At 47.2% G+C, this 142,555-nt stretch overlaps 1 protein-coding gene across 1 annotated transcript; it reads left to right on the top strand.

Annotated features, from left to right (window-relative positions):
* The first annotated feature begins 32,763 nt into the window (after positions 1 to 32,763).
* On the top strand, positions 32,764 to 116,204 carry LOC147668135 (uncharacterized). Its single transcript, XM_086948755.1, has 4 exons — positions 32,764 to 34,549; positions 63,294 to 63,296; positions 114,901 to 115,792; positions 116,045 to 116,204. Exons 1-4 carry the CDS (start codon positions 32,764 to 32,766, stop codon positions 116,103 to 116,105), a joined length of 2,742 nt encoding a protein of 913 aa, XP_086804881.1. The 3' UTR covers positions 116,106 to 116,204.
* The last annotated feature ends 26,351 nt before the right edge of the window (positions 116,205 to 142,555 follow it).

Genomic DNA, 142,555 nt, shown 5'->3' with positions numbered 1-142,555 from the left:
CGGGGTCACCTACCAATTCACGACCCCCTATCACCCTCAAGGAAACGGACTCGTTGAGCGGTTCAATCGCACACTCAAAGGGATGATCGGGGGGTTGGAAGAGCCCCTCCGTCGCCAGTGGGATGTGCTGCTGCCGTGCCTCCTCTTCGCATATCGAGAGGTCCCCCAGAAGTCCCTCGGCTTCAGCCCGTTTGAACTGCTGTATGGACACCCAGTCCGAGGGCCTCTCAGCCTAGTCAAGGAAGGCTGGGAGATGCCCCCTCTAAAAAACCCACCAGATGTCTTCAGGTACCTCCTAACCCTCCGCAACCAGACCAGGCGGTTCAGAGAGCTGGCAAAAGCCAACCTAGAGGCCAGTCAAGAAGACATGAAAAAGTGGTATGACCGGAATGCCTCCTCCATCGAATTTGAACCTGGGCAACAGGTGTGGGTGATGTCCCCCACCGAGCCCTGCGCCCTGCAAGACAAGTGGACGGGGCCCTTCAAAGTAGTCGAGCGCAAGGGTCCTGCCACCTATCTCATCGACCTGGAATCTTCCCGGAACCCCCTCCGGGTCCTCCACACTAACAGACTGAAACCCCACTTTGTGCGTTCAGAACTCAGTCTCCTGATGGCCACAGACAATGGCGCCGAAGAAGACTCCGAACCCCTCCCTGACCTCCTACGGACTAGGGAGAAAGACGGCTCCGTGGATGGGGTCCGACTCTCGGAGGCCCTCACCCGGGAACAACGCCAGGAGTGTCGAGCCCTTCTGGTGCAATTCGCCAGCCTGTTCTCCCTCACCCCCGGTGTCTCCCCCTGGTGGGTGCACGATGTGGACACGGGGGACAGCCCCCCTATCCGCCACCGGGCCTACCGCGTGCCAGATCGGGTACGGGCCTGCATCCAGGAAGAAGTAACCAAAATGCTCACGCTCGGAGTCATCGAGCCCTCAGACAGCCCCTGGGCCAGCCCTGTGGTACTGGTCCCCAAAGCAGCCGCCCCCGGCACCACACCGGAACTCCGGTTCTGCGTCGACTACCGGGGCTTGAATGCGGTCACCAGAACAGACGCACATCCCATCCCCCGGGCAGATGAACTAATCGACCGCATGGGGGCTGCCCGCTACCTCAGTATTTTCGACCTGACGGCGGGCTACTGGCAGATCGGCCTCACACCCCGGGCACAAGAACGTTCTGCTTTTTCCACCCCCGATGGCCATTACCATTTCAAGGTCATGCCCTTCGGCATGAAAAATGCTCCAGCAACATTTCAGCGGCTCGTCAATCAGGTCCTGGCGGGGCTTGAAGGGTTCAGCGCCGCCTACCTAGACGACATCGCTGTATACAGCCACCATTGGTCCGAGCACCTCCACCACCTCCGAGCAGTGCTACAAGCCCTTCAGCGCGCTGGCCTCACGGTCAAGGCCAGCAAATGTCAAATTGGCCAAGGGTCTGTAACCTACCTCGGGCACCAGGTGGGAAGCGGCCTGGTGGCCCCTCTGCAACTCAAAATTGCCGCCATCCAGTCCTGGCAGCCTCCCATCACCCAGACCGAGGTACGAGCCTTCCTGGGCCTCACAGGCTATTACCGAAGGTTCGTGAAAGACTATGGTACCATAGTGGGGCCCCTCACGGAACTCACGTCCAAAAATCAACCCAAGAAAGTCAACTGGACCCCCGATTGCCAAACAGCCTTCGAACAATTGAAAGCCGCCATGTGCTCCGCCCCTGTGCTCCAGGCCCCCGACTACAGCCGGGAGTTCGTCGTCCAGACGGATGCCTCCGACCATGGCATTGGGGCAGTCCTGTCTCAAATGAACACCGAAGGCCTTGATCAGCCAGTGGCCTTCCTCAGCAGACGGCTCCTGCCACGAGAACAACGCTGGAGCACCATAGAAAGGGAGGCCTTCGCTGTGGTATGGGCCCTCAAAAAACTCCGGCCCTACCTCTTTGGCACACACTTTCGGGTGCAGACCGACCATCGACCCCTGCAGTGGCTGATGCAGATGCGGGGGGAAAACCCGAAGCTACTACGCTGGTCCATCTCCCTACAAGGGATGGACTTCACTGTTGAACACCGGCCTGGGCCAGATCACGCCAACGCGGATGGCCTGTCCCGGTTTTTCCGCCTCGACGAGGAGAGTCCCCAAGAGGATGGGTGACTCTCCCCGCCTTCAGCTGGGGGGGACGCATGTTGGACAGGCCACCTGAAGGGCCGCTCTCCCCCCGGTCCGACCCGGCCCGAGCCCGGTCACACATATGCCCCACACCACCACTGCACGTTCTCCGTCCCTTCAGGGACCCCTGCCCTCGAACATATCGACCTCGTGGGCCCGATCCACGGCTGGCCCACGCGCCCCACCTGGGCGCCATCTTGGACACCCCACCACGAGGCCGCCTGGCCCCCGATCGACCTCAACCTCGGACCCAGCCAGGCCTCAGACATCCCGGCACCACCATCCACCCAGGAGGTGAGCGGGCTACTTGGCAAGTCAATGGGAGAAAGAGGTGTCGATGGTTCTCCCTCGCCGAGTGCCGCTCATCCATCGCCTCCCCGGGCGCTGGCTCCACCCCCCTGCTGGGTGTCTGAACTCCCTCATCCCGGACTTCCCGATCCCCAAGTGCGAGGGTCCGAACATCAAACATCACCAGCCCTATAACTGGGGCAGCTCCAGAGCAGGGAGGCAGTTGTATCTTGGAGTCGAGAGACGCAAAGAAGAACTCATCCTTGACGGACTACTGGCGCTGCCGTAGCTCTGCCTTGTGCACCATCGTCGTACCTGCTGGCGCTGCCGCAACCTTCGCAACCTTCGTATCCTTCATCGTCGTCGGGACCTGCTGGCGTGGCCGCGGACCGTTTGTAACCATCATCTTCATCGGGACCTGCTGGCTCGCCGCGGACCGTCGTTTCCTTCACCCATCTCGGGACCTGCTGGCTCCGCCGCGGCCCGATCATCTAGAACGCCGAGCTCGAGGATTGAGAGCTATTTCCATCTTTTGGTAACCAAGACTGTCCCGCTACCCTTTTCCCCAACCTAGAGACCAGAATCGAGGGGACCCCTGAGTCCAGACCTCCTTGTACCATCTTATCGTACTTAAAGAATTGCCTATAAAATCTCGTTGAACTTTACCCTTGTGTGGTGTCCGTCTGTGGGGGGGAAGTTACTTGTCTGTGCGATCGCTGGAGCCGGCTCTCCCTGGAGACCGCTCCCCTTATCCTCGGCCGACCCTCCCGGTCCGTCTAACAGGAGGTGATTTGCCCTATACAATATGTTTCTGTGTATGGTATACCTGAGTTGCCTTAGGACTTTTGTGTGGGTCTTAGGTTATGGAATTATTTATAAATGTATTTCGAGTGTTAGAGGGTTTAGGATTTGAAGGTTGAATTGCTGTGTTATTTGACCTTTTGTTCTGAATCTTCTCGACATTCTTCTTGTGCTATTTCATCTTTGCACTTTGACTTATTGTGAGTTATATTGTACACCTACATTATGACTCGTATGTTTTTAATGTGTTTGGAGTGTTAGAAGGTTTAGGACATGGATGTTGAATCGCTGTGTTATTTGGCTCTTTGTTTCTGAATCTTTCTGACATTACCTTTGTGCTTTTTCATCTTTGCACATTTACTTTTTGTGAATTATTTTGCATGTGTGCTTATGATTCATTGGTTGATTTTGATGAAAGGGGGATGTGTTGTAATGTAGCTTGTGCATCCTCCCTATGCTTGCCCCTGCTCTACTGCCTGGCCCTTGATGATGTCATTGGAATGTTGGGAGGGTTGAACAGTAAGGAGATGTCAGTTGGTATGAGGGGCTGAGCAGTGGAACTGCTCCTGGTGGGGTCTGTTTCTTGTATCCACATAACATCTTGTACTAAGGATCTTAAGTGAACAATAAAGCTATGATCCTGGATACATCTATGGACTACAGATCATCCTTATTTTAACAGAGTCCTAAATTGCTTTATACCAAAACAAATGGTAGCCAAATCTGCAACACTACTCCGAGGAGCCACATTAGTAATTCAAAGCACCTATTTCTTTACAGTACAATTTAGATTAAAAAAAAAGATAAGGAACACCAGTGTTAATAAAACGAGCGGGCAGTCCAGTTGATTGACTTACGTTTAACTGTTGTAAATATTTCAGTGCAAATTGTAGTAAGGTGCTACGACCCCAAAGAGGAACAGAGGCTCACTGCCTAGCCTGCTCTCTTAGAATTAATTTAAGCAATCTTTTAAGCAGTGCATGAATTGTATTCGCAAAGGCATTACAACTGTTGTGGGGAAATTCTTAAACTGCTGAGCTGGGAAGATACTTTTATTCGTCTGTACAGCAGTCTGTCTCAATAAATACTGTTTCAATCCAGTTATTTTTCTGTCAACTGCTGTCTTCCCTGGTCACCAACTCTGAGCAGTGTTTTCTGCTTTGCACAACTGTGTCCCATAGTTACAGCTATCTCAGCTCCTGTTTCCTCTGTTTCACTGCTACTTTCCTGGCACTTTTTATTTTGTTGCGGTCTCATTTTCTTTGTGCAATAGTCTCTCTCAATTAAGGCTCTCTCATCTTCAATTCTCCTAACACTGCAGTCGACTGACAGTTATACACCCATGGCAGGCTCTTCTCTTCTTTGAATCATAAAAATAAGGGGGAGGTAGAGGTATATGCTTGGTTCATCCTCCTAATGCATTGGTAAACCTGAAAACCCAAGATACTGGGTGAAGAACCTAACCACAGGTGGAGCAGATTCTCACTCAATGTGAGTCAGGAAATCAGCAGGAAAGAAAACTTTCTTTCTGGAGTCCCCTCACTCACCAGGGTTTCCCCCTTGGTGACATGCCTCATCATAGGGGCCATCTCAGTCCTCTACGAACTGAGGCGTGCTGCGACTTGCAGAATTACGTAGGAGCACTTTAGTGAAGACTATGTGTGGTGCAAAAGTGTAGTGGAGTAGACACAGGTAAGTTAAAAATACTTAGCTAGTGGGTGAAATATTGTATTCTTGCTCCTAGTTGGTATGTTTAAAAACGGGGTAAGATATTGGAAAAACCTAGCTATAATGGGTTAGGAATCCCTAGTATATGACAACATGTTTCGAGCATTCCCCAGAGCTCTTCGTCAGGACTACACAGGGACCAGCCCTGTGTATGCCGCTCCTAAAAGACCTATATTCACGTAATCAAAGGAAATGAAAAATGAGACTGCGCTACAACTAATAGGCATGCGTTAATACATACGATCAAACATTGTCACGTAGTATTTACAAGGTAGCAAAATTGTGCCCCATGGTTTTGGGGGGATGAGGGTTCTCGTATTCCTAATTTTAGCGGGAGTTCTCCTCACGGTAGTTCACCTAGTTGGGTCCCCTGCGGTCTGGAGGGGAACCAACTAGGTGACATACCCGAGATCCTATCTGTTTATTGCCGACTGCAGAGCCACCTGGGATTCTATCTATTATCTGCCCTTGCGAGGTGTCATCCTTGAGGCAGAGACGGTGTCCTTCATTCTCAACCATCAGGTTAGGGGGTGGATTCATCCCTAGAGGTTTCTTGGCTACAGATACATTTAGAGATTTGCATATACATAAACACCTACACATCCAGACTAGGCTAGGTACACTTAGGCAAACAACTTAAGGCGCACATTTTAGGAATATGCAAGTGCTACTATTTTTATCTGAAGTGCTTATGTTCATCTCATTAGCACTATGGTAGAAATGTAGCTACGATTTACTATATTGGTACTAGCAATCTCTTTCGTATGCTTCTGTCTCCTGATTATTGCAGCACATATGTTTTAAACAAGGCTGACACTGGACCAAAAGATTCTTATTGAAAAGTTGTAATCGGCATCCTGTGTATTTCCTGAGAGAAAGCAAGCAAGAGTGTGTTCTGACCGACTTTTTCGGCCCTCCTTTGAGGGAAGATGATTGGAGGTGACTCCAGTCTATTATCATTCTAGTGCAAGGATTAGAACCATAGACAGGGCCTATTCACAAGGCATAGTAATATATTTCCGTACCCTTTTCCTTGGATCAGGGCTTATAAACTTATGTTAGGGGATAGATTCATTAGTACTAGTGATAATCCGTCCTTTTGCAAGAGTGTTAGTATACCTTCTATGGAGTTATGCTTATTTCGGGCCTTGTAGGCCTCAAACGGGAGAGACTCCATCTTTCTTTCTGCCCCGGCAGCTTGAGATGCTTTTAGGTCAAATGTAATGTTTTAGTTACGAGGTGTTGTTCGCTTGGAGAGAACCGGCTCAGGCTGGCCCTTATCGAAAGACTGTATTTTTCTCCACTCCGAAGACACAATATCAGGCTGGCCGGCTGGGAACGTGTCCTTGGTACAGGGAGTTACAAGAATTTGGTGGGCGGCAGGTTGCTGGCCGTAACTTTCCATGAAGGAACAAGCTTCGATATTAGTGAAAGCATGAGGCAGTGAATGAGTCAGTCTGTAGGCGGCAGCTAGCGTTAGCATCAATGCCATTAATTATTTCCAGGCAGACAGTCGCCATTTTGAATTCCGAGAAAGACCAAGAAGCTGATACTCTCCTAGACAGATTGAAGTTATTTTAGTTAGAGCAGCTGGCGAGCTTTGACCTATAAGATCAGAGCATTCCGAGTGAAGCAGTTAGTCAAGAGAACGAATACCAGAGTGGCTGAAACTGAGTTATAAGATCGAAGCCGAGAAGTGAAGATGGTCCGTGATTGAGAGGAGAGAGGAGTAGCGCAGAACAGCCAGAGAGAAAGCAGCTAATGAAAGGAAGGTTCCAGTGACTTGGAGGGAAGCAGAGAAGACGGAGCATAGCGGTGCAGACGTGTATCCGTGACTGCAGAAGTGTGACCTTAAGACGAGCCAAGGCACAGACGAGAAGGGAACCTAGATGACTGCTGAATCCAGAATTCACATTAATCAGGTGACGTCAGTCTTTGTCTCATAGTGTGCACATTCTAACCTCTCACTTTCCTTTGCAGGATATATATTCTAGTATAGTATTGTGTTATTATGATTATTGTAATAAAGTACCCCAGTTCCTAGTGAACCAGCATGTGTCTTGTATTCTTGTTCAATCAGGGTAACCTGTTCTTCTAGTCAGGCATGGTTTTCATGAACAGATGTGATTCCCGGTCAGGTAAGGAGTGACTGAGCAATGAGGGAGAGAGGGGCCCCTGAAGTGGAGAATAGATTGTACATCATCTAATTCGGTAACCTGTTGTGTGATCTATAATATTGTAGTATTATATCCCTAGTAGCCAATGAAAGATTCCTTCAAATGGTATGCATAGGAAAGTGATCGTCGTTGGTAAGCGGCGTTAATGAGAACACCAGGCGGGAAACTGGTGCCGATACCCGCAGGATTGCGGCTTGGGATGTAAGTAAGAGAACACCAGGGAGGAGACTGGTGTCTAGACCCGCAGGATTGCGGCTTGGGATGTAAGTGAGAGAACACCAGGGAGGAGACTGGTGCTTAGACCCGCAGGATTGCGGCTTGTTGGGTGGGCACTGACTGTGATCAGTGTGTAATGGTAGCTAATCAGAACTGCCCTAGGGTAGACTAGTCTGGGCCTAAGCTGCCGCGAGACTAACTGGTGTGAGTGTGATATTGTAGAAAACCTATGCATGTATATTGCTAATTTCCCCATCCTTAGGTATAAGGCATAGATACCTGTTGTAAATAAGTCCTGAGGAGGGAGGTGATTACGTTCCGGCTGGGTTGGTGGTGCTCTGAGGAGCTGATTCTATCCGGTCTGAGAATCCGGCCGTTACAGAGTGTCTGGGCGAAACATATTGCACTGCTTACCACGATCCCTGAGAAATCAGGTTTGTCATTTTCAGTTGTTGCCAGAGACTACTATGCACCACTGTTGGGGGGTGGTAGTGGCACTGTAGAGCTAGCTCGTCTATTGGCTGACATATCCTGTGGGGGTGTTCGGAAGCGGTTGGGACACCAAGCCCTCAGTTTAGGTCATCCGAAACGCGCAGGTCCTTGGGATTCCTAGGTACTACACAACACATTAAACAATCTAGACTTGATAGAACCTGTTTCATGAGGTCATTCCTCTAGGGGTTCAGTGGCTTCCCAAACGTTTGCAACAACAGAACATTCCGAGAGCTGCTAATTGGTTTCAGCTTCCACTTTCAAAACTTTCCTTTGCAAACCACTTGTTCTTTCTTTTTCTGTGAATAAGCGGCTTTAAAATAGCATAATGGTAGTCTCCAGTCTTGCAAGATAATCCCTGTGTGCTCATTGTAAATGATGGAAAGACCTAATTTCATTAAATGTACTTAGTCATCTATCTTTAATTTTGTGGATAGTGGTTTGACTCTCTTTTATATGTATTGTCCCTCCCTAATTAGTTCTCTGATGCAGTGGTACTTAGCCTGAGGTCCGAGGACCCCAAGGGGTCTGCAAGGCCTACTCAGGAGGTTTGCAATAGTTTTTACAAAATTAAATAATATTAAAATTAATTTTAAAAAATTAATAAAGTATGTTCGAATGAAGAAGCAAAACTGAATATTGTGAACCCTCTTCAATATTTGATTATATAACATTGGACGAGGGAGGAAAGCATGCCGAGCTCAGCGCCCTACTGAAGAAACCAACAGCGGACCCCACCGACCTCAAAAACTTCCGCCCCATCCCGCTCCTCCCTTTTCCTGCCAAAGTCATAGAGAAGATCGCCAACAGACAACTTGCCGCCTTCCTCGAGACGAATGGATCTCTCGACCCCTCGCAGTCCGGTTTCAGAGCCAACCACAGCACCGAGACCGCCCTCATCGCAGCCACCGACGACATCCCAGCCCTGCTCGACAACGGGGAAACAGCGGCACTCATCCTCCTGGACCTCTCCACAGCGTTCAACACAGTCTGCCACCGCACCCTAGTCCAACGCCTCAGCAACACCGGCATCTGAAGAGAAGGCACTGAAGTGGATCATCTCGTTCTCGCCACCATCGCACGCCAACACAACCTCAACATCATCTCCTACGCCGACGACACCCAGCTGATCCTCTCCCTCACCAGAGACCCCGACACCGCCAGAACCAACCTCCACGAAGGGATGAATGACGTCGCCGAGAGGATGAAGAACAGCCGCCTGAAACTGAACTCAGACAAGACGGAAGTCCTCATCCTGGGACCATTACCCTCCGCTTGGGACGACTCCTGGTGGTCCCCAGCCCTGGGCACCGCCCCAAAGCCCACAGACCACGCACCCAACCCGGGATTCATCCTGGACTCCTCCCTCTCGATGACCAGATAAGTCAACGCCGTCTCCTCATCATGCTTTCACACCCTCCGCATGCTCCGCAAAATCTTCCGATGGATCCCGACCGAAACCAGGAAGACGGTCACCCAGGCCCTAGTCACCAGCCGACTGGACTACGGCAACACCCTCTACGCCGGAACCACAGCCAAGCTACAGAAAAGACTCCAACGCATCCAGAACGCCTCCGCCCGACTCATCCTGGACATCCCCCGACGCAACCACATCTCCGGCCACCTGAGGGACCTGCACTGGCTCCCCGTCAACAAGAGGATCACGTTCAGGCTCCTCACCCACGCACACAAGTCTCTCCACGACCTGGGCCCCAAGTACCTCAACGACCGCCTGACCTTCCACACACCCACCCACCAGCTACGGTCTGCCAGCCTCGCCCTCGCCGCCGTACCACGCATCCGAAGAGCCACCGCCGGAGGCAGATCCTTCTCCTACCTGGCGGCCAAGACATGGAACTCCCTCCCCATCCACCTCCTGCAGACCCAGGACCACCTCTCCTTCACGGAGCAACTGAAGACCTGGCTGTTCGAGCAGTAGCAGACCCCTTCCCCAAGCGCCTTGAGACCCTTCCGGGTGAGTAGCGCGCTATACAAGTGTCATGATTGATTGATTGATTGATTGAAAGCTTGTACTGCTTGCACTTAGTTCCGGTTCCATTTGACGAGTCAGTGGTTCTCTGCCTCAGCAAAGAGCAGAGGGAGCATGGCTGTGACCCAGAAAGACAGAGAGGCAGCGAAGCGGTGAGGATAGCGGCAGGAGGAGCAGCAGGCAGCGGCAAGCAGCGTAGAGTGTAGTTCGGCAGCGTGTTGAGGCTCCGCAGGAGATATTTCTAGGAGTTCTCAGAATAGCCAATCCCATCATTTCTGCTCTCTGCAGCCGCCGCTGCCGTTCGTTGATTGACGATGCGGGTTCCGCGCTCTGCGTTGCACCTGTGCTAGCTAGAGTCTGCTGGCTACGGGATCTGGAGCCGCATGATGAGGAGAAAGAGGCGGACTTGCTTGCAGGAGCCACTCAAGTGAGCAACCCGAACGAGCGAATATGGTGAGGAATTAATTTTAGTTGTTTAATTTTCTTGAGTAAATCTGCTTCTATCTACCGCCGACGCTCGCAGCTTGCCATTTCTTTGACTGCCCTCACCTGTGCTTGGTTGGATTTTGGTCTAGAGCCTGTGTCTGGCACTTGGAGCTGATTTGTGAGGATCAAAGGAAGCAAGGCAGAGAGCGGCCACCAATAGCTGATGGCTTTTGAGCGAGGGCACGTGTGGACCACGGAGGTGGCCCGACTAGGTTCTGGTGCAGCCTGTGATCTCATCTGGTGAACCCGTCTCGTCGGTCAGTATAACACAACAGTGTGGATTTGCTGCAGACTTCCTGAGGGGCTCTTGTGGATTGATCTGGATTACTGAAGGGAAATTAAGAGCCCATTGAGCCCTTTGAGGTGCAGGCCCCCTTCCAAAATGTGCCCAGACCTAGAGTATTTGAAAGGAGTTTTGCACCCTGTAAGAGGGTAGGGGAACTATGCGATCAGGCAAGGAGAGGCCACCTTTTCCCCCCATTAAGAGGGAAAAGAACAACACCAACCCTCAACATCTCTAAATAAAATGGAAGTAAAACTATCCGGGAAAAATCAGTTGTTAATATCCCCAATTATACGTATATTTAGGAAACCAAAGAACACTCCAAATAAGTTTGACTTCATGAAGGATCCATTGGGAGCCATGTTAACTATGCAACCAGATTCATGTAAACTACAGACTCCAATGAAACCGCGAGTGACGCAAGAATAACAAGATCAAATCAAGGATTAGGTGTGCCCGAGGTGGCAACTGCGACGTAAGGCCCTCTCTGATCAACCGGAACTGATACTACTCCCTCTCCTTGTCTATGGCTGTCCTAGTAATTACCGTCGTCAGTTCCCTGATTGACGTAATAATCATCTACATTGTACTGCGCAGATCTTCCCTGTGATGGTCCACGTTGATCGAAACAATTGTTGGAATCTGACGAATTATCTGAACGATCAGTTTGAACACCACGACCTCTACCACGTGATGCCTGTTGCGGACCACTACGACCTCCTCTAGACGAACTGCCACTATTTCGATCACGTTAAACTGGACAATCGAATTTCAAATGACCCTCACCTCTACAATAGGCACACTGATTGTACCCCAACGAAGATCTCTGCGAAGAGGAGTCATTTCGCGATTGCGACCTGTTTGACTGTGACTGTGATCGATTACGCTGTTGCGAATCATTCTGATTCGAACGCGGGGGATACGCCTGCTGCAACAACACTTTAGTTTTGAGTTCTTTCGTCTTTTTATCGGCACGATCATTCTCTTCTTTCTCCCTATTCTCATAATACTGTGCCGTAGCCAATATTTGAGCTGAAGTAGAGACAGCCCACGCACTCTCAGAATTTCTCAATTTGTTGCTCAAGTCCGGCAATAAGTTAGAGACAAATTTGTCCACGAACAACCTCTGACCTCCCTCGGTACCCATATCCTGACCACTATGATCAATGAATGCCTCCTCAAATCTCGTAAAGAAATCAGAGACACTCTCGTCCTTCTTCTGTTTGCAAGCGGACAACTTGTCCCAATTCACCTTCATAGCTGGCATAAGTGTTTTCATTAGGGTAATGATTCTCTGAGGGAGATCGGTAATAAGCTGATCAGGTTTAGCCCCACCAATTTGTCGTGTATCTGCCGCAATAAGAGCAGGCCAGTCGCCACCTAATTCTGCTACATGATTTTCTTGACGAATCTTTGCCCATACCGGTTGCGGTACGACATTACCAAACAACATATCTATGTCGGCGAGATTCATTATCGTAGCATCTACAAGCTGTGATAATTCTTTATAATACCCTGCAGGATTTTTGCGAGGGTCAGGCAAAGATTGCTTCACCTGCAAAACTTCCGATCGTTTCCATGGAAGATGTATCCACACTCTCCGAATATGTGGCAGGATCGGCGGAGCAGCACCAGGGTTACCCGGGATCCACACTGGTGGAACCTCACGCATGGGATACTGACCAGGCGCTCCTAGCGGTCCCTCAATGTCTTCTACGAACAATGCTCGAGGCATTATAGAGGGACGAAAAGACAATAACTGCTCGACAGCACGTCGAACATTGGTGCCTACTAACATTCCGCTCGAAAACTGAAGCTGTAGATCAGTCAAAGCACCTAATACTTCGTCAGAAGCATCAGCCGATATTAGATCACGTAATGACTGACACATTTGTTCGAAAACGAACCTCTGCGTCGGCATATTGAATTGACAGAACGTATCTAACACCACACGAGGAGGATTTCTAATGGGGTATTTCATCCAATTCATCGCCATATTATACAATGTGTCACGTTCCCTACTACCGGGAAGCTGACTACGTCTCTGAGGACCGTCCGAACCAGCGGACTCAAGTATAGGTCCAAGAGAATTGAAAAAGTTAGCAGCAACAGAAGGAGTACGACGTCGGGCAGATGGAGAAGAATAACATAAGGGATTAACAAGGGAAGTGTCGGAAACAGAGGGAACAGCGGGAGTAAGTAGAACAGGAGCAACAGCAGGAGCAGGAGTATGAGGAAGTACAAGCGGAGGAGCAGTAGGGACAGAAGTAGGCAAGGGAGCAGGAACAGTCGGAAGAACGGGTACAGGTTGAGGAACAGGTTGGGGAACAGGTACAGGAGCAGGTACAGGGGAAACCACAGGAGCTGCGGTACCCTGTGCGTACGGAGGTGGTGACTTCAGAAGATAGGACAGTAAAGGGTCCTCAACTGATTCCTCTTTCTTATCCGTACCCGTCGGTAAAGCGGGGTAACATTTATCTATAGACATGCGCTGCAATCTATCGAAACTTCCTTCTCCTTTTCCTCCTTATCTCACTGGAACTGCTCTGCGTTCTTTACCGTTGTAACAATTCCTTCTCTCTTATTACGTTTTACCTGTTTGATTTCTCTCTGCTTGGCTTCTTTGCGCCACAACCGAAAGGAATCAAACATGGCCGGCCTTGCTTTTCTCTGGAACAATTTAGCTTCAAGATTGTCTAGAATCGGAGTCTCAAAACTACCATGAGGTGGCCAACTAACTACACCATCCTTCTTAGTGTAGCGAACCCAACACTCATTGAACGTAATTGGACCTAATCCATGTTTGCTATATAACTCGTAAGTTGGAGTTCCAACCGGAGGTATCGGACATGAGTCCTCCAGTCGGGAATCCGCACCACACTTTCTAAAACAGCTGAACAAAGTACTGCGGCCAGGCATCTTGCACACCAGCCGAGTTTCACAAACTTCAAGGGTTATAGGATTTACAAAGTCCCTGCAAAGAGCAAAAACCCTCGGTTTTTGGCGACTGCAGACGTCAAAGATCACAACAAAGAACCAAGTACTAAGAACCACAAATGCAATGGAACCATGCAACAACTAAGCACCCACAACTAAGGACTATGGGAGCGACCCACAAATACTTAACTCAAAGATCGATGGCGTCACCAGGAAGGCCCGTCAATCGTCTCGCTGTACCAAGGTCTACTCCAGGCGCCAAAACAGGTCTACAGTCAGGGCAGCAGTCCGTCGCAGCCGTCAGGAGGCGGGAATCTTCCCGGGAAAAGTCGTCGGGCCACTTGTTTCGACAACAGGATCGATGAAGCGGGGTGCACCTTCCCTCGGAGATTTCACACGAAGTTCCTCACGATCGTCGGGCTTGGACCGGTACCACTGATGCAGCCCCACGTTGGGCGCCAACTGAAGGACTGGGTTTTTCTAAGACCCAGCGGTGCCAGGGGACAACACCTGAAACCTTCGTGGGTAACCTGTTCCGGCGTACAAATGACAGAGACACGGGACACTTCCTTCGGCGTCAAAGATTCGAGGTTTATTACTGCAGGGAACACAGAAGTCACGAGAAGTACATCACATGTAGGTTCACGGAGCCTGATTCGAATTGCTACTGTGGGTCGCTCCTTTTATACAAGTTTCTCTCATAGATTAGCATGATACACAAAGGTTTACAACTTGGTTCCCATCGTAAAGACCCAAAAGGGGTTGCTTTCATGCATTCAGGGCCCTGAACATAAGTACAGAAACATTTGGTGGTTCCCAACTGTAAAAACCCATCTTCCCACCATTAGTACATTCCAATCAGCAGTAAACAGATCGAAGAAGGAACAGAAACAGGTGCAGAGGAAGGCAGAAACAGTGGGGAGATCGGAAAGGGTGTAAAAGGGGGTGGTATCGGGAAGCACAAGCTGCAGGCATCAAAGGGACGTGCCTAATGAGATGCACAACTAAAACAATAGACCGGCACGGCAAGATGAGCCTCGAGCGGGGCCATCTGCCTTACAGTGTCATCCCCCTCATCATAAAGACACTTTCAAAGGAAACGTGTCTTCCGCAAAAGTCTTGGGAATCCCAGGGTCGCGAAGCGGACAGCGTCCGTTCGCTGGCTACTTGAGGGCAAGAGACAAAATGGATGCCGTATCTAAGATGGAACCCGTGGGTACAGATAGAGAAACCCACAAAACAGACGAACGGTTTAGGCTAGCACAGCGAAAACGCGTACACCCACTAAACTCGTCATTTGCGGTTCGTAGATACCAGACTCGACCATATTCGTGCGAGTCGAAAAACACCACTTACGATCGTCACGGAACCTCACTGTGGGTGTAATATCTCTTGCCCCGTTTAAATTTGTATATACCTTATTACTACCTAACTTTAGTGTCACATTGAGGGGGTTGTGGTCACCGAACAAGGTCTCTATCACTGTGAATTTTGTCACACGGTCTAAAAGTTGTGGGGACATAAAAATGAAATCAATTGTAGAAGAACAGTCCCGCCCTCTGAGCGCAGGGGCGTAGAGTTCGTTAGGAACATGGCTTGTATCCATAATGTTACTTAAGGTGTGCTCAGTTAGTATATTAGCTAGTTCAATACCCCTGCGTTCGGCCTGATCTGAGTGGTTTCTGTCTGCGGTAGTACAATTCTTAACAATTTTTGCATTAAAGTCCCCCCCAATGAGGATCCCTGTTTCCTCCCCAGGTACCAAACTGGTTTCAAGGTTCCGTAAAGTCTTAGAGAGTACTTCAAATTTTTTGTTGGGAACAGAACAAAAGTCATTGTTATAAAAATTGATTAAATAAATCCGGGTCTTTCGCTTGAACTCTAAAATCGGTATATTCGGGTGTTGTTAGAACTGGCTATTTCTGGTAGGCTAAGGCTGACGCCAAAGCGAGGCAGAAACCACCATTCTAGTCAGGGCAAGGAAGTCACACGCCAAGATAACCTCTGCTCACCCCCTTGGTAGCTTGGCTCAAGCAGTAAGGCTAAACTCGGAGGCAATGTGTAAAGCATTTGCACCAGCGCACAACAACAACAACAACATACTAGGCACACCACAAAAGAGACTCCACACAAGGTTATTATAAAAATAACTTTTGTATTGTAAAAACACATCAGATAAAATCACACATATACATTGTGCCAACTGGCATGGGCAATATTCACAAGGATTATGTACACAAGACAGGGCCACAAGGGCCACTGTCATATTCAGATATAGCACTTCTAGATAAAATGTAGAATATAAAATAATAATCAAAGATAACAACCAGTAGCCACTGGTAACAGGAACCAGGACCTTACTAGGACCACCTGTACTAAAAAAAAAGAAGAACCACCTAAGTATCACACAGCATTTAGGGGTCTAAGAAAGAAAACATTACTCATGATGCAATAAACCTACATTCAGAGGAGTAGAAAAGACAACCACCTAAGTATCACTCAGCATTTAGGGGTCTAAGAAAGAATACATTACTCATGATGCAATAAACCTGCATTCAGAGGAGTAGAAAAGACAACCACCTAAGTATCACTCAGCATTTAGGGGTCTAAGAAAGAATACATTACTCATGATGCAATAAACCTACATTCAGAGGAGTAATAAGGGAAAGAAAACACACATGATGCAATAACACATTCAGAGGTGCATAATAAATCAATAGCGCAAAAACTCACATTAGCAATAACTATTAAAATGCATAGAAATCACATTGCGCCAACACTACATAAGCCACTACCTGTGGCAGTCCCTAGGCCAACTGGCCTTGTGGGGCAAAGATGCCCTGAGTCCAATGTCCGGGCGCGCTGCCATGCAGCGCCAGTCACAGAGTACAAAAAGCCTAAACGTGGCAGCTGCCCACAAAGTGCTGGGCAACTGTGTACATCACAGAAAGGCCTAAACGGTGCAGCTGCCCACTAATTGCTGGACAGCTGGGAATCATCTGTGGCATGGGCTCTCAGTAGCCCTTTGGAAAATAAAAACTGCGCCACCCAGCCATCTGGCTGGACACTAATAAGGCCCCCCTGAGCCTAGCAGGCTCTTAAAACAAATGAGGGGTCGTTGGAGCCCTGCAGGGCTCAAAACAAACAATGGGGCCTTCACGAGCCTCTCAGGCTCTAAAGAAACATGCCCCCAGAGAGCCTCGTGGGCTCTGAATCACTGTGGGCCTCGTTGGAGTCCCTCACGGGGGACTCGGCATTAAAAGGACATGGCCCCGAACCTCAACAGGCTCTCAATCACGTTGGGGCGGCCCACTGCCAACCGGGCCGCCCTTGAAGCCCTCGTGGCTTCCCACATCGAGCGCGAGCTCGCGCTACTGCGGGGGGGGGGGGGCGGACACCGACAATGTGTCCCGGCGCCCCTCCCCTGCTCTGCCCCACTCCGCCCGGCCCCAGCCCAGACTCACCGGGCCTCAGAGGCGGCTCCTCCGGGCGGCTCCTCCGGGCGGCGGCTCTTCTTCGCTGGCGGTGGGGGCAGGCACCGACAATGTGCCTCGCGCCCCCGCCGCTCCTCTCCTCACTCGGGCCCGGCGGTGATCACCCTCACCTCTCTTCAGATGCCGCCGGGCTCCCTCAGCTCATGGGAGCCCGTCCGACCCGCCGCCATGCATCCTCTTCTCTCCCTTCCTTCCCCGGGCTCGCGGTCGCCATTTCTCGGCACCCGGGCTGCGGGGGCCGGACTTCCGGCCGGCCGCGTTGGGATTGGCCGGCCGGCCAGGTACTTCCGGGTCGCCGCGGTCAGCGCGGCGGCCCTCGCTAGGCAGGCAGGCGGGCAGGAATCGCGAGGTGGGCACTCGCCAATTAAATAAAGAACTGGGCAAATCCACAATCGGCAAAATAAGCGGAGTGGACTCCCGCGCCGATCCGCCGCCGGCCTCCAGCAGCAACGCGCTTCCAAGCGCTATAGAGGCACACAAAGCGCTCCAGCACTAGAAGTGCAACCAAAGCGCCATGGGCAGGAAATGAAGCGCTCTCAGCGCTATAAAGGACAAATCCAGCGCTCCCAAGCGCTACAGCACAGAAAAAGCACTTCCAGGTGCTTAGGGGGGCAGAAAGTCCAGCAAAGTCCCCCCCTCAGCCCAGGCAAGGCAGAGGGGTCCCCCCAGAAGTCCTCCAGGCATCCAGGGGCTGGGCAGCGCCCGCCCCTGGTAGATTCAAGTCAGAAACAAGAATATTTTGGAAGGGGGCACAGCCCCTTCTTATACACAGAAAAGCCTTTGAAGTCCTTTGAAGCAGGCAGTGTGAGAACCAGCTAGAACTGGTTATAGGGAAGTCCCTTCAGTATCAGGGACAGAGGTGTCAGTCGCCCAGCGGGAGGTGGAGCCAGCTTTGTAGTTAGGCAGGCACAGCCCTTCACTATCAGGTGCCATCTCCTCCCACTTCCCTGGCAGCAGATGCTGCCTTTCATCCATGGGCTGACTCAGACAATCTCCTGGGCTCTCCAGCCCCTGTCACCCTGAAACCAGACAGTTAATCCACAAGCAGGCCCAGGCACTCTGGGCCAGGCTCACCAGCCAATCACACGCCAGCACCAACTTACACAAATATGCCAACTTCCAAAAGTAGTACTTCTAGACTAGACACAGTCATGCCGCATACATCATTTTGCAGCATTCATTCTCACGAGTTTATACATACCAAACTCGCCCCTACACTCCCCACACATCAGGAACTACCATGGGCATACATATTCCCCATTCATTCCTATGGGAGGGCAGGTCACTCACCATTCATTCACAGAGAGCTCAAGCACTTTACACTGTACAACAGTGAAAAAGTGCGCAGAGGCCTAAAATCACCAACACCAGGTTCCATAAACAGGCTAGGAAAAAGCAAAAAGTCTAGGGGTGAACCTGCCCAACGGGCCGGGTCCAACAGGTGTCCTCTTGAAAGGTCTCTAATTGTGCCACCAGCCAGTGTCTTGATGCCAATAAACAGCCCTCCCACCGCACGTCCAAAGTCTGGTTTGGGTGCTGTCACACTGAAACAGTGATACCCTTCAATATGTAGATTTTCCACGGCCCATGTCTCCTGGAACATAATAATGTCTTTGCCATCCAGTATCTGGGCCCATTCTGGATTTGACAATCTTGACTCTAGTCCTGCCACATTCCAGCAAAGAATGGATAGATCACAGTGCTTGGTACATCTAATTGGTTTACTTCTAACATTCTTAGCTGTATACTGCATGGGGGTAGTCAATGTAAAAAATGCATCCTAGTTACAGGTGTAGTAATGTGGTTTTGTACCAGTATTTCCTGAGTTGAGATAGCCGACATCGAGGATGAATATTCCTCAATATCGGCGCTTACAACTCGACATTCGTCACTACTACCCTTTATCCCCAGTCAGTCCTGTTCTTCTAAATTAGAGAAGGCATATTCGCACCGATTATAGGTTGGGATGTTATATATAGGCCTCAACTCATTGTAACCAGAATTGGAATTTACATTGGGACTGAAGTATGGCCTCTCACTGTAATTGTGCCGAGGCATAATGGGGAAATGTGGATATGGCGTCGACTGACCCATGAATTTAGTCTGAAAATGCTGGGCTGGACCGTTCAAAGGATTGAAATCTTTGCTCAATTGATGGGATGGATACAGATCCCTGATTCCAAGATTTCGTTCCTGAAGTTGCGCGGCCGGGTTAAACATGGGATTGGAAGCTGGGGCTAGGTGTCTATAAAAGTAACCCAGGGGGAGCAAAGTCGTGTTGAATTCCCAGGGTGAGGGTAGTGGTGCGTTAGCGAGGGTTTTTTGAGCCCATTGTGGAGACCTAAAATTTATGACTACACAGTCTCCCTCAAACTTTTTTCTCAGTGGACCTACCCACCCGACTCTTTGTGTTTGAATAATCTCCCTTGCTCCTTCCATTGGAAAATTACAATTAGTGGATAGCCAGTGGAGGATCCTATTATTGAGAGTAGTGCGATTTTCCTCTTGGTCATTCTTTAGTTTAGGCACGTTAACCAAAATCAACACATATGCCCCGCATTCAGGAGGGAGATTGATGCGGGTGGGCATCTTCTTCATATTATTTGGTATGTTATATTCTGGTTGAATTACAGTGCGGTTTTGGGAATGGTTCTTAGGTTGATGGGTTGGGGCCCTTTTACTTTTGTCAGTGTTAGGGTCCGTCCTTGTCACACTAGCTGTTTTAGTTATGTTTAAATTAGGAACATGTTTAGGTGGGGATTGATTTTTACTTGTGCTAGGTGCGGGCGTGGTTGGGATTGGTTTATTGTGGGCCACTATTTTTGAATTAATCTTAGTATTGGGGCCACTGTTTTTGTCCTTGGTAGAACCTAATGTCCCAACATCAACTTTATTAGTTAGAGTCAGCCCTGTACCAAATTTTGATACGCGATCGTCCAACACTTTCAACCTTTTGTCCAAATTTCAAATTTGTTGATTAATTGGACCTAGGAGGGTGGACAATATTGTCTCCATCCTTCCCCAAAATGCCTCATTCCCTGATGCTGCGGTGACTTCTGTAGAACGGGTTTTTGCTGCCATAATTTCATCTTTCCCCTTGTTCCTTTCCTGTTCTGCGGGGGCAGGAGCCCTCCGATTGCGCTTGCGCCCTCCTTTGGTTCTGTATGTTTTTGGTGGTGACTCAGTGTCCAGGTGCTTCAATTTCCTTTTGGCTTTTTGGCCCCGGGTTCGCATAGGAGTGCTATCACTTTTGTCCCTCTCAGTGATTGATATGTCAGAGTCCACGTGTGAATCATTGCCATCTAAACGTGGGTGATCGTTTACCAATAGTGCGCAGGAGTCTTGACTGATGTTCATGTCAGGCCTGAGCAAGGTGGGAGTTGATGATAACCTCCTACCTGGGGTAAATTGTGCCAATGGGGCCGTGTCCACGATTATGCAGTTCTCATTAGGGTCTGTGCCTGGGAGTCCTGCATAGGAAGCAACAAGTAAAGAGTCTACTGAATTATCATGGTTCAACAAAAGGGGGGGGCAGGCTTGATGGGAGTGAAAAGCGCCTTTCTGTATTCTGAATGGCAGTCGCAACAAAGTCAATTGTTTTCTGGAGCATTTTATCAATGGCGGTCAGTGTGGGCCGCGGGGTGGTAGTGGTTGATGGATGAGCCAATTTTTGCGAGTCTTTGGGCCTAGTTACTGCTGGTGTTTTTTTCCCCATAGTTCAAAGATGTTATTTAAACAATATGGTTGCTTTGTCACTGACCTGAGATGAGTCCCGATGATGAGAGAAGGGACAACCAAGGGGGGTGGCCCTGCCCTGCCTCCTCCGGCCTCTGACGGCCACAGATGGCCCGCCCTCTGCCCGGGCTCAGCCCGGCGCCGCCCGCGCGCGTCCCGCGGGACGGGAGGCGTTCCGCTCTTTGTTGGCGCCTCCAGGCGCTGGGTCTGACGTCCCAGGTGCGCCTCTGCCACTGGGGCACCTGGGAGTTGTGGTCTGCGTTGGCCGTTTCCCTCACGGCGTGCTGGAGCGAAGGAGGGAGCTGCCTGCTGTTCAAGCCGTTCCCGTCACGGCGGTGAGTCTAGTGCTTTTTTAATATTGTCAAATATCAGATCAAGGGGTATTGGTGTCCACTCCTGAAATGTTATCATCAATATCCATGCCACTATTCAGGTTCAGGAAAGGTGACCAAACACGAAGAAATAGGTCAGTTTTTGCAATTGTGCTAATTTATCATTTCTCAAAGTGGCCAGAAGTTGGTTTTGTAAACAAAACTGATGCCCAAAGCGAGGTTACATTTCTTGATGAGGTTTTCCTTAAGGAGGGGTTACCCAAATGTATTGTCAGTGACCATGGTCCCCAGTTTACCTCAGAGTTATTCCGCAACTACTTAGGATGGAACAATATAACACACAAAACTACGTCTGTGTATCACCCTGACAGTAATGGGGCTGTTGAGCGCTTCAACAGGGTCCTTAAGGGCATTATAAAGCTAGCCACATATAACAATTCAGCATGGAAGAATGAAGTTTGCAAGACTTTATGGACATACCGCGTTACACCATGCAACAGCACAGGACACGGCTCATTCGAACTCATGAGGGGCAGGACCCCCATGTCTAAAGACAATGTGGGCTGGCTAGCTGCCAACAAAAGAGTAGAAGGGTCGCCTGAACAAGTAAGACCCTGTTTAGAACAAAGCCAAGAGGAATGCAAGGCACGTTATTAAACCAAACATAGCTGCAAACCCGTGCATTTCTGTGTGGATGACATGGTACAAGTGAAAGTGAGTGGGTTCACATCAAAGAGTCATAATAGGTTTTCAAAACCACTCAGGGTAGAAAAGGTGTTTTGCAACTCAGCCTTGTAGAGTGATGGTAGAGTTTGGCATTTCTCAAAGTTATCTGCATGCAATCCTGGTTACCAAGATGGACTAGAACCTAGGGACTCACAGTATGGTCAAACACACCGCAGCTCAAAGGGAGGAATGTGGATTTCTGGGAGGATGACGGAAATGTTGGTCAATCACAAGTCACCCAGCGAACAGCCTCTACGTGCTCAGAAGAGCGTTTATCTGTAAATGGCATTGGTGCACCTTCAAGACCAGAGTTGGTCGGCTTGTGATTCCTCCAGGGAAACTCAATGATTGTGTATGTGATTAGCATGTTCCTCTTGTTTTTGCTCAGTATAGAGGAAGATGTGTAGTGTTTACCCTCTCCCTTTTGTCCCCTCTCGCCACCCTTCCCCACCCACCTCCCTGCCATCAGCTGAGCGTTCTGGAACGTTGCCAGACGACGGCTGATGATGACGGCAACAAGACGCTCCTCTCGGATCTCTCCACGGACCCACTTTACACTGTTTGGAAGTTATCAATAAACTATAGTTTCACTCCTTCCTCGAGTTGTCATCTTTACATTCTCTTTAAAATTAAACAGTTATTTCTTTAACATGCAATGGCGTTTAACCTGAATACATCAGATTATTTGTTCTTGTACAACACCCTGAACTCATGTAACAGAAGTTGCTCTCATATCTGAGAACTAAGCAAAAGAAAGCTCTCTAAAATGAAATATGTGCCTAGAATCACACAAATGAGTGAAGCAGGAAGCCAGGATGAGTCCCAGGTTTCTAAGCTCACATGATGAAATGCAGCAAATCCCTTTAACCAGCCTCTGCCGTAAAGGTGACTCTGCCCCGGTGACCCGGACACGATCACACTCACAGGAAGAGAGGAGCTCAGTGTAACAATGTGCCTTTTACTTAAGTGTATCTAGTTGTCCCTTTAAGGGTTTTGATGATTGTTTAAGCAGCACCATGGCAATGGAATGTTTATGTGTGGGCAGCAGGTCAGTTGCACCTGACTAGATCAAGCTGATGGATGGGACATTTCCTTCTCCTGAATAAACTTATCTTTATTCATCCTTCTGGAGATTATTCTTGATTTTACACTCGGCCTCCGCTGCTGACTTTGCCCCCGCTGACCCGGGTACTATTACACTGACAGGACGAGAACAGCTGAGCAGCCGCTGCTCTGACCCGGAAGTGAAGCTGTTCCTGAGCTCTCCACAGAAGGAGAAGCGGGAGCTTTGAAGGAGGAGAGAGGGTGAGACTGAGGGGGGACAGAGGGGGGAGGAGGAGGAGGAGGGGGAGGGGGGAGGAGGAGGAGGGGGAGGGGGAAGGAGGAGAGGGAGGGGGGAAGGAGGGGGCGGAGAAAGAGGAGGAGGGGGAGGAGGAGGATGAGGGGAAGTGGGGAAGGAGGAGGAGGGGAAGGGGGGAAGGAGGAGGAGGGGGAGGGGGGAATAAGAAGGGGGGAGGGGTAGGAGTAGGAGGAGGGGGAAGGGGGAAGGAGAAGGCGGAGGGGGAAGGGAAGGAGGAGGGGATAAGAAGGAGAGAGGGAAGGAGGAGGGAGAGGAGGGGGAGGGGGAAAGGAGGAGGAGGGGAGGGGGAGGGGGGAAGGAGGAGGGGGAGGAGGGGGAAGGAGAAGGCGGAGGGGGAGGGGGAAAGTAGGAGGGGGAGGAGGAGGAGGAAAGGAGGAGGAGGGGGATGGGGGGAGGAGGGCCCGGGGCAGAGGAGGGAGGAGGGGCCGGGACAGATGAGGGAGGAGGGGGGAGGAAGGGGCCTACTTGGCGCGATATAAAACTAAAAAACAAAAACCAGTGGGTGCAGAGAGTTCAGCAGCAAAGCAGGGGGCAGCACCAGGTCTCCTGCAGTCCTTGTTTGCAGCAGCGGTAGCACTGCATGGTGCAGCACATGCGCTCATACAGATGTGCAGTGCTATGACACGGGGTCAGATGCATGGTGCAGCACATGAGCTCATACATGATAGTGAAGATCATAGTGAAGTAGTGTGGCTCACTGGTTAGAGGCGGCAGACCCGAGAGCAGAGGACGGCCTGGGACCAGGGTTCGATTCCTGGCGCGGCAGGTTTCTGGACCAGGGTCAGCGGACTCGATAATTCTCTCGCCTCGGTGCCCACTCTGATCAGCGATCACACTCGGCAACTCTGGGCATTAGCTTGCCTCATCTTCACTAACGGCCCCACCAGACCGCCGGGGATGCCTGGTCTCACCCTGGAGATACCCATTAAGGGACCATCTCTCAGGGAAGCCAGGAAGGGTTTCGCAGCGGTCGAAGCGCCTTGGGACCCTCAGGGTAAGTAGTGCGCTATATAAATGCCTATACATTTACATTTACATTTACACATACAGATGTGAAGTGCATATGACTTGGGGTCAGATGCAGGGGGCAGCACATAATGCTCACACAGTCGTACGACCTACAGCGGGGTAAGTTAGGCGTTGGATGTAGTGTGCATGCCATGAGCCTCTCACACATCGTGCAATCTAGGAAGTGTGAATGCAGTTCATTTACTGCCAGCTCTCATAGTATCCCTCTCTGAAGGGGTATTTACTGTGGGGTTATCGGCCCTTGGAGTATCTCTGGGGTCAAAGGCTCTCTGTCCCCCTCTTGCTGCCCCTCGCTCTGTTCATTTAGAGGTGTCTCACCCAAGGCTCACTGGCGGAGCCTGAACATGCATCAGGGGGGCCACAGGTCTTATCCAGCCCAGCCCTGCGAACCGTCGGGTTGACCAACACTCTACAGTTTTACCACACCAGGCGAGGACTAGCCAGCTCATTAGTCCAGGCACTACCCTCCCGCCTTCTCAGTCTTATCTGCTCTGGACATAGCTCATCAGCTCCACCCGCATCTATCTCCTCTGCTTTATGCCCAGGCTGTGTTGCTCATAATGAGGACAGCAGCTCCTGGACGTGGCTGGCAGGATCGGTAATAGTCCCAGTTGGTTCCCCCACCTCTGTTGGCAGAAGGTCTGCACTAGGTCTGCACTATCATGATAAAGTTGGGCTGGCATGCTTCTCTTTCTGTTTCCCCGGTGCTTCTCTTTCGGTTCCCCCGGGTGCTTCTCTTTTGGTTCCCCTGGGTGCCTCTCTTTCGGTTCTTCTGGGTGCTTCTCTTTTGGTTCCCCAGGGTGCTTCTTTTTCGGTTCCCCCGGTGCTTCTCTTTTGGTTCCTCTGGGTGCCTCTCTTTCGGTTCCTCTGGGTGCTTCTCTTTCGGTTACCGGGTGCTTCTCTTTCGGTTCCCGGGTGCTTCTCTTTCATATCCTGTGGGGCTTCTCTTTCTGTTTCCCCGATGCTTCTTTTTTTGGTTACCCCGGTGCTTCTCTTTTGGTTCCCCTGGGTGCTTCTCTTTCGGTTCTTCTGGGTGCTTCTCTTTCGGTTCCCGGGTGCTTCTCTTTCGGTTCCCCCAGGTGCTTCTCTTTTGGTTCCTCTGGGTGCTTCTCTTTCAGTTCCCCACAGTGCTTCTCTTTCGGTTCCCCCGGGTGCTTCTCTTTTGGTTCCCCTGGGTGCCTCTCTTTCGGTTCTTCTGGGTGCTTCTCTTTTGGTTCCCCAGGGTGCTTCTTTTTCGGTTCCCCCGGTGCTTCTCTTTTGGTTCCTCTGGGTGCCTCTCTTTCGGTTCCTCTGGGTGCTTCTCTTTCGGTTACCGGGTGCTTCTCTTTCGGTTCCCGGGTGCTTCTCTTTCATATCCTGTGGGGCTTCTCTTTCTGTTTCCCCGATGCTTCTTTTTTTGGTTACCCCGGGTGCTTCTCTTTTGGTTCCCCTGGGTGCTTCTCTTTCGGTTCTTCTGGGTGCTTCTCTTTCGGTTCCCGGGTGCTTCTCTTTCGGTTCCCGGGTGCTTCTCTTTCTGTTTCCCCGGTGCTTCTCTTTTGGTTACCCCTGGTGCTCCGACCCAAACACAGCAGTTGGTATTTTAAAGCTTCTCTCTTGCTGCTGTGCTTGGGGTCAGCAAGAGGCAGGATCATATAGGACTTCTGGGGGCGAGACTGAGCTTTGCCACTGTCTGCAGCTGTCTCAAGCCATGGGTCTACTATCCTGCAGTCCTGGTTGGTCGGCCCTCCAACCCCACTCTATGCTTCAGTCCTTCGGCTTTGCTCAGTGCCGTGGATGTGGCCCCAGGGATCTGGGCCCGGGCTGCCCAGCACTGCCTAGTGTTTGGCGATTCTGGGGTGCTGACACCATCCCCCTCGTTAATACTGGTTCAGATTTTACTAGGTTTTGATGCACTTTCTGGTTCTCATTGAAATATTCTCAGTGAATCCTCAGCGTTCCTTCTGCTCTCTCATGCAGGGTCGTTCACTCTTTAACCTTGCGCACACGCACCCGCTGCATCCGCTTTGTTTGGGGCGGAAATGAAATGGGCGATCTGCACCATTCTGGTCTCGATTCACTTAATAACTGTCCTTTTACCGAGAGCCCAAGGGAGCGGCAGACAGAGCCCTATTGTGAGTGGAGGACTCGTCGTTTTATGCCAACTCACCTGCTTGTGTGATGTTTAATAATTGTGAAACTGCGTGGCCCCCTGTTATATATGACTCCCCTCAGTTAGCCAAGGGTCATTAAAGAACAGCACTTTGTTTAATTATATTTTTGCACCCATACTACCAGTGCTTAAATCTAAACTACATGTCCCAGAATGCTCTGTATCCTTGCTAAAATTCAGGACTCAAGGTGTTCTGTGCAATGGGTTCAATTGGTAAACTTGTTCTAGTACATCAAAGATTCAGTATGGCCTTAGTGTATGGGTTTTAACTCCAGCAAAGCATCCTAAAGCCCAAGCTGCCTGGAGCCCACCAGCTCAGTACTATCAAAAGAAGATTGAACCAACATTGATAAAGATGCTTCTTTTTGAGTTTGGATCTAGATTTTTTACTTGTAACAAACTTTTATGTGGATATCTCACCTGCGTGTTACTCCTGTTGTCGGTAAACATGCTAAGAGTTATTTGTGGCATCTTCAGTGGACTCGTGCATAATATAAAAATAAATAGACGTGCATACAGCACTTGAAATCGTAAACATACATCACTGGCATTCCTGTCATTCGTGAAAATAACTCCCCTTTATTTCTCTTCCTGCCTTGTCCGTCTTCACTTCTATATATGTATAAACCTCTCCAGATAGACAGGTACCTCTGACCCTCCTGAGTAAGATAATGGGACCGGCCACGATACAGGAGATGCACTGAGACTTAAAGAGAAGAGTAGGACGAGAGACATGAGGTGGAAGGGAGAGACGGAAATAATGTAGAAAGATATGTGAGGCGATGAGGAAAAGAATATAGAAACATGTGAGGTAGCCGGATGGAAAGATGAAGAGTGGTAGATAGAGGAGGACGTGAAAGAGAAAGAGATTTCAAATTGATGACCTGAACTCTGACCCTAGAGATTATGAATTTGCCAAGTTAATGGTGTTGAATTTACACCCACTCAGCTCACATGAAAGGAAATACCTCGGATCTGATCTGTGCGTAAATTCAGCCAAATATCACTCATCCCTGCATATGGTCCGATCATTATTTGATCAAGATTTGTATTCAGTAGATTTTTGTAACTTGATCCACAAGAGGAAATGTAAACATATGTAAATGGCGACAGATTAATACAGAGCTAGTGTTATCAAGACTATCACAATCCCCCCACTTCCCATTAATTGAAGACATTCTCTCTAAAGAAAAAGAATCCACTCTGTGGCTCAGACAGGCTAGTGACCCACACCCCTCAAATCCATCCGCGTGTTATTAACCCCACCAAGCCAGTGCCCTGATTCAATCCAGAGTTAAGGAGGCGGAACCTGCATGGAGTCGAGACTGGCAGAAATGAGATGATGAAGAGAGGAAAAAACAAATTAAAAACTAAACTTTCAGAACATAAAGGCAAAACCTCTACATGAACACTCCTCTTACTAGGCTATTAAAATCTTAGGAGCAAATAATAAACAAAAAGATTTTTGATATCCTGAATGATTTGTCGTCCCCAGATAAAATCAGAACTACCCTGTTTCCTATCAAAGCATTCTGTAACACTCAAAATCATTTTTTTATTAACAAAAAACAGCAGTAATTCTGAAGTTGAGTCTGAAAAGAACTCTACTCTCTTTATCCTTGTTTGAAGAAATAAACAAGCTCCATGAAGTAGTGATCAAGGTAAATTCTGCTCACCAACTGACCCTTGCCTTCCAGCAGCCATTGAATCTCTGACCTCAGCAATCCCCTGCAGAGCGTTTTCAGCAAATTAATAACGGAAGCGATCAATTCAAGTGCGTTTAAAAATGCTGTAGTGCTTCTGTTACTGAAAAAGATGGGAGATGTCCTGGATATACTCAAGATGCCCAAACCTACAGCTAAAAGTCTTGGAGTGATGGGGCCGGATTCACAGAACTAACTTAAGACAAAATCCTAAACTTACTACTTTTGGTATTCACAGAAGTTAGGATTTTGTCTTAAGTTTATCTTAAGACAGACTTAAGACAGACTTAAGACAAAATCCTAACTTCTGTGAATACCAAAAGTAGTAAGTTTAGGATTTTGTCTTAAGTTAGTTCTGTGAATCGGGCCCATGGACGATAATAACAACCAGCAGTAGGCTCTAAATGCATATTTATACTGAAACTACTTAAGAAAATATCTGCAATGCACCCACTTTAGGCAAGAAAAGCAATAGCGGTGCCCGCAGTCCTATCTAGATCGCATTATGCCAACCGAGTATATGTAAGATTATCCAATAACACATTCATAGACTACAAGTTATTCACAGAGAGACAGCTTGTTTACAACATCTTCTTCAGAGGTGGGCACGCGCCACACCTATATTGAAATACCAAAACCACTATCAGACCCTCTGCCTCACCTCCAAAGGGTTGAGATTGCAAGGCAGGTGGAAATGCATACACCCGTACAAAACTTATGATCTCACTTGTTGAATATTAACAAAACTGAGATTGTAATTCTAAAGAATAGGATCAATCTTTGGAGCCAACGTTACTCGCCAACAAAAATGAAATTGTTACCGGAGCCTAAACCCTCAGCTAAAAGCTGGGCGTGATAATCGATAATAATCTTGAAATCTTTTTCAGTTTAATAGTCAATAAAGGCAATTCATACGTAAGGCAGTCAGGCAAAATCATCCGGTATTGAACGAATACAGCAAAGGTCAACTGACCCACGAGCGCCAATCCGTCCTATCATCACTGATCTAGAATGGGCAAACCTTAACCCCGAACCTTCAAATCACACCCCCACCCCCACCCCCTGAGCGTTCATAGTAGATACAATAGAGATTGATCTTGTTAACAGAGTCAGTCTGAGCATGGCAGTCAACCGTAGAGCATCATCTTCCCAGCTGTAAGAGTTTCTCTCCCCTCCCCTTGGCGTCATTCGCTCACCTCCATTCTCTCTGGCATGTCCCCCTCTAGAGAACATGTATAAGTGAGTAGGCCCTGAATTATCTCAGCCCAGGTGGCGAGGGCCTCCTATGCTTTGGGGTCTCTTCTCGTCCTTCTCAAGTGGAAATTTAAACCTATGCAAACGCCAGACCCACTCCACTGGATCAACCTCCCAAGCCCTCCTCATCGGAGCCCGGGGACTCATCCAGTGGATTGCAGCTACCCTCTTAGCTATAAGGAGCCTCGCATAGTGTACTGGCTACTGAGCTTCCTTTTTGGGTTCTCTGGAAGAAGGCCCAGCAGACATGCACATAAAGGAATCTCCCAGCCAATGGCCTCCTGTAATTCAACTAAAACCTCAGTCCAAAAGCCCTATATCTTTGGGCAGTGCCAAAAGCCCTGTATCCTTGGGCAGTGCCAAAAGCCCTGTATCCTTGGGCAGTGCCAAAAGCCCTGTATCATTGGGCAGTGTGAAAAGCCCTGTATCATTGGGCAGTGCCAAAAGCCCTGTATCCTTGGGCAGTGCCAAAAGCCCTGTATCCTTGGGCAGTGCCAAAAGCCCTGTATCCTTGGGCAGTGCCAAAAGCCCTGTATCCTTGGGCAGTGTCAAAAGCCCTGTATCATTGGGCAGTGCCAAAAGCCCTGTATCCTTGGGCAGTGCCAAAAGCCCTGTATCCTTGGGCAGTGCCAAAAGCCCTGTATCCTTGGGCAGTGCCAAAAGCCCTGTATCCTTGGGCAGTGCTAAAAGCCCTGTATCATTGGGCAGTGCCAAAAGCCCTGTATCCCTCGGCAGTGCCAAAAGCCCTGTATCCTTGGGCAGTGCCAAAAGTCCTGTATCATTGGGCAGTGCCAAAAGCCCTGTATCCTTGGGCAGTGCCAAAAGCCCTGTATCCTTGGGCAGTGCCAAAAGCCCTGTATCCTTGGGCAGTGCCAAAAGCGCTGTATCATTGTGCAGTGCCAAAAGCCCTGTATCATTGGGCAGTGCCAAAAGTCCTGTATCCCTCGGCAGTGCCAAAAGCCCTGTATCCTTTGGTAGTGCCAAAAGCCCTGTATCCCTCGGCAGTGCCAAAAGCCCTGTATCATTGGGCAGTGCCAAAAGCCCTGTATCCTTGGGCAGTGCCAAAAGCCCTGTATCCTTGGGCAGTGCCAAAAGCCCTGTATCCTTGGGCAGTGCCAAAAGCCCTGTATCCTTGGGCAGTGCCAAAAGCCCTGTATCATTGGGCAGTGCCAGATCACGTGTAGAAAGTCTGCGATCTCTGTGTGGTAGTTCTGGTCTCTAGTGGGATATGTACTGTGCAGGCGTTTGGGGGAGAGGTAGGTCATGTGTATAATATTTTATTGTTTTAGCTTAAAACGAGCAGACACCGCCACCCTTTTTATTCTCGTATTCATCCTGAGCCACTGGGTCTTCAATATGCCGCTGCCAAGCCGTTTCAATTGGAAGGGGCTTTAGTCATTTATCGGAGCGTACTGCCCAATATAAGTGTGTAATTACGACCCCGACATTGACAACAATGTATAGAGTGTTAGTGTGTTCTGGAAACGAGCTTGTTTAGTTTAGCGTCTTCTGAGGTGGGCAAACGTCACACCTATATTAAAATAACAAATCCGCTCTAAGACCCTCTGCCTCACCTCAAGCCCCTTACTTCATTGCAGGCCAGGTGGAGATGCATAAACCCGTACAAAACTTACAATCTCACTTGAATTTACTTGCTATTCCAAAATTATAGAAGATCAGATCAGGTGGTTGCAGCTTTGGTACAAGCTCCTTCCATAGGGAACTCTCTCCCGGTTAAATACATTTGAATCTAACTTAAGTGTTTTCCCAGAAATATGATAACCCACAAGCCTACTAATACTACATTCTTGTCTGATTTGTTGTCTTCTCTTTGTCTTCACTTTTATGAATTTCAGATTCAGTGCCAAGAAACCCCAGGTTGAACATGCTCTCTATAAATGCAATGACATAAGCAGCATTTTGTAGATCCTGTAGAGGTTTGATATGTTGGCCGTGCTTCAGTCACTTAACTGAATATTGCAAAAGAGAGCTGCACAGTGCAAGTGAGGATGATAGCGCAGTCTTGTCTGCCAGGGTATTATAAACCTTCGATTGCTGCAGTTCTCTTTTTTAGGTAGCACAGTGTATAATTTGGACAGAGCAAGGAACAGACATAGGCCCTGATTTAGATCTTGGCGGTATTCCCTCCGTCACTCCACGGCAGCAGCTTCAAGTACTCCGTTGAGTTGCCGGTATCCCGCCTGCTGTATTTAGGTGTGTGCTGGCTGAACCATTTTACTCACCGGCAGACTGTTTTCCGTCGCATAAGTGGCACACACCCCGACTCGGCGGTCTCCTCTGCTGGCTAACATAACTCCGTCCCCATCAGGCCAGCCGTATTGTGCCAAGCCTATTTAGATATCCCTGTTGTGCTGGGGTTGTCCTAGCTGCAGTTTGCTGATGGAGTGAGTCCCTGGTGGAGTGGAGACTGGTAAGTACTACTTATTAATGTGTCCATACATATATGTTGTATGTGCTTCTAAATACATATGTACATAGTGTCATGCCCCTTTTTGTTACATATTGTATGCCACACAAACAACATTCCCACGCTATTGAATGCACACCCACAGGCATCACAGCAATAATATATTTTTTCAAGATTCAATACAGATGTATTCATTTGACCTTTTTAAATTATTAAATGACTACTGCATTGCACAGGAGAAAAAAATTGAATGTAAGAGCAATGCAAAAATACGTAAGGCTACAGCAATTGTCAACATATGATTCATAGTAAGACAAAGTAAAAGTAGCTTACCTCAGATCCCGGCGACAACGGAGTCATTTGGCATCGTGGTGCTGTTGAAGTAGCAAAGGTGGAACCTGGATGAAGGGATTAAAGACAGAAACAGTAGTGGAAAACACAAAAAAGTTAAGTTTTTATTCCTCATTTCCTTTGATTCCAACGCAAATTAGGTGGGATTCCAGCCATAGTTGGTTCGACGGAAAGCTACAGCGTGATTAGCTCGCCGATCATCTTGGCTGGAGTGCCTCCAACAGCCGCTTCTGCCTCTTACACCCTCAATGCAGTTGAAAATTCCTGGCAGAGTCGGTTGAACTCTGGCGTTCTTTTCTCTATGGACCCGTCAACATCTAAATAGAGTGGATGAACCGCCAAGAAGGCATGCAAGTTGAAACAGAGATGGCTAAACCATACTGCCAAGATCGAAATCAAGCTTATTGTGCTGGAAACACATTTCAAATCAGTTTCTTTCTTAATGCATGGACTAGGTTATGGGCATTGTGAAAATCTAATGATTGCATTTTTGGGTGGTTTTAGACATGAGCGATGTTCTCTGATCACACCGGGCTTGGTGAGACGGGAAGGAATATTTTGACCTAACTGTCCTGTGATAACGTGTTGTGTTTTCTCTTTTCCTTCTCTCTGCAGACACTTGAGACTTGAAAATCAAAGTACCAGAATGGGGAGAAGACGGGCTCCAGGAAAGAAAGTGACAACGCAGTGTTCACGTGAATCCGTAAGAGCCACAGTCCCATCTTTACCTCTCCATAACGTCTCCACTTCAGGATCCCAAAATGATGCTCAGAGGGACATGGACCTGGAACCGCTTTTGGAGGACCTGCCCCACATTATCCTTTTATCCATGCTGGAGGAGTTGGAAGCCAAACTGGATAACTTGATGAATACTGTGGAGGACGTACCTTCTAGAGTTGCTGGGATGATTAAGAAAATCTGGATAGAAAAGGATCAAGGTTACCTAGATAATGGTGGAGTGTCTTTGGAGGTGGTTTGTCCAGCGAGCATTAGAGATTGTGCTGTTAGCCAGTCTCCGGCGACACCTCAACTGGACAGGCCAGTGGAACCGAGCTTGTGTCTTCAGACAGTGTGCTATGATGGGCATGCACTAAAGCAGGAGTGTACGCTCTCTTCTCCAACCAATATTCAAGGGCGTCCAGAGGAGCCAAACCTTTGTCTACAGCCAATGCTTCTACATCGATGTGACCCACAGCAGGACCAGTGCTTGCAACCTGGGTTTCCAGATGTACACGAGTCGAAGCGAGACCAGTGCTTGCAACCTGGTTTTCCAGATGTACACGAGTCGAAGCGAGACCAACGCAAGCAGCCTCGGTTTCCAGATGTACATGAGTCGCAGCAGGAAGAGTGCATGCAGCCTGGGTTTCCAGATGTACACGAGTCGCAACGAGACCAGTGCATGCAACCTGGGTTTCCAGATAGAAATGGACTACAGCTGGATTGTACTTTATCCATATGCCCTCAGACAGATCCTCCAGGCAGATCACTGGAGGCAAGCCTGTGTCTTCCCTCACAATTTGTTGTTGGCCAGGCACCAGAGCAAGACCAGAGGGTACAGTCAGCGTTCACAGAAGAGAGGGAACCAGAAGCGCCCCTGAAGCAAGAAGCATCCCCATTGTCTACTAATAGCTGGGACCAGCAACAGAACCTCTACCCACACCCGCTATTTCCTGAAGGACTCGAACCACAGCAAAACCCCCGTATACAACCCACGCTGCCAGATGGGACGGAACCTGAGGATCCCTTGGAGGAAGAATTGATATGTTTTTATTTCCAAGATCCCCAGGAGAACCGCACCCTACAACCCGTGTCACCTGATGGGATGTCATCAGATGAACACTTAGAGTCTGAGCTATTGTCCTTTCATGAGTTGGTGTCACAACAAACTCAGCGCCTACAGCAGCACTTATGCTTGAAGCAGGAACTTCCTTATGCACAGGATCCAAACGTGAACTACGAGCTAGAATCTATGCGCCCTGAAGCACAGGAACCAGAGCAGAAGGAGAAGCTAGATCAGACCTGTGCAGATGCACCAGGTTCAGATCAGAACAACACGGTGGAATCACTGCACACTGCTGCACTGGATCGAGAGAGAGAATCAGTGCTTCCTGAAGCACAAAAAACAGATCAGAACAAAACAGTGGAACTGCACACCGAGGAGCAGGATTCAAATCTGAACTACAAGCTAGAACCAGCCTGTACTGATGCACAGGGCTCAGATCAGAGCTACATACTCGAACCACTGCATCCTGAATCACAGCATCAACATCAGAACAGCAAGGCAGAACTGCTCTGTCCTGAAGAGCAGGATCAGCCTGTGCCCCCATCATGCGTAGAACTGGATACAAATACTGCAGATGAAGACGCCCCCTCAGACTCAATGGAGACAGGACCAACACAGTCATATTTATTGCTGTCCAAAGTCACCCCAGGTATGTGTTTCGCTATACATGGACACGCGGAGTGCATACTAACACATGTAACCTCTTTAGAATGCATATTAGCAGGTTTTAGAAAGTCTCTGAGGGGATCATTTGCTGTTGGGTGAACCCACTGAGCGATACTGACCCCCAGTGTACACAGGGTGCAGATGTGCCCCTGCACTCTTCTCTGTTTCCACACAGGACTGCATCCTTCCTGTGCAGAAACAGGCCTGGTTATGGGACTCTGCATGAGACAAATAGGACAGTAGCTCTCGTCCTTCCTTGACCGTCCCTATTCCAGCTGAGGTACTGGAAATAGCGCAATTCATGGGAGAAATTACTGGCCAGACTCACACGTAATAGTCGGATAAAAGTGATGTGGTGTTCATTGAGAATAGCCGACATGCACAGTCTAGAGAGGGAACTGTGTTTCCAGTTGCACAGTTACATTGGGTAAGACGCAGTCGTCTCCAGTTCCTGATATAAAAATCCTAGTCAGTATTCAGCTTCAACAGCAGGGCCGACCAGGGATGTTCTTGCCCCTGCAGGGTTCTCCAAGAGTGCACACGGCCTCGTTGTGAAAGACAGATACACCACGTGATTTGTTGTATGTGACTTGTGAGTTCACCCACCCGAATTCTAGCTCAGTCCCAAGTGTGCTATTAATGGTTTTAAGGGAAGATAAAAGTAGCCATGGTCTCCCTACAGCAGCATCCTGCCTTTAGTAAACTCTTTAACTATGTAAAATGTCATCGCATCATCACACGTAACATGCTGAGTTAGGGTTTGCACACCCGTAGTGCGAGTTATGTATTGTGGTTCTAACTATAACTTGCATATTGCAGTGGTTTGATCAGTTTTATGTTTCAACTATAAATGCACTTTACCCTTGTTTTTTAAGAATTTATTTTTTTATTTTTTTAAAGATCCATTAAGGTGTTATAACAAAACCAACTATAATTTGACTTTAACCTTATTCAGTGAAAATATATTAGGGATAAAGTAACTCCGGCCACACATTATAAGGATATTGCTTGTCACCGAGGAGTTCCATTACTATATAGAGGAACGAGGCCGAAGGCAGAGTTACTTTATAAGGTTATTGGACTCCGAGGTGACTCGCAGTAATCTTATAATGTGCGCCAGGTGGTACTTTATCTCATATAATACATGTTCACACCATCACCTTTCCCACAAACCACTTAAAACCTTGTTGCGTAGCTCTTTCATATGAAAGAGCAAACATGTTTGCAAACAAGAAGAATAAAAATAAAGCCTCTAGTGCAAAATTAAATGCATCAAAAACCTGTGGGATATTTTTTGCACACAAATATTAGAAGCAGTTCAATACAAGTCATAAAAAAGCTGCAGTACCTCCGAACATGTAGAAACATGCAGAAAGATTCCACGATTCCACCTTTCCTCTATCTAAGGAGTTGAAAAAAATAAGCATGTTCTCTTTGCTTGTCACAGTAAACTAGCAAAATGAAGCAGAAGAAAGAAAATCAGCGTTCCATTTGTTGATTTAAACAGCTGCTTCAATTATGTTTTGTTAGACCTGGCATCATTGCTGTGGGTCTCCCTTCATCTTTTCTCTTCCTATCTTTTATGTTGGCTGGATTTAGGTGCTCTGGATGCCGAGCCACTGCTAATCAGTGCCACAGAGCGAATGGTCCCCAGTGTAAAGATGACTGTATGAATTAGGATAACCATAATGCCTAGGTCTGTGTAGCATGTTCTAATAGCGAGTTAACCCTTCATTTCACTGTTACTATTGTGAAGCTATCCGTTCTCATTGGCCAGAATCGGCAGGCTGACGATTACCTTCTATAATCCTATCTGACCCCCATAAACTGATAGTGTGATATGTTTATGCTCAGGACATTGAGATACACCTTTTAGTAAGAACCATTTATATATCCCATGTTCGAAAATGGCTCTTCTGGAAACACGGTATTTTCTTGCCTGAGCTTTCCTGTAGGATTTGCTAGTATGTGTAGTGGCCGTCTGGTTTTGGAACAGCAGGGCCAGCTGGGTCAGACCTGGCTGGAGAGAGAGATCGGTATTCAGGGAAGGGTGACTCTTTGTATTGTATTGTATTGTATGTTGGATTTATGTAGCGCTTATAACCCAGGGGTCTCTAAGCGCTTGCCTTGGGAACCCGTCCAGGCTTTTCCCTGTGAGATATCCCCTACAGGGCATCCCCAAGGTGAAAGCCAGGCATCCCGCCGCAGGGGGCCGTTGTGGAGATTAAGCAAGCTTAATGCCCAGAGTTGCAGAGTATGAACCCATGATTAGGTCAGGCACCGAAGCGAGAATTATCGAGTCCGTGGACATTTGAGCTCAAGACCCTGCCACGTCGGGAATTGAACCCTGGTCCCGGGTCTGACCTCTGCTTCAGGGTCTGCCTGCTCTAACCAGTAAGCCACACTTCTCTTTGATCTGAGCAAGGCCGTGCCTGGAAAGGTGAATGATAGCTCCACCCCCACACTGGGCGTCTGATAGCAGACCCCCGCATTCTGAAAGGGCAAGATGTCGCCTCGTAAACCAAGTGCTCCCCGACCCCACCAAACTGGTTCTGACTGGATTTAGTGATTTGTGGCTTTAGAGAACAAAGACTTTTTAGGTATAAAATGCTGTGCTGGAACCTTGTCCAGGTGTTTTCTTCTGGATGTCAAGACGAAACTCTGTCCGGGATAACAGAGGAAAGGACTTTTGAAACTTTCACCAAGCATGCTGAAGAAACTTCCAGAGGGCCTGAATGGAGAGCGCCTCCTGCCGAAGTCTCAGGGACATTAGACTTCACCCCGTCAGCCGTTGGAATTCCTGTGCGTGGAATTCTGCTTACAGGTGAGGCCTCCGTCGAGCAATCCAGAGCCTCTAGTTCTACTGTGAGGAACACGGACTGGGAATCTTCACTGAATCTGTGTGGGCCGCTGCAGCTAAGAGAGAGCTATCACCGCTGAGAGCCTGCCTGAATTTGAACCTTCGGAACCTTTGCTGAATATGTGTGGCCGCTGCAGCTAAGAGACTGTAGCCGCTGAGTGCCCACCATTGTGCCAGCCTGGTCGAGACCATCCTTCGTCCTGTGGGCTGCCGTAGCTAAGAGATGGCTGCTGCAGCTGAGTGCCCGCACCTTTGCCAACTTTGTATCATCATGATTCATCCTGTGGGCCACCGCAGCTAAGAGAGAGCTGCTGACACTCAGTGCCCGCAATTTTGCCAACTTTGCATCATTGGGATCTGTCCTGTGGGCTGCCGCAGCTAAGAAAGAGCTGCTGCCGCTTAGCGCCCGCACCTTTGCCAACGTTGCCTCATCGTGATTTGTCCTTGGGGCCATCGCAGCTAAGAAAGAGCTGCTGCCGCTGAGTGCTTGCATCTTGGTCACCATTGTTGAGGACTGTCACTATCGTCTCGTGGGCCGCCGTAGCTAAGCGAAAGCTCTTGCCACTGTGAGACCACCACGGAGCTGCAAGATGAGTCATCACCACCACCAGCTTGGCCCGTCGCAGACGCGTGCTGCTGTTGCTGAGAGCCCGCCTGTCCCTGAGTGCCTGAATCATTGTGGGTGCATGCTACGGACCCCTGCAGCCAGGACTTGTGCTCGCTGGGAGTCGGCCTGTCACCATCTTCGCTTTTTTGAGAAGCTGCGTGCTGTATCCCCTTTCAACGGCAGGTATCTGGTGCGCAATGGGTCGCGTAGGCCCCGGCCTTGAACTCAGTCAGTGTCACGTCTGGTGAATACGTTATTGCCTTTTTGAGTCCCTACTGGTTTACGTGCATTGTAGCTTGTTAAAATGCTTTGAGAGTATTGAGTTAAACCTTAGATAAAGATATTATTGTGCATGGTCATAAATGCTTCACACACTGCCTCTGATATAGGCCTAACTGCTCGTGCTACCTTATCACAGGGTTGATCAGGGGTTGTCAAAGGGGGTAGGCCACTTGCCCTGACTTAGGAAGAAGGGTCCCTATTTGGACATTGGCGCCAGCGATTACTAACTAGAGACCCCCATTTCTAACATGTTTCATGACCTGACCTGCCATTCACCCGGGCTGCTGGCTCTTGCAGCTGGCATTTATTTATTTATTTTATTTATTTTATGTTCTTCTATAGCGCAGGAATCTACCCCAAAGGGTATCTCCGCGCTTATGGTCTTCCAAGATGCCAGATCGAAATCATAGTCATAGAGTGCCCTAGATCTTACACAGCCAGAAATAGATGTGTCTTCAGGGATTTCCTGAAGGCATAAAAGTTAGTAATTTGTCTTAGGATGAGGGGCAAAGTGTTCCACAGAGTAGGGCCCTTATAGGACAGGGCACGACCCCCTTGTCTTGCCTTCTTAATACGAGGGACCTGAAGCAATAATTGGTTGCTAGAGCGCAACGAACGGGTCGGAATATACAGCCGAAATAATTCAGCCAGATATTTAGGGCCAGATCCATGAAGACATCTGTGGATTACACAACACACTTTAAACTCAATCCGCTGGCGGATGGGCAGCCAATGGAGTTTATGCAGAAGGGGGCGTGAAGAGGACCTGGGAGGAGCGTCAAGAACTAATCTGGCCGCACTATTCTGGACCACCTGCAGACGGCTCAATTGTTCCTCGTTGGCTGATAGGAGCAGTCCATCGCAGTAATCCAATCTACTGACGACCAGTGCCTGAACCAGCGTTTTCCTGTAGCAGTCATCCAGGAACAGGAACACACGCCTCAGGAGCCCAATGGTCCTGAAACAGGTTCCCGCCACCAGATTCACATGTTCCTTTAGTAGTAACGCCTGGTCAAGCCGTAACCCCAGGTTTTTTACTATCTGCTTAGGACAAGGAGCAGATTCTAGATCCAGGGGCCACCACTCAGGCGACCACAAGAGGGGGGGCTTCTCCAAAAAGCATGACCTCCGTCTTGCCCACATTGCATTGTAGGCAATTGGAGTCCATCCAATCAGTTACTGCTCTCATACCGGTGGAAAATGCGTGTTTAATTGCCGGTGTCAGGGTATGGAAGGGGAACAGAAGCTGAGTATCGTCAGCATACGATACTGGAGTGAACCCATATTCTCTCACAATATCCGCCAGGGGGGCCACATACACATTAAAGAGTGTGGGGCTTAGGCATGAGCCCTGAGGGACCCCCTTAGTGAGCTCTATAGAGATCGATTGATGGGAGCCCAACCTGACAGTTTGTGATTGGCCCAAGAGAAAGCTCTTAAGCCAGGCCAGAGCCGAGCCGCCTAACCCACCTTCCACAGATGACCGAGAAGAATATCATGAGAAACCGTGTCAAAGGCAGCGGACAAATCCAACAGCACCAAGATCATGGAGCCCCCTCTATCCTGTGCCATCCTGATGGTATTGGTCACGGAGAGGAGGGCCGACTCGGTGCTGTGGTTAGGTCTGAACCCAGATTGAGAATTCCAGACCACCCGCTGCCTCGATGAACTTAGACAGATGGGTATTCACATGTTTCTCGGTCATCTTGCTGATATGAGGAAGGAGGGAGATAGGACGGAGATTGGAAAGGTCTGGCCATGGCAGGGCTGCGTTCTTTCGAATAGGGTTCACTACCGCTTTCTTCCATTCACCTGGCGCATGTCCTTCTCTAAGAGAGAGATTGATCACAGTTTGAATTCCAGGTAGGAGCAGATTCCCTAGAGAGCCCACCATCTTCGCTGGCAAAAGATCTAAAGGAGATCCTGTTTTAATTTGACTGGCCAGGGAGGTAGCATCAGGAAGATTAATCTCTGAAAATGTGGTAAATAAAATATTACCACACGCGGATGGCGGAGGTGAAATAGGGAATGTCGGGGAGGAACTGGCGATATTACTCCCAACAATCCCTGACTATTTGATTTTCTCATAGATAAGCTCTATTTTATTCTCGAAGAACAACGATATTTCATCACACAGGGCTTGAGAAAAGTCATCAGGACTCTCACAGGCCACTGGTTTTATGAAGGACTGTAGGATCTTATAGAGTTCTCTGGAAGAGTTGTCTACTTCAGCTAATTGTGATGCAAGACAGCTCCTCCTGGCCATCTTCAAGTTTTTGTGATAGGAGGCCAGGGCATCAGTATACTCTTTCTTACTAGCTTCCATGTGTGATTTCCTCCAAGCTTTTTCGAGCTTTCTACACTTCTGCTTCTCCCCTCTAAGTTCTTCAGTATACAATATCTCTTGTTTGGATACTGGATGCTGTTTGTGTAGCTTCAGTGGCGCCAATAAATCCACTGCTTCCAAAAGAGCTTTATTGTACTTGGTTAAGCCGGACTCAACATTATCTATCTCTGTGATGATGGGTTCCTTCCAGACCCTCTGTAATTCATCCGATGTTACATTACGCCACGGTCTCCGCAAAATAGCGGGAAGAGATTTTTGATGTGGTATAGCAAGACCACAGAAAAGGAATTCAACCATATGATGGTCAGACCAGCTCACTTGAGGCGTTGACCAATATTTAATTTTAGAGCAATTGGTGAAAATTAGGTCCAAAGTATGTCCATTAATGTTTCTGGGGCCCTTATTTTGAATCTCTAACCCTAATATTGTAAGATCTGAGAGTAATAATGCAGTATCGGGGTGACTAGGAAGGTCTGCATGAACATTAAAATCTCCAAGGAGAATAAAATCTTCTTTGACTTTTAAATATGGAGCCAGAAATTCCACTAGAGAGAGTGAGAAGCCCGCACTTGACCCCGGGGGACGGTATACTAACGCCCCCTTCCAGTGAGTTCTAGAGGTGGAATTGATCTTAAAGACCATAATTTCCATCATGGGACAACTTCTTTGTTCTAGTAGAAAAATCTTCAGACCCTCTTCTCTATATACTATAGCAATGCCTCTCCCGGTTTTGAAAGGACGATCTAATTTAAGGACCTTATATCCCCTCGGAACCCCTAGCGTAATGGCGGGAACTGTGTGGGGTTATAACCAAGTTTCTGTGAGGAAACAGATATCTGGCTTTACGATATTAACCAGATCTCAGAATTCAAGATGGTGCTTTGGTAGGGAACGAATGTTTAAAAGAAAACTTTTTAAACTGTTCACTGGCGGAGTTTCCTCAGTATTCAAGCTGGTGGAAGAATTGGTGGGGGATGTTTGGAAACAGGGCCTAATAGGTAGCTTGGTTTTCTCGGCAATACCACCAGTATCCAGATTAGTAAAAGATGCCTGAAAACAGCAATGTAGGCATGAGAATGGGCCTTCGGGGCATAACAGAGAATGCACGACACAACCTACCAGAGGTTCTGGCTGCAGATCTTTAAGCGCCTGGGATGAGCACCGGATACTATGTCTCATAATTGCATCTAAGTCTTTTGAGACAGAGCCCATGGCCCCTGGCCCCGCCCGATCGCGGACGGGCGCAGACGGGCTTCTCTTCAGCTTGTTTTAGGCACGCTCTTAGGCGCACCCCTGCGTGCGATCGCTGCGCGCTCAGAGCAGAAGGAGGGCTAAATAGCCCTTCCTAAGAAAAGCCTAGAACGCTAACTGCTGCTCCGACCGGAAGTAGGTCTGGCTCTTACCTGTCCGCCCTCCGCTCAACGACACTAATTGCCGAGTCGGAACAGGGCGGGCAGGCTGGAGTATCGAGCCCAGACTTCCCTGTGTTGGAATGGGCCCCTGTTGCCCCTTATGGTACTAGGAGTGCGGCGTTAGGAGCGTGAAGGGAACTGAACCAGTAAGTGACAGCAAATATAAAATGTAAAATGCACAAATTAAAACGTATTTTTAAAAGACTGATTTCCTGGCGTCAGGTAGACAAACACGATAGTACAAGCGTGTCTGACACTCACATGACAGCTATGCTGGCGTCAAGCGGGTCGGGGAGACTCTCCCACCGTCCTCCCTACCGCATTGACCTCAGAACTCGACGGTAATAACTTATAATAGTCGAATTCTGATGTCTTTTCTTTTTAATCAGCGACTTGCTGCATCACAAGTTGCTGATAAGAAATTAGGGCCAGATGTACGACCTTTGGGATTTGCGACTCGCATATTGCGATTAATTGTGAGTCGCAAATCCCATGTTTGCGATTCCTAGTGGGGTCGCAAATTGCATGCCTCATGAATATTAATGATGCTTTCGCAATGGTCAACCCCATTGGGAATGGCTGGCACTCCCAGGGATGGTGGCCTGCTGGGGTCAGCAGACCACCATGTCTTGGACTGCCTTGTCAATAAAGCAGTTTTAAAAAAAAATGCAGCCTGCTTTCCTTAATGGAAAACGGGATACATTTAAAAAAGGAAAATGAAGATTTTCAGTTTAATTTTTTAAGGGGAGGCAGTAGTCCCTGGGACCACTGTCTGCCCTTAAAAAATATTTGTGCATCCATTCACAAAGAGGAAGAGGTCCCTTGGGGACTCCTTCCCGTTAGCGAGTGCTTTACTACCCTTGTGAGAAGGGTGGTGAACTGCGTGTTGCAATTGCGGTCGCACAACATTCATAGATAGGTTTTAGACTCGCTATTAGGAAGGAACGCTCTTGGCAAGGCCCTTCCTAATAGGGAGTCGCTAACCCCATTTTGCGAGTCGCTAATTCATTAGCTGCTTACGAAATAGGGTTAGTACATTGGGCAGGCCTATTTTGCGGTCGCAAAGGGGCCAAAATCCCCTTTGCGACAGCAAATAACAGTCGTACATCTGGCTCTATGAGACTTCCTTTTATACAGGGATTACTGAATCCCATGTAATATAAATATATGAACATATAATAACTTTGGAACAGTGCAGTGAATCTGCACACAACTATTTGGGTATAGCATGGCTAGTTTTATGTATGTCTGTCAAGCGGGCGGCCAAGTGCCATTTTCCATTTAATTCCCATTGAAAAAGTTATTAATAGAGCTACAGAAAAAAGGCTGAATGAAATTACAACAAACGTTACTCATGGAAGGGCCTTTGATTCATTTGATACAAATCCATCAGTTATTTTTATGAAGTTGAGCATTTGAAAAGTGTGTTTTTTTTGTGGGCTTCAAATCAAGACACTCGTCAATTAAATTAAAGCGAGCTGGATCTTTAGCCTAGAAATGGTCAGTGAATCTGGACTTGAGGACCAAATGTAAAAATATATTGAACCCGTTTGTATTAAGGAGCTTTTTCTCCTGTCGTCCATTTCGGATACATAAACCCAAAGTTGGGTCCTCCGACCTGAAGCTCCCTGATTGGCTGGCTACAACTCGAACCATTACAGGATAAAGGGACTTGTTCCTCCCATCGTATTAATACTAAAGCCTTAAGGAGATGTGGTGCCATCCTGTCTCTTCCTGGCACAGGAGCTGCCTAATGTTAACATTGGAAAAAAAATTGCTGATTTTAAGACTGAAGCTGGGTTCTACATTGTGATTCCCAAGGGGATAATGGACGGAGCGTTGTAGCAAATCAAACACTCACCCCCTGTCAACTGATCTGGGTTTAACCCATCCTCATTCTTTAGCTCACTCCACCAACCCAGTTCAGACATGGCCATATGCAAATCAGTATGACCCGGTGCCTCATAGGAACAATCCAGCCGGAACTGCCAAGCCATGTCTTCCCTGGACCGGAAACATGCATCCTGGGACCAGTTTCTAGATAATCATCTGTCATCAGCCAGGCTAGCTTGAATCCAGTGGCAAAAAGAGCAAGGGACCCACATTGTGGCCCATGAGGTCTGCAAACCTTGGACAAATGACTGCAAAACATTCAATTGGCCTTGGCCCTGGTGGACATTTGTGATTTTCAGAGACCTGGTGCTTGGTCTGAAACCCTATCAATGTCCAATAAGGATACACAAGTTTGCAAGTGTGGGAAAGTGCCTCTTTTGACATGGTTGCCCCATTTTTTTGCTGATCTATGATGTAGTTTTGTACTGTAAGTGCACTAGGTTTCTGTTAACCAGGTGCCAGATCTCGTTCCCTAATACTGTACCGAGACCATCTGCGGCGTACCACAAGGCTCATCCCACATGGCACCGCTCACCCACGTTGCACGATGGCACGACCTCAACATCATCTCCTACGCCCACGACACCCAGCTGATCCTCTCACTCACCAAAGACCCACACACCGCCAAAACCAACCTCCAAGAAGAAATGAAGGCCGTTGTCGACTGGATCAGAAACAGCCGACTGAAGCTGAACTCGGACAAGATGGAGGTCCTCATCCTCGGATCCACCCCCTCAGCCTGGGACGACTCCTGGTGGCCGATTGCACTAGGAGCATCCCCCTACACCCACCGACCATGCACGCAACCTAGGGGTCATCCTCAACTCCACCCTCTCCATGACGAAGAAGGTCAACGCCATCTCCTTCTTCAGCTTCAACACCCTTCACATGCTTCGCAGGATCTTAAAGTGGATCCCCCACTGAAACTAGAATGACGGTTACCCAGGCCTTTGTCAGCAGTAGACTGGACTACGGGAATGCACTCTACGCAGGAGCCCCGGCCAAACTCCTGAAACGGCTCTAACGCATCCAGAACACCTCCACACGCCTGATCCTCGACATCCCTCGATGAAGCCACATCACACCCCACCTGGAGGCCTGCACTGGCTCCGCATCAACAAGAGGATAACCTTCAAGCTCCTCACCCACACACAAGGCACTCCACAACACCGGACCAGCATACCTCAACAGCCGACTCAGCCTCTACAGCCCCACCCGCCAGCTCCACTCCACAGACCGCGCCCTTGCCACCACCCCCCACATCTGAAGAATGACCGCCGGTGAAACCTCCCCATCCGCCTGTGGCAGACCGAAGACCTTCTAACCTTCAGGAGACTCCTCAAGACCTGGCTCTTCGAACAGTAGCAGCGTCCTCCCCCCCCCCCCCCCCCCAGCACCTTGAGACCCTCATGGGTATGTAGTGCGCTTTATAAATGCTATGATTGATTGACTGAGCATGGACTAGTAGATATCGCAAAGGCATGGTCACTGCTATACGCACAAGGTAGGATAGGAAGCAGCATCAACTTGAGATAACAGTATATGTACAAGATAACAATATTGTCCTAAGATGGGCACAACAATCAACATATAGACATAGAATACGAGTGTAGACATAAAGGCTTAGTATTTGTGCAAGATAACATCTTACACTTAAGAATTGTGGAACTTGGTTGAGGGTTAATTTTCCCGGCGAGATGTCAGTGATGTAAATTGTCTCTGACACTATAATTTTGTGGGACTTTGTTGAGAGTTGTTTTTACTGGCATGAAGTATTAGAAGGGACAGTAGGTGGCACTGGGACCAAATGTATTCTTTTGCGGTCTGGCCTCCAATATTTATACCTGGTGCCCACTTTGAAATAGGAGTTTCCAGAGACTTCCATGCCCATGGCCATGAGTTGTCGGACATCCCCTTCCTCCCTGCCCTGGGTCCAGCTTGTCTGGAGTCCCAAAAGTCCAGTAATAACTCCTTTGTGAGAGTGCTCATGCAGAGCCTTTGTGATTTGCAACTATGGTAAGTGACATCTCCTCTCCCCTGTTAAGTCAATGAGGCCTATCCTGCCAACACCTCGCTTCCAAATCAGCAGAGGAATACCGAAGCACTCAGAGAAGTCCAATGGCCATGTCGTGCGGCCAATAAAGAAGTACTGAGTTGTTTGTCGTGATTTATTGTTTTCACAAATATTCACCTTTCTTGCGTCTGAGACGTAAAATCCATTACTGACAAGCAGCCGGCACGTGTTTCGTCAGACTTTTTTAAGGCTGCAGCAGGATACATAAAGTATCTTACACAATTGTAACAAAGACATAGGGATAAGAAATGCAGCTGTTGAGTCACCATCACCAGACATAACAAGAAGAACACCGTTGTGATCCTGAAGTATAGACTGTGAAGAGCCAAGTGCATCGGGTGAAATCCTAAAGCAGATTGTGCCAGATAATCTGGCCGTGCTGTTATTGCAACTTGCTATAAAATCATACTACTCCCCGGAGAAAGTCATTGTTATCCAAAACACCAGTGATCAAATCTGTTAGCATTTCAGAATGCCCAAGTAAAGGGGCATATCCGATATCCAAAAAATGCTGTATGGCGGCAATCCCCTCATATTTGGGCATACTAGTATAAAATGAACAGAAGTCCAAGGTAAACAGTTTGTTGCCATCAGTCTACGCACATTTTTTTTCCCTCCTGTTCAAACATTAGATTGGGTGTGTCATGCTGTTGCATGCCAGGTATGTTTTAGGCTAGCCAGCTAGCTGCTGTCCATTTTTTAAGAACTGATATGATCACACAATGTGTTGATACCACAGTTCGGGATAATTTTTTGTTCTATAGCATTGCATTAATTGTTTTTAGGTCTCGCCTATCCTATTCCGCAAGGAATGGATAGGGGAGAATTTTAGGGTTGCATCAAAAAAGGTAAACCAGCTGGCGGATTTCTACAAGTGCATGTGATCGTGAACGCGCATCCGCCTGCTGGTTTAGCTTTCCCGATGCAACTCTAACCACTTCATAGGGATCCGCTCCGCCCCCTGCTGCACACGCTTTCCATCCGCCTGCCTCGAGCGCGTCCACTTCAAAGCCATCTGTTGCTCGGCCTCACTTCTCCACTTCTCCTCCCCCCTCCTCCCCCCTAATTACATCCCTGTTCACGGCTACGAGGCAGTGCTTCAAAGGGATCTGCAGTCCCGCCCCTAAAAGCTTCTTTCGGCGACGACTTTTCTCTCCTTCGCTCTCCTTCTCATGTTTTCTCATCCTTCTTTGCTGCACTCTGAACCCCCACCTCTTTGTTTTTTCTTTCTTTTTATCTTGACCTCTGTATCTTTCTTCTGTTTTCTCCCTGTCTGTTTCTGGGATGACTAGCATGAAAAGACCCCGGCTGGCTGAAGCTTGGGAAAAGAGACCACCATAAGATAATAGTAGGCGTACGGTTTCCCAACAACAGAGATCGGCATTAAAACAGTAATTCCTTATGGCATGTTTCTTACAAACCTGGCATTTTTAATGTGAACTATTTATAGTTCATGAACACAATAAAAATTAGAAGAGTAAATATTTCCACCCTGCCCATATCACTGATTAATTCGATAAGTAATTTCATTCGAAAACGTCCCATTTCCAGGAGCTGTCTGTTCGACTACGGGAACGACGATTTCTTAGATTAACGTGTGCAGCTAACTGCTGCGCGCTAACTATACGGTGTCCTGGGGCGGACACACATATCATAATCACAACAGCAGCAGTTGTATTTCGAATGTCAATAATGTTTAAAGTAACATTTGATGTACCTCGTATGAAAGATATGCGAATACCTTCCAATATCAGGTTTAAGGCATGGTGTGTGACGGCCGTTTGAATAATCACTTGTTTTTCATAGCACTTCAAATAATCACCATTAATTATTGTACGTTCGGAGAGCCCTCGCCGGAAACCTGATCTGTACTTGTTCATTGATGACCACGAGGTTAGTGGCGAGCCAGGAAGTAACCAGCTGGTCTGTCTGGATTAGTAGTAGATTTATTTTTATTTCAGTGTAGCTGAACAAATGCAAATGCAGATACCTCGTGCCAAGAAACCGAGCCTTGAAACAAATTTTTAGTGAAAGGAGCTTTCACATGCACTTGATTTATTAGCACTGTGAAGACTTGGAGACACTGGAGCAGAGCGGGCAAGAGAAAATGCCGGGGTCATGTTTCACAGAGGATCGGGCAGAGTTATCAGCCTGGAGAAACCTTGTCCATCACACTGGGCTATTGTAAGCATTGCCTTTTCAGCACACAGCATGAGCTCGCCCACGACTCAAAGTTACCAGTACCATGTCATTCCAATGCAAAACTGCCCCTGTGAAATATTCATGCTCACCGACTACATCCCAGCTCATCTCACCTTAAAGCAAAGAGTGCTTCTGCCCAATCTCCACTCCTAGCCTGTGTGCTTCTGTGTTTTTTATGTATAATGTAAACTCGACCCAAAGGCATTAGAGCGCTCTGGGAGCACGAGCTCTGTATGGCCGGGATGCCCGTCACCCCCTCCCAACACAATCCCCAAGGATGGGAAGTCGGACGCAGGCTTGAACTTTTGGAAGGCGGGAGGGAGTCACCCTCCCGGCCGTATTTATTAAAATATGAAACAAAATTTAAAACATTAAATAAAAGTTTCATAATCATGTACAATTTTACATTTATTACATTTCGATGAAGACATGTTCTTTGGCTAACCTTAACAGATCTCTAATACAAAGGTTTCCTAGCCGAGTCTAACATCCTGCAAATGCATACATTCTAAATTAAAATTGTACATCCTAGCATTAAGGGCCAACGGCAAGGTCTTAACCGGTGTCAGATCCCTACTACCAAAACTCTCGCCCTCACGCTGTGAGTGGCGCATGCGCAGAGGACTCTACCCTCATTGCCAACTGTAACTTCCCTTGTAATGGTGGGGGCCCCCTTTCCACTCGACGCCATCTTAAAGGTCGTCCGAGTTCCCGTGTGAGGTATCTGTAGGAAGGACAGCGTGGACTCCCCCCCCCCCCATCCCCACACTCTCTATCCGCCGTCGCGGATATCCGGCCCCCGGGAAATTAGTAGGAGGGGCATATAGCCACCTCCTCCCCTGGGAGGGGCCTATGGCCGTCTCCCGTTAGGCGACCCATCCTTAGTGGGTGCCGCCTCCCCATGGGAGGGGCCAATGGCTGCCTCCCCCCGGGCGCTCCCATCCATTCTGGGTGGCGCCCCCCTCTAGGGACCTTGAAATTACTGCTCACCGATCATGACCTTACCGCCCGACCAAAAAATAAATACGACAGTTGTTCACCTACTAAGGAAGGAAAAAATTCAGCATGCCTAATTGTATCAAGACTGTTTACTCCTAAAAAGAAAAAACAGTATCCTACAGACAGAAGTCACATTCTCAACCTAAACATTCCTTTACTTTTCTACAAAGGAAAAAAGGGCCTAACTCAGCCAAACTTTATTACAAAACAAACATTGCCATAAGGGGCTGGTGGGTGGGTCAAAATTGCTGCTTGTTCCGTCGAGGGCTCACGAGCAACGAGTGGGTGCAGCCTTCAGAGCACAGGAACAAGAGGACGCTTCTTCGGATTCCCGCTCTATTTATTCTTCTGCGGGAGGGCGTGTACCCTCCTCCGGTACGCCTACTGGGCGTGGTCATCGGTGTAGGTGTCTAGGACAACCATTCCTGGGCGGGAAAAGGCGCGCCCCGGCTACGCCGCTTCGGGCATACCAGCCGAGACACGCCCCCCGCCCAAAATGGTTTCCCGGGAGGATCGGGGCACCCAACCATACGTTCGGGGGGACCGAGTGGTCGCCCCTTTCCATTTGGCCGGGATGCCCGTCACCCCCTCCCAACACAATCCCCAAGGATGGGAAGTCGGACGCAGGCTTGAACTTTTGGAAGGCGGGAGGGAGTCACCCTCCCGGCCGTATTTATCAAAATATGAAACAAAATTTAAAACATTAAATAAAAGTTTCATAATCATGTACAATTTTACATTTATTACATTTCGATGAAGACATGTTCTTTGGCTAACCTTAACAGATCTCTAATACAAAGGTTTCCTAGCCGAGTCTAACATCCTGCAAATGCATACATTCTAAATTAAAATTGTACATCCTAGCATTAAGGGCCAACGGCAAGGTCTTAACCGGTGTCAGATCCCTACTACCAAAACTCTCGCCCTCACGGTGTGAGTGGCGCATGCGCAGAGGACTCTACCCTCATTGCCAACTGTAACTTCCCTTGTCGTGGTGGGGGCCCCCTTTCCACTCGACGCCATCTTAAAGGTCGTCCGAGTTCCCGTGTGAGGTATCTGTAGGAAGGACAGCGTGGACTCCCCCCCCATCCCCACACTCTCTATCCGCCGTCGCGGATATCCGGCCCCCGGGAAATTAGTAGGAGGGGCATATAGCCGCCTCCTCCCCTGGGAGGGGCCTATGGCCGTCTCCCCTTAGGCGACCCATCCTTAGTGGGTGCCGCCTCCGCGTGGGAGGGGCCAATGGCCGCCTCCCCCCGGGCGCTCCCATCCATTCTGGGTGGCGCCCCCCTCTAGGGACCTTGAAATTACTGCTCACCGATCATGATAGTTGACCAACTATCCGGCCCCCCCTACTCCTCCTAAAGGTCATGCTTCCTCAAACCCCTTAGCCATGCTATGAAGTCTCCTATGAGTAAATCATTCCCCTCCCGGGACAGGTGAACCCCATCATTCAGATACATGTGATCACCCCGAATACACCCATGAGGAATGCTATGCAACTGCGAAGAGCGAAACAATCTACCAATTTTATTGTTAACCCTCTTCACCGAATGGTTCAGTGCTGACACCGAAAGGCCCCCCCGCCATACCTTCCTGGGAATCATGTGGGACCAGGCAATCGTGCACCCCGGGATTCTTTTCGCCAACCAGCTAACAGCAGACAAAACTTGTTCAAACAACACTCGTCTACCCAGTGTCACCAAGTCATTGCCCCCCAGGTGTACTATGACTACAGATGGCGGTGACCTTTGCCGCCCTAAGAGACCCTCAACAAATGACTCGAATTGGTCAAAACAGAGCCCGCCCTTCCCATGGAAGGCCACTCTGTACCCGTATTCCCCAGCTGCGTGAGTCGCGTCACCTGCTTTGAATACGTCCATGGCGCGCCTCACGTATGAGTGGCCCACGACCCATACCACTCTCTCTCTAGACGGTGATCCATGACCGCTGGTCTCTTGGTACTGGGTCGACTGCAAATTCCGACCCGCGTGACAGGCTCGCGAAACTGTAATTAAAACAAAAGACAAGAAGCGTGAGTGCATGTCAATTGATCTTTACAACATGTGCAATCGCACACACCTTTTGAAGCAATTCGAGGACCATCGTCCCAACTGTTTCACTTCATCCGCACTCTGACCCCTGGCTGTAGCCTCAGTAGCAGCCCCTATCCTAAAGGAGTGGGTCCCAAAATCGCACGGGTCCATGCCCGCAGCAGCGATTGTCAGTGCTAGCACCCTCTGGAACTGAAAACTCGTCAGTGGGGTGCCATCCTTGTGCCTCAGCAAACTCCCCCCCATGTAGCCGCCCTTAGTGCCAAGTATTCCTCTATACACATTATCGGGCACGTGGGGGACCCTTGCGCGCGCTGCACAACAACACTATTTCCCATAGCCCCTTGGTCGGTCTTGGACCTGGCTATCGTGACCACCATCGAATCACCCCTAATTTGGACGTGATCCCTGCACAAGCCTCCCTCAACGTCTTTCTTATTCCTTGCGACCAGTTCGCTCACCCGCATAGCCCCATGGAACGCTAATGCGAAAGCTGCCCGGAACAGAACTGCTTCGAATTGGGAGGAGCATGTCTCGTCTAGTTTCGCCATGAGTAGGGACAACCTATCTAAGCCAATCGGGCGCCTTTCATCTTGCTTGCGACCCTCGAGGCGCTGCCAGCCGCAAAGGGCATTTTTCACTAAAAAGGAACCCGTTGGGTCTTTTATGCCATGCACCTGCGCCATGAATGAAATGGCCGCCCTATGCATATTGGCCGTTGTCGCTGATCGGCCTTCTCTGTGCAGTGCTACCAGGAACCCCAGGAAGGATTCCTCCTGACCCCAGTTCTGATTCCCTGTCGGACCCAAAAATGTGTAATAGGAACGAAACGCTCCTTCGTATGCCTTCCTCGTCCTGGGGGCTAAGCTTGCTGCCACGAGGTCTTGTAATCCGGGGCACCGATTAGCCAAAGTGCTTCGGGGAATGGTGCCGCCACTAGGTCCGCTGTAGGTAGATAACCCCTGAACGCCTGCATATGTGAACGAGAGAGTGCATCAGCTGCATGATTCAGTACACCCGGCACATGTTTCGCCCTGAACTGTACATTCAGTCTCATGCAAAGCAGCACAACTTCTTTCAACAATCTCAAGATCCATTTGCAGCGTGCTGCCTGTTGGTTAATGCATTCGACAACAGTCATATTATCAGACCAAAACACCACTGAGCGGTCTCTGAAATCGTCTGGCCATGCCATCAGAGCAACAAAAATGGGGAATAGCTCCAGGAACCCAATGTTGCTTGTGAGACCGCTGGAGTGCCACCACGCCGGCCATGTTTGCGCCGACCATCGATTACCAAAAATGGCGCCAAATCCCACGCTCCCCGCCGAGTCAGTCCACAAACCTAGCTCATCCGAAGACGCTGGCGGCTTGTTCCACACTACTCGACCGTTGAAGTCCGCCAGAAATGCCAACCAAATGCGCATATCCTGGCGAACCTCTGCAGACAGTCTCATACGGTGGTGTCCTTCTTTGAGACCAACCATAGCTTGTGCAATACAGCGTGAGAAGGGGCGGGCCATTGGTATCACTCTCAAGGCAAAGTTAAGCTGACCCACTGTTTGTTGCAACTGGTGCAGGGTCACTTTCTCCTTACCAAGGCAGAGCTTCAAGGAAGCCCTAAACTTGGCCACCTTTCCCATCGGCAAACGGAAACATCCCTCCACAGAATCGAGCTCAATTCCCAGAAACTCCAGTGAAGTAGATGGTCCAACCGTCTTACCTGGTGCCAATGGGACTCCAAACTCCCTCATGAGGATGCAGAAGTCGTGCAGCGCCTGTGCACATTTCGTATCGCCGGCTGCTCCCAAGAACAGGAAGTCATCGAGATAATGCATAACATGCCTATGCCCTGTGGCCTCGGTGAATGCCCACTCTAAAAAACAACTGAACATTTCAAAATAGGCACAAGAAATGGAGCAACCCATAGGCATGCATTTATCCATGTAATAACTCCCTTGGAATGCAAAACCTAGCAAACGCTGATCCTGCGGGTGTACCGGGAGCAACCGGAACGCCGACTCGATATCTGATTTCGCCATCAGCGCCCCGGGGCCCAGGCGATTCAGCATGGCCACGGCCTCATCGAACGATGCGTACCGCACCGAACAGACTTCTGGGTCAATGGCCTCGTTCACCGAGGAACCCCTTGGAGCAGACAGGTTATGAATAAGCCTAAACTCCCCTGGGTCTTTCTTCGGGACAACTCCTAACGGGGAACAGATGAAATCCGCCACAGGTGGGCGATGAAAAGGCCCTGCCACTCGCCCTAAGCTGACTTCTTTCGCAATTTTTCTCTCTACCACACTTGGGTTATGTTGCGCCGATAACTGGTTTTTACAAAAGGAGTCCCCTCGAAAATCCCCCGCCGGGATGTGGAAGCCGTGTAAGAATCCCTTCCTCAACACCCCAGCGGAGACATGATCAGGGTATTTGTTCAACCAAGGAGTCATAGCCATGAGATCAACGGGTGTAGGCAATTGGTCACAACGTTCTACCTTACTCCTGCTTGGACCCTCCCTTTCCTCCTGTCCCGTTGTTTTTTGATCTACATGAACTCTCCGGGTGTGAGGAATTCCCACAGCCCGCACACATATGCTTGAACCTACATGTTCCTTGCGGTCTGTTACAGTTGCCTCGATTGAAGCCCCAACAGACCCCCCGCTTGCCGCCATTCCCGCCGGTTTTCGGCTGGTGATCGCCACCGGCGCCTGCTCGAAAGGGCACCGCGGGCTTTTGGCGGAAGACCCCCGCCCCACTCCCGCCCGGCGAGGATGTACCTGCCGCCCCTGGCAGGAGTTGCTTATGCCATGAGACCGAGTCGAGGCAGTCCCATGTCAGAGAGGCATCATATTCTTTCGCTTTTCGGAATTTCATGTCATAACCTTTCCATTCCTCTCCCTCATACATTGCATAAAAATCCATAATACGAGTTTGATAGCAAGACAGTTCAGTTAACACCTCGGGTTTACGTTCCCCCATAACTGCAGTAAATATTGCAAAGGCCTTCACCCAATTCGTTACCGTTTCATCCACCCTGAATTCCGCCATCTTGGCGCGCCACACGCTCGGGTGCCACAAATCTTTCTGGGTTTTAGCATATTCCATCTCGCGATGGTCAGTTAATAATGAAAACATATTGACATATTTGTCTCCCCATATTAACTCTTTTGTGGCCATAGGGATGTGCTGTGCCACCCTCTCCCCCCTTGAGGGTAATGAGCCCTCCCCTGCCATTGGCAAAGCGAGCTTACCCGGTTCGGTCGTTGTTCCCGCCGTTTTCTCGTGACCAACTGCAGGTCCCACCGGTGCCACCTGTGGGGAAACAAGAGGAAGATTCGCCTTTGCGGCATCTCTCGACTGCCGCAATTGCTGGATTAGTAGCTTGGCCTCTTTGGCCGTGTCTCCAGGTGCCACGGCACCCCCTGCCTTTTTATTGAGCCATGCAGCCAACTGAGTGGCCAATTCGGGAGGCATTTCCTCATCGTTAGCGGGGGTAATCACTACCGGGATCGGTTGACCCGCGTCTGGGATTGGTACCGGGTTGTCTTCCGGTGTGACAGGGGCGGCCGGGGGTACCTCTGGGACCGGAACCTCCCCTGCAACCGCCCTCTTCTTGACCCGCTTCCCTCTACCCTCGGGGACGATTCCCGGCAAGGCCGGGTCTATTACCTTCTTAGGGTTACCAGGATTGCTCAGTGCAGCCAGTTGTTTTTTGACCTCCGCCAAACCTCGACCGATCGATTGGACTTGTCCGAGTTTCCGGTCCATGCAAGCCATCCGGTTCGACAACAGGCGTAGCACCTTATCCGTCTCGGAACCCTTTTCTGCTTCCTTGCCAGCCATGGTTTCGAGTATCCGCTCCTAGACGATCAACGAGGTCCTGGACTCTTCGACTTCGAATAACTGAAAGAGAAACACAAGAATTATAAGTTCTCAAAATTGCTGCTTGTTCCGTCGAGGGCTCACGAGCAACGAGTGGGTGCAGCCTTCAGAGCACAGGAACAAGAGGACGCTTCTTCAGATTCCCGCTCTATTTATTCTTCTGCGGGAGGGCGTGTACCCTCCTCCGGTACGCCTACTGGGCGTGGTCATCGGTATAGGTGTCTAGGACAACCCCTCCTGGGCGGGAAAAGGCGTGCCGCGGCTACGCTGCTTCGGGCATACCAGCCGAGACACGCCCCCCCGCCCAAAATGGTTTCCCGGGAGGATCGGGGCACCCAACCATACGTTCGGGGGGACCGAGTGGTCGCCCCTTTCCATTACACAAGGTCACATGCATTTTTTAAGCATCGGGAGATTATGTTATATGCCCAAGATCACAGGATGTTAATCCAACTCCAGAACACGAACCTGGTTCCACACTTCCAAAGTCGGCAGCCCTGACAGTAAGGCCACGTGCTTTGCTTAGGAAAGTCATAGTTCTCCCTTGATGTTTTGTTATAAATAAATATGACGTGCTAGTCTCGCCTGGGCAGTCCGAGACAAGCAGCCGACTGTGTTTGTTTATGTCTTTTTGTCACCACTCGAGCACGCTTGTAGTCTCTCGGTAAAGCCCCAAATGCACTAGCACCAACTGAATGTTCTAAGCATTTAACTTCAATCTCATCGCCTGAGGGGAGCACCTGGAGGGGGCCCGCAGACTGTCAATGTAAATCAAGTTGATAAAATCTACATGCGCATCTGATAAAGTGCGAGCCAAGCAGCAGCAGCTCAGTGACTACAGATCTTGCTAAGAGTGAGCTCCCAGTGTTCACTAGAGGGTCAGTGATCATTCTGTTACACCCTGCTGATATCCGTGCTCTGGGGAGGCGAATGTGTAAGTTGGGCTAGCTTTATTCAGATGGGTTGAGAATGGAATGATACACTGGCTGTGAGAAGAGAACAACATTGGTGGCCTTAAATAGACCACCGAAGAATGCTTGATCTGGGTTCAACATATGCATCCGACTGACTCTGCCACTCCTGTTTTAATATCCTGAGCGGACCTCAGTCCTCACGTTTCGCTACGCCACTCGCATGACTCCTTTTACTATGTTCACTAAGAGTCTTTGAAATCTTTACTGCTTCCATGTCGCAGGAGGGTATTACTTGCTAGGATGGAACATACAAATGTCGCTTTGAGACTCCCAGAATCCCCTCTGCCCTAAAATAGAGGGGAACTGGGGGCTCCCTAGTAATCCGTCTTTAATGATCAGCCACACAGTCAAATAGTAGACTGTAGCATGGTGCAGAGGACCTTTCTGCTTTTTATGCCCTCTGAAGGCTTAATAACTGAAGGTACTTGAAAGCTTACCACGCAGTGCCACAAATTACAAGCCACATAAGTACACTGCACTCAATGCAACATACACTCCAAATACCACTCAGTGCCACATAATTACACGCCACATAATTACACTGCACTCAATGCAACTTACACTCCAAATACCACTCAGTGCCACATAATTACACGCCACATAATTACACTGCACTCAATGCAACATACACTCCAAATACGACTCAGTGCCACATAATTACACGCCACATAATTACTCTGCACTCAATGCAACTTACACTCCAAATACCACTCAGTGCCACATAATTACACGCCACATAATTACACTGCACTCAATGCAACATTCACTCCAAATACCACTCAGTGCCACATAATTACACGCCACATAATTACACTGCACTCAATGCAACTTACACTCCAAATACCACTCAGTGCCACATAATTACACGCCACATAATTACACTCTACTCAATGCAACATAAATACACTTTATCTATCGCCATCCCTCTAGCTGTCTATCTATTGCACTCACTCTATCTATCGCCATCACTCTATCTGTCTATCAATCGCCATCTATCTATCTATCTATCTATCTATCTATCTATCTATCTATCTATCTATCTATCTATCTGTCTGATCTATCTATCTATCTATCTATCTATCTATCGCCCCCTCCCTCTATCTATCGCTCTCTATCTATCTATCGCCCCGTCCCACTATCTATCGCTCTCTATCTATCTATCTATCTATTGCCCTCTATCTATCTATCTATCTATCTATCTATCTATCTATCTATCTATCTATCTATCTATCTATCTTTCTATCGCCCTTTATCTATCGCCCTCTATCTATCTATCTATCACCCTCTATCTATCGCCCTCTATCTATCTATCTATCGCCCTCTATCTATCTATCTATCTATCGCCCTTTATCTATCGCCCTCTATCTATCGCCCTCTATCTATCGGCCTCTATCTATCTATCGCTATCTATCTATCTATCGCCCTCTATCTATCTATCGCCCTCTATCTATCTATTGCTATCTATCTATCTATCTCCCTCTATCTATCTATCGCCCTCTATCTATCGCCCTCTATCTATCCATCTATCGCCCCTCCCTCTATCTATCGCCCTCTATCTATCTATCGCCCCTTCCCTCTATCTATCGCTCTCTATCTATCTATCGACCCCTCCCTCTATCTATCACTCTCTATCTATCGCCCTCTATCTATCGCCCATCTATCTATCGCCCATCTATCTATCGCCCTCTATCTATCTATCTATCGCCCCCTCCCTCTATCTATCGCCCTTTATCTATCTATCTATCGCCCCCTCCCTCTATCTATCGCTCTCTAACTATCTATCTATCGCCCTCAATCTATCTATCTATCGCCCCCTCCCTCTATCTATCGCCCTATATCTATCTATCTATCACCCTCTATCTATCTATCTATCGCCCCCCCCTGAGGAAATAGAAATTTTTAGGTAGTCAGTGTGACCCCCACTCGCACCCTATCCATGCACCCATGCCCCATGTATGTCCATGTTATCATGTAATTCCTTTTCGGTGCCTGTTTTGATCATGCCTCTGCATTTCCGTCAAATGTTAGCATGTCAGTTAGTGAGCCCTCCATGTATATAGTACTAATTCCGCATCCAGGCCTACGTTTCCAACGCATTTACATGGTGCACTTTTAAATATTGCAAAGCACACGTTTTCCACGTTTTTCTGGCTCAGTCGAGCCAGACCCTTAATTGAGGCTCCGAGCCTCTTCTGTCTCTGAGAGCTGCAGTTTAGGTATGCATCCCTGACCTCTACCTTACTTCCTGCCCAGCCGAGCGGTGCCCGGCTCGGCCTGGCCTGCCTGCCAAGACGGTATTTTGCCTACAGTTATCTGCTCAGCCTCCGCAAAAACACATTCCAGTCTAGTGAAATAGGTAAACATATTCCAGCCTGCAGAGCAAAGGGCCCGGCCTTCCGGTCTCCTTACAAGTAATTTACTGCACCTGTTGCCATAGTAGGCCCATGGCCCCGCGCATTGCACAAAGACACGTATGCACCCACTAGCATTCAGTGATGTACGGCCTCTGCCCGAGAGACCTTTTACTTCAGACAATACATCCTCCAAACACAAGATACCAGATATACTATAGGTGCAGGTCGTTCTGACATCCCAGACACCAGACTCCTCTACTAGTGCTAAAGTCAACCCCCCAGCTCTCCCCAGTTACACGTCAATACCACGTCATGCTCAGTTGCGCGCGCATATGTGGTAAAGTTTTCTGCTGACCCTGCAGAATTTCTCTATGCATCCACCCACCTATGACACTTCTGTGACGCTTCCAGCACACACCTCCGTTTACGCCCCTGTACACACCTTCTTTTACGCCCATGTGTTCTTATCTCTCTCTTTTTCACTTGTTACGCCTACTGTATTCAATGCAACTGTTCAGTTTTACTATATATAATGTGTGATGTTAATAAAATGTTGAATATCCCTTCCTGAACCTTAGTGGTGATGGAACCCGATGTCCAGTGACTCGAGCCACTTAATTAAAGCCCGTATGACTCAGATACCACGGACTCTGCCTCTCATTTATTGAGCTATCCTTATTGTCATTTAATGTATAGAAAAATAGTCCCGGTAATTTTATTTACCACATAATCTGGCGCCCGAGCAGGAACCCCTCCCCTTCCCCACGCGCCGGCGATGTAACGCAGGCCCCTGACCCCTTCTACAGCCGTGACGGACCCCTTACAGTGCACACTCGCGGGTTTTCCTGCTAACTCCCTCAGGCCCGCGGAGGAGACGGAGACTGCGATCGAGCATCCAAACGAGGCGGTGAGGAATGCGGAGAGTCCCGACCAGAGCCCAAGCCGAGAGAGCAAGGTCCGAGGTATCCGGATGCCCACCTGTTCCGAAGCGCATGCGTAGCAGCCAGACGCCGTAGCAGTCCAGTCCAGTCCAGTGTCGAGTTTCCGAGGCCTTCAGTTTTGCTTCCCGGTGAGTACCGTTGTTGGGAACGCATCTAGACGGGTTCATTAATTTGTGCCCGGTCCAGACGGGTCTGGGTACGCAGACCCGGTCCAGACGTGTTCACTTAGGTGGATACGGTATGACGTGTCTCTTTATGGGACCGGTATGTCTGTACTGTTTTAGCAGTGCATCCAGTAATTCAGTATTCTAGTATTGTTTCTCGAGATTTTCAGAATTATGTTTTTCTATGTACCAGGTAGTATCTGTCCGAAATGTTTTTAATGTGTTTAATGTCGTGGTATGAATGATTGTTTGCAATTCATTACTGTGTTCATTGTGTTCACGTTCAAGTAAGTTCAAATATGCCGCTGTTTTCGAAATTACGTCAGATAGGAACCAGGAAAGGGATACTCGAAGAAGCAGTTCCCGTCCCGCCTAGGGACACTCCCGGACATTTTATGTACCATAAACATGGCTTAGATGCCATACTGTACTTAGACTTATGGGTTGACTACACCAAAGATCTGGAAGAGAAATATAGATGGCCTGTCTCAGGGACATGGGATGCTGATTGCATCATGAGAGTAGAGGAAGCATTGTGGAAAAAGAAAGCCAGACAATCCCAGAAAGATGCCATAGAATTGTGGCGTAAAGAAGCGCATAGAAGAACAGAGAAAGAAATTAAGAAAGCAGAGAAAAGTAGAGAATCATCAGAAAAAGCCCAAGAAAAAGAACTACTAGAAGAAGGTGAACGAGTTAGAGCAGAACAATTAGACTGACAAAGAAATGCCCTTATGAAAGGCATGTACCCCCTTCTCGCCGAGGGCCTACCTAAGGCTACCCCGGAAGTACCCCGTAATTTACCGCCACCACTGGTTCCAACTAAACTCCGTCATAAACAGACCGCAGCGGAAATTTTCCTTTCTTCTTACTTAGATGACACTGTCCCAGAGTATGCAAATACAAATCCTCCTCCAAATATTCATCCTCACAACCCTGTTAATGACACGATTCCCCCCACTGTTTCTCCTGCCACTGGTCCTGGCAATCCTTTTAATCCACCTATAACCCAGGACCAACCTACATTACCTACACCTACTTTACCAGCTACACTACCACCAGCGACAGCACAGCCAGTAATAGTTGACGATCACACTTCAGGAGGAGCAGTAGGAGGAACCCCTCTCACCCCGCCTCAAGTAAAACGAATATCACTAAGAGAACTAAGATTACAGCGCACACCAAAAGTAGCTACATTCGCAGCCCTTAAACAGTACCTTACTGATTGCATATATGATCCAGTACCAGGCAAAGACCAGATGCTTGTATATTCAATACGTGTACGACGTGTTACAAACTATTTGACTATTTTACCAGATATGAGGGGACATTTAGACAAAATATATCACTTCATTAGAACGGGGGAGGGACCAGAAAGTATTCACGAGGCCATGGCACACAGGAAAGTGGAGATCCAAAATATGATCTTACAGTTTTTGATAAATTGTTTGATAAGGGAACAAGATCAGCCAGGTAAAAGCAAAGAAGAGATGAAAGTCCTGACAAAATGGAGTGACAACATAGCTGATGGTAAACATAGTAAACAGGGTTGTATAGAATCCATGTATAGAAAGATTCGTAAAGAAATTCTAGATATACACGAAAGGGAACGAGCAGAGAGAGAAGCCGAGAAGGCGGAGGATGAAGTCTCAGAAGACGATGATATAGAAACTGAGAACCCAAATAGAATAGCGTACGTAGGTAGGGCGAGACCCTTTGACAAACCCATACGCCCAGAATGTAAGAAAAGTTTTCTTTCTCCCATACCAGAACAATGTTCTCTTGAACATCTATTCCAAGCCACTGATAAAGTACTGAAACAACGAATAGGTTACAGTGAACTTAGTACCATGCATGAACAGGAACTAGCCCGGTCAGCAGTACAATGGGCTGGCAATACTAGCGTATATAAAGATGACATAGTAGCGCAAACATGTTTGAATCTTTCCCCAGACGAACAGCGACTAGCTGGTATGTACATGATCCAACACCTCATTACATCGTACGAAAGTCAGCATTCTGATCCAGGTCCCCTATATAATATATTGGAAGAGTTACTCCTAGGTAGATGGAGAGGCCTAGGTACCGATTTAATTAATGTCATTCTAGAACAGCGACACAAATACAGGACTTTCCTGACTCCACATTTCGTTCCTGTTCCACCCCCAGTAAGGAAAACATTTTACATAGACAGACAGAATCCCTTACGAGAGGTTCATCCCGTTAGAGATACTGGAGGTACCCTTCATCGAGTATTCGTATACACACCTTTGACGAAAATGGAATTATTGGAAATGAAAAAATTTGTGCCGTGTCATGATAAAGATCCAGCAGGGTTCCACCGTGAATTAAAAGACATGCTCCGCATGGGAGAGTATACATATGCTGATATACTTAAAATGTTAAAAGTTCTGTTGTCTGTAGGTATTTACGAAAAACTCAAAGAAAAAGAATGGGAAGTGGGAGAGAAAAAGATGAATTGGACAGAATTAGAAGACGAGGAAAATAGACGGACCCCTGGTACTGGCCTCGGGCCCAAAGCTAAAGAATTACCAGAATTATTAGTACAGGTCCTGCCGAGGTTATTGACAACTAAAAAGGAAGACTGGGATGCTATCTCAGCCTGCAAACAGAAACAAGACGAAGACACTAGTGATTTTTATTCCAGATTCGAAAAATGTTTCATTATTAATAGCGGCCTGAAGACAAGTAGTGAATCATACCCACATCTTTTTGTGACCAAATTAGTAGAGAATTCCTTAACACAAGTTAAAAATAGAGTGCTAAAGGTTGAGAGTACCTGGCAAGCTAATACCCCTTCCCAAATGTTACAAATGTTACAGTACCACCAGAACCGAATTAGAGAAGAACACGAACAGAGACGCATGAAAGACACGAAAATGAAAGTACTAGTTGCTCAGTCTGTCCCAGCTGATGGTCAGAAGAGGGGTACGACACCGGCCGGCCATTCTGCAGCTCCTGTAAAAGGGACGTGCAATTACTGTAAACAGCCAGGTCACTATATAAATGAATGTGCTGTCCTGAAACACAATATAGCTACAGGCAAGACGAAAGAAAGACCGCGTCCTCCAAGACAGGAACATGTTCCGCAGAACGCGCAACCTCCTCAGAACACGCAACAGACAGTAGCCGTACCCCAGCCTATAGCTGCCACACAAGTTACACAGCAAATGTACCAGTATGCACAGTCAGATTACCCCGATTATCAACAGTATTCATGAAACAGCCTAGAGAGGGAGGTTGGCTTGCCCCTTATCGAGGTTCCTGTAGATCAAGAGGGTCCCTATGTACATAGTCAGGTATTAGGGAAAGACAGAAAATTTTTGATTGACACAGGGGCGAGCAGAACTACCATCAGTCATGACGAGGTTCCAGGGGCACCCCTCTCAGGCTCACGTAATGTTTCCCTGGGATTTTCAGGAAAGCCTATTGTTAACGAAGTGTCAAAAACAGTTTCCCTAGAAGTTGGTCCATTGTCCCGTATCTCTTCGGATTCTGTTTAAATGGCCGAAGCTTCAAATTTGCAAGAGCTCCTCAAGGGTTCACAGAAAGCCCTAGTATTTACAGCCAAGCACTGAAACGACAACTAGACAGTATTCACATGCCTACTGACACTGCCCTGCTCCAGTACGTTGATGATCTCTTGATCACAGCACGAACAGAACGTGATTGCGAACGTGCATCACTGACAGTCTTGTATTTTCTGGCCGAAAAGGGGCATAAAGTGTCCCCTTCGAAGCTATAATTCTGTGCCCAGCAAGTGGTTTACCTTGGACACTTGCTGTCCAAGAGGGGTAGACAGTTGACACCTGATCGTATCCAGTTGATTGCACATCTTCCACAACCCAAGACACAAAAGGAAGTACGGGCCTTCATTGGCCTCACTTCTTACTGTAGACAATGGATTCCCCAGTACGCATATCTAGCAAAGCCACTCATACAGTTGACAACACAGGAGGCAGCGTCTTCGACTGTCCTCCCTTGGACTCAGGAACATACACTTGCTTTTGATGAATTGAAGAAAGCCCTATGTCAAGCACCTGTTTTAGTGTCGTGTTCAGCCAGACTGACTAACCTGGATATCCGGTACAGCAGGAGCGAGGTCGAAGCTAACTTCCTTCCTCCCTAGACACGGTACCACAGGCGAGTGTAAGACCAACACTCGCATATAGGACCATACCCAGGGAAGGGGAAAAGTGGATAAATAAAATATAAAGATGTGGCAGCCAGAAACCATCTACAGGACTTGACAGCAGGAGAAAACGCCAAACGTAGAGGTTGTAAATAGGTACCTGCACAGGGATACAAGAGCAAGACAGTTACCTTTTACCCTACCACACTCTGCCTTTCTTTGTATTATATAGGAGGACTGGCACTTACTCAATAAGGCTTCCACCCTTGCATTAGGAAAAAGAAGGCAAAATATGAAAAATAAAAGAAAAGAAAAGAAGAAAGGATCTGCCCACGACCCTTATATCCAGAAAGAAGCAAAAAGGCTTCCAAGTTACTCTTCAGTGATGCCACAGGCTGATTTCCCAAACCATGAGATCAAGGATCCTATAGAATGTTCCCAATTGTCAGACTCAAAATACCAAAGGTTGCAGAGTTCTGAATCCGAGCCACTCAACAGCTCTTAGAATGCCAAAAAATGTTCAGCAAGGTACCATTGCCAAAAAACAACTAAAGTCAAGAATAGTCTTGTAAAAGAAAACAGAAGAGTTTCAAAACCACCCTTCTTTACTAGCAAACCGCTAGAATACACACTGATGATTGACGGTAACTGGAGACAAGCTAGGGTTGAAGCAGCGAACTCCAGAGTCTATAATCCTGATTCAGGGCACAACTATTTACCCCAGCTCACCCCAAGGCTCCTCAGCTGTTCTCCGAGTCTGCACGGCTTCCCAGCGCTACTTTGAACTCGGCGAGGCTCTCTGTGTCAGCGCGGCTCCCCGGCGCTGCTTCTCTCACCAACACTCGGCGAGGCTCTCTGTGTCAGCGCGGCTCTCCGCTGATCCCAGCGTCCACGCCCCAAAATGAACGGGCGAGATTGAAAATCTCCCGTCTCCGTCCTCAAAAACACGTAACTCAGTACTAGAACGTAGATCCGAAGGCTTGGTCCAAAAGTACAAACTACACAGGTGACAAGCACCGCGGCAAGCGCTGAGAAGGCATAAATAGAAAACGGACATAGACAGGTAGAGACAGAGAAAAAGGACTACAGCAAGCATTCTGGGATTTGTAGTCCCACTATCGGGTTTGAATCGTGACAGAACCCCCTCTCAAAGACCGACGCCTCGGCGGTCCACCAGGCTTCGTAGGGAATCTAGCGTGGAAACGCCTCAACAACCCAGGACAGTGCAAGTTACCAAGAGGTTCCCATGAACGCTCCTCAGGGCCATACCCTTTCCAATCAATCAGATATTGTAAGGCTCCCCTCACCCTCCTGGAATCCAGTACAGCCTTGACTTCATACTCAACGTCCCCTTCCACTGTCACAGGCGGAGGTTTGGCTACAGCTCTTGTCCCTTGAATGTATGGTTTCAGCAAGGACACATGGAAAACGGGATGAATGTGCCAAGAAGAAGGAAGCTTTAATTTCATGGCTACTGGATTGATCACAGCAACAATGGGATACGGACCCACAAATTTAGGTTGCAAACGCGTGTTGCCCTTCAACCTCAAGTATTTGGTACTCAACCATACCTTGTCTCCCACTACATAGCATGGTTCTGGGGTTCTCTTTCTGTCTGCCTGCGTTTTGTCACGGTTTCTGGCTGCCTCCAATTGCTCTTTGGCAGACTGCAAAACAGATTGAAGGTGGGCATGATGTTGTTGTATGGAGGGATGAGAGGAGGGGCATAACTGATCAAATGGCAAGGAATTGGGGTGATACCCAGTGAGACAAAAGAAAGGAGAGCATCCTAATGAAGAGTGAGTCGTGTTATTATAGGCAAACTCAGCCATCCACAACAACGTCCTCCACTCTTCCTCCTGTTGCAGTGTAAAGCATCTTAAATACTGCTCTAGCGTCTGATTCAGTCTTTCTGTTTTACCATCCGTCTGCGGATGGTAACTTGTTGATAGCCTAGCATCTATTTTCATCACTTCACACAAGGCCTTCCAGAACTTTGAAGTGAACTGAGTGCCTCTATCTGTTATTAGAACAGAAGGAAGTCCATGCAACCGTACTACATTCTGTAGAAAGACTATAGCTAATTCGCCTGAGGTGGGTAATTTAGGTAATGCAATAAAATGACCCATTTTGGTGAGATGGTCTACCACCACTAAAATGGTGTTGTTGCCGAAACTGATAGGCATTTCCACTATGAAGTCCATTGAAACTGTATGCCATGGATAGGGAGGAATAGGTATAGGACGCAACAATCCAGTACTTCTTTGATGCTGTGCTTTAGCCTGGATACATATGGGACACTTGGTAACGTATTCTTCAATATCTTTCCGCATGGTTTCCCACCAAAAGTACCTGGAGGTAGTCTGGAAGGTCTTGAGCATACCTGGATGTCCACTCAAAGATGAGTCATGGGTCCATTGAAGGACTAAACTTTGTACTTCATGGTCTGGTAGGAACAACTGATTGTTTCTGAAGAGGAGTTTATCTTTCTTCTGCCGTTGCAGTGGCTCCTTGGCTAACCAGGCTTGTGCATCTAAAAGGTTGCTTTTTTCTTCGACTAGTTTCAGAAAATCCGCAGGACCGACAATCGCTGCTACTGATTGATTGAAGGATGCTCTGTGTAAAAGAAAGGGGGGATCCTCCATCTCTGAAGACTGGTTCTTTAGCACTGATTCAGGTCTTGATAAAGCATCCGCCTTGCCATTTTGTGGGCCAGGACGATACTTCATTATAAAGTCAAAATCAGAGAAAAACAGCGACCATCGCAATTGGCGAGGTGTTAAAGCTTTTGCACTCTTTAAGAAGAGGAGGTTTCTATGATCAGTAAAGATTTCCACGGTGTGTCTTGCCCCCAACAAATGATGTCTCCATTCTTCGCAAGCTCGCTTGATAGCCAATAACTCCTTATCAGTTATGCTGTAATTAACCTCACTAGAAGACAGTTTTCTGGAGAAATAGGCTACTGGGTGCAGCTGGCCTGTATCCGGATTCCGCTGTGATAATACACCTCCAATAGCAAAATGCGATGCATCTGTTTCTAACACAAATGGCTGACTGGCATCGGGATGGCGTAAGATGGGTGCCGAAATGAAACATGTTTTCAGGGTTTGAAAAGCTTGTTCTGCAGCGTCAGTCCACTTAAACGTAGCTCCTTTCCTCAAGAGAAGAGTTAATGGCTGTATAATCCTGGAAAATCCTTGTATGAATCGACGATAAAAGTTAGCAAAACCAATGAAGCTTTGCAACGCTTTTACACTAGCTGGTGATTCCCATTGTGTGATGGCTTGAATCTTCTTGTGATCCATTTGTAATCCCTTAGGGCCGATGATGTATCCAAGGAATTCTACTTCAGTGGTATGGAACAAACATTTCTCCAATTTGGCATATAATTCGTGCCGTTGTAGTCGTTCCAATACTTCCATTACATGCTTAACATGATCCCCCTGCGTGGCAGAGTAAATGAGGATGTCGTCGATATAAACTATGCATGATACATCCAATAAACCCCTTAGCACCTCATCCATAAAAAATTGAAACGCCGCCGGGGCATTGCACAAGCCAAAGGGCATCACCTGATATTCGTAGAGCCCATATTTAGTGCGGAAAGCAGTCTTCCATTCATCACCGCGACGAACCCGCACCAAATGGTATGCCCCCCGCAGATCAAGTTTGGTGAAGATCGTCGCATCCTTCAGCTGATCCAATAACACTGGTATCAATGGAAGGGGGTACCTGTTCTTCCTAGTTACCCTATTGATGGCTCTGTAGTCGATACAGATTCGCAAACCCCCTTCTTTTTTTGGGATAAAGAACAGAGGAGATGATGCTGGAGACGTGGAGGGACGTATGAAACCTGAGGCTAAGAGCTTCTGTAGATACTCCTGAAGGTAAATATTTTCTGCCTCTGTGAGAGCGTATATTCTGCTACATGGAATATTTGCCCCAGGTTCTAACTCAATCACACAATCGTAATCCCGATGAGGGGGTAGTTTGCTGGCTTCTTTCTCATCGAAGACGTCTCGATACTGGCTATACACCTCAGGAAGAGAAGAGATGGCATTCACTTCGAGATGTATTCCTACTCCTGCTAGAGTGCTTGCTGGGGTTTCCACATGTATTGTCTCATGGATACAAGGGAGGGAACAATGGTCCGTGCAGTACGCGGAATTCAAGGTGATAGTACGAGCAGCCCATTTAACAACAGGATCATGCAAAGTTAACCAGGGCATTCCCAATATTAGCTTGAACCGCGGGGCATCTATCAAATCAAAGGCAATATATTCATGATGATTTTGTCCCACTCGCATCACCAACTGACTTGTATGGTAACACACCGGCCCAGAAGTTAGGTCAGACCCATCCACTGCCTTCACCGCTTCAGGGGTCTCTTTTTGGATACAAGGAATTCCAAGTCTTTTGGCATATTGCAGATCAATGAAGTTTCCTGTTGCTCCACTATCCAACATTGCATGTACCATCACAGGTTGACCACCGGGCCATTGTATTGTACCGCAGACATTCATGTGGGGTACAGCTGGCTGCATTGTATTGGCTACGGCATGGTAGACCTCTTGTTCGGTGTCTGGGCTCAAGCAAGGGGTCTGGGACTCACTTGAGCATTCTTGTTTCCCGCCGTGTTGAGGGGATGATCCACCACAGAAAGAGAACGGGTACCTTTGGTCTTTGCTCTACATTCTCTAATGAAGTGTCCAGATTTCCCACAATACATGCAGAGTTTTTGGTTGCGTCTGCGGGTGCGCTCTTCCGGGGATAAGGGTCCTCTTACACCTCCGATTTGCATTGGTTCCGGGGTATCGGAGGTTGTAGCGCCTTCTGCAGCAGCTTTAGGTTTTACCGTTGGAAATCGGAACTCATACCGATGTTTGTCGCCTCTGCGTTCTTGTAGTCGGTGATCCAGCTGAACTGTGAGGTCAATCAATTCTTCACAGGTGGTAGGCAAAGTAACTACCTGTGCCAATACATCCTTTAGTTCACCTCGCAATCCTTGATAGAACAAGGAGATTCTCTTCGAGGTTGGCCAATCAGTTTCAACAACAAGATGGTTAAAATTGGTAATGTAAGACAACAAGTCTTGGGATCCTTGTTTCAAAGTAATCAATTCCCTGTCTAAAGACAGCATATGTGCTTTACGGTCAAACAATTTACGCATCTCATCACAAAATCCCTCAAAGTCATCCAATACAGGATCATTCCTTTCTATGAGCGGGAACGACCAACTAGCTGCGTTACCCCCCAAATACGACAACATAAAGGCTGTTTTGGAGTGGTCATCAGGGAATACAGTTGGCTTACATAAAAAATGTAACCTACACTGACCCAGGAAGGTACCAAATTTCTTAGGGTCCCCCAAAAACCTTTCTGGAGGCGCCAGAGGCAATTGAATTGGTTTCACTACTTGAATGGTAGAAGGGCCTTGCCCTCCTCCCTGTACAGTGGGGTTCTGAGTGTGCGTCGGAGGTTGGAAGGTAGCTTCTCTAATGTAATGGGCTCCTCTTGAACCAGCAGGACTGGTACGTGCCATTCCCGCTACTTCCTGACGTAGAGTACCCATCTCCTTTCTCATTTCATGATTTTCCCCTCTAACGGCATCTACCTCCACCCGTAAAGCGTTAAGGGCTTCTAACATAGATGCTAAAATATTCTCAGTCTCCATCGCTCAGGCTGTAGTAGAACGTGGGCTTGTCACTCTGTCGTGTTCAGCCAGACTGACTAACCTGGATATCCGGTACAGCAGGAGCGAGGTCGAAGCTAACTTCCTTCCTCCCTAGACACGGTACCACAGGCGAGTGTAAGACCAACACTCGCATATAGGACCCTACCCAGGGAAGGGGAAAAGTGGATAAATAAAATATAAAGATGTGGCAGCCAGAAACCATCTACAGGACTTGACAGCAGGAGAAAACGCCAAACGTAGAGGTTGTAAATAGGTACCTGCACAGGGATACAAGAGCAAGACAGTTACCTTTTACCCTACCACACTCTGCCTTTCTTTGTATTATATAGGAGGACTGGCACTTACTCAATAAGGCTTCCACCCTTGCATTAGGAAAAAGAAGGCAAAATATGAAAAATAAAAGAAAAGAAAAGAAGAAAGGATCTGCCCACGACCCTTATATCCAGAAAGAAGCAAAAAGGCTTCCAAGTTACTCTTCAGCGATGCCACAGGCTGATTTCCCAAACCATGAGATCAAGGATCCTATAGAATGTTCCCAATTGTCAGACTCAAAATACCAAAGGTTGCAGAGTTCTGAATCCGAGCCACTCAACAGCTCTTAGAATGCCAAAAAATGTTCAGCAAGGTACCATTGCCAAAAAACAACTAAAGTCAAGAATAGTCTTGTAAAAGAAAACAGAAGAGTTTCAAAACCACCCTTCTTTACTAGCAAACCGCTAGAATACACACTGATGATTGACGGTAACTGGAGACAAGCTAGGGTTGAAGCAGCGAACTCCAGAGTCTATAATCCTGATTCAGGGCACAACTATTTACCCAGCTCACCCCAAGGCTCCTCAGCTGTTCTCCGAGTCTGCACGGCTTCCCTGCGCTACTTTGAACTCGGCGAGGCTCTCTGTGTCAGCGCGGCTCCCCGGCGCTGCTTCTCTCACCAACACTCGGCGAGGCTCTCTGTGTCAGCGCGGCTCTCCGCTGATCCCAGCGTCCACGCCCCAAAATGAACGGGCGAGATTGAAAATCTCCCGTCTCCGTCCTCAAAAACACGTAACTCAGTACTAGAACGTAGATCCGAAGGCTTGGTCCAAAAGTACAAACTACACAGGTGACAAGCACCGCGGCAAGCGCTGAGAAGGCATAAATAGAAAACGGACATAGACAGGTAGAGACAGAGAAAAAGGACTACAGCAAGCATTCTGGGATTTGTAGTCCCACTATCGGGTTTGAATCGTGACATTTAGCGACACCATGTTACAGCAAACCTTTTACACTTTTTGTCACTGAACGCGATGGCACAGCATTATCTGTCCTCACACAAGATCAAGCAGGAAAACACAAGCCTTGTGCTTATTTTTCTAGTACATTGGATCCAGTAGCCCAGGCTCTGCCTGCGTGGCTAAAATCAGTTGCAGCAACAGCTCTAGCTATCAGACAAAGCGACTCCATAGTGTTAGGACATCCCCTGACGGTACAGGTTCCACACTCCGTGGAAGTTCTCTTAAACAGGACACAGACTCAGCACTTGACCATAGCACGACTGACAGGATATGAACTGACACTGTTCCAGCCACACATAGAGATCAGACGTTGCAACATATTAAACCCTGCTACTCTGTTACCCTCGATTACAGCAGACCCTACACCACATGACTGTGTGGAAGTCATTAACACAATGACGAAACCAAGACAAGACTTGACAGACATTGCATTACCCGACCCAGACCTGACACTTTATGTGGATGGTTCATGTATGAGAACAAGTACAGGAGAGTTAGTGGCCGCATATGCAGTGACCACTGAAACTGAAGTCATAGAAACACATCGTATTGACACATTGTCTGCTCAAGCAGCAGAGCTCATCGCTCTGACCCAAGCCTGCATACGAGCCAAGAACATGAAAGTAAACATATACACAGATTCACAGTATGCATTCGGAGTCGTTCACGACTTCGGTGTTCTCTGGCAAGAGAGAGGATTTTTGACTTCTCATGGAGCCAAGATACAGCATGGTCCCCTCATTCAAGCTCTGTTAGATGCAATACACTTACCTACAGCCATTGCCATCATGAAGTGCAAAGCACATACGAAAGTTACTGACACTATTTCCCAGGGTAAAGACCTGGCAGATCGAACAGCCAAGCTTACAGCTCAGACTCATGCAGACATTCCAGCTGACACGACAAAGACTGAAGTAACTCCACTGACGCATTGCATGACAGTCAGGGATCCCACACAAGATGTACTCGACATTCAGACACATGCCACTCCGGACGAAATCAAGAAATGGACTGAACAAGGAGGGGTCCAGACGAATCAGGGATGGATGACGAAGGGAAAAGCCACATGGTTTCTCCCCGACTCTATGGTTCAAGTTATCATTAATACAGCACATAGACCGGCACACTTGGGAGAAAAAGCTATGTTAGACAGTATCCAGAACCTTTGGTTCAACAAACATTTACGTGCAGCAGCAAAACAGAAAGTACGTACCTGTATGATCTGTTGTCAGTTCAATCCAGGCAAAGGCATTCCCGTGGAACAAGGTGGATTTCATCCTCCTGACTACCCTTTTGAAGTCCTCCAGATGGATTATATCCAGATGGATCGATGTCGAGGATTCAAGTATGTCCTCGTAGTTGTATGTGCCCTATCCAGATGGACAGAAGCTTACCCAGTCCCAGATTACACTGCTGTGACCACTGCCAAACAGTTGGTCCGTGAATTCTTCCCGCGATACGGCTTGCCGCGTGTCGTGTACTCAGATAATGGACAGCCATTCTCGTCCGAACTGATGAAACAGGTATCACTCCTGTTAGGATACCAGTGGAAATTTCACTGTGTACGACACCCCGAAGCAGCTGGTCTCGTTGAGAGACATAATCAAACTCTGAAAACACGGTTAGCGAAGGTCTGTGCAGAAAAAGGTGTAGATTGGATGGTAGCCCTGCCGGTTGCCCTCTTTTACATGCGTATGGTAGCTCATTCCAGAACCGGACTATCCCCGTACGAAGTGGTTTTTGGAAGACCACCGAATATGTGGGGTACGCCTATGCCGCGCAAGATCACCGATGTTGACAGTAATATGCTGACAGATTACCTGGCTTCCTTGATGTCTGCACTACTCTCTTGTCGTTCACAGGTCGCGGCTGCTTTCCCGGACAACACCCAAGTGAAACCGCATGAAATCGTTCCAGGTGATCTAGTTTGTATAAGGAACTTCGACCGCTCAAGCCCTCTGGAGCCCAGGTGGCGGGAGCCGAAGCTGGTGTTGATGACCACGAGGACCGCAGTGAAAGTTGAGGGAAGAAAAGGGTGGCTACATTCCAGCCACGTTAAACGATTCCATGGACTGTGTCCAGAGACATTTCCCAAGGACTGCCCTGATTCTGATACTGACACTAAACTCCCTCTGTTAGAGAAAACTCCGCAGCAGGAGTATAAAGCTAAGTTACGGTCTAGTAAGTCAGACAGCGTTTAATTGTTTAAGTCCCCCTCGGGTGAAGCGGTTAGACAGGTTTCTGACATGTATGAGATAGACCCAAATAGTGAGAGAGATAGACAGAAAGTCAAGAAAATGAAATACTGTAAAAATCTACGTAGTAGATGCATCGTTACATTGCTTTTTATGTTTTGTCTGAGTATTACGATCATATGTATAAGCTGGACGTTACATGTTTTCTTTCCTCCTCTTGGTTCACATGTACATTCTTCTTTCAATGACACCATAGAGCATACATTCAGTGACCTGCCCCCTCACGAACTATCCTACCGACTAGCACTGCGCAACAACACTTTTATCCGTATGTTACACCATTCTCATCAGACCAGCAATGTCACGAATTGCTGGGTGTGTGGCCGACTCCCACCTTACCAGAAAATGAAGGGAGCTCTGCCCCTCTTTCCCTATCCGTTTACACATAATGGTTCGTGCGGAGCATGGTTTACTTTAATGTCCTCGCTAGACAGTAAGTCCAAAGTTTCCCAGGGCAATTGGATATGGGGGAACCTGAATACAGTCATGAATAAAGCCTGTTTCCCAGACAAAGACGGTCTTCCCCAAAGGACAGGGACCGATCTAGAAAATGAAGTGTATGGATTAGGAAATTTTTCCCTTAGCCTCATGATTCTGAACGTTCAGTCCGAGACTAATTCGGACTTGCCGTTTATAACAGTTTTACCCGTAAAAGGTGAATTATGCGTTAGGAAAAATGGTTCAGTACGCCTAGGACACAGTGATTGTAATACTGTGGTCGAATTCAGTGATAAAGGAAAGTCTACTTTCAGAGCTTCTCGCCATTCCTATTTTATTTGTGGTCAGACAGCTTATGTACGTCTGCCATTAGATTGGGGTGGAACATGTTATATTGCGTTCCTACTGCCACCTGTTTTTCTAGCCCCATCCAATTACCATCGAGATACCCATCTTGTGCATATAAGACATAAGAGGGAGATTGAGTCCCCAATTGTCGATCAGACTGAGACAGCGTGGGAGCAATATAAAGATTTCAATAAAGGATTCTTTTTCTTTGCAGGTCCTGTCCAAAACAGTAAACTGATACGCAAATTAACCAGAACTTTGGAAGCAGTAGTGAATGAGACTACTTCTGCCTTAGGTAACCTGACCGAAGAGCAGTCTGCTATGAGACTTGTTGTTCTTCAAAATCGCCTTGTTCTTGACGTCATCCTGGCCGATAGGGGCGGGGCTTGTAGAGTGATCGGATCCAGTTGTTGTGTGTTTATTCCTAATAACGCACCATCGGTATATAAAGCAATAACAAGGCTTCATAAAATAGCTCACCAGATACACCAGAATCCTGGCACCTGGACTTGGTCCGGTTGGCTCTGGAGTGTGATATCCGCCTGGGGATGGAAAGTACTGTCATTTCTAGGAATAATACTGCTTATAGTATTCAGTTGCTGTCTCTGTCTGCAATGTGGGCCAGCGATTTGCGGCTTGTGCGCCACTGCTTGTATTCCCCGTCCACGTTCACTTTCCCGTGCCCGAATGAAAAAAGATGAGCAAATGATGTTATATGAACAGATAGATGGTCTCATGAAAATAGATATATCCTGAAGGGCGCAGTAGGGGCCAAGGAGGGAATGAGGAAATAGACATTTTTAGGTAGTCAGTGTGACCCCCACTCGCACCCTATCCATGCACCCATGCCCCATGTATGTCCATGTTATCATGTAATTCCTTTTCGGTGCCTGTTTTGATCATGCCTCTGCATTTCCGTCAAATGTTAGCATGTCAGTTAGTTAGCCCTCCATGTATATAGTACTAATTCCGCATCCAGGCCTACGTTTCCAACGCATTTACATGGTGCACTTTTAAATATTGCAAAGCACACGTTTTCCACGTTTTTCTGGCTCAGTCGAGCCAGACCCTTAATTGAGGCTTCGAGCTTCTTCTGTCTCTGAGAGCTGCAGTTTAGGTATGCATCCCTGACCTCTACCTTACTTCCTGCCCAGCCGAGCGGTGCCCGGCTCGGCCTGGCCTGCCTGCCAAGACGGTATTTTGCCTACAGTTATCTGCTCAGCCTCCGCAAAAACACATTCCAGTCTAGTGAAATAGGTAAACATATTCCAGCCTGCAGAGCAAAGGGCCCGGCCTTCCTGTCTCCTTACAAGTAATTTACTGCACCCGTTGCCATAGTAGGCCCATGGCCCCGCGCATTGCACAAAGACACGTATGCACCCACTAGCATTCAGTGATGTACGGCCTCTGCCCGAGAGACCTTTTACTTCAGACAATACATCCTCCAAACACAAGATACCAGATATACTATAGGTGCAGGTCGTTCTGACATCCCAGACACCAGACTCCTCTACTAGTGCTAAAGTCAACCCCCCAGCTCTCCCCAGTTACACGTCAATACCACGTCATGCTCAGTTGCGCGCGCATATGTGGTAAAGGTTTCTGCTGACCCTGCAGAATTTCTCTATGCATCCACCCACCTATGACACTTCTGTGACGCTTCCAGCACACACCTCCGTTTACGCCCCTGTACACACCTTTTACGCCCATGTGTTCTTATCTCTCTCTTTTTCACTTGTTACGCCTACTGTATTCAATGCAACTGTTCAGTTTTACTATATATAATGTGTGATGTTAATAAAATGTTGAATATCCCTTCCTGAACCTTAGTGGTGATGGAACCCGATGTCCAGTGACTCGAGCCACTTAATTAAAGCCCGTATGACTCAGATACCACGGACTCTGCCTCTCATTTATTGAGCTATCCTTATTGTCATTTAATGTATAGAAAAATAGTCCCGGTAATTTTATTTACCACACCCCCTCTATCTATCGCTCTCTATCTATCTATCTACCGCCCCCTCCCTCTATCTATCGCTCTCTATCTATCTATCGCCCCCTCCCTCTATCTATCGCTATCTATCTATCGCCCCCTCCCTCTATCTATCTATCGCCCCCTCCCTCTATCTATTGCTCTCTATCTATCTTTCGCCCCCTCCCTCTATCTATTGCTCTCTATCTATCGCCCTCCCTCTAACTATCGCTCTCACTCTATCTATTGCATCACTCAGAGGCACCACAACATCACAGCACCATAAGTGGCCTTTTGTTCAAGTATTGCTGTTAATCAGAGGCACCACAACATCACTATGCGCTACCACAGCATCACTCATCGACACAAGAACATCAATCAGCACCACCACAGCATCAATCTGTGCAACCACTTAACAACAACTGGTTCAAATATGTTCTCTCAATGTTTCAAGCTTTATTACAAATGTCACAAAAACATGTTAATATTTCACTTCTGTTCTTGGATTTTCGTCACAATAAAATACAATGAACATAATCTTTACAAAAGTTATTTACAAAAGCTATTTCCATGATAAATTACAATAACTTTTATATTGCATTACAAATGCTATAGGTGTCACATTTGCTAAAGTTAAAACTATTGACATTGTAAATGACAAAGCTATTAATTTCGCTATTTTCAAAACCAACACATAAATAAAAAAATTGTCATTTACAATACCATAGCTCAAACTTTCCTAATGCGAGACCTACTGCATTGCAAATGCTTGTTAGATTGTTACTTGCATGTATACAAGACATTTCTCTTTCGACGACCGCTCCGCATGCGTACAAACATGCCATTTTTAGGTTGAGCCTAGGCAGACCGCATGCGCTGTCTGCAAGACCTCCTGTAATCAATACTACTGCTCTATTCCCGCCTGCTGCTCACCGAGGGCTTAGTGCAGTGCCAGTCTTCTTTCCTGCCTCCTAATTCATTCCTGCAGCCGAAACCTCACTTCCGTTTAAGGGGGAGGATCACCTGCCAATTAAAGTTTCCATAAGCTACGTACTTTATGTGCTGTTTGCAAGAACTCTTTTTCAAAAGCTTTCTTTACGCCAGTCACTGCTTGCTTCATTTGGCTTCTCCCTTCCGCCTTGCGTTATCAACCCTCCCCCCCCATCCGCCACATGCTGTAGAAGCTGCACTCTAAACAACCCACTCTCCTTTTGCTGCTTCAGCCGTGCCGTTAGTTTTTTTTTCTTTTTTTACTTTAAAGCTAAGCATGCTGCCAACTCTCCCCTACACTCTGCCCACGTTTCATCTGGCATTACTCAGAGTTTATAAGGTTGCTTGCCCTAGTTCTACACATACGTTTGTAGGGGTCTCACACTCTGAGCAACGCCCATCAATCACAGATACAGGGAGACAAAGTGCTGTTTACACTAAAGACAGCTATCTATGCAGCCTGCCCATGAGTTCTTTCTTACATGATAAACACCATAGCAGAATGGTGTTTCTGATAGATACATCTGCTGTGTGGATTCCTCACCTTGTGAATATCCCCTTGCGTCAGCAACATTCGGAAATTCTTTTGGTAGCTTCGCGCCGACGTGGACTTGGACGTCATAGAGGCACGGCATCGCACGCGACTCCGCGCTGACGTCACCGACGCCTACGTGATGACATCAGTTCCCTTTTTTCTGCGTCGTCGACGCTAACGGTTTCGGGATACTCAGTAGCTTTTGGTAACTCTGTTACTGTTTTTCTTCGTTTCTTTACTCTCTTGCCTCTTTGTCTCCTTATAATGTCGACAATGAAGACTGGTTTTAAACCCTGCAGGGAGTGCTGGAAGATGATGTCCGTTACGGACCCACACCAGGACTGTATTTGGTGTTTGAGCTCCGACCACGACGTAGATGAATGCTCATCGTGTCAAAAAATGAACCCAAAGGCCCTGAGAGAAAGGGAGACCAAGCTTCTTGTGGCAAAACTGAAAGCCGATAAAGGAAAGAAGTCTTCAAAATCCCGCTCGAGGAGGTCGAGGTCAAGATCTAGATCTTGAGAGGCGTCGGCTTCGAAGTCTTCGTCGGATCATGCTTCGAGGTCGCATAAGAAGCATAAGAAAAGGAGACATGAATCTCGACGTCATTCGGGTGAGAAGTCGGGCTCGAGGTCGAGATCACCCAAGAAGGTTAAGTCGAAGGTGATCCCACCACAAGAGGTTTCGGATCGAGAAGGTGAGGCCTCGCCTTCGGAGTCGCAAGTTCAATCTCCGACTCCGGTTTCCGATCCGACTCCGACGCCGTCTCCGGCTCAAGAAGAGGTCGGTGAAGTTCCTAATGAGGATGAGGAATCGGCTCCTGTTGATGAACCAGATTCGAATCTGCCTCGATATCGGCCTGAGGGTGTTCATCCACCTTTTCCAGCACCAGGTCAGGATCCTTCGGCGTTCCTGAACGCTATGTATGGAGTATTCTCGAGGTCGTGGTACCCCTCTGGTGCACCTTCGGGTCCCATGGGTCCAATGGCATTTAATTTGGGTGTGCCTCACTCTTATGCCCCGGCACCTTTCATGCCGTATATGCCAGCCCCGACTCCGCTGTGGCAGTACCCGGTTCCACCGAGGTCGACGCCGGCTCGACCGAAGTCGACGACTCCAGCACCGGCGTCGCCCGCTCCATGCAAATCTTTGGAGCATCCTTCTAAGCCTTCGGATTCGGTACCGACGTCGGCTCCGGCGCCGTCTGAGTCGACAGTGGATCCGGCTGCAATCCGTGTTAAACAGAGATCTAGGAGGGAAGCTCAATGTCTCCTGGAAGAACTGAGGTATTATGAGTCTCATTCAGACTTGGAGGAAGGTGAACTGGATGAGAATTATTTGGAGGAGCGGGCTGATTATTATTATTATTAAAAAATTTTATAGAGCGCGTAGTCACCCTGAGGTATCCCAGCGCTAAAGATCCCTCCACCTGTGGGGTCGGGGGTTGAAAAGAAGAGGGGGGGGGACAACAGTTTTCAGACAGAAGCGGTTAAAATTAAGGGAACAGGTGAGTTTTGAGCCGTTTCCTGAAGCGCAGGTAGTTGGGTTCTTTCCTCAGGTCTCGGGGGGGAGCGTTCCATAGGCGTGCTGTGTGGATCGAGAAGCGTCTTCCACCCGTGCGGGCTTTCTTGAATATGGGCAGGATGATGAGGGACTCCTTGTCCGATCGGAGGGATCTAGGGGCTTTATAAGGTTGTATAAATTTCCTCAGAATGGGGGGGCCTTGATTCTGCAGTAGCTTATGGGCCAGGCATAAGGCTTTGAATATTACTCGTTCCCTCACTGGGAGCCAGTGAAAGAGCTTCAGAGCAGGTTTGGCTGAAGCTCTGGCAGGGGTGTTCGTGAGGATCCGGGCAGCAGCATTTTGGATTTTCTGGAGTTTGTTTAGGGTTGCTTCGGGTGCGCCTAGGTATATAGCATTGCTATAGTCAAGCATGGACAGTATGAGGCCTTGGATGAGAAGTCTTTGCGATGTGGGTGGAAGTAGGGGCAGGATCTTTCTCATCGATTTGAGTAGCCCGAAGCAAGTACCGGCTACTTTTTTGGCCTGCGTGGTGAATGAAAGGTCTGTTTCAATCCATACTCCCAGGCTTTTTACTTCCTGTTTGGGGGCAGGGGGGGGGCAAACAGGGTGGCCAGATGTTCAAAGGGAAGGTGAGACCTTTCTGACCCAGAAGGAGAATGTCAGTTTTAGATCCATTTAGCTTAAAGGCTGAGTTGTTCATCCACCCTTGGATCTGCGTCAATGGTGCTAGTGGTCTTGATTTTTCCCCAGAGTGGGTGTTGCCATCAGGTCCGGATGTGCCCTCTAAGGATGTTCAGGCATATCACGTGGTAATGAAAAAGGCTGCAGGACTTTTAGGCTTGACATTACCTACTGTTGAATTTAAATTAAATCTGCTTACAGAGGTTCTCCATTCACCAAGCTCAGCAGTGGAACCATTACTCCCATTTAATGAGGCGTTAACTGAACCCATTATGGAAGTGTGGAAAAAGCCTCTTTCTGCTCCTGCTGTCTCAAAAGGTGTGGCTAGGAGATATAGAGTGGCTCCTGAGGACCCTGCATTTTTATCATCTCACCCTTCTCCTGAAAGTCTGGTGATTCAAGCTGCGTGCTCAAAAAAGTCAGTTGGTGCTTTTCCCCATCGCTCCTTCGAAACTCCCCAGCCCTCTCTTCTAACACCAACGAAGCCGCCGCCAACCTCACCCTATGGTTATCCAACACCGCCGACACCTTAGCACCACTGAAAAAACGTCAAAGCAAACCTGGCAGCAAGAAGGCCTCATGGTTCAACGATGATCTCAAGAAGTCCAAGAAACTCTGCCGCTCCCTCGAAAAGGCCTGGAAAAAAGACCCAACCACCAGCACCAAGGACGCCTTCAAAAGCGCCACCCGCACTCACCACCAATTGATCCGAAAAGCCAAGAAAACAGCATTCAAGGATCGACTTGACAACAACGCCCACAACAGCAAGGAACTTTTCAACATCGTCAAGGAATTTTCCAATCCCTCGGCCAACTCCAACGACATCACCCCCTCTCAAATCCTCTGCGACTCCCTAGCCTCATTTTTCCACAACAAGATTGCAGACATCCACAACAGCTTTGACAACCAACCCGGAAACCAACCCACCCTACCATCTGCTGATCATCTTCCCCCCGTGAACACCCTTAACGACTGGAACCCAATCTCCACTGAGGACACCATCCGCCTGATGAATTCCATCCACTCAGGATCCCCCACAGACCCATGTCCTCACCACATCTTCAACAAAGCAGACTCCGTCATAGCACCGCACCTCCGAGACGTCATCAACTGCTCCCTCAACTCCGCCACCTTCCCGGAAGACTGGAAACACGCTGAACTCACTGCCCTTCTGAAAAAACCAACAGCAGACCCCACCGAACTCAAAAATTACCGCCCCATCTCGCTTCTTCCATTCCCTGCCAAAGTCATCGAGAAAGCTGTCAACAACCAGCTCGCCGCCTTCCTCGAAGCCAACAAATCCCTCGACCCCTCACAATCTGGCTTCCGAGCAAAACACAGCACTGAGACCGCCCTCATCGCAGCAACAGACGACATTCGAACTCTACTGGACAATGGAGACACAGTCGCCCTCATCCTCCTTGACCTCTCTGCAGCTTTCGACACAGTCTGCCACAGCACCCTTTTACAACACCTCAATAACATCGGAATCCAAGGAAAAGCACTTGAATGGATCACCTCGTTCCTCACCGGAAGAACCCAGAGAGTCCGCCTTCCTCCATTCAAGTCCGAGGCCTCTGAAGTCATCTGCGGCGTACCACAAGGATCCTCACTCAGTCCCACCCTCTTCAACGTATACATGAGCCCCCTCGCGGCCATCGCACGCCAACACAACCTCAACATCATCTCTTACGCGGACGACACTCAACTGATCCTTTCCCTCACCAATGACCCCAGCACCGCCAAAACTAACCTACACGAAGGAATGAAAGAAGTTGCCGAATGGATGAAACAAAGCCGTCTGAAACTGAAATCGGACAAAACAGAAGTCCTCATCTTAGGTACATCCCCCTCTGCATGGGACGACTCCTGGTGGCCAGAAGCCCTCGGAAAAGCACCCATCCCGACAGACCACGCACGGAACCTAGGCGTCATCTTGGATTCTTCACTCTCAATGAACAGACAAGTCAGCGCCGTATCCTCTTCCTGCTTCAACATTCTTCGCATGCTCAGAAAAACATTTCGCTGGATCCCTTCCGAAACAAGGAAAACAATCACCCACGCTCTGGTCACGAGCCGACTGGACTACGGAAACACCCTCTACGCAGGTACTACCGCAAAACTCCAGAAGAAACTCCAACGAATCCAAAACGCCTCAGCCAGGCTCATATTAGACATCCCACGCAACGAACACATCTCTGGTCACCTTAAAGACCTCCACTGGCTACCCGTCAATAAGAGGATCACTTTCCGTCTGCTTACCCACGCACACAAATCACTCTACAACATCGGACCAGATTGCCTCAACTCACGACTATCCTTCTACACCCCCTCCCGCCAACTACGTTCTTCCAGCCAAGCCCTCGCCACTGTACCTCGCATCAACAAGACCACCATGGGAGGCAGATCCTTTTCATACCTGGCTGCTAAAACATGGAACTCACTCCCCGCTTACCTTCGCCTTACCCAGAACCACCTAGCATTCAGAAAGCAACTTAAAACTTGGATATTTGACAAGTAATCCTCCTCCCCTTCCTAAGCGCCTTGAAACCCTCTGGGTATGTAGTGCGCTATACAAATTCCATGACTTGACTTGACTTGAAAAAACAGGATCAAGTGGCCAAGAAAACTTTCTCCTCCGCAAGTATGGCGTTAAAATCAACGAATGCCACTTGTCTTATGGGGAGGTATGTGCACGCACTTATGGACTCAATGCGTTTATTGATTCCAAAGGTACCAGAAGACTGCAGGGGTGACTTTGAGGAAGTTTTATCTGATACTCAAGCGGCAGCTCGTCAGGTTATCCAGAGCGGTCTAGATACTGCAGATTCTGTTGCAAGGATCATGGGCACTGCGGTTGCCACAAGACGTTCAGCTTGGCTAAAATCCTCTGATTTTTCTGCTGATGTGCAGTCTGCGTTGTTAGATCTGCCTTTTGACGGTGAAGGACTCTTTGGCAAGAAGGCAGATACAGCCTTAGAGAGATTTAAGGATAGCAGGGCAACTGCTAGATCTCTTGGTCTTCAAGTAAGAGGATCAACGGCCAGAAAGTTTTTGAGGTTTTGGACGCTCTTCTTTCCGTACCTTTAGACAAGGTCAACAGCAGCAACAACAGCAGCAGCAGCAAAATACCTTGTATAGGTCATACAGGGGATAACAAAGGTCACCTCCTCGAGGGCGTCAAGCCTCATCCTCCTCCACCTCCTCCAACCCCCTAGCCACAGAAAAGCAGCCCTAGATCCGCCATTCAGGATCATGTGGGTCCGGTGGGGGGTCGGCTTACCCACTTTCTACGAGATTGGGAATCGGTTACATCAGATCTTTGGGTTCTCAATCTCGTAGAAAATGGGTATGCCCTTCCCTTTCGGGAGTTCCCTCCCAATTACCCTCCTTGCCAGGAATATTGCTCAGAGGAACATCTGTTACTCCTATAGGAGGAAGCCCAAACTCTGTTAAGAAAGGGTGCGATAGAGGTGGTCCCAGAGCAGGAAAGGGGTCAAGGATGCTACTCCCGGTATTTCCTGATCCCAAAAAAGGATGGCAGGCTTCGTCCAATCCTGGATCTCAGGATCTTGAATTTTTATCTGAAACAAGAGAAATTCAAGATGCTCACCCTTGCTCAGGTTCTTCAGGCACTGCTGGAAGAAGACTGGATGGTGTCGCTCGACTTGCAGGATGCGTACTTTCACATTCCCATCCTGAAGTCACACAGGAAGTATCTCCGTTTTACGGTGGGATCGCAGCACTATCAGTTTGTGGTCCTTCCGTTTGGGCTTACTACTGTGCCTCGAGTCTTCACCATGGTGATGGAAGTCGTGGCGGCGCATCTCAGAAGGTCAGGGATTCCTGTATTCCCTTATTTGGACGACTGGCTAATCAAAGCGGAGTCGCCAGAGAAGGTGCTCCATCATCTGCAGGAGACAACCCAGTTGTTGTACAGGTTGGGTTTTTCGATAAATGTACCCAAATCTCACCTGGTGCCCTCCCAGCGCAACCTGTTCATAGGTGCTGTACTGGACACAAATGTATGTCGCGCATTCCCTCCTCCTCAAAGGATTCACGACATACAGGAAATGATTCCTTTATTCTACAATGGAGCGGTCGTTCCAGTCCTGAAGGTCCTTCGCCTGCTCGGTCTGATGGCTTCAAGCATTCTGTTGGTCAACCATGCACGCTGGCACATGAGGGCGCTCCAGTGGTGCCTCCGCAGGCAGTGGTATCAGCACAACGGAGATCTCAGGGAGTTAGTGAGGATCTCCAGAGAAGCTGCAGCGGATCTGTCTTGGTGGGGCATGGAAGGCAACCTGTCTCAGTGTAAGCCTTTTCAGTTGCCTCCTCCGGTGGCCACAGTGATAACGGATGCATCCACTCTAGGGTGGGGTGCTCATCTGGGGGATCTGGAGGTCAAGGGTCTTTGGTCTCCAGAGGAAAGGTTACTTCACATCAACCTTCTAGAATTGCGGGCGATACGTTTGGCGCTCAAGGCCTTCCTCCCTTCCCTTCGCGGTCGGTCGATCCAGGTCCTGATGGACAACACGACCGCGATGTGGTACATCAACAAGCAGGGAGGAGTGGGGTCGCAGTGTCTCTGCAGGGAGGCTCTGCGTCTTTGGTCCTGGGTTCAGGACCATCAGATTTGTCTGATGGCGAATCATCTGGCCGGAGTTCTGAACGTGCGTGCAGACAGTCTCAGTCGGCAGTTCTCGGCCGACCACGAGTGGAGGCTTCACCCAGAGGTGGTTCGGCACGTTTTTCGGACGTGGGGGACTCCTCAGGTGGACTTGTTCGCCACTCGCGAGAATGCTCACTGCCTGTCATTCTGCAGTCTCCAGTATCCGTTGCAAGGAGCCTTGGGGGACGCGTTTCAGTTGAGTTGGGGAAGACAACTCCTTTACGCGTTTCCCCCCCATACCTTTGATTCCTCGGGTTCTGAGGAAGATTCGCCAAGACTGGGCCCAAGTCATATTGGTTGTCCCGGACTGGCCGAGAAGGGTGTGGTATACAGATCTTCTCCACCTCTCCTCTCGCCCGCCGCTCCGTCTCCCTCTCAGAGCAGACCTCCTCTCTCAGATGGAGGGGGAGGTTCTACACCCCCACCTCCAGACATTACACCTTCATGCCTGGAGATTGAACGGGGCAACCTGAATTCCTTTTCTCTTCCGCCTGACGTGGTGGATGTCATCTTGTCAGCCAGGCGTGACTCCACTAAGTCCGTCTATTCATATAGATGGTCGAAGTTTGTCACTTGGTGTGGTGGGAATTCTGTTGACCCTTTGAGAGCCCATTTGTCTGATGTTCTCCAGTTTGCCCTTTCTCTGGCGCGGCAAGGGCTTGCTGTTGCCACAGTTAAGGGCTATCTTTCTGCGCTGTCGGCATTTCTCTGTTTGCCTGACCAGCCTTCTCTTTTTAAATCTCCTGTGGTTTTAAGGTTTTTGAAGGGCCTCACAAATAAGTTCCCACCTACTCCTTTTATTGTGCCTCAGTGGGACTTAAATCTTGTCTTGACCTTTCTGATGGGTGCTCCCTTTGAGCCTCTTCACAAATGTCCTATGAGGCTTTTGACTCTTAAGGCAGGCTTCCTCGCTGCAATAACCTCAGCAAGGAGGGTAAGTGAGCTTCAAGCTCTTAGTTCCAAGCCCCCTTTCTTGACCATTCATGCTGATCGAATGGTTCTTAGGACCAGGGCTGCTTTTCTCCCAAAGGTGGTGACTCCTTTCCACCTTGGTCAATCCATTACCCTCCCTACCTTTTATCCTCCCCCACACCCTTCCAAGGAGGAGGAGAGGTTACACCGTCTGGACCCTAAGAGGGCGGTGTCCTTTTACCTGGACAGAACTAAAGACTGTCGATTGGATGACCAGCTCTTCATTGGGTTTGCTGGCTGCAAAAGAGGAAGAGCGGTCCATAAAAGAACCTTGTCAAGATGGATCGTCCTCTGTATAAAGATCTGCTACTCTTTGGCCGGTAAGGAACCACCAGAGGGTATAAGGGCTCATTCTACAAGAGCTAAATCTTCAACCTCTGCTTTTGTTAGAGGTGTACCTGTAGAGGATATTGGTGGGGCGGCAACTTGGTCTTCCCTCCACACTTTCGTGAAGCATTACTGCTTGGATTCCGAAGTGAGGAGGGACGGCCACTTCGTGCGCTCTGTCCTCCAGGATTTCTTGGTTTCGAAGAGTGGACTCCCTACTCCGGGAGTGGGGACTGCTGTGGGACTCTATTCACAAGGTGAGGAATCCACACGGCAGATGTATCTATCAGAAGAACAAGTTACTTACCTTCGGTAACGCTTTTTCTGGTAGATACAATATCTGCCTGTGGATTCCTCACTGACCCACCCGCCTCCCCGTTGTCCACTCTTCTATACCAGAGCTTCTGTAATGTATTTGTTTTATTCTCAAGGGGTTGTTTATTTCAAGTGTTTTATTGCATTTGCTTCACACTGTGTGTGTTTTACCTTGGTATTTGTACTGCGTATACTGTGTATATGTCTACTGTCATTGGTCCGTCCGTGTGCCTCGAAGGCACGGAAAAAAGGGCGGAACTGATGTCATCACGCCGGCGTGGGCCTTTTGTAGGCGTCGGTGACGTCAGCGGAGTCGCGTGCGATGCCGTGCCTCTATGACGTCCAAGTCCACGTCGGCGCGAAGCTACAAAAAGAATTTCCGAATGTTGCTGACGCAAGGGGATATTCACAAGGTGAGGAATCCACAGGCAGATATTGTATCTACCAGAAAAAGCGTAAGTAAATTCAAAGTAGGGACGTTCTGACACCAGATGTCCACCCCACCAAGATCCAGGAAAAAGAGGGGGTGCTAACTGAAGTCTTATCTGCAGCGGCCCTCTTCTGCCTCGCTGGGGAGTCCATCACTGCTACTCGCCTCACTACAACGAGGCGCTGCGGGGGAGGATCAGACCAGCCTCGCTGGGGAGTCCATCACTGCTGCTCACTGAGCTGCAACGGGGTGCTGCCGGGGAGGATCAGACCAGCCTGGCTGGGGAGTTCATCACTGCTGGTCGCTGTGCTACAACGTGGTGCTGCATTGGAGTATCTGACCAGCTTTGCTGGGGTGTCCATCACTGCTGCTCGCTGTGCTACAACGGGGTGCTGCGGGGGAGGATCAGATACAGACAAAAGGGGGGTTATGACCAAATCACCCTCCTAAACCTGGGCATAAAACATCAAATATGTATATAAAGAAAAAGAAGGTACAGAGGGACCAATCCAACATTTATTTTCATTCAAGGTACCCTTAATTACCCTGATGTTTCAATTATTTTTTGAAAATTCTGCATAACCATGAATCTAACTCATATATGTGTCAAATGACGGGGCTGAGCACAAACAAATCAAATCAGAGTTTCCTCATGTGTAAACATAATATATACAAGACATGAACATATAAATCACATTCATATATATGATACAATACATATACACAATATATACAACATATACAAAAAGTACAAAAGCACCATTACTGAGAGCAAAAACAATCGGAATGTACACTCCTTACTCCGAGGGAGCAATTACACCTCTAGTCTAATTATTCTATAGGCGCTTTCCCTTTCAACAGAAATCAAAATAATGGGACTCCTCGTAAATATGTTGACGCAGTAACGGTCGCATTTCAGCCAGTGATTCCTTTCGGCTTCATCAGGACAAGTGTAAGATCCACCGTTCCCTCTAGGGCGCGCGCATGCACCTCCCCTGACGTCAGCGCATACCGCCTCGTGTGGAGCGGGCACACAGTCAGGACATCGCGCGAGAGAGTCGCGCCGTTGGCCGCTTTAAAGAAGCGAGCGGTGCAAACATGAGGCACTTTTCCATACGGTGGCGGCGGAGCGGTCGTGGGGAGTGCAAGTAAGGAGGCGGGAGGCTGGTGGGGCTTGTGGCTATGTGGGAGCGTGGGGCAGACTGTGGCCTTTTGTTCAAGTACTGCTGTTAATCAGAGCCCCTTCATTCACAGGCTCTGATTAACAGCAATACTTAAACAAAAGGCCACAGTCTGCCCCATGCTTTACTAACAAAAGCGTAGTCAGTTTCCAAACACAGCGCGTACTTTAGCACATGCTGTGTTTGGAAACTGTCTCTACGCTTTTTTTAGTAAAGCGCGGGGCAGACTGTGGTCTTTTGTTTAAGTATTGCTGTTAATCAGAGTCCGTGAAGGGGCTCTGATTAACAGCAATACTTAAACAAAAGGCCACAGTCTGCCCCGCACTTTACTAACAAAAGCGTAGTCAGTTTCCAAACACAGCGCGTACTTTAGCACACGCTGTGTTTGGAAACTGACTACGCCTTTGTTAGTAAAGCGCGGGGAAGACTGTGTCCTTTTGTTTTATGGGGTACATCAGCTGTGCACACCTGGATAGTGCATAGCTGCCAAGGTTTCACATTGCTTTGTGTGACTTTTTCAAAATTTCGGCGTAAATATGAGTGACATTTCAACAACTATGAGTGACACTTTTTCCTCATAAATAGTAAGGCTACAGTCTACAGGGTGGGTGGGAATAGATGCATTTGCCATTTGCTATGTTCAAGTTTAAAAAAAAAAAGAATACATTATTTTTTAAAGGCCAGTGACACATTTTTTCAGACTAAGTTCTGCAGAGTTCTACACAAAATGCTCACAACAGCCTTCCAAGTATAAATGTGAAGTTTGAGAAATCTTGCCAATGCAACTCGCAGCTTTCATATCTTGGTTACTAGATACATTGAGAATGCATTATTAATTCACAATATCCGCATTATAGTTCCTTTTACAGGCCTGTTCACCCCAGTTTGGTGCAGCCGACGGAACAGTGTGCAGTGCTGGGATTTATGATAAACTAGTCTGGTCTGTTTTTCATAATGTTTTCTTCTGTTGCAGGTTTCGCAGCCAGAACCCCATACATTTAAACAGGCGTACGTGAGTGCAAGCAGAAGAGGTAATTTTTGGGTTGAGTTAAACTGTGGTGCATCTTGAACATTGTAGTATCATATATACTTACCCATGTTTTCTTCTGTTTTGACGTTTTGCACCCAGAACCCCATACATTTAAACAGGCGTACGTGAGTGCAATCAGAAGAGGTAATTGTTGGGTTGAGTTAAACTGTGGTGCATCTTGAACATTGTAGTATCATATATACTTACCCATGTTTTCTTCTGTTTTGACGTTTTGCACCCAGAACCCCATACATTTAAACAGGCGTACGTGAGTGCAATCAGAAGAGGTAATTGTTGGGTTGAGTTAAACTGTGGTGCATCTTGAACATTGTAGTATCATATATACTTACCCATGTTTTCTTCTGTTGCAGGTTTCGCAGCCAGAACCGCATACATTTAAACAGGCGTACGTGAGTGCAAGCAGAAGAGGTAATTGTTGGGTTGAATTAAACTGTGGTGCATTTTGTACATAACAGATTGCATTCATGATTGCATTCAACGTAAGCCATGTTTCCTTATTTTGCAGGCTTTGTGGCGAAGCAGGTTCAAACCTGCGGGTACGGAAATGTTCAAGCGCAAAGCTGTAACTTCAGGAGAGTGCAGTGCTTCACCACAAAGGAAAAAATGTTGCCTTGTATTAACCCTATTAGTGCCCATTGAAAATCCTTCAGTGCTAAGCCATTTAATGACTTTTTGGAGTGCTTTGCTTTAACATGCTGTAGTTTGTGTAATTATGATTATAATGTTGGGAAACTATACATTTTTGGTTTCAGTACTTCTTGAACTATTAATTTGCATATAAAACTTACATTTATAAAACACCCTGAAGTCACATGGCACATTTCAAGATGGCCGCCAGGTGACTGAGAAAATGATAAGTGTAAATGACCGCGTTGGTAGGGTAATAAAAAAAATAGTGTTTTCCAAAAGCAGATACTCAGAAATATTTATTAGTTTGTTTGCTCAATAGTAATAGGGCAGATTTTGATTTTGATTTTGTTTTTTGTGTTTTTTATGGCTCTTTGTCAAACTATGACATAGATATAAACACAAACATATGTCATGTTTTTTCTATTGTTGTGCAGAATCTAAACTTATAAGCCTAGCAGAATTGGTTCACAGAAGTAAAATGGATGGTTCAGAGACTACCGTTAGTAAATTTATGAAAATACATATTTTTGATGCTTTTGACAGCACTTTTCATGCTACAAAATGGCCGACATGCTGTTTCGTCTATTGGGGTTTTTCATATAATGATCTCAATCTTGTTATTGGACATATGTTCAACATCTCAAAATATATTTTTTGACTTTTAGGCACAGTAGTGATGCATATTTTGTGAATGGTTGGCATATGATTTCATGCATATAACTCCTGAAGGTCACAGTCCTTGACCTTTGACCCTAAATGGTAGCTACTGGAAGTGTGCAAAGGATATATCTTTGTAACAGTGAAATTGTTTTTGCAAAGTGAGAAATCTTTGTAAAGGTCGTTGTCTGATCTCACAGGTCAACTAGTCAAATTTTATAAGAGATGAAAAAAACGTGACCTTTGACCCCTAAATACCCTTTTTTTTAACCTTTTTTCTGTTCATTCTGTTACACTTGGATCAATTTCAACAAGTGTGGCATTATTGGACTCGGCATGCAAAGTACTATTTTTTCCCTTGATCAAATTATTGTAGAGGTCATAAAATTTGACCTTTGACCTCTATTTGCCCTTATTGCAGATGTATACAGAGTTTATTCCATTACGGTGAGACCATTGTTTACAAGTGTTGCAGTGTTTGAATTGTAATGATAATTACTTACATTTTTGTTCATTAAATTGGTGGGAGGGGGGTCATGTGGTTTGACCTTTGACCTCTATTTACACTGTTCTAAGTGTTTCATGGCCTTTAAACCATTACTGTTAGATCATTTGTTACAATTGAGGCATTATTGGAATTGTAATGAGTACCTGCATCCTCCTTAGTTATAGTGTTGGAGGAGGTTATGCTTTATGACCTTTGACCTCTAATTATACTTGTTTAGGTGTATCAAGGTCGTTATTGCACACTACCCTTGGATAATGTGTTACTAGTGTTGCATTATTGTAATTGTCTTGATAAATACTTGTGCTTTCATTGGTTTCATTGGTGTCGGGGATCATGTCTGTTGACCTTTGACCTTTAATTACACTTTTCCAAGTCTTTCAATGTCATTAATGCATTATGGCTGGATCCTTCCTGCCCATATTACCCTCTACACCTCTACTTACCTCTGCTATCATTGGTCTCTCGCCTGCAACCTCCGGTGCCACTTTTTGGCAAAAGAAGAAACTCTATTGAGAAGCATTGGGTGCCTGGAACTTAATTGGCATCCTGCACTTGGCCACCCTGTGCCCCTGGTGGTGTATGTTTGGTTCTACTCTGACCCCCCCCCCCCTGTGCTTTTGCTAACCCCCAACGCTTGTACAAAGGGGGGTGGTGATGGACAGAGCATCTGAATCAATCAAACACTCACACCCAGTCAAAAGATCTGGGTTTAATCCATCACCGTTCTTTAGCCCACTCTGCCACCCCAGTTCAGACATGGCTATATGCAAATCAGTCTGACCCTGTGCCTCATGGGAACAGTCCTGCCCGAACTGCCAAGCCATGTCTTCCCAGGACCGGAAACAAGCTTCCGAGGACCGGTTTCTGGCATTCCAGCCGTCTTCAGCCCGGCTTGCTTGAATCCAGTGGCAAAATGAGCAAGGAACTCACGTCTGAGCATGCCCTGCCACACTTATGGCGGCCAAAAGCGGTACAAAAGGGGGTGGTGATGGACAGAGCATCTGAATCAATCAAACACTCACACCCAGTCAAAAGATCTGGGTTTAATCCATCACCACCCCCTTTTGTACCCCTTTTGTACCCCCAAAGCTTGGCACCTGCAACCAATCTACTTCTCTGCAAGCAGTGTAGCTCTAGGCATTCCCAGTCTCCATTTGAAAGCATTGGGCCAACCTCCGACTTTGACTTCTGCACTAAGCCGCCCCGGTGCCACTGGTGGTGCAGTTTTGGTACTCTCCTTACCCTTTGCCCTAGCTGACTGTTAGAACCGGCTGTCTCTAGTTGGCAGAGGTATACACTTCTGACAAATAGGGACACACCTTTTCTAGTCAGGGCAAGGGGATCACACCCTTTGATAACCCCTGCTCACCCCCTCGGTAGCTTGGCAGAGCAGAACAGGCTTATCTCAGAGGCTGTGCGTCAAGCATTTATGACCACATACAGTAACATAGTGAATGCACTACAAATGGACACGACACAGTAGTATTATAAAAATAAGTATTTTTATATAAGGCTTAGCACAAGACCAAATAACGACAGAACTGTACACAATCGGAATAAATACGTTGGGAAGGAAAAAGGATAGTTCAAAGGTGGTATCTTCTTTAGCACAAAGTCTTTAGTATCAAGCAAATCTTCTTCTTGGAAACACAGTTCTTAGCAACAGGGTAACTCACACGGGAGCTACACGACGTCGAGGCAAAGTTAATCCAAAGGTTTGGCGTCGACCGCTAGGAGCGCTACGTCGAGCCTGGAGTCACACGGACCCCCAACAACACAGTACCTTAGGAAAAAATGGAGCACACGATGATCAGCAGCGTCGAGCACTTCCGGCGTCGCGTCTTCGGTGTCGATCAGGCCTCAGCAGGCGTCGTTGTTGATGATGCGGTTGCAAAGTGTGAGCAGCGCTCACGGCGTCGAGAGGGCACGAGGGCGATGCGATGAGCAGCGGTGCAGACACGAGGTCCCTTGGAGCTGGAGCCGTACTCCCACTCACTGGCGTTGCTGCTGGCGTCGTTCGGGCCCGGCGGCCGGTCGTCGAGGAAGCGGGACACTGGGGCCGTTACCCACTACGTCGAGCTGGATTCGGCGACGTCCGTCGGCGTCGAGATTGCTGGCTCTTTCAGAGGTGCTGGATTCACAGGTTCCAGCAAATAGCACTTTAAGCAGATGAAGTCCTTTAGCCCTGTGACTTCAGCAGGAGACTGGCACTCTTCCAGTCCTTGGAGATTTTCTTAGCAAGCGTGAGAGTACACACACAGTTCCTCTCTCCTGGTTCCTTGGCATAAATAAAGAAGCACTGCAGGATTCCCCCAACAACAGCACACTGGCAGAAGGGGTAGGCAAGTCCTCAGATCAGCAGGCCTCTTGTCCTTGGTTACAGGGTTCCCTGTCAGAAGTGATCTAAATTCTTGGTTCAGGGGTCCTCCTCTTATACCCCTTTTCGTCTTTGATCCCTTTGTCCATGCCGGGGACTTTCCCAACATCCTGGGTCTGTTGTGGGCGGAGCCAGGCAGACGCACCTGGCCTATTCACTGAGCAGGGCTGGGTCCTCAGACGCCCAGCAGGAGGTGGAGCCAGCATTGACACTGGCAGGAGCAGAGCTATCGGCCTCCTGGCAGGAGGTGGGGCTACGATCGTCCATGGCAGGCACAGAGCCATCAGCCGCTTGGCAGGAGGTGGAGCCAGCATTGTATCAGGCAGGGCAGGCTATCAGCAACTACTCTCCCCCTACTCTCAACACAAATGTCCCACTCATCCCACACTGACTCATCCAGACCTGTGGAGCCACCCAGCTCCTGTCACATACACGCAAGACCAGCAGAAACCAGAAATGGTTAGACAAGAAAATAGACACTTTCTAAAAGTGTTATTTTCGAACCCAGAGTCCAAAAACCATCCACACCAACGGATGCGTAATTAAACCCGAGTTCAGGGATACCAAACTCGACATTGCACCATGCTCCCCGAGCCAGCTAGGATCATAGCATTAATAATCCCGGCGGCCCATTCTAACTAATGGAGAGCAGGCTACCTCGCAATAGTGAAGCACGAAGATGGCTGTAATTCACTATCAGGACATGCCAACTTGGTCAGGCGTGTCCTACCTTATACTTGCAATGCACCCTGCCCGTGGGCCTACCATAGGGGTGACTAACATGAAGTCAAGGGAAGGTTTGAGGGGCTGGCAAGTAGGTATACCTGCGCAGCCAGCGTGACAGTACAAGACTGCACGTGGGTCTCGCAATGACCGACCCGTAGACATTCTTTTACGAGGCCGCTCTTGTGGGTGGCACAACACGTGCTGCAAGCCCACGAGCGGCATTTGTATTTACAAGCCACGGCACTCCTGGTGCACTAGACTAGGGACTCACAGTAAACCAAATAAGCCAAACATGGATACAATCGATACATCAATTTAACATCGGGAGCACTTGCGCTGTGGCACTGATCAGCAGTGGCACGGCGCCCAAAGCATATACCAGCAAAAACATCGAAAAACAGTGGAGGCAAACAGAAAAAATGGAGGAGAGACTCAAGCCAATGATGTCAGGTCTAACACTGACCTTTCCAAATATACTATGAATCCCTATATGGATGACCAGACTTGTTAGACCAGTATGGCATGGCACATTTCTTGAGAGCCGTTGGGGGAGGTTGGTCAACACAGGTTGCGAATGGAGACTCTTCGATGCTCTCCTATTGACGGAGACTTGGGAGCCCCTGCCTTCGCATGTTATTATTTATCTGACAAACTACAGTGGGTGGCACAGTCTCCAGCTGGTTCCAGCCAGGAGGAAACAGGCCTGACGGGTAGATTTACTCCTCAAGAAGCATTACTAGAGAAGCTTCTGGCTTGAAAGGCTGACGTTCCACGGGACTGGATTTTGTTGTCTGCGGTCCTGGAGTGTTGTAAGCGATTTATTCGACAAACAGCTGGGAACCCACTATACAGCCCAGAATGAACACTGCTAGGATGGTTTGTTGTTATAAGTTTGCCCTTTGTTTTGTTGTACGGCCACTGTAATAGTTCCTATCTAAGACACATGTGAAGCACTGCAAAATGGCAAAACATCTTATACAGTTTCCTGGTATCTTGGAAACTCCCTTAGAGATATTCTGCACACAGGGAGAAAAAATGACTAACATTAAGGTATCTGGATGAATACGTCAGACAGGCAGACTCAGTATCCCATGGACACATGTTGAAACCCTGTGGTACCTCCAGTCGGGGTTGCATGTGCGGTCATATTTCATACTGGGGATAACTGTAAGGTGATTGATTAAATCCTTGTTAAGTGCTATGAATATATGATTCAAATGTATGTTGTGAAATAAAGATATGTTAAAAAAATAACATTCTTGGCAGAGCCAGGAGAGACAAAACAAGAGCGAGGTTGCCTTGAACCAACTGTAAAAGTGATGCTGTGGCTTTGCTGGCAGTAAACGCAACTCAGTGAGGGCATTAGCTCAAGGAAAGCTGTCCTACAAGCAAGGAAAGCTGTCCTACAAGCTGTCCCTAGGCTAAACATATGTAGTTGATGGTTGTTGAAGTTCTGGTCCACCGAGAAGCGGAAAAAGAGAGAGGGAGTGTGCCCTCAACCTGTCTCTGTTCAAAACATTCATGGCAGAGCAAGGAGACAAAAAAGGGGAGGCAGGGCACCTTGAACGAACTGTACAAAGAGGTGCTGTAATAACTGACTAACATGTCCACCACTCAAATTACTTTCACTTTTCACAATACTAATTCACCACTAATCCTTTTTGGGTTCCGGAGGAAAATAAAAGCGATTTGACGTCTGGTCAGGGATAGTAAACGCTAAATAATTGCAATTATAATTCCACTTACAATTGAAATGTTAAGAATAGACCTGTCTTTAGCCTCCATCACTACTATGTATGGGTTGCACCAGTCCAGCCACAGATATGCAGCCACTTTAAAAACTCCTCTCACTGTGCAGTCAGAGAAAGAAAAGTAAAGCTGGATACAATGGAAAGATTCAAAGCGATTAACTATCAGGAAATGGAAATAAGACCATCATTACAGTAGAGGTTAACATTACAAACAAATTCAGTCACCAGTATTAAAAGTATTATCAGCTATTCAAAATTAGCAGAGAAAATATATGTATAATACCTATTTTTCTATAAGCAGAATTAGCAGAAGAAAAATAAGTCATGTTGGTAATATCAAATTTGTTTTAGGCTATCTTTTTCAGTTTGTGAAAAATATATATGGCTCCGATGCTTTTGAAAAATTACCTCAAACAGTTATTACAAAATGGCCGACTCTTTCCACTGAAAGGTGCACTGTGTCTGCTTGTCCTTCTTCTCTGTCAGCGCACTCCTGCCATGAGCAGCCAAAAAGATACATTAGCCCCCTCACTGACAGAAATTTCTCTGACAGGGATTTGGGTGTGCTGGAGAGTGGTTGGGTTTTTAGGAGCTTGTGAGAGAATTACTAATCTATAATTGTTTTGTTTTTTCAATGCTACAGATTCTTTTTTTGTGAATATATAGGGTGTGTTAGAATTCATTTTTCAATTAATTTAAGTAAAACTTGGGCAGTGTGAAGGAGGGTTTGGATTGTTTTTCTGTTTGGTTTTTTTTTAACATTAACCATAGTCCTCAACAATTTTTGGGGAGTAGGACGTGTTGGTTAATCATTTTTACCTCACAGAAGTTACACAACTAAGGCTTGTGAGGGAGGGTGCTAATTGTTTCACCTGTGCATTTTTTCAAATTAAGAACATGAACACCAAACGATTTAAGATTGACACAAAGGAATCTTTGTTCAAATGTTTGGATGAAGCTCCAGATATTTATTCAGAGGGTGACAGTGACATTGAGGTGTATTCTGGGGAGGGTCTGGAGTCCAGCAGTGGGGAAGAGAGTGTAGGTGATGAGGACCTTGGTGAGTGTGGAGGAGAAGAAGAACAAGATTTATCTCAAGAAGATCTGTATGAGACTGTCTGGGATGAAATTGCACCAGGCAATGATAATAACAATTATGGTATTGAGTTTATTGTGAGGAATCCAGGAGTCCGGAAAGTTCCACCAAGAAATTCCCCCCCAGTTGCATATTTGCAATTGTTTTTAACTATGGAACTGCTTGTACACATAGTTCGAGAAACAAACAAGTATGCAAGAGATTTGCTGGACAAAATGGCAAACTGGATCAGTGAGCATCCCCATTCACGGCTACGTCTATGGATGAATGGGGGCTTGACTGTTGGCCTCTTGAAAAAATGGATTGGTTTATCTATTAACATGGGCCTCATAAAGAAACGTAATGTGAAACATTACTGGGATTTGTCACACCCTTCTCAGGCCACACCTTTCTTTGGGCAAGTCATGCCATTGTGGCAATACCTTATTGTCACAAGAATGCTTCACATAAATGACAATGCCACGGCAAAGGTGTGGGGAGTTGAAGGTTACGACCCGTGGCATAAGATTAGGCCAGTACTTGATTCATTGAACCATTCTTTCAAGCGGTACTATGTGCCACATCAGGTGATTTGTATTGACGAATCAATGATTGGCATGAAAAATAGGGTGGCTTACATTCAATACATGCCTAATAAAAGGCATGCTAGGTTTGGCATTAAGAAATTTGAGGTATGCGACAGCAGTAACAGTTATGTCCTTCATGTAGATTTATATACTGGGAAGGATAAAACAATAGGAACAGAAAAGGGGTTTGTGTTCAACAAGGTGATGAGTCTTTTCCGCTCATGTGATTTACTAGGTAAAGGGTATCATCTAATGACTGATAACTATTACACAAGTGTCAGTCTAGCGGAGGAGCTACTTGAGAACAAAACTCTATTAACAGGCACAGTGCGGGCAAACTCTAAAGGGCTGCCTCCAGAGATTGCAAGGGACAAATTGCAGGCAGAAATGTCTAAGTATATGAGAAAGAAAGGGGTATTGGCATGCGCCTTTAGAGAAAAGAAAAGCCAACGCAAGCCTGTTCTACTGCTGTCCACCTCTAGCCTAGCAGATGATGTGACTGTACAGACAAGGTCTGGGAAATCAATCATCAAACCTCAAGTCATTTTAGACTACAATAAAGGAATGGGTGGGGTTGATGTAAGCGACCGCAAAATATACGAATTCGCAGCAGAGAGATCAACACACAGATACTGGTCCAAGGTTTGGCGTAATCTGATTGATGTGTCGATCATGAATGCTTACGAATTGTATAAATTGAATACTGATCCATGCAATGTTCAGAGTCGCCACAGTTTTATAGTGAGTCTTGTAGAGGCACTTTGTCTACGGCAGGATGGTTTCTCTCAAGAACAAATACCTACAACACCACTACTTTCTCTTTGTAGTGAGGAGCACGGCTTTGCGCTGTTGCCTGGGCGAAAAGAGAGAGACTGTGCTGTGTGCTCTGACAGGAGTCAGCCTGGGGGGAGAAAAAGGTCCCGCCACTGGTGTCCTGCCTGTAAACTTGGTGTTCATGAGCAATGTTATCCCCAGTTAAGTCACTGTCATCCCGCTCCTAGTGTTCAGGAGGAACAGAACTAGCTTTTTGTTGCCTTACAATTTTCTTCATAACTATCATAATATTTTACATTATTATTACTATATTACTATTTTAAATATTTCAGTGTTTGCAGTTTATTTGAAGTAGTTGTAGGTTGAGTAAGTAACAGTTATAAAAAAATAAAAAAAACAAAAAAAATATAAAAATGTAAAAAATAAAAAAACGTTTATTCTTTTTTTGTTCATTCTTTATAGTTCAAACCTGTAGTATAGTATATGTAAAGATTTTTTGAGTACCTTTTACGGAGGTTGCCTTGAACCAACTGTACAAAGTGGTGCTGTGGGTCTCCTGCCACCAAAAGCACCTCAGTGAGGGCATTAGCACAAGGCAAGCTGCCATAAACCTACAAGCTGTCCCTAGGCTAAACATGTGTACTTGACAGTTGTTGAAGACCCGGTCCACCTAGAGGGAAAAAAGAGAGAGAGTGTGCCTATAATCTGACCCTTTACTAAACATTCTTGGTACAGCCAGGAGAAACCAAAGCAGACGGAGGTTGCCTTGAACCAACTGTACAAAGTGGTGCTGTGGGTCTCCTGCCACCAAAAGCACCTCAGTGAGGGCATTAGCACAAGGCAAGCTGCCATAAACCTACAAGCTGTCCCTAGGCTAAACATGTGTACTTGACAGTTGTTGAAGACCCGGTCCACCTAGAGGGAAAAAGAGAGAGAGTGTGCCTATAATCTGACCCTTTACTAAACATTCTTGGTACAGCCAGGAGAAACCAAAGCAGACGGAGGTTGCCTTGAACCAACTGTACAAAGTGGTGCTGTGGGTCTCCTGCCACCAAAAGCACCTCAGTGAGGGCATTAGCACAAGGCAAGTTGCCATAAACCTACAAGCTGTCCCTAGGCTAAACATGTGTACTTGACGGTTGTTGAAGACCCGGTCCACCTAGAGGGAAAAAAGAGAGAGAGCGTGCCTATAATCTGACCCTTTACTAAACATTGTTGGTACAGCCAGGAGAAACCAAAGCAGACGGAGGTTGCCTTGAACCAACAGTACAAAGTGGTGCTGTGGGTCTCCTGCCACCAAAAGCACCTCAGTGAGGGCATTAGCACAAGGCAAGCTGCCATAAACCTACAAGCTGTCCCTAGGCTAAACATGTGTACTTGACGGTTGTTGAAGACCCGGTCCACCTAGAGGGAAAAAAGAGAGAGAGCGTGCCTATAATCTGACCCTTTACTAAACATTCTTGGTACAGCCAGGAGAAACCAAAGCAGACGGAGGTTGCCTTGAACCAACTGTACAAAGTGGTGCTGTGGGTCTCCTGCCACCAAAAGCACCTCAGTGAGGGCATTAGCACAAGGCAAGCTGCCATAAACCTACAAGCTGTCCCTAGACTAAACATGTGTACTTGACGGTTGTTGAAGACCCGGTCCACCTAGAGGGAAAAAAGAGAGAGAGCGTGCCTATAATCTGACCCTTTACTAAACATTCTTGGTACAGCCAGGAGAAACCAAAGCAGACGGAGGTTGCCTTGAACCAACTGTACAAAGTGGTGCTGTGGGTCTCCTGCCACCAAAAGCACTTCAGTGAGGGCATTAGCACAAGGCAAGCTGCCATAAACCTACAAGCTGTCCCTAGGCTAAACATGTGTACTTGACGGTTGTTGAAGACCCGGTCCACCTAGAGGGAAAAAAGAGAGAGAGCGTGCCTATAATCTGACCCTTTACTAAACATTCTTGGTACAGCCAGGAGAAACCAAAGCAGACGGAGGTTGCCTTGAACCAACTGTACAAAGTGGTGCTGTGGGTCTCCTGCCACCAAAAGCACCTCAGTGAGGGCATTAGCACAAGGCAAGCTGCCATAAACCTACAAGCTGTCCCTAGGCTAAACATGTGTACTTGACGGTTGTTGAAGACCCGGTCCACCTAGAGGGAAAAAAGAGAGAGAGTGTGCCTATAATCTGACCCTTTACTAAACATTCTTGGTACAGCCAGGAGAAACCAAAGCAGACGGAGGTTGCCTTGAACCAACTGTACAAAGTGGTGCTGTGGGTCTCCTGCCACCAAAAGCACCTCAGTGAGGGCATTAGCACAAGGCAAGCTGCCATAAACCTACAAGCTGTCCCTAGGCTAAACATGTGTACTTGACGGTTGTTGAAGACCCGGTCAACCTAGAGGGAAAAAAGAGAGAGAGTGTGCCTATAATCTGACCCTTTACTAAACATTCTTGGTACAGCCAGGAGAAACCAAAGGAGACAGAGGTTGCCTTGAACCAACTGTACAAAGTGGTGCTGTGGGTCTCCCGCCACCAAAAGCACCTCAGTGAGGGCATTAGCACAAGGCAAGCTGCCATAATCCTACAAGCTGTCCCTAGGCTAAACATGTGTACTTGACGGTTGTTGAAGACCCGGTCAACCAAGAGGGAAAAAAGAGAGAGAGTGTGCCTATAATCTGACCCTTTACTAAACATTGTTGGTGCAGCCAGGAGAAACCAAAGGAGACGGAGGTTGCCTTGAACCAACTGTACAAAGCGGTGCTGTGGGTCTCCCGCCACCAAAAGCACCTCAGTGAGGGCATTAGCACAAGGCAAGCTGCCGTAATCCTACAAGCTGTCCCTAGGCTAAACATGTGTACTTGACGGTTGTTGAAGACCCGGTCAACCTAGAGGGAAAAAAGAGAGAGAGTGTGCCTATAATCTGACCCTTTACTAAACATTGTTGGTGCAGCCAGGAGAAACCAAAGGAGACGGAGGTTGCCTTGAACCAACTGTACAAAGCGGTGCTGTGGGTCTCCTGCCACCAAAAGCACCTCAGTGAGGGCATTAGCACAAGGCAAGCTGCAAAGCATGTGCCTACAAGCTTTCCCTAGTCTAAATATGTTTTGTTGATGGTTGTCGAAGTGCCTGGTCCACCTAGAAGGGGAAAAAGAGAGAGAGTGTGCCTACAACCTGCCCCTGCACTAAACATTCATAGCAGAGCGAGGAGATACAAAACGAGAGGCAGGTTGAATTGAACCAACTGCACAAAGTGGTGTTGTGGTTCGGCTGCCACCAAAACACCACAGTGAGGGCATTAGCTCAAGGCAAGCCACCATAAAGCTACAAGCTGTCCCTAGGCTAAACATGTGTAGTTGACGCTTGTTGAAGTTCCTGGTCCACCTAGGAGGGAAAAAAGAGTATATCTATAACCTGACCCTATGCTACTCTTGTTGAAAGAGTAAGAACAAGATCCGGATTCCTAGAGCGTATACCAAGATGATTCCCAGGAGGCCCACACATTTGGTATACCTTCTAGTCACCGACTTACCTGAATGATTTTTCTTTGGCAAAATCCATCAGTCTTACCAGCGTGACGTGATTGTTAATTTTCTTCACCTTCATCGCAAAGTGTTCTCATGAGTACAGTTTTCACCATATGAAGAAAAAACATAATTTAATGATTAAGTACTAGTAGTCACACATCCCCAAATAACACCCATTCATTTCTTTTATACTCACTCTCTTACCACGCAGAGTTGGATATAAATTATTATTATTTATAGGTTTTATATAGCACTAGCTAGACCCAAAGGTATCAGAGCGCTTTACATATCGATCCGTGTCATTACATAGAAGAAACATACATAATAGAATGTTCAACAACATAAAGGTAAATTATCAAACTAAACATGTCAAGGGCATAGTTTATGCAGTCAAGAAACTTTACAGGACATTAAAAACAGGAGTAAGGCGAAGGAAAAAGCGGAATCTGAAAAAACATCAGAATCATACGCCTTCCTATAAGGACTGGAAGGATTGTGTGACTTAGGAGCAAGCTTAGTCAGAATGAGTATTAAAGTATTTGTTGCGTAGAAGGAGTTTAAGGTCCTGTTTGAAGCATGGGAAGGATGGGTTACGGTGGAGGTCACTGGGGTGTGTATTCCAGAACCTATGAGCATTAACAGAGAATGAGCGAATCTGAGAAGATTTCTTTTTCAATTTGAGAGGGATGAGAAGATTTGAGGTAGAGCTTCTCAGCGCCTAGGCTCGTCCTGCTTTGGAGAGTTTGGAATTAAGGTAGTTAGGGTTGTGTGGGTTTGCAGGGCTTTGTAGGTGATGCAGGCAGTGTTGAAGAAACTTCTTCCTTCAATGGTAAGCCAGTAGACGTTAATTAAAGCCGTGTATTTGTGCTCAAATCATTTAACACCTGTTAGTAGCCATGCCGCTATGTAGAGAACTATTGTAAGGAGTGCAAGGTGGGTTTTTGGAGTTCCAGTGAGGATGGTGTTGCTATAATCCAGATTTATACCAGGTAGCACTAGAGACAGGTTCCCTTTCCCCCACTACACAACAGGTGTTGGTCACGTTCCTCCCGAAACATGGTAGGAACCCAACGGATACCGTTCTTCTTGTCTCGGTTGGGATCCATTTGTAGATTCTGCGGAGTGTGCGGAGGGTGTTGTAGCAGGAGGAGGATACGGCGTTGACCTGTTTGGACATGGAGAGGGTGGAGTCGAGGATGAATCCTAGGTTGCGTGCGTGGTCGGTTGGCGTTGGTGCTGTTCACAAGGTGGTCGGCCACCAAGAGGCATCCCAGGCTGAGGGGGTGGGTCCGAGGATGAGGACCTCCGTCTTGTCCGAGTTCAGTTTCAGACGGCTGCTCCTCAACCAGTCGGCGATGGCCTTCATCCCGTCGTGGATGTTGGATTTGGCGGAGTGCGGGTCCTTGGTGAGGGAGAGGATGAGCTGAGTGTCGTCGGCGTAGGAGATGATGGTGAGGTTGTGGTGTCGGGCCACTTGAGCGAGGGGGGCCATGTAGATGTTGAACAGCGTCGGGCTGAGGGAGGAGCTCTGGGGGACGCCGCAGATGATGTCCGTGGCTTCGGATCGGAAGGGCGGGAGGCGGACGCTCTGGGATCTGCCGGAGAGGGCCTTCTCTTGGATTCCGGCTTCCTGGAGACAGGTCTTTAGTGTGCGATGGCAGACTGTGTCGAAGGCGGCCGATAGGTCCAGGAGGATGAGGGCAGATGTTTCCCCGTTGTCTAGTTGGCGCCTGATGTCATCCGTTGCTGCGATGAGGGCTGTCTCAGTGCTGTGGTTTCGTCTGAATCCGGATTGGGATGGGTCCAGGATGTGTTTTCTTCCAGGTGACGGGTCCTCTGCAGGTTGACGGTTTTCTCGATGACCTTCACCTGAATTCACCAAAAACGTACAGGTCTTTCCGACAAAAGTAGTCTGAAGCCTATCAGCAAACACCGCCACATAACTGAAAACACGTGCATTTCTTCTTCCATCCATCCTATATGAAATGATTAAACTAGTTGTCTCCCTGTGTGTTCAAGTTGCATACAGTTGAAGGCTGCAAAAACATGTACATGGCACAACTTGGAAAAGTGTGAAGCCACAGCTTTCAACCCAGAGCCTTTCATTTGTAAAGCTACTTGATAGGAAATACCGGGTAGGAAGCAGCAAATTGTGTTTTCATTTCAAGGCCATACATTTTCCAGAGCATGGGAGAGATCTTTACACACATAATTCGTTTGTACTGTTTACCCTGATATGGATACCTTACTCACTCAGCCACTGGATTCAAGCTAGCCTGGCTGATGAGGGGTGTTACCCTGAAACAGGTCCATGGATGCTTGTTTAAGGTCCAGGGAAGACCTATCTTGGCAGTTCAGACTGGACTGGACTGTTTCCATGAGGAACAGATTCAAAGCTGATGTGCATATGGTTGGGTCTGATCTGGGTTGGTGAAGTGAGCTAAAGACCGATGATGGATTCAACCCAGATCTTTGCCTGGGGTGAGTGTCTGAAAAGTTTCAGCACTCCGTCCATCATCTCCTTTTCTTTTATTTACTGATAAGCTTTTCAGGGAAGACAGGACGAAGTAATTGCACAACCTCTCAAATTAAATCATAGCCAAGTATATCTTCAGTTTGAAGCGGTCAGATTGCAAAAGCACATTCTACTGAAATTTACCCATTAGTGAATGGAAAACTACTTGTGTCACATACCTGCATCATCATCCTCATTTTCTTTGCAATTACTTGATCCCTTCATATTTTATAATACATTCACTTTACACTATGATGCTCAAATTTTATCACTCATATTTGTAAAATATCGGACTGCATGATTCAATGTAATGAAAGTATGATGTGCCCTGCGCTATTCATGTTGCAACACCTGATTACTCTATTTTGTGCTGCCCCATAAGCACATTACTACCTCCACCCCTGCCACACATTTATGACACTTGAATAAAACCCTGAAACTTGGTACCTGCCTGCTCATGCTATTTTCATTGAGGCCATGCTTTCAAGGCCTGCTGTCACTCCTGGGAGACAAGAGAACTGCATGGACAAAGCTTTATTACTTAGCAGGCAAGGTTTCAGATAATGAGTGACATTTCAGCAACTATGAATGACTCTTTCTCACGATAACATCAAGCAATTTAGACGAGGTAAATATACCAATAACATCAAAGATTACACCCAGACAGCTGAAAACACAACAGAGGCAGACTGCATGACTGCACAGTTCTTAGAGCTACAGGCCAGGGTGTGCAGGCAGCTTAGAATGACTGAAGCATCAGTGTTATTTACTCAGCCAGCCAAAGCAAGTTAGCTGAACTGCTGTAGCACCCACCTATTAACTTTGGCTCCTTTCCACAAATCTGCACTAAAGTTTTACAAAAAAAAAGTAATCTGGATTCAATTAGGCATGACAAGTTTATTAATGGTCCACCAGTGGGCATGAGAGAAAAACAGAGGTGCCATGAAAGTGATTTTACATTTTAAATCACATAGAATCTATGCTCTCCTATAGAGAATAAAACGATCAACAAATGACATTATTCAGTGCTTTTCAATACCATTCAACACAGTGATTTTCAAAAAATGAGCATTTAAAAAAAATGGGGTAAGCTTCAAAGAAGGTGTAACGGATAGAGATATCTGGATCATTATTCAGCATATGGTCTCTAAACAGGTGTTAGAGGACCGCCACAAGTTAAATTGAAAGAATAAGCAAACAATACTATAGTTCATTTTAGGTATGTGAATCCAAACTCGGTTTCACATAATCAAAGCTCTTTACTGTGGTCACCATTACAGGACTCATGTACATGCCCTGCAGCAAACCCTCACTACACACAGCCAAACAATATAGTTCTGCCACCTCCTGGTATCAGGAGCACCCCTACTTCTCATACCAAGTGTGGGGCTTGCATGTGCTTGTAAATCATGTCTACTTTTTTCATTTAATTTTCAACATTATTAGTTACTCCATTTTTTGTTGCTTTTAACTACACGATTGCCACAGAAGATTTCTTTCAATGTAATGACGTTTTTTCTTTCTTTCTGTAATTGAAATGCCAAATCGGAAGTTGCAAAGTGATTCATTAATTCTTCAACTAACATAACTCGGGGTTGCAGGGCCCTCAGAAGAACAGATAGCCTTTTTTCAGTTGAGTGAAATAACCTTATGTATCCAAATATTGTACAGCTTTCGCAAGTCTGTAAAATTCTTCAGACTTTGAAAGCTGCTTTTCTGTTCTATGTATAATCTCGGGCTCTAATTTTGACGGAGATGGAAGAGTGGTTCTATATAGATCACCCAAGCTGCCATTCCCCTCCCCCTCGGGAACCTCCTTCCCGCCGGGAATCAGTGAAGTCAGAAGACTGTGAGGCCCCAACATGAAAAACACCGACCTTAGTTGTAATGTCGAGTCTTGCATATTCAGTGCTGTTGCATGCACAGTGAGTCGTAATCACTGTGCATGCAACACTGCAATGGTAGCAGGCCCAGCACTATGAACAAAGCTCGTCAGAGGGGTGGCACAGGCAGTCGTGCTCCTTCAGTCACGGTGAGCTAAGAACGTGACTGCAGGCCTCGCCAGTCGGCCTGTGCCTCTTGAGAGAACCATGGCGCAGTACTTGCATGGAAGGCAGTATTGAGTTGGCAAAATTGACTCTAACAGCCCTTTCACGGATAAAGGCTGTATAGTTTGCATTTTACAGGTACCGAAAGCTCCAGCCGGAAGGCGGAATCAATTAGGAAATGGACAGCTGCACACAAATGGGAATACGAAAGGAATGAAAAAAGGCCAAAAGTAAAGTGAAGGCATTGTTTGGAAAGTAAATTAGCCGTACCTGTACTGCTTTCTGCGCTGCTTTCTGCATGTCTGCAGTTCTGTGAAGCCACGATTCAAGTCACGCGCCCACATTTGCTGCACTGTCTCTGGGGCTGACGGCAGATTAGTTCTCTGCGCCCTCTACTGGTGTAGAAGGACCTATGCAGCTTTGAACAGACGATTCTGTTCTGTAAACAAAATGTCACCGCAACTTTAAAGAGATTAAATATCTGCAAATGGATCAAAATGTGGAGAAATACAAGTACATTATGAAAGAGGGAGGTGTTCTGGAGTGGAATTACAGTTAAGTTTGGATTTTTAAGAGGAATATTAGGAAAGAAACACCTCCCAAAAGAGTGTCATCACATGGGCCGATCAGATCGGCCTGAGCACTTTCACTTTTAACACAGGGCCGATTAGATCGGCCCGTGGCACTGCTTAGGTTAAAGGAAGAGTGGATGAAGGATATTGTGGAGGCTGAGACACAGAAGTCACGAAGCAATGTTTGCATGCAATTCGGGAAACTATTTCTTATACAGTCCAGACATGGGATTGATTTGCAAAGCATGTGCCGAAGCCAAGATTGTTGGGGACTTTTCCACAGGGAAGAAAAGGAGTGATGGCTGGAAACTGGACTACATGAAACGCCATCTACTTAGCAAAGTACACTAGTCTTCCATGGTGATATTGAGAAACAGAATTGCTGCTGCCTGGTTTGGTTTTGGAGTGCGGGCTATGCTGACAGAAACTGCCACTGACAAAGAGAATAGAATGGAAGTAGTTGAACGCTAAAGATCTATGCCTGAGGAGATAAAGATTCTCATCAACAACGTGTTGCTGGCAGTCAAGATGAATACTTCAATGTTATCTGTACAAGACATCCATGACCACCTAGCTTTGTATGTGAAGATACCAGACAGCTGGAGGAGCAAGAATTATGCCTTTGAGTTCCTTGAGGCCATCAATAGCGTGATACACTGTGAAGCTATGACAGAACTTCGGCAAGCTTTGTATTACACCTTGATAATTGATGAGAGCACAGATATTTCTCTTGCAAAAATAATCATCCTGTACTTCAAGTTCCGACCTGTAACATTAACTGAGCACAAAACGCAGTTTGGGGGCATAGTGAAGCTGGCTAGCTGTAATGCTGGGGCTATCACTATTGCCGTGAAAGAATTCTACACTGACAATGAACTGGACCTCATGAAAATGGTCTTGTTCACATACGATGGTGTGTCGGTGATGCTGGGTAAAGAATAATGGTGTTGCTACTCGCCTTAAACAGTCCATTCCTCATCTAGTTGAGCAGCATTGTGTCGTCCATCGAGAAGATTTGGGAGTTGATGATGCCTGGAAGAGGGTTCCAATGATTAAAGAGATGGAGACATTATTGAGGACTGTCTACACTGTGTTCTCCAGATATCCTGCAAGGAAGTCCAAGCTGGATGAAATTGCATCGGTCACTGAATGTGAAGTTGTCTCTTTTCGACCACTGAATGAAGTCCGGTGGCTTTCAATGCATTTTGCTGTTGGTGCAGTAATTCGTAATTGCGAGACTGTTCTTATGTACTTTGAGCATGAGAAAGTTGAGGAGAATGATCCAATTGCTAAATATTGTTATGAAAAGCTATCGGACTCCAACTACCATATTTCCCTTGCAGTACTTAATGACATTCTGGGAGAATTTGCATCTTTGTGCAAACTATTCCAAAAAAGTTATTTGACTACTGTTGAAGCTGTACAGTATGCAAGAGCAAAGATTGGCCAAATTAAGCAACAGTATTTGAGGGACACTTTCTTTTGGAGCAGCGACGTAACAGATCTGATGGTGTTGTACAAGGAAAGGCAAGAGTTTGACAGTGGGCCTATTTTGTCTTTTGTTTCCCTTCTTTGTGAGCACATGCAAAAAAGGTTCCCTGAAGACGAGCTAAAAGAATGGGCAAGTTTTGAGATCCAGGCAATAGCAACACAATCACATTTTGATTTTGGGACTGAGAATATTCAAAGACTTGTTGAAAAGTATAAAAATGTCTTGGCCATGGGTGATTGTGAAACAACAGAAGATGTTGTTCGACAATACAGAGGCTATAAATATGTGGTGGCAGAACATGTAAAGGGTGGGTTATTTACCACCTTTCAAGACATGGTGAATTTCACTGTACGCAATGCTGCTCAGTATAGTGTGGTGTCTCGGCTTGTTGATGTCTGCGCAACATTTCACGCATCTAGTGCAGACTGTGAACGAGGATTCAGCCTCATGTATACTATCAAGAGTAAATTGAGGAATAGACTAGAGCAGAAGCATTTGAATATGCTGATGAGGACAAAGGCCTACCTCCTGAATGGGAAAGTTGACCCAGACCGAGTTTATCAGCACTGGAAAAATAGCAAGGATCGCCGTGAGAAGCAACCCTGTCACCCATCTAGTGATGCCACTTGACGTGTCTGAACTGCCCTCTCCCTTCTTGTGTATATGTGATATTGTATAGGCTCGCAACATTTCCCCACCCAATAAACTGTGATCCAGTTAACAATATTTATTAAAATCTTATGATGGTACCACCATTGAAGTCTTGTGCTTTTCTAAACTTGAAGTGTACTTGCCTGTGTAACCAATTCATGTCATGGCGTGCTTATCCAATTTGCAAACTGCCCTTAAGACCCTTATTGTGGCGCTGTATGTGTGAAAATGCACCATATTTTCACTTTTTAAATTAAACGTTTTGAGTGCCATTTGGCACCGCAGACACGCGCGGTTTGGGTACTGGCGCACATAGCCATGGTTGCAGTGCACAGAGACCCTCCACTGCCGCACACAGAGGAAAAGAATTAGAGGGAACATCGGTAACAACACATCTTAAAGGAGAGTAATACTCTCCAACTCACGGATAGCGAGGTAGTTACGGGGCACAAATGCCCGGGAATACCCGGCACATAGGACCACTTGAATCCTGTTTTATTCACGTCGGTCCACCAGGTCAGCAAACCCGCACACGCTCACTCTCAATGTAGGCAGGGATCTCGTCTCCTGCACCTCTGCTCTCGCCAGTGAAAAACGAGTGGTACAGAAGGCAAAAAGGGCACAGAAATACCGGAAAAACGAGTGGCACAGAGGCAAAATAAAGAATACAGAAATACAGGGGCAGCTATGAACAGAAGGCAGAACGGGCAGAGAGGCACGGGGGCAGCGAAGGGAACAGAAGGAAAAATTGGGCTTAGAGACACAGGGGCAGCGGGGGGTAGAGTCCATCACTGCTGCTCACTGCGCTGCAGCCGGGTGCTGCCGGGGAGGATCAGACCAGCCTCGCTGGAGTGTCCATCACTGCTGCTCACTGCGCTCCAACGGGGTGCTGCCGGGGAGGATCAGACCAGCCTGGCTGGGGTGTCCATCACTGCTGCTCGCTGCGCTCCAACGGGGTGCTGCCGGGGAGGATCAGACCAGCCTCGCTGGGGAGTCCATCACTGCTGCTCACTGTGCTACAACGGAGTGCTGCGGGGGAGGATCAGACCAGCCTTGCTGGGGTGTCCATCACTGCTGCTCACTGCGCTCCAACGGGGTGCTGCCGGGGAGGATCAGACCAGCCTGGCTGGGGTGTCCATCACTGCTGCTCGCTGCGCTCCAACGGGGTGCTGCCGGGGAGGATCAGACCAGCCTGGCTGGGGAGTACATCACTGCTGCTCACTGTGCTACAACGGAGTGCTGCGGGGGAGGATCAGACCAGCCTTGCTGGGGTGTCCATCACTGCTGCTCGCTGCGTTACAACGGGGTGCTGCGGGGGAGAATCAGGCCAGCCTCGCTCTGAAGTCCATCACTGCTGCTCGCCTCTCTACAACGGGGTGCCGCGGGGGAGGATCAGACCAGCCTGGCTGGGGATTTCACAAGGATTGAAGCACTCCACATGTAATAGCCCAAATTCAGCTTAGTCCATATAAAAAGACATCCAGAGAATCTCCCATGCAGATTATCTTCTTTTATTCCATTAAAGTTCTGATCCAATCCCAACCAACGCGTTTCGCCGAGGTTACTTTATACCTCTCGGCTTCGTCAGGGCTGGAAACAATACAAAATAATATGCTCTTACCATATTATACATTTCCGTACATATTTTGAGAATAGATAGAGCCCCACATGGCCCAGTAGAAAACCCGTGTACATATTTACACACAAAGGGGTGATTACATGCTCGTTCTCAAAAAATATAGCAACTCATTATTTAAAACAACACAAAAACCAATTCATTAATTTCCAATGTGGAAACAAAAACTGCCTTCACCGATTTGGTGAGTTTGTTCATGCACAATGTCAAGTGGGATAAACATCAAGTGAAATTGCTCCCCCAATTCCTAAAGTCTTTTTAAACACAAATCAATGCTCATGGTTTACCTTATCTTCTCTCTATCTATTCTCAAAATATGTACGGAAATGTATAATATGGTAAGAGCATATTATTTTGTATTGTTTCCAGCCCTGACGAAGCCGAGAGGTATAAAGTAACCTCGGCGAAACGCGTTGGTTGGGATTGGATCAGAACTTTAATGGAATAAAAGAAGATAATCTGCATGGGAGATTCTCTGGATGTCTTTTTATATGGACTAAGCTGAATTTGGGCTATTACATGTGGAGTGCTTCAATCCTTGTGAAATCTGATTGTGCCTAATCATTTGATTACGCAGCGAGGAGTTGGGTGTTTTCCTCCTATAACTTTGAAGCACCCTTAGAGCTTTTTTTTGTTGTGCTTGAAATAGATGGTGTGATACTTCTCTAGCGCTTGCAAAACTCCAATCAGCACCCGAAGTTTAGCAGCCTGGCTGGGGAGTCCATCACTGCTGCTCGCTGCGCTACAACGTGGTGCTGCCGGGGAGGATCAGACCAGCCTCGCAGGGGAGTCCATCACTGCTGCTCGCTGCGCTACAACGTGGTGCTGCCGGGGAGGATCAGACCAGCCTCGCAGGGGAGTCCATCACTGCTGCTCGCTGCGCTACAACGTGGTGCTGCGGGGGAGGATCAGACCAGCCTCGCTGGGGAGTCCATCACTGCTGCTCGCTGCGCTACAACGTGGTGCTGCCGGGGAGGATCAGACCAGCCTCGCAGGGGAGTCCATCACTGCTGCTCGCTGTGCTACAACGAGGTGCTGCGGGGGAGGATCAGACCAGCCTCGCTGGGGAGTCCATCACTGCTGCTTGCTGCGCTACAACGGGGTGCTGCGGGGGAGAATCAGACCAGCCTCGCTGGGGAGTACATCACTGCTGCTCACTGTGCTACAACGGAGTGCTGCGGGGGAGGATCAGACCAGCCTTGCTAGGGTGTCCATCACTGCTGCTCACTGTGCTACAACGGGGTGCTGCGGGGGAGGATCAGACCAGCCTCGCTCTGGAGTCCATCACTGCTGCTCAGCTCTCTACAACGGGGTGCTGCGACGGAAAATCAGACCAGCCTTCCTTCAGCAGAAACGCCATTCCTGAAGGAATCCCACAGCCCATCAAGGTCTCCCTTACAGGAACACATACAATCCAGTGAATGGAGAAGTTTGTGGAAAAGATTCCACAAACCCCCCTTTCCACTCTAGAACACCCCAGGAACAGGGGCTTGCCCCTGGAGACTCACTCACAGAGGTCTGAGTGTGTCTTGCAAGGGGCATTGTTTTGTTTGCGAGCAGCTCTCAGGGCTTCCTCACTTCTGTAGACGACTTCCTGTGCGAGAAGCCACTATGGCTCTCGAAAAAGCCTGAAGACCAGCCCTTTTTCTCCAGTCCAATTTTCTACGTTACTTTTTCTTCAGGTCCTAGAAGCATTGGGAGTCTGTGCAGAGAGGGTAGGAGGCAAACTATGAAAACAAGATTTCTGGCCAGTGGATGGAGGGCCAGAAGTTGTTCCCTCCACACTCCTCTTTCTTTTCAACTTTTTCCTGTCTTGCTTACCATCCCTTCTCCTCCTCCACTACTCTCCCCTCTCCCTCCTGCATTAGCCACCCCCACGCTACCCACGACCCTCACTCCTTTCCCCTGCTGTCACCTGTTCCCATTTTTTTCTTCTTGCCCTTTCATCATGACTATCCGTAGCCCTCCTCTTCATCTCTTTCCTCTTCATCTCCTTCCCTCCATAAAGCTCACTACCCTTCTCATGCCCTCCCTTACTCCTCTCTACTCACTCGTCTCCACTCATGTGTCCTGCCGGAACCTGCCCTCTCCCTCTCTGCTCCAGCACTCCTCACTCTCAAACTCAACCCTCTTCCTCAACTGAACTTTCCTCTCATTCACCTCCCACGCCCTCCTCATCCCTTCTTTCCAACTAGAACCCCTCTCTTTGAAACCTTTCTTCTCTCGTCCCTCCTCTGCTTTGTCTTCTCCCGTCCGCGCTCATGCCACCCCTCCCATCCCTGTCCACCTTCCTCTCTCATCTTGACTCTCTCGCAATTACTGTCTTCACCCCCCTTCATTTTGTGTTCTCTGTCTGCCCTCTGTCCGCACCCCTGCTTTTCACTCCTTCCCTTTCAGCTGCTCTCATCCTCTCTAGTTCCCCCTTCGCTTCTCTCTTCCTTTTTTGTCTCCTTGTGTCCACCCCCTTTTCTCTCTCTTCCTTTCGTATTCAGCTCTCCATACCACCTTCCTCCCATTCTCCATTTTCCTCTCTCGTTTCTTGCCCTTACTTTCTCCCTCTTCCACCTGCTCTTTCATGCTTAGGGGAGAGAGCAGAAGCACGTTAGCACTGGTTAGCCAACGTGCACAGAGTCCTAAGGCCACAGAAACAAATTCAGCAAAAATAGGAAGGGTGAAGGCACCAGTTTGGGGTGACCCTGCCTGTAGAGAGGGCCAAGTCAAACAAATTCAATAGTTGTTTTCCTCAAGTGCCACTAACAAGCTGAATCTTGCAGTAGTCGCATCGATCCTTCATGAGTGACTTCCAAGGTATATCATCGGTAAGGACGTAAGCTCTGGAGAGATGAGATAAAGGCCGGCGTAGAATGTTGAGTTCTGACGTTCACGCAGTGTAATCAAGATGTGTTCAACTACTCTCCGTGTGTGGCTTGGTTATTGGCGAGTACCTAGGCTGGCAGGACGCTATAACTGGTGACAATATAGGGGATACGAAGTCCGTACACTGAGAGCGCTCTTCCAGAGAGTTTGCCGTGGTCAAGCACACTGCTTGTGCGTGCCACATGTGCCTCAGTTGAAGTGCAGAATCAATGCTGGCACTGGTGGAGTCTCAGTGCAATGCCAGCCTGAATAAAATGCTTAAAGATAAAGACAGCGACACTGAAAGTCTACATGTCGCTGAACCGGAACTGAATGAAACAGCTTCTAATGGAATATATGGCGCCATTACGCAAATTAATACCATTACGCTATGTGGAGTAAGAAAACTAAAGGTGGACAAGGAAAGCACACAGAAATAGTTCAGTACACATTACACTGAAATTCACATTCTATGAAGCAGAGATTAACCAGATGTTTATGAAGAAACATTTCAGCACAAAATCGACCAGTGTTATCTGCTTTCATGTACTAGTAGTGTAAAAAGATTTATCTCCTTCTCTAAACCATCAACAAATCATTGTCTCTCAACATGCTGGAGAGCAGTCCCAGACAGAGGGTCGGGTTGGGTTTGCCGAGTTTCCACAGACGAAGCGGCCCACCACCAAAGCTGCTGCACAAGGGGCCCAGAACAACTTCTTAGACAGCCATAACATACAGAGCTCCGATGGAGAGCCAGGACGAGAACCAAGCTCCAAAAGTCATTAAGGCTGACCCTGAAGCCGGCACATCACGAGGCGCTAGAAAAGCTCTGTCTGATCAAGTTCCACAGGAAGTGCCTGAGAGAGCACTACTGTCCTCCAATGTATACACGGCTGCTGCATTCTTAAAACCGCAAACTGTGTTTGATTTTGCAAAAAAACAGAATATTGGCGATGATGGATGGATAGAAACTTTTGAAGATTTCATAGATGCAATAGATGAAAAAGAGTATAAAGTATCTTGAGAAACATGGCCAATGAAGGAGGCAAGAAACCATGAAAAAGAATTTACAAGAAGGTGAAAAGATATATGATCAAATCGAAAAGGCCTTTAAGGTCAAGTTTAAGCCAGTGCCAAATGTGAATTATAAAAGATATATCTTCATCCAGAGACCAGGTAAGACCATTGATGAGTTTGTTGAAAGACTGGATGTTTGGTAAAGCACTGTAAATTCAATTAATTTATGATGAGGAGGCTACCCTCCTCAGAGTGATCAATGGATGTCTGTCTGAAGCATTTCAACGACGAATGCTGATGGAAACTGAGCTTGTATCAAGTCCTCAAGGCTGCTTGCGCTGACAAGCGTACTTATCGCCAAGTGACTGACATGGAGGCTGTAGATGACCAAAGTGCGTCTGTCATGAGCACGAAAAGTAAGCCAAGGTACAAGGCTGAGGGACACAAGGTACTGTCTCCACAGAAAAACAAAACGTGTTACAGATACGGACTGTCATTTCCACACAAAGGTAAATGTCCCGCCATTGGACAGATATGCATAGACTGTGGTAAAGCGAATCATTTTGTGATGACTGCAACGCGAAGATAAAAGTAAGTGTGTAATATAGAATCTATTTTTACTTAATCCTGCGTGGATTCCCTTTTTTGATTTACTCACTGTGTTGCTGCACTAGTGTGTTGCACAAATGCTCTGCACATTGCATCTTTAAACTAGCCCGACTGCTCTGCGCCAAGCTACCAGAGGGTGAGCGCAGGTTATCTCAGGTGTGTATCTGGCTTAACCTGACTAGAGTGGTGGATTCTGCCTGGCTTAGGTGCCTACCCTAGCCAACCAGAACCCCCATGTCGAACAGTGGTTCTTGTGAATCACTTGATTTCCCAGCATGCTCCTGCTGCAGGACCAGGTCAACGCACTTTGTGTAGGAGGACTAGCCACCATTTGTGTCTCAAAGGGAAGTGTGACTCTTTTTCCTAGAACATACATTTTTTTCCCCTGAATTGTAACTGTTCACTTCTCCATATTATATCAATGCAGCTTTTTCAAGAAATATTTTCTTCATGTAATTTTCAATGTTTTTTCTATTTTGCAGAACAATCACATCTAGAAAATATGAATGGGAAAGAAAGCCATAAAGGTTCCGGAGGCAAGATGAATTTTACTCAAAATATCTACTTAAGGAAACGGCGCAGAATGCACATGAAGGAGAGACGCTTTGCTTGTAATATGTGTGAAAAAGAATTTATCAATGAGACACTTCTTGTGAGGCACAAAAAAGGACACACCAGCCTCAGGCCATATCCCTGCGAAACATGTAAAAAGTGTTTCAGTCAAAAGGCAACTTTTTTACAGCATCAAAGAACACACACTGGAGAGCGGCCGTATCACTGCACAGTGTGTTCCAAGCGCTTTGCTCATAAGAATAGCCTCGTACAGCATCAACGTGTACACACAGGAGAGAGGCCTTATCACTGTACTGTATGTGCCAAGAGCTTCACTCGAAAGAAAATTCTTCATGAGCATCAACACATACACACAGGAGAAAAGCCTTTTCACTGCACCATGTGTGAGAAGAGCTTCAGTCAAAAGACAAAGCTACTAAAGCACCAAAGAACACACACAGGGGAGAAACCTTATCATTGCACTGTGTGTTCCAAGCGCTTTGCTCATAAAAAAGGCCTTGTACAGCATCAAAGCGTACACACAGGAGAGAGGCCTCATCATTGCACTGTGTGTTCCAAAACCTTTTCTTGTAAAACAAACCTTGTACTGCATCAAAGAACTCACACAGGAGAGCGGCCTTATCACTGCACTCTGTGTTCCAAGCGCTTTTCTTATAAGGCGTCCCTTGTACAGCATCAAAGCGTACACACTGGAGAGAGGCCTCATCACTGCACTGTGTGTTCAAAGCGCTTTGCTCATAAAAAAGGCCTTGTACTGCATCAAAGAATACACACAGGAGAGCGGCCTTATCACTGCACTCTGTGTTCCAAGCGCTTTGCTGATAGGGGCTCCTTTGTACGGCATCAAAGAACACACACAGGAGAGAAGCTTTATCACTGCACTGGGTGTTCAAAGCGCTTTTCTCGTAAGGCGACCCTTGTACAGCATCAAATCGTACACACAAGATAGAGACCTCATCACTGTACTGTGTGTTCAAAAACCTTTTCTCAGAAGACAACCCTTGTACTGCATCAAAGAACACACACAGTAGAGAGGCCTTATCTATGCATTAGGTGTTCCAAGCGCTTTGCTTATCAGGGATCCCTTGTACGGCATCAAAGCATACACACATGAGAGAAGCCTTTTCACTGCACTGTGTGCGAGAAGAGCTTAAATCAAAAGTCAAGTCTCGTAACACCAAACACACTGGAGAGAAATCTTAACACTGCAAAGTGTCTTCCAAGCGCTTTTCTCAGAAAGAAAGTCCATGTACGGCATCAAAGTGCACACACAGGAAAGAGGCCTTATCACTGCACCGTGTGTGATAAGAGCTTTACTGGTAAGGCACATATGCAACGGCACCAAATAATACACACTAAACTGAACCCTATCACTGCACAGTTTATGCCAGGAACTTCACTCAAAATGAACGTTTCTACAACATCAATAAATACAAACTAGATCCATTTTCACTGTAACAATCTTATGTCCTGCTTACCCCAAAGTAAGTTTTACTGGAATGTTGTAACTTAGCAAGGCCTTATAGTCAGCCGCAACGCTATCACACCGTCTTACAAAACACACACTAAACTACTACTTACACGTCACAACACCTTTTAGCTCACAGCTAAGGCTCTCAGCACAGCCCCCTATTCGCAGATGCCAAAGTCCCTACTCGCCTCTTGGAACGGACTTGCGTCCATCTTCAGCCCAGGTGCTGCTCGCTCTTTGTGGTGCGTGATTACCGCTGGAGCTGCAGAAAGAAACGTGGGCTCTTTTCCCTTCCCATCATACCTTTTATCACATATGTTTAAGAGTTAATAGTTGAACTGTGTTTATTGCAGATGTATGTAGACCTCTTTACCTCAATAAATCCTGCTGTATCTTGCATTACAATGGGTTCGAGTCAGCATTCTGTGCATTTAAGATCCCCTCCTAGAGGGCGCGCATTTATTTTTGTGTCACTCTGTAAGCTCTACAGTGCTCAGGCTTCGGTAGTGAAGAGTGCTGCCGCAACCAACTGGAAAGCAGCTAATCCACTGAGCAGCCCTTATCTCTGAGTGCCGCCAGGTATAACTTGATTTACCTCTTGTAAGGAGTAAGTACTGTGTCCAGACTGATTTTTTAAATTTCTTTTTTCATCCCAGTTCTTTTTTGCTATCTCATTTGAAGAATGCAAAATACAACAAGACTTAGGGCAGGATGTACTAGCATCAGGAATACCGATTTCCTATTTGCGATTCTCTATGAGTCGCAATTTGGAAATCGGAATTCCTAATGTATGAAAGCAACTCTTTTGAGTTCTATTAGCGATTGCTAGCGAGATTCAAATAGACCTACCTCATGCATATTAGTGAGGTAGGTCGCAATTTGATACCCATTAGGAATCACAACCATCACAGAGATGGCAGCCTGTTACGGTCAGCAGACCACCATGTCTATGATTGGGTTTTACTAAAGCAGTCTGTTTATTTTTTTTTAATGCAGTTCGTTTTCCTTAAAGGATAATGGGATGCATTTGAAAAGAAAAAAAATAAGCTTTTTCGTTAAATTTTTTAAGAGTAGACAGTGAGGTCCGTGGGACAGCCGCCTGCTCTTAAAAATATTTGTTTTCCATTCTTCAAACGACCCGCACCTATTTGCAAATGTGTTACCACATCTTTCAGGGAGTCAGTAAAACTTGACCTTAATTTGGTCGCAAAACTTTCATACAGCCCATTCAGATTCAGTAATTGTAAGAAATGCCGTGAACACGCCCCTTTTAAATACCAAATCTCAAACACTAATTGCAAGTAGGTAGCGTGTTACTGAATCACAATTTGTATTTGGTACATTTGTAAAAGCATTTTTGCAGTTGGACGTTTCCGACTTCAAAAATGCTTTGCACAAGGGGCCCCTAATGATTTACTCCCCCAGCAGGAGAACTAGCCAATAGGGCACTAAACTAATGGTGCAGCGCCAGCTTTGCACGTGTGCAGCAACAGCGGTGGCATGAGCACCGGCACAGGTTTTTTAAAAACAAATGAATCACTGCAAGCATTCATTTATTTGTGCTCCTCATGATTGAAGATGTCTCTTTCCGCCTTAGGCTTGGAGATAATATTTTGTTTGAAGTCCATGTTTGTGTTTTCCCAGCGGACGGCAGATGCTCCTGCTGTTCTTGGTCCATTCATCACACACTCCTGCTGGTGCGTGCTGACTCTTCATGCTTCTGTGCACTTCATCAATGGTGCAGCAGGTGCAGTGGCACAGGGGCCCAGGACTGCGAGGGGCCCGTTGACCCTGTAAATTACTGTATATTAGCTGCCCAACAACAGTCAAATAGGTGATTTCCTTTGCTTGCACCTGAGCTCATGGCGTCCTGGTCTTTCCACCAGTATGCATAAACCCGAGCTGGACGTTCCTGCTAGCACTGATGGAGGGTTTTACGTTTTGGAAGGAGAGTCGATCTCCCAGGACCATGCTCAGATAAAATGATCATTATTACGAGTCACTGCAGTGCCGACGCCTGAGCAGCAGGAACCCTTCGTCTACCTCTTCTTGGTTCATGTGGGACTTCATTCTGCCTGAAATAAGGTTCCTGTATGTTTCATTGAACAACACAGTTTGCTTCCTAAACGCAACGGCAAAGTTAGATTTTAGTGGGATGAACAGCACATAGGATTCTACCTGCATGTGTTTTGGAAATACAAACAGACACACACACGCATCAACCCTTTTAAGAATATCCACACCTTATGTCGATTATACTCCACTCCACGTGTTGTATAGCATTCCCCATCATAGGGAGGGGACGCCTTCACAAAAGAAGGGTCGAGGACGTGTTGCATCTTAAAAGGCTTCAAGTCTGTGCTCTGCGTGCTGCAGATGTCCGCAGTGGATGCCTTAACCATCTGCGCTACCTTACATGCTTACTAAGACACAGGAACAACTGTGTATGTATGTCAATTGTAACTGAGGATCAACAAACGTTTTGGTTTAGAGGATCGCCTAAACCTTTTTGTTTAGTAATTACAAGCACTTTCTTTCTGTGGCACTTTGCATTTCATGTTCACTGTGCTGCGGCTCACCATTACCAGTCCAACGAATTCAAAATGCAATTGAGAATTGGTTTCAGGTTGCAGGTTGCAGGCTCCACTCATCCTCCACCGTTCCACAAGCAGGTAGTTTGGATCTTCCATTTATTTAAGGCAATTCCTGAAATATCAGAAATAGCTGTATAGTCCAGAAAAATGTTTCACACTCTCAGGGGATTCCTTTCTTTTCTTGTCCAACTCCTCTCTGCTGTTTTTTTATTTTTATTCTTATTTTATTAACATTTTAAAGATCACACGTGCACATTTGACCACCTCGTAGTCCCACTGCACAACATAGTTCTTGTATGATACAGAAAGTAGTACAAAGCATTCAGTGGTAAGTGGCGCTCTTCAGTATACCTTTCTGCTGCTTACAGTCATTCGATAGACCTCTCCCCACACATCTGCCCCAGAGGACCTGTCGTCCGTACATTCTTCAACTGCATACATTCGTTTGTCCTTTGCAGGGGTCTGGGGTTACCGCAGCCCCATTCCATAGCCCACCACGCTGCAGCCTGCAATCCTCTTTTAGTATCCTGTGTCCAGCATCGCCCCTCTGCGTGCCCTTCCTCCTCTGCATTTTTGCCTTTGTCCACTAAGTATGCCTTATAGAGGGCCCAGTAGTCCCTAGGGCGGTTCTGCACAGACTGAAGCTCATTAGAAGTGTCCAACTACTCATTACAGTATGCCATGTCCGAATGTCGATCCCCCAATTTTGGGGCAGGGCCACTTGCCCAGCGCATCACTACTCTGCGCTTAGCTCATAGTAGTCCAATAACTACTAGCTTCCTGACCGATTTTGCTCGGTCCTCATCGTATCACAATAAAGCTAGCATTGGTTCCATCTGTATAGTGAGGCTGTTCTAGCCGTCAATGCCTGGAAAACTCCCTCCCAGAATTGAAGTATCGCCGGAGAGTACCAAGCAGCATGTATAAACCCTTCTTCCTGCTCACTGCATCGCAGGCAGTTTGCAGATTCCCATAGGCCATATTGGTACAATCTTTCCAGCGTATAATACACACGGTTTATGTACTTAAAGTGTATCAACTGGTGTCCCCATTTAGAGATCCCTCCTTAGTTCTAGCGCAGCAGGACTGCCATACCTTACCTTCTATGGGCCTACCCAAGTTTCTCTGCTAGTCCGATCTTGCTTTAGTCACACGCTCACGACTGCAGAAGGCTCCAGCTGGGAACTGCGAGGCCCAGAAGGCAGTGGGCACACCGGAGGACAGCTTGCCCCATCCCCTAGCCACTGGGGGCTACATAGACCTCTCACGTGTCCCGCTCTGCGGTAGACGCTCGCGACTGCAGAAGGCTCCAGCTGAGAACTGCGAGGCCCAGAAGGCAGTGGGCGCACCGGAAGACAGCTTGCCCCTCCCCCTAGCCACCGGGGGCTACATAGACCTCTCCCGTCTCCCGCTCCGCGGGAGGCGCTCGCGACTGCAGAAGGCTCCAGCTGGGAACTGTGAGGCCCAGAAGGCAGTGGGTACACTGGAGGACAGCTTGCCCCTCCCCCTAGCCACCGGGGGCTACGTAGACCTCTCGCATCTCCCACTCTGCGGGAGACGCTCGCGACTGCAGAAGATCCAGCAGGGAACTGTGAAGCCCAGAAGGCAGTGGGCACACCGGAGGACAGCTTGCCCCTCCCCCTAGCCATCGGAAGGACATAAGCTTTTGGACCCTCCTGCTGCGCGGGACGCACGCGGGCGGGCGCCGGGCTGAGCCCGGGCAAAGGGTGGGCTGTCTGTGGCCGTCAGGGGCCAGAGGAGGCTTGGCTGGGCCACCCCCCTTGTTATCGCCTCAAGAAGGTACTGTTGACATTATACAAGTGCCTTAATAGCACGAGAACCTTAGTAATGGGGAAGAGAAAATGTATGGAGGGAGGGGGTGAGGGCCCAAATGTACTGACAAAGGGGAAGAAGTCAAAAAAGTCTTAGAAAGTAGCAAAGCATGCAGGGGGGAACTGTGTTATGGACCGTATTGACGAGCTAATCGAGGAATGTGGAGCAATACTTACAACCAACCACCTCCCTAATCAGAAGCCAGAAAGTGGATGTAAGGGCCCCGTGGAAGTACTAAGGGGGGGGATTAAACAAGGCCCAATAGTGGTCCCTGACATGTTCCTAGGGAGAAAACAAGGTGACAGAGTTCTAGATCAAGGGAATGCTGAGGGGGGAAATGAGATCAGTAATTCTGTAATAGAACATAGAGCAATATGCCCCCTTGTGGTTGATCCAATTATTATTTGTAAAAATAGGTTTTCAGCCCTAGCAAATACTGATAGCTGTAGTTCTACGGTTGATGGTGAAGGAGCCCAACCCAGTGCATGTGAGATTGTTGTTCCCCAAGGAGCTAGTGAATCAACACTGGGGGGACTTCTTGACTTTCTCGTTCCCACTAAGGAAAACAGCACTGCCCTGACCATTGTGGTCAAACAATTATGTAAACTGGTTGAGATTGAAAGCCTTACCGCTTCAGTAAATAAAACCATATTAGGCCGAGGTCCCTGTTCTACTTGCATAGCAAATAAGAAAACAAATGGTATGCCTATAGATCAGGGCAATGTGGCAACTCAACGCACTGTGTCTCGCCCAAGCAGAGATAGTGTTTTGACCCAGGCTGGTGCTTTGTATAGCGAAGCGGCTAGGGCAAGGAAAGGGTTGTCGCAAGTCCCTTGCACTAATGTTGGCAAACAACCAATTGCAACGTTAGGGGAAACACAGCTAAGGGAAAGAAGTGGTGATTCCAAACTGAACGGTAGACATCGTGACCAAGCTAGCATGTCCAAACAAATTAACAATACAATTCCTACAATGGACAGAGGTAAACAACAACACCATGCCGATATGAATGAAACACCGAAAGTTTACTTGGTGAATGATCCAAAATTGGGCCCTGGCAGGGATTGAGAATTAAGTGAATCTCTAACTAATAAGGGTATTCATTGGATTAGGCACACCAGGGGTTGTCGATTAGTGATAAGAGATGATTTTGTTAGGGCACAAAGGCTTTCTACCCAAGGGGCAAAACCGACTGTATTATACTAGTTTTTAAACAGGCAAATATGGCAGAGAATTTAATACTGTTGGAATTTAGAAGTTGCTCCCCAGATTATTCTGCCATACAAATGAGATCTTCTCCCCCCCAACATTGCCTGGCTGAAACAGGAAAGCGAGCACTCGAAAGTGAACAAGGCTGTTCGGGCTTAGAGTCTAATGATTGACTACCAGATAAAGGTGACCAATCAGGCCTCTCAGTCTCTATCGTAGCGGAAAGTCCGAGCCTGCATGTAGATCTTAAACCAGGCATTCTTTGGACACCAGTAACCTTGTGCTTGTTGGAAGATCACGATAACCCCATGTCAGGTCACGTCCTAGAAGGCCCAAATTTAAATATGAACCCTAACCTCCCTGATGGCCTTGAGAAATTTGGTTCAATCTTATCTTGGAACGTCGCAGGATTGAACACGAAGATTCCAACCCCGGAATGGGCCTCGTTTATTAATCTGTATAATATCTGTCTATTCCAAGAAACCTGGCTACTTGAAGCACAGTATTTCCCGGGTTTTTTAAATTTCATCATACCCGCGGAAAAGGGCGAAAGAGGGCGCCCTTCAGGGGGTTTAGTTATCTGGATTAGGCAGGACTTAGAGTTAGTGTAAAGGTGCTCCCCTCAAACCACAGGGATATACAGATTGTTACCCTTAAGTATAGACCGGCTAAACCTGTAGATATCTACAATGTATATGCGAGGAGTACAGAGGGCAAAAGATACTCCACGCAATCATATATAATTGTAGCAGGGGATTTTAATACGACTTTTGAGCCGTTGTTAAGTGGCGACTGGAACCTCACAGATGAAGAAGATAAGCAGTGGGGAGTTTCTAAATTAGAATTGGAGCATGTAAAGATGTGGTCTGAGCTGACAATTCAGATTAATTCAATTTGCATGAATAAGGGGTTGAGGGCAACCAATGGCAGGACATCACAGGATAAGCTGGGTGCTACTACTTTCAAGAGCGGCCTACGGGAAAGTAGAATTGACTACATTTTAGTGAGTCTTGGAATGTGAAAATACATAGAGGATATGATGGTTGTTGATCGGTTGGAGAGCGATCACAATCCTATATGTATGTTCTTGTCTTATTGGAAGGCGCCTATGGCTGCCAGGGGAGCCAGGAGCATATAGATTTTATTTCAAGCAAGCTAGAGCAAGCAACAAGGGAGTTGGGGGTACATGCCAGTAGTGGTGGTACGGACTTAGATTTAGAATCTGGTACTAGGACACACGAAACATTGTTTAACCAATTAAAGGGTTTGTTTGTTAGACCATGCAAGGTGAATAAGGCACAAACTAACCGCTCTCCACACTGGTATTCCAAAGAATGTAGCAAGCACGTCATGATTTGGGTCAGGCTATAAAGTTTGGATCTAGTATCGCTGTACGCCTTGCAAGGGCAGCCTATAAAAGTGTAATATCCAAATCAAAGCGAGCCTGGGATGAGAAGAGGTGGCAAGAGCTCAAGGAAGCCAGCGCCCCCAAGAATTCCAAATGTTTTTGGAATATACTTAAGTGAGGTTGTGAGGGCCGACCTGAAAAGCCACAAAACTGGGTAGCCCAAGAAGAGTGGGTGGCTTATTTTAAGCCGCAATATGCAAAAAGTGTGGACCCAAGTACAAGTGTAGAGGTTATACGCACACCCTTTTCGGAAGATCCATTCAATATTGGGGATATAAATTGCGCCTTAGCTTCTGTGGATCCGGTGGGGTGAACAACACCGTATTTGGGCATTCTTCCGATATCCATTAATCAATCTTCCCCACTAATTAGCGAGATAAGAGTATAAATAAGAAACCGCCAGAACCAACCGCTCACTTCATCGGAGCAGCGTTGAGGGGAAGGCATGCGATTAGTCCATGCAGTAACCGTGAGTAGGCTCAGAAGAACTAGGACTACCTTGGTGCATATATTACCTTGTGCTTTAAACAAACTAAAACCCACTATTGAATATTCTCTAGGTTGCTTTACTGAGCAGTAAGGAAGGATCCCCCCAATACCACGCATAGGCTCATGAGGTTATCAGACTGTGAACAATAAGTAAGCCTTCATTTAATCACCTTCTCCCTCTCTTCATCCATACCAGGGAGAGCATTTACATTGTAGATGTATGTCTGTGTGTTGCTTTGTATGTCTTTTTAATGTCTTTTTTACAGGGTCTTAGAACCTCATTTTGGGTTCTACCACTTACCCTCATGTACTAAGAAAACATTTTTCTTCCTTAGTTCCTGGACATTAGACCATTATGTTTATTATGTCTTTTCTTTACAGGTTCTCTTCAACGCCTATTGGGCGCAATTGAACTTACCTATACATAAAACATTGTTAGGTACATTAAACATTTATTTATTTTTTGTATATAACACTTTTACATTTCATGTGAGTAAGGTGAGGATAACGTGCATATCCTTGTCCTGAAGAAGGAGCCCTTGCGCTCCGAAACATGTTGACACTCTGAAACGGTTGTAATGTGGTATCGGGTTCTCCAGGCCTACATACTCCGCAGAATACCCTCTACACCATAAGAACTGTTGGCACGGAAACTAGAAAATGCAAAAGACAAATTTATTAAGACCCCATGGGGTGGTGGTACATTCCTACAGCACCCTTCGGCAATGCAAGAAGTATCACACCGAACATCGGTGCAAGTCCTTCTTTTATACAGTTTTACAGACATTAAAAGGTAGGCGGTACACAGTTACAGAGTTTTAGGTACATATAGGGTCATTTTTGGAACACAGCCAACTCATGGGAGGGGCTACAACACCACTGGTCAGTTTGGCAGAACATTCCTAAGTGATGACTGGTCAGTCTAAACTGCGCATGTGTGGGCTTGACCATTACTAAAAATAGCCTGTTGCTGGACAAACTCGAGTGGTCAGTGGTACAGAGGAAGGACAAAAGGGCATGCTGACCACGAGGCAACGCATTCTCTAAAATGGCCGCCGTTACATACAAAATGGCGTTTAACAACTATAGTCAAGATAAGGGAGTAATGTGTAGCAAAGCTTAACGCTAACCCGATCATTGTCAAATTACGACAGTAATACCCTAGTACGTATATCTACAACCCCACTCTGCACATTTTTAATAATACCAGCCGAGGACATAATAAATTATATTTTTTTCCTACGCGCCAGGTATTTTTTAAAACTCACTGTTTTCACCTCACTTCACTCACACTCTCTCCCTTAGAACACACTCCCTCACATAGTTCACTACTAAGTGCTCCTACGTAGTCGTGAGTCATAGCACGCCGCATCCCGTAGAGGGGTGCGAAGGCCCCGATGATGAAGCATGACACCAAGGGGCCTGTTGGTGTGTGAGGGGCATTTAAACAACACTGTGTGCTCCCCATCACTTTAGGGACCACTACCACTTTCTGAGTGGATTCCACTTTGTTTAATCATATTGCCAAGGGAGACTGAATCCACTGACTCTCTCTCTCCCCCCCCTGGTTATATCCAAGTTCTAGACAGCGCACAGCTGTGGGAGCCGCTTCCCATAAATGTAAACCTTTTTTGGACATACATAAACACTTTTATACACTACGTTGTAACATTCTGAACCTTCCCACCCTCCTAAAACCAACATGGAGGATGAACATGGACTGACCTTCAGTGAGGATGACATCGACCGAATTCTCGCTGATGTCAATCCTTTTGAAGGCCTTAGCAACAGTGACCCAAGCCCAGCGGTAGCAGACTGGGATGAGCTAATGAATACCAGAAAAACTCAAATAAGAACAGCCCTACATGGTCTATTGATGAGGGAATACCTAAGAAACAAAATAACCCCGCAGGGTTTATTGGTAAAGACTGAACCTTTCATTTTCCAGGATGACCTATTTTTTAAAAAAGCGTGGTCACTTATCTCGTGGCATTGCACCAGGGACTGGCTGGTCCTGATAGTTCAAACTGCCACAAGAAAATCTTTGGAACTAAAAGTAGAGATCCAAAAACTGGAAGTACAGTTAAAAGCTTTCATCTCACCAGCAGACATAAAGAAAGGGTTGGAAGAACTGAACCAACAAATGAAGGAGTTTGAGGCCACTTTAAAACAAAGTAAATTCAACAAATTAAAAAAGGATAAGGACCGCTTCACCCCTGAAAGAGCTTATCCATACACACGAGCAGACTATGTGATGAAAGAGAACGTGAGTGACACAGATAGTGTGAGCTCTGATGGCAGCACTTCAAGTACTAATTCAGGTGGTTTCCAACAAAGGAAACAGAGGGGAGGTTTTCGACAACAGAGATCTCAATTCCCCCGCCAGAGAGGTTGGCGAGGTTTCCAAGGACCTCAATTCAATCCCTACCAGAACCCTTTCCAGTTTCCACAATATCAATTTGTCCCTCCACAATTGGGACAGATGTACCCCCAATGGGTCCCGGAACAAACCAATGCACCCCAAAATGCTCAGCCTTTTTTATCCTGGGGCCAGGGACCGCGCAGAGGGAGGAACAAGAAGGGCAACAATGTCAACTGGCAACCCGCAGATGAAACAGACCCAAGGGTCCTGACGAGGAGCATGACGGCGAACCAAGCATCTACGAGCAAGAGGGGGACCTAGTAGTCAACATAACCCCATGGCCCCTCACTGAGTTGCAACAAAGGGTACTGAACAAAGGCTTAGGATACGTCCCTACCAACAAAGCTGACATTTTCCTACTGCATAAAGAAATGCAGGACTTCATAAGAACTATCAAATTAAGGGCCTTCTTCAAAGATAAGGAACCCTCTTTGGAGAACTCAGACACAGGGTTAAAACCTAGGTCGACTTTCACACCACTGGACAACCAACTCCCGGTGGAGGTGTTAGCATTTGAGAAAGCTATCATGCATGAACTAAAGAATTTGGACACCAAGCAAAGGGTGTTCCAGAATACTAGCAGACTGGAGAATGAGGCAATAAGGGAACTGAGACTTAATAAAAACTTAACCATAAAACCTGCGGACAAGGGTGGAGCGGTGGTTATTCAAACTACCACAGCCTATGATAGAGAATGCAGGAGACTCCTCTCGGACAGCAGGAACTATCAGGTCTTAGTTGAAGACCCTACCGAGTCCTTGCCAGTACAAATAGAGGGGATGATTGAGGAGGCCCTTGCGCATGACTGGCTAACCAAAAAAGAATCAGAATTCTTGGTTCAGAAAAATCCTCGTATCCCATATTTCTACACTATACCGAAAGTGCATAAGAATCTTGAGAACCCACCAGGACGCCCGATCGTGTCCGGCATCTCATCAATTCTGGAACCGTTATCTAAGTTTGCCGATGCTTTTCTGAGACCTCTTGTGCAGGCTACCGACACATATCTGAGAGATACAAAAGCGGTGCTGCAACTATTACAGAACCATTCTTTCGATCCTAACTCACAGATGCTTCTAAGCCTTGATGTAGAGAGCCTCTACACGAGCCTCCCACATGATGAGACACTACAGATCATTGAGGAAGTACTCCATTCCACCCATTGGAAATACCAAACTCCCCGTAGTGTAGTGATGGAATGTATCTCGCTAGCGCTTACAAAAACCTTTTTTGAGTATGAAGGCACTTTGTTTTGGCAAAGCCATGGTACCAGCATGGTGAGCACATTTGCCCCTAGTCTGGCGGGACTATATGTCCATCACCTGGAATCTTCCAAGATTCTCCACCCCAGCAACCCCTTCAGGGGGAGGATCCATACATGGCGACGATATATTGACGACATCTTGGTGATCTGGGAGGGGGGTGAGAATTCAATCTCTGAGTTCATGCATTGGCTCAACGACCAGAACACATTCCTTAAATTCACCCACCAAATGTCGAACAGTACTATGGTTGTTCTGGATCTTAATATCTATCACGAGGCAGGCTTCTTGAAAACAGAGACCCACTTTAAACCCACGGCCAGGAATTGTCTCCTCAGGTTTGACAGTTTTCACCCACGTCACCTGAGGGAGAATCTACCATACGGGCAGTTCCTCCGCCTACGCCGGAACTGCAGTGACATTGCAAAATATAAAAGTCAGGCGAAGGATCTCAGCAAAAAACTGAGACAAAGAAAATACCCTGACCCAGTGATCCGCAAGGCTATGAAGAGAGCCAGGAATAACAACCGTGAAGCTCTCTTGGAAGACAACCCGAAAAAAGATGACCAAGTAAGTAGAACAGTCTGTGTTACCACATATAGCCCAGTAACCAACCAAGTTGCCAAACTGGTCAACAAACATTGGCGCATACTTACAAGTGGTACTCTGTCACTGGAGAAACCACTGTTTGCCCACAGACGTGGTAGGAATCTTAAAGACATGCTTGTCCATACAAGAGCCCCTCCACACAAAGAACAAGCATTTGCAATGCAATAGGTCTCGCATTTGCAAAAGTTTGAGCTATTGGCATTGTAAATGATAAACCTTTTTATCTATGTGTTTGTTTTGAAAACAGATAAATAAATGGCAGTCATTTACAATGCTAATAGCTTAAACTCTCGCATTGTAAATGACAATGCCTTTTATTTATGTTTTTAAAAAGAAACATAAATAAAACACATTATCATTTATAATACCAACAGCCGAAGTGTTTGTGCCGCAGTGGGTCAGTGGCAGACCGTCCTGATTGTTGCTGTGTGTCTTTCTTTCTATCTTCCAGTCTCTTCTCTGTGTGCCCCTGTCTGCCTCTGCCACTGAGACAGAATAATATTGTGTGTCTGCCTTTCTATCATCCTGCCCCTTCCATGACATTGTGACCCTGCCCGCCTGTGTCACAGAGTCACATTGTTCTTGTCTGGTCAGTGTGTCCATGACTTTCTGATGCTGCCTGCCTCTGACTGTTGTTGTGTCTGCCTTTCCATCTTCCTGTCTTTTCTCGGACTATGTGACCCTGTCGGTCTCTGCCTGTCACAGAGTCAGATTATTGTTTTGTCAGCCTGCGTGTCTGTTTTATGACTGTGCGTCCCTCTCTGGCATTGAGGCAGATTGTTGTTTTGTGTCGCCCTTCTGTCTCCCCCCCTCTTCTATGACACTGTGATCCTGCCTGCCTGCTGCATAAGAAGCTTGCGCAGGAGAGGCCCCGCGACGGGCCCTCTCCTCCAGCCCAGTTACAGGAAACATAAGCGAGTTTGATATTTAATCACTTAATTTACGGAAATTGCAGTCTGTTCGTCATATTCGAAATGTAAGTTACGAGTCTCCGAATACAAAGTTGCCTGGCTAATTTAGGCCTGCATGGCACACTCTGTGAGGTCTGTCATGGGATATAGTGGGGGAGATGCATTGAGGCAGCAAACAAAAAAATAAGAGCAGGTTTGGAAAAAGACCTTGCTTAAAATATCATAACGAGTCCACCCTCCCCTGCGAAAGAGGGAGACGGTGACTGTTGTTTAACGTAATAGTAAACTTGTTACTGGATTCTGTCTACTCGCATGAATGAGGCCGAGGTGGGCGCCTTCCTCCTGCTGACGGTTTTACATTCCTCGTGCAGCTGAAAAGCTGTGGGGCTCAATTTACAGCCAAAGGGCTAATGAGCTACTGTGCCCCGCAGAAGGCCAGCGGGGCGCCTGCCAGCTCTCCGTGTCCCGCCATGACGGACGGCCAAGCAGCCCTGGGCTTTTCTAGTTACTAGCATTAAGCATGCTTGTACTTGCAGCCACTAAAATGTGAAACTACAAGTTCCAGCCTACATGGAACTGCTATGTTGTCTGAAAACCTAAGAATGACTGAAAGGAGGTTACAGATGCCAACCGAACCACCAGCTGTCTGTTCTCTTAAGTGCTCTCAATGCCCTCGCTTTTGTTAAAGAGCAAATATCTGAAAAGGACTAGCATTGGCGCGCATGAGCGGCGGACTCCTAAACAAAGCTTTAGGCCCCTGTAAAATGGCCTTCATCCCACCAAAGTCTTTTGAATGAGTGTCTGTATACTTGTCTCTGGGTGTTTGCCTGCGTGTTTGCTATGTTTGTGTGTGTGTGTGTGTGTGTGTGTGTGTGTGTGTGTGTGAGAGAGTGAGAAAAGCGAGTGAAAGAGGGAGAATCCAGACACAAGGGAGGTATTTTAAAGGACATTCTGGGAATGCTTGTGTGAGCATTGCTGATTGTTTCTGTGATTGCGCACTTAAGAATATATAAGTAATCGGCCACATAGTAGAAGTGTCTTGTATGTCTTGTCCTTAGCCCCGCCCCTAGCCCCGCCCACTTGCTACACTCGTAGCTCATTGTAAGAGTACCTGCACTTATTTTTTCCGATTTAAAGCACAGCATATGCGGGTGTTATTCTCCAGGCGGTGGCTCCGAGTGTAGATAGCAAGTGCCCAGAACCAAGCTTACAGACTTCCCCCGTATTATTGCGGCCGGTCGCGCTCTGTTCTGAAATTGACGAAGAGTGGAGCAGACGTGGAGCAGACTTGGAGGCTATGACACGCGGAGCGCGTTCTGAATTAGTGCGGGGAACCTCCAGCGGTCAGCTAACTGCACCGAGCACCCGAGCAAAGTGCGTTCTCGCGGCTGCGCTGAAAGGCAAACTAATGGATCACAAATTTACAGCAGCACGAAGGTTTAACATTAGGGATCTATCCTAGTGTTAAACGTTCCATGCTGAATATACATGAAACTGGCAAAATTACTACAGCGAAGAAATGCACTTATCTGTCTGCTGAAGAAGCAGCTAAGAAAGAGGGGTATAAAGAGTCCCGGGGGCTGCACTAACCCATCTTCTCCTGAGCAAGCGGTCATGTTTTTCATTTGTTTCACTAAAGTGCTGTGTCCCATTCTTTTTCCCATGAATACCCACAGCAGCCTTATCCACCCTCCCATTCTTCGTTGGTGGTCACTCGAGTCCCCAGGGAGCGTCCTTCTCATCATTCCTGTTGTGTTCGCGCTGCTGGAGTCGGACTGGCGGTGAGTTCAACCCCCGCCTACAATGCCCAGCCGCCCGGCCGGCCAGCCAATTGCATCGCGGCCCGGCCGGAAGTCCCGCCTCCTCGAGCACCCGAGAAAGGAGAGGAAAAGTCTTCCCGCTGCCCGGGGCTCCCGTGAGCTTCGGAGAGCCCCGGAGCCGCCTGCGCAGAGGAGTAGCTTTTGTCCCGTGGCCCCGGAGAAGAGCTGCAGAGCCGAGGAGTCACACCGGGAGCAAAGAGAAGTGCTGCGGAAAGAGCCCCGAGGAGCGGGAGCTCTCGTGTAGCCCCCGCCAGCAGAGCCCGGTGAGTGTTGTCAGGTGGGGGAGAGAGCTGCAGCGGGGAGGGGGCGGGGAGGTGTCTCTGTATGTATGCGGCGGCCGGGGGCGCTTCTGTGTATGCGGCGGCGGCAGGGGGGGGGGTGTCTCTGTATGTGTGCGTGAGTGTGTGTAGGTGCGCTCGTGCGTGTGTGTAGGTGCGCTCATGCGTGTGTGCGGCGGGGGGGGTTGCGCGTGTGTGTCTGTGTGTGGCCCTTCCTGCCTGCGTGTGCATGTGTGTGTCTGTGGCAGGGGACGTGCACGGCGCCGGGCTGGGCGTGTGCGCTCACGAGGTAGAATCTCAGGCAGGAGACGCTCGTGACAGTCTGCTGTCCACATTCGCCTGAAAGTGATTACATAAGTTGTCGACCTAGACAGCAAGCAAAGCTTTGCTTTGCTTCCGTCTAGGCTCGACCTAAAAACAGACAAGACTACAAGGGATACAGGGCCACCACCCGTGTGGCAATTGCAACAGCTGTCACCTTACCAAGAAAAGCCAAACTCTTACCTTTCCCAATGGCACCAGCTGGGAACAACGTACATTTACCAATTGCAACAGCAAGAATGTAGTGTACTTGATCACATGTCCGTGCAGAAAGGAGTACGCGGGAATGACAACGAGACTAGTTAAGATTAGAATTAACGAGCATAAAAGCAATATTAGATGCAAGAAGTCAACAACAAAAATGTCAGCCCACTTCCTGGAACACCAACATTGTGTCAATGAGCTACAGTGGACAGTGATCGAACAGTTATCTTCAGAGGTAGGACTCTTGGAAAAAGAGCAACGGTGGGTGTTCCGCCTTGGGACCGACACCACCGGTCTCAATGACTCAATTCCGTGGAGCCTATTACGCTGAACATCTGCATGCCATCCCATGTAATGCCTACAGGTTGCGGTATATGAACTGGGCACAGCCAATAAGTCCTGACATAAGTTTACTGTTTGCTCCTTCCCATTATTATTACTTGGATCCTGAGCCCTTTGCTGCTAGCCAGATACTCTTTTAAATTATCCCAATTTTCCTAGAATCATCTTGTAAAGTAGAAGGTTTATTTATTTATTTATTTTTGATCTGAGCATACCAAATGAGACTTAGCGTAGTTAATCAGTTTGCCCCTCTTTGGGACATTTGGTTCTGATTCTTCCTATATAGCTAACGCGCTCATAATCCATGCGCAACCTGTTGTTGCCCGAGTTTTGATTAGTTTCTGAGCCGGAGGCGACATCACCATTCGCCTCTCAGTACTGCCCATGCGCCCCCGCCCAGCGTAAGACCTTTGCGCATGCACGTTTCCAAGTTGGTTCGCGCATGCGCTTAAACACCTCAAATGCTATTTACCGGCACCGCACCCAGTCTTTCGCGCATTAACGGATCCGGTGGGGTGAACAACACCGTATTTGGGCATTCTTCCGATATCCATTAATCAATCTTCCCCACTAATTAGCGAGATAAGAGTATAAATAAGAAACCGCCAGAACCAACTGCTCACTTCATCGGAGCAGCGTTGAGGGGAAGGCAGGCGATTAGTCCATGCAGTAACCGTGAGTAGGGTCAGAAGAACTAGGACTACCTTGGTGCATATATTACCTTGTGCTTTAAACAAACTAAAACCCACTATTGAATATTCTCTAGGTTGCTTTACTGAGCAGTAAGGAAGGATCCCCCAATACCACGCATAGGCTCATGAGGTTATCAGACTGTGAACAATAAGTAAGCCTTCATTTAATCACCTTCTCCCTCTCTTCATCCATACCAGGGAGAGCATTTACATTGTAGATGTATGTCTGTGTGTTGCTTTGTATGTCTTTTTAATGTCTTTTTCACAGGGTCTTAGAACCTCATTTTGGGTTCTACCACTTACCCTCATGTACTAAGAAAACATTTTTCTTCCTTAGTTCCTGGACATTAGACCATTATGTTTATTATGTCTTTTCTTTACAGGTTCTCTTCAACGCCTATTGGGCGCAACTGAACTTACCTATACATAAAACATTGTTAGGTACATTACACATTTATTTATTTTTTGTATATAACACTTTTACATTTCATGTGAGTAAGGTGAGGATAACGTGCATATCCTTGTCCTGAAGAAGGAGCCCTTGCGCTCCGAAACATGTTGACACTCTAAAGCGGTTGTAATACCCTAGTACGTATATCTACAACCCCACTCTGCACATTTTTAATAATACCAGCCGAGGACATAATAAATTATATTTTTTTCCTCCGCGCCAGGTATTTTTTAAAACTCACTTTTTTCATCTCAATTCACTCACACTCTCTCCCTTAGAACACACTCCCTCACATAGTTCACTACTAAGTGCTCCTACGTAGTCGTGAGTCATAGCACGCCGCATCCCGTAGAGGGGTGCGAAGGCCCCGATGATGAAGCATGACACCAAGGGGCCTGTTGGTGTGTGAGGGGCATTTAAACAACACTGTGTGCTCCCCATCACTTTAGGGACCACTACCACTTTCTGAGTGGATTCCACTTTGTTTAATCGTACCTGGTAGGGCGCCAGGTATAGACGGCGTACCAGCTGACACCTTTTTGCATGATAGAGAATCTTGGGGGAGGTATATGTTATTGTTGGCAAATCTAATAGCAAAGGGAGCACCTATACCCGAATCGTGGAATGGTGCGGAAATTATACCAGTTTTTAAGAAGGGGATAAGTTACTCCCCGGTAATTAACGCTCAATCAGTCTGATTGATACCATGCAAAAGATCTTTGGTAGACTGATTTTGAACAAAGTGCAGGAATGGGAGCGCAAGCAGAATATTTTATCCCACCTCCAAGCAGGATTTAGAGCCTATATTAGCACAGTCGACCAAATATTGCATTTTGCAATGCTTCACTGGAAGACTGTGCAATTAGGTGGGGGTAGTTTATATGCTGCCTTTATTGATCTAAGGGCAGACTTTGATCGTGTTCCATGCTCGATCCTGTGGTCTATTGTACATGATATGGGTATGCCTTGTGCCCTTCTTTCGCTAATTATGAGACTCCATGAGCATAATTATGCGCAGATAAGATGGGGTTCTCCTGGAAGCGTTACCAGCCAGTTTCCAGTAGAAAGAGGGGTGCAACAAGGCTGTGTGCTAGCGCCAACCCTGTTTTCTCTATACATTAATGATGTGGCTAAACTACTGATTGAAGCTAATGTTGATGCCCCAACTCTAGCAGGTGCGAAAGTACCCATTTTAATGTTTGCTGATGATTGTCTAATTATTGCTAAGACCCCGAGTGGATTGCAAAAAGCTCTAGGTATTTTTGAAAATGTTTGCACCTACCGAGGTCTAGAAGTAAATGTTTTAAAATCCAAATTTATATCTTTTAATCAACATAAATCCTATAAGGGTAATATATTCATGAATGAATTACCCCTTGAGCAAGTCAAGGCTTTTAACTATTTGGGTGTTAGTATTCAACATGATTTGCGATGGAACCAACAGGTTGAGTTGGCAACACTCAAGCATCGCCAACTGGCTGGAGCCTTGAGCTTAGAGCATGCTAAGTCATTACCAAAACCAGTTGCCCCTGCTCCACGTGTTTACGACGCAAAGGTGGTTAGCTCAGCCCTTTACGGCGTAGAGATCTGGGGCTTTGAGAATTTAGGTAAAATGACTGTATCTGAAAATAGGTTCCTACACAATCTTATTAATTTACCCCAGAGTACCCCTATGCGTCCTGTTTTTTATGATTTAGGAATGAGAACAATAGAACTTATTGCTAACTTGCGACCAATATTGTACTGGAGGCGCTTATGGTCAACCCCGGAACTAAGAATATTTGCCGCAGGACTCATGGATATAATTAAAAGTGATACCTTTCACAAAATTAAATGGTTATCTGGCGTTGGTGGGATCCTTGTAGAGTTAGGAATGCAAGAGCTGTGGCAGGATCCACTCAATGCTAGGTTTCCACCGAAAAAGGTCTTAAAAGGGTATGTACTGGTTGTTAGTGGCCTCAAAAGCTTTTAGGACTACTGCTCCACTTTCACTCACAGGGATCTTCCGGGATTTAAAAGATGAGATTATTTTAGAAACATTCTGGGATGACATAACCAAACCACTGGATAGAAAGCTCTATTTCCAGCTTAGAATTGGTAGTTTACCAATCAGAGCATTCACATCTAGGTGGTCAAATGGTGGAAAGGCATCTTGTCCCTGTTGTCCGGCCCCCTTGGAGTCAATCGGACACATGCTGTTTGGGTGCCCTGCGTATTCTGCCCCACGCAGGGCATGGCTGCGCCCAATGTGTAAACAATTAGGTACCAGGAGTGGTATGGCAGCTACTAGAATTATTTGCACAAGTACTAACCCTCCTGTATATGTAGCAAAGTTCCTAGGGTGGTCTTGGACTATTAGGAGTAAAATGTTGAAGGGGTAATTTGGCCATATTGTGCTTTTGTTGTATTTTGTGGTATATTGTATATTTTAGCTAATATGAACTTTATGCCGAATTTTAGGATGAATTGCATTTTAGATATTATGTATTTTAAGCTTTTTAACATTTGAGATACATTTTATGTATCTTATGCTTTTATATAAAAACCTAATACTATGTGGGGGGGTCTAAGGGAAGTTTATAGACCAGCCTAGGTTACAATCCCCAATAGTAACTATTAATAACACAAAAACCTAGGGGTCTAATCTATGAGGAAAAGGGAACCCTCAGGAACACTGTAACAATAGCATGCTAGTCTATCAATTACCAGGGTGAACTACTCCTGATGAAAATGCAAAACCAAAAACAATGCACACAATACCAAACAGTGATTGTGGGTGAAACCAATATGTAAATTTAGGATTCCCATCAAAGTCTTGTTGTGATCAATACTATCATCTGGTCATCCTTCGGGGATGGTGTGTCTCTAGATCATTGAGACATTTATACCAACCTCCGGGCGGAGTTGGGCTCAGACCCACAGTCACTCCTGGACAGTGTAGATAGTTTTTTTTTATGAGAATATGTGCAGTGTAAAAACCAAAAGAAGGGATGTGTATAAGTGGTGAATATAAAATAGGATAGAGGACAAAAGAAAAAACTTTAATGGAAATTGGCCTCTTTCTAATTAAAACCAGGAACAGTGCATGAAAAAACAGTTTCTAACAAATAACTGTATTAGGGCCAACATGTTTCAGCCGTATGGGACCAACAGCCCGATTCATGAAACAAAATTGCGCTCGCAAAGGGCCAGATTCTGAGAGTGCGATTTTTGCATTTGGGATTCATCATCCCAAATGCAAAAATCGCTATTTGCGAAATCGCATATTTGCAATGAATTGGATTTAAGGAATCTCTAATAGATTCCTTAAATGCAATTCATCACCCAATTTGAAATTGCAAATTCGCAATATTTGGTCGCAATTTACCACGAAATCTGACTTCGTGGTAAATTGCGAAAAAAGAGTAAAAAGCACGTTAGTGCATTTTTTTCTTTTGCATGTTACACACACACATGTCCTTAGGACATGTGTGTGCGCAACACCTGTTTGAATTTGCATTTAAGGGGTGCTACAGGGTGTCCTTTGGACACCCCTAGCACCCTTTGAATCGCTATCTTATTTGCGATTTGCAAATTGCTAATCGCAAATAAGAAATAACTCCCCATTCATTCCTATGGGCCTTTTGGCCCATAGGAATGAATGGGGAGTTATTCCTTATTTGCGATTAGCAATTTGCTAATCGCAAATAAGGAATGTGTAGGAATCGCATTTAATTTTGCGATTCCTACATGAATCCCGCTTTGCGAGTCTGTAATAGCGATTCCTTATGAATCGCTATTACAGACTCGCAAAACGGGTCTTTGATTAATCTACCTGTATGCCCGCGGCTTTCTTCAGGGCCTCTGTTCTTAACCTTTTTTATGCTACTGCATGTGTTAGTCAAAAAAATTGTGAAAAATATAATATAAAATATACAAGCAAAGGATATATATGACCGGAATTGTTATTTTCTCCGTGTCAATCCAAAGTGTCTCACACCCGGGTAGACCGAAGACCAGACCTCACCTCTCCTGGACCAGGCTCAGGAATTAGGAGGCCCCGCTCTGTCCGTCGTTGCCTCTGGCGGATCCTGAGTCAGGGGGAGGCCATCCTAAATTTACATATTGGTTTCACCCACAATCACTGTTTGGTATTGTGTGCATTGTTTTTGGTTTTGCATTTTCATCAGGAGTAGTTCACCCTGGTAATTGATAGACTAGCATGCTATTGTTACAGTGTTCCTGAGGTTTATCTTATGCTTTTATGACATTTGTCGCATAAAGCTTGCTTGAATTAATGCTTTAGTCACACTAGGTCTCCGCCTGCTTGTGCGTAAGCATAGAGCCCTCTTACTAACTTGTCTGGGGCTTCTTTCTGTATCACGGCAGAACGTGCCGGCATGTCTGGTGGCTCTTGCAAGACTTGTCCTAATAGTTCTCTCAATTCATACCGGACTCTATGGCAGTGATATCGAATCAGGGCTGATGGCGGGTACCTTGCTCAGGGATATTCCTCTAATTCCCAACCTTTACTTTGTGAAAAACATCTCCCATCTTTGTTACCCCTTGCGTTTGAAGGGCAGTTCTCATATTTGTTACTAGTACTAACGAGAGCCAGGTGGACCGCTCCAGTTTAACATGCGGGAATACAAGAGTGTGCCCCTTGTTTATCTCACAAGCTCCACCTTGCATGTGATGTAGTGTTCAGTAGATCCAAGACTCCAATTTGGCGGGTTGGAGCCTTGAAAGTTTCTGTGGGAGTGTGTGCAGGTGTGCGGCGTCTCTCTCCAAGCACTGATTAGGCAGATTGTGTGGGCCATGAATCCAGTAGTAGGCTGGAGGCGAAGGAGCTTTGCACCACTTTATAGTACAATTCTAGGTCTGGCGCATTAAGACCCCCCATGTCATAAGGTAGAGTGAGGACCTCCCACCGAACCTTTGGCTGCTTTCCCGCCCATGCTAATTTTGACTTTAAACTGCACAATGTCGTAAAAATAGATTTAGCAGGAGAATAGGTATGTTCAGAAACAGAAACATAGGAATGACTACCATTTCCATAACAGCTATGCCTCCAATGAGAGAGAGTGGTGGTTTGACCCAGCGGTTCACATCTTCTTCTAACATTTGTATTGCCTTACCGTAGTTCTCAAGTATGACTATTGCTGGGTCTGTATGAATCTGTATTCCCAAATATCGTTCTGCTTCTGTCGTCTATCATAAGGGGAATTCCAATACTGGTGGTGTTGTGGATGGGTAAGTGGAAAACGTATGGACTTATCCCAGTTAACCTTTAGCCCTGAAAGACCCCCAAATCGTACCACTTCTCTTAGCATAGGCGTAAGATTCTTCCCTGGTTCCCGAACATACAGCAACATGGTGTCAGCGTATGCTGATATGACTAGTCTCTAGTTTGGGAATCGCGGCCCTCTGTGACCATGATATTTTCGGAGCGCGCAAGCCAGCAGCTCCACTATGAGAGAGTATAGCTGGGGCGATAGTGGGCAGCCCTAATGGGTGCCTCTTGTAATCGGACTTTGGGACGTGGTTATTGCACCAATACGAATATGTGCCACCGGTTTGTTGTGCAGTGTCCTAACCAATTGTTGAAATACTTCTCTCACTCCAATCCGCCTCAAGGTTGCTCTCATGAATACCCACTCAACTGAGTCAAACGCCTTTTCGGCGTCCAAAAAGACTGCGACCTCTTCTGTTTCAGGGTCCAGGTTCTGTAGTGCATCCAGCAGCGTCCTAAGATTAGTATTCAGACTCTGACCCGGGACAAATCCTGTCTGCTCTGGCCCCACCACCCCTGGCAATTCAACTCCAGCCTATTGGCAAGTACTTTAGCGTATATTTTCTCGTCAACATTTAATAACGATAAAGGCCCACAGGAGGAGCAGGCATTGGGAGGTTTGCCAGGTTTAGGTATTGCAACTTTGAGGGCCTCGCGCCTCTAAGGGGTATTATTCCGGTCTGTACCATTTCTTCAGAGAGCGTGACTAAGTGTGGTATCAGGACATCATGATATGCTTTATAAAAAGCCACAGTTATGCCATCCATCCCCGGCGCTTTCCCAGGTTGCATAACCGCCGGTGCTGCACGGATCTCCTCCGGGTCCAGCGGAGCCATCAGATGCTCCCACGTCATTTTAAAGTGCTCCAAATAGTCATTCATGGCTGCCTCATCAGGGATTATTCAAGACCTATGTAACTATGTATTTGCGAAATCTCTCGGCTATATGGTGCGGCTCATGTAGGGGTTTGTCATCTTCATCTAACTCTTCCAACAGAGTCTCTACCTCTCTCCTAGGGTGCACCAATGCCCCATGCATTGCCCCTGGGTGTTTTCCTTCTCCGTATGCTCTGGCTACCGCATACTGTCCCATATGCTGAAACTCCTAGGCTGCTATTTCATTGACCTCTTCTAGTCTAACCTGGATGTACTTTAACGTTTGTTTATCTCCCAACCATTGATGTTCCGTTTCTAGCTCCGATATATCTTTTTCTAGGAGTGTTCACCTACTCCGGAGGGATTTCAGTACCCCTGAGTGCTTTGATATAACCACACCCCCGATATAAACTTTTAATGTTTCCCAGACCGTAGCAAATGTATGCACTGAGCCTACATTGCCTGAGAAAAACTCACTTATTAGCTGGCTCAATTCCACTTTAAAGGCGGAGTCTAGGAGAGAGTACGGTGGGAATCGCCAAGTAAAGGCAGAGGTCTGGCATTGTCAGAGCTCCATGGTCGATATCACTGGCGAGTGATGCGAATATGTACAGGGGAGAGGTTCACGTTAGGTAACCCTAGGCACTAAGCTCTTAAAGATTGACCAATAATCTATCCTAGTGGGTATGTCATGTACGGTGGAATAGTGCATATGCCCGCCCCCATATTTGAGCAATGTCTCCATATATCCACCATTCCCAAACAGTCCATTATATCTGTGATGGCTTTTGCAGCCGCTGCCGAACTGCGGGTCTGGTCCCTTGATCTATCCTTAGCAGGGTCCAGGAAGCAATTAAAGGAGTCCACCCCCCCAAATCTGAGGCAGGCCATCGTCCTGGTGCAGGTAGGCACCAAGTGTGTGGTAAAACTGCGGGTCATCATAGTTAGGACCGTAAAGGCCAAACAACAGGACTGCTAAGTATTCCTTATAACAACGGGTCACCACAAATCTACCGCTTGGGTCAATGCGTACATTTTTTATCCTCACACCTACCTTATTTTCAACCCAGATAAGGACCCCTCTAGCATGTGAAGAAAATCCAGATGCAATAAATTGACATGTTGTTTCGCCCCCTTTCTCATTGGCTCAAAGTCTACTTGAACAAGGGTACCGCCCTAAATAGAGAGATCCTAAGGGATTGTATGGCTCTGGACCATGCCCACTACATTCCTTGGTTAAAATACATCTGAGATGGATATAGGACTCTTGGTAGGGCGGATCTCTATAGTAATCCGAATTCAAAGAAAGAAAAGATCTTCTTTGGGCCACGGAGACTTTTCTTTAGACAGCGGCTGGTGAACAGGGAGGAGCGTGAGTTAATGAAGCCCAGTGTATGTAAATATATTATTCTTAAGACGTACCCACAATAGAACCGTACCTCCTAGGGTTTCCCAAAACGCATGACCGTTTTTTATTAATCCCTTGGTGCGGCGGTTTAGCGCAGTGGCCAGGGCCACGTCAGCCAACGGACGTGCGTAGTAATGTTTTGTAGTTATTATGAAGTGCCTATGGAAATGTTTGTAATCCCCATTTTAAAACAAGCTAACTTTACCCAAGCGCGCCCTGCTTTTACCTTTTTAGCCATGCTTTCAGGGTCCACTTTATGGCACGTTCTTAGCTTTTTAAAGGTGGCAGTTAGGCTTAGATCTAGCTGTGACAAAATTTCATGTATGTCCTGAACGTGTGATCATTCTTGATTTTTATATATGATGTAGATACATTTTTATGTCCTTTTTTTTATGTACTTTATAATGAATTATAACTATTTATTCAATGATATTCATGGATGGGATCCGTCCGCTACAAGGTAACTTGGACTTTTATGTTTTTTATGCAAAAGCTGAATAAAGTATTCTGATTGATTGATTGACCTTGCAATCCACGTTGCGTCAATTCATCACTATTGGTGGCCGGTGCGTCTCCTGTAATATTGCTACATCAACACTGTAGCGTTTGAGATATTCTATCACCTTCCGTATTCTCTTACGGTCATTCAACCCTCTAACATTCCATGAATGGAGTCTAATCTGCGGCTTTGTGTGTGCATCAATCATTCCTTTTCTTGTATCTTCCATGATCTCAGTGCTTTGTGTGCTGTGCAGTTATGAGTAGCCACATTGTCAACATACACACTTCTATCTAACAAAACTAAATAGACAATACCAACCCAGTAATGGACATGCTATACATTCCCAGACTTTGCATAGCATCTCTGCGACCCTCCCCCCCAAATGTCCCTCCAAAGTACTGTGAACTATACACGGTGGTGCACACATGAGGGCGGATGTTGCTCCGTCTCCACTCTTCCCTAATCCCAGCCTTCATTTATACGCTATCTCTCAGGGGTCTTAAGATATAATGTGAGATTTGTAGATCGAGGATTTTAGAAAGATTTGAGGAGAAAAAATACCCTACTGCCCTGATCTCACCTCACCCATAGGGGAATGCGAAACTGACCATAACCCAGCACTCGCCAGCGCGTGCATAGTAGGTACATAGTAGTGCTTTCGTTTACAAATGTCATTTATATGACCATTGCTCTGTGCGCTCTACAGAGAGGCCAAGGATTGGTTGTGCATTCAGTCTGAATGACCCATTAGCAGCACTGTGAGAAACCTGTAGAGCCTTCAGTCTCCGGGCTCTCAGTCGTGCCCATCATAAACACCCAACCACAGTCTGAGCTTACCCAGACCTGAGGGGGCGGCTTTACCATTTGTAATGCATTAGAGTCATATATTGTATGACAATAAAGACACAGAAAACACATCATTTGAAAAAACGATTTTCTCTTATGAAATACAAGATGGATGAAAGCAGGTGAAATGTGAACGGGGACTGCTCTGTTGACCTGGGGGACGTTAGGGCTTTTACGTCATCTCTGAGAAATGAAGTTCAGAGCATGAACATGAAGTTTTAAAGCCCTAGGCGGGTCAAAGGTGCAAAGAGACTGCAGAGGCTCATGGGATTGTCCAGGCCAGTAGTGGTATGAGAGCGGCCAGCGCCAATGATGAAGGGGAATAGAGTGGGATTGTATAAGAGG

Source organism: Lissotriton vulgaris, unplaced genomic scaffold (genome assembly GCF_964263255.1).
Source record: "Lissotriton vulgaris unplaced genomic scaffold, aLisVul1.2 SCAFFOLD_1386, whole genome shotgun sequence".
Taxonomy (NCBI): Eukaryota; Metazoa; Chordata; class Amphibia; order Caudata; family Salamandridae; genus Lissotriton; species Lissotriton vulgaris.
Note: the sequence above shows the minus strand (reverse complement) of the source record. Positions and strands in the feature narration are given on the sequence as shown.

Bases quoted from the DNA above. Each gene is read 5' to 3' on its own strand.
- LOC147668135 (XM_086948755.1), top strand. From the start codon at position 32,764: ATGGGGAGAAGACGGGCTCCAGGAAAGAAAGTGACAACGCAGTGTTCA. The intron at 115,793-116,044 runs GTGTTCCAAGCG...TCTATGCATTAG, and splicing joins CGGCCTTATCACTGCACTCT to GTGTTCCAAGCGCTTTGCTT.